General features: G+C 37.8%; 1 protein-coding gene and 4 pseudogenes across 1 annotated transcript; all 5 read left to right on the top strand.

The window, feature by feature from the left end:
* The first annotated feature begins 6,173 nt into the window (after window positions 1–6,173).
* Window positions 6,174–11,216, top strand: LOC139177703 (olfactory receptor 4A15-like; annotated as a pseudogene).
* Window positions 11,217–33,779: 22,563 nt separating this feature from the next.
* LOC139177702 (olfactory receptor 4A15-like) lies at window positions 33,780–38,252 on the top strand (annotated as a pseudogene).
* Window positions 38,253–60,250: 21,998 nt separating this feature from the next.
* On the top strand, window positions 60,251–101,991 carry LOC139177701 (olfactory receptor 4A15-like; annotated as a pseudogene).
* A 7,438-nt stretch (window positions 101,992–109,429) lies between these two features.
* LOC139177700 (olfactory receptor 4C3D-like) lies at window positions 109,430–110,353 on the top strand. The gene has a single exon (XM_070774261.1). The coding sequence runs from the start codon at window positions 109,430–109,432 to the stop codon at window positions 110,351–110,353; it is 924 nt and encodes a 307-aa protein (XP_070630362.1).
* A 12,020-nt stretch (window positions 110,354–122,373) lies between these two features.
* Window positions 122,374–123,280, top strand: LOC139177743 (olfactory receptor 4C13-like; annotated as a pseudogene).
* The last annotated feature ends 7,883 nt before the right edge of the window (window positions 123,281–131,163 follow it).

Raw genomic sequence — 131,163 nt, 5'->3', positions numbered from 1 at the left:
TAAAGGAAACTGTCCTTTAGTTAGATGTGATGCAGCATTAATAATAATATTGAAAGAATAGAAAGCACCAGACTACATGATATAAAAATTCAGTCCTGGTACCAATCAGGTGGCCAAGAACAAGTTTTATTAACTTTTATTCATCTATAATATCAGGCAAATGAATCATTGTGTGGACTTTCTTATATTCAAGAAGAGAGTTTACCTGTTGAATAAATGAATGGTTACTATTATAATATGATCTAACTTTGTACATATAGAGTATCAGCTTGGCCTAGGTCCAGGGAAGCTCTGCCTCTGGAAAAAGGGGGTCATTGCAGGGGTGGATGGGAACTCACTGGTATGGTGATTAGTACCTCAGTCAGTAGAAACAACCTCAAAGGGATGCAGTTGAAATGATGAAAGTCTACACATTTTGAAATTCTGTGTCATTTGAAAATAGCACTTTGATCTCTTTTAGCCCAGTTCTATTACCCAAAGGAGAACATCTCAATGATGATATATCTTCTAAGATGTGGACTGGAAAGTGTTTACAAATTAAACTCAAATATACCTAAGTGACAGGCTTATTTCCATGATTTTGTAAACAGCTTAGCTGGATGTCTTTTTCGCAACCTTTCCTATTTAGATGAAATTTGAATTCCTCTACCATCCACAAGTGGAGAAGGAAATGGCACCCCACTCCAGTACTCTTGCCTGGAAAATCCCATGGACAGAGGAGCCTGGTAGGCTGCAGCCCATGGGGTCCCACAGAGTCGGACATGACTGAGCGACTTCACTTTCACTTTTCACTTTCATGCATTGGAGAAGGAAATGGCAACCCACTCCAGTATTCTTGCCTGGAGAATCCCAGGGACAGGGAAGGCTGGTGGGCTGCCATCTATGGGGTTGCACAGAGTCGGACACGACTGAAATGACTTAGCAGCAGCAGCAACCATCCACAAGAGTGTTTACCTATATAAATCATTGGCCACTTAGATCACCTGTTTTAAATATTTCTCAAAATCATTAGAACTACTGGTCCTATCAAAATGATTCCTTATTAGTTGATCAGATGTCTTGCATCAAATGTAGTCCTGATTTACTTGCCTCCATGCCTGAATTTGCTGTGATGAAACTTTCGGAGAAGGCAATGGCACCCCACTCCAGTACTCTTACCTGGAAAATCCCATGGACAGAGGAGCCTGGTAGGCTGCAGTCTATGCTAAGGGTCGGACACGACTGAGCAACTTCATTTTCACTTTTCACTTTCACGCATTGGAGAAGGAAATGGCAACCCACTCCAGTGTTCTTGCCTGGAGAATCCCAGGGATGGCGGAGCCTGGTGGGCTGCCATCTATGGGGTCGCACAGAGTAGGACGTGACTGAAGTGACTTAGCAGAATGCCTGAATTTGCTGTGATGAAACTAACGTGTTATGATTCCTAGAGAAAAGTTTGCTTTAGCAGCATCCTAGACGGGGACAATGGTTTTGGCTGTCCTGACATGATCCCAGAATGTCTACTTGTACAGTCTGTGCATTCTACTTCCTGGGACCACAGGTGATTGTCTTTTGGAGGTCACTAACATGAGGTAACATGAGATTAAGTTTTTGAGGAGGCAGTTTTAACAACTTATTTAAGTATTAAAGGTGCTTTTATTAACTGGAACTACAAATTTGAAATCATTGAAATAATCGAATCACTTATATAAGGTGACAAGTATATTTTAAAAGTGTCAGTAGTTCACCTGTTTTTTCTGTATAAACACATTAAAGCCTCAGGAGGAAGAGTCTTAAGTAATCAACAATTTTTATCTTGACTTAAAATCCAGATCATGAGATGAGTGAATGAAAGAGTGCATTTCAGAAACATTTCTTAGAAAAAGGAGGAACAGGAGCATCTAGTATGTAGAGGAGAGTTTTAGACAAATTTTATGTTTTCCTTTGTCCATAAAGTTTTCTATGTGTGTGCCTTTATGTGTATTATGTGTATTTCTACTTTCCACTTATAATAATTTTCTTTAACTTTATTTTTCTGCTACTTACTTTTGAGAAAGACTTTTAATAGTGTTTTTTCTTTCTGTTTTGGTGAGTTAATAATTCTAATTGTTTAATGAAATCAATAATTTGGATCACACATACAAATAAAAATACAACATATATATATGTATTAGTGAATAGCTCTGTCCACAGGGATGATGTTTGTGTTGGTGCTGAGGGTGATGCTGATGATTTGCTCAGGGAGGGGGTGGTGAAACCAAGAAAGGTTGTTTAGGAATCAAGTCCACTCCCTCTGGAAGCATTCCAAAAGCAATTTATATATCTACAAAGTCATAGTAACTTTCACCCAGAGAAAGTGTTACTGTAGGTAATTGGGTCTCCACTCATCTTTAAAGCAAAACAAGTAGCTTGGGAAGACTTACCATCAGAAATAACCCTTTTAAAGTCCTTCATTAGAGACATAGTCTGTTGATGATGCCTGTGTTCCAGGCAGAGGACTTCTGAGGAACACAGGGAATTAATGTTTCTTAAAAATGATGACTCAGAGGCTCATCCTAAATACATTTCTACCACCTTGCTGTTATCCAGGATTTTACTGAATAAATCACTTAGCTCCATGAGAAATTCAGACATAAGAAAAATCTATCAGCTGTAAAACTTCTTGGATCAAATCTAGGCTTTATCATTTATAGTATTAAGCAAATTAATAATTTTGCTTTACTATATCAGCCATAAAATTATCTTATTATAGCTAATTGTGAGGATTAAATTCTCATTTAATTTAAAATGATATATAGTATTAGCAAAATTTCTGATACATCAGTTCACTTCAGTTCAGTCGCTCAGTCGTGTCTGACTCTTTGTGACCCCATGAATCGCAGCATGCCAGGCCTCCCAGTCCATCACCAACTCCCGGAGTTCACTCAGACTCACGTCCACCGAGTCAGTGATGCCATCCAGCCATCTCATCCTCTGTCGTCCCTTTCTCCTCCTGCCCCCAATCCCTCCCAGCATCAGAGTCTTTTCCAATGAGTCAACTCTTAGTATCAGGTGGCCAAAGTACTGGACTTTCAGCTTTAGCATCATTCCTTCTAAAGAAATCCCAGGGCTGATCTCCTTCAGAATGGACTGGTTGGATCTCCTTGCAGTTCAAGGGACTCTCAAGAGTCTTCTCCAACATCACAGTTCAAAAGCATCAATTCTTCGGCACTCAGCCTTCTTCACAATCCAACTCTCACATCCATAAATGACCACAGGAAAATTGAGTGGAAAAAAAAAAAAAGAATTATAAACTTACTAGGGCAAGTTTATCAATTTATCCAGAAAGGTTTGCTAAATTAATCTTCCTTGAAACAGAATGATTGGGTTGATATTTTGTATAAAATAGTCTAAAAGTGGGCACAAAACTGTTTTTTCCCTCCCTGTGACATTTTTTGACCCTAATTCTGTGATACGGTTTAGTGGTATCCTTACATACATGTGTACTCTTAAAATGTAGTGGAAAATCCCAGTGAATTTAATTAAGCAAGAATCAGTCTGGGACCCATTTCAATTCTAAGTCAATGATAAATGAGGTTAAAGGAGATAAAGCATCCAGTGATTTTCGACCCTATTAGGAAAAGTGATATGTTTTTAAGAGTTGATATAAAATTTTCAGGAGATTCTTTGTTAGTCTTACTTAACACAATTCATTAAACAAAAGAAAGGAAGGAGGAAAAACAGAACAAGAATGTGGAATCTCAAAAGCTCGATTCAACTTTCAGCTACTCTGACCACACCAACATAACAGTATGAGAAGGACTAAACAATTGATTTTTTTATATATATATTGGAATATGTAGGAAAATAACTTACTTGAGATCAATTTCCCTGGGAAATGACTCACTGCTATCTTCCTATGGAAACATGGGTTTTTCAGACCTTTTTATATTATCCTAACATAGTAAGTTTTTCTTATGTGTGTGAGTGTTTGAGCTCTGTGAAATTACTTTAAATAGTCTACAGGGCAAATAATTAGTTGAGTCCATGGAGGAAACGAACAGAGAGCTGAATTAAAGAAAATATATCCTTAAGCAGTCTTTCACCTCTTGTCAAACTGGATGAAAAGAATTCCAGGTTATCATGAGGGAGTTAAAAAGTTATTCCCTCAGATTTTGAACATGCCTGTACAAGGTGAGACTAAATAGTTATATTCAGTCCTCACAGTTGTGTGACACATTGTGTAAGAACTTAGATCATTTTTAAATAAATCAAACTTAAATTCCAATGCTAGGTTTGTTTGTTGGTTTGTTTTTCATTTAGAAAATGTGTGACCTTGGGGAGATTAATCAAGATTCCCCTAGCCTCAGTTATTTCAAATAAAAAGTGAGAATTACTGTTATTGCTACTGTAATATTAAATGTGATATATTAAATTGTGAGTGCATGATTGGAAACCTGGGAAGTTTTCAGCAGTTGGGTGATATGATCAGGGCACAAGTTAAAAGAGAATCACTTGGGCTTCCTTCAGAGAACAAATTGTTGGGAGTCAGAGTAAAAGAGGACATAGTTGCCAGAAGCTATTGGAAGGAGTCAGGAAGGAAATTGGGTTAGTGAATGATCAATTTGTGATACATTTTGAAACTAGAGATAACAGGGTTTGTTAAAGGTATGAATATGTGATATGAGATCAATAAAGGAGGGAAAAAACATTTTGAGATTTTTGTTTTTCCTGAGTAATGACACTGAAGGTGGTACCATTTAATGAGCCGAGGAGCTTCTTTTTTATTGAGGAGAATTTTTAAATTTCAAATATACCGAATTGATACCCAGCTAGAGATGTCCAAATTTAGAGATGTTACATGCACAAGTTTCAAAATAAAGTTAGAATAGGGGCTGGAGATGAAAAAATTAGATTGTTTCAATTATTTACTGGTTGGGGAAAAGAGGAACATCCAACCATAAGAAAGTTGTCTCAGTGAGTTTTGAGACAATCCCAGTCATTGAACTTTTATTTAAAGTTTGATCTACTCTCAATAAAAATATAAATTAGATTAAGTGTGACTCTAGCACAGCTTTGTGACTTTACAAGTGGTGGAACTTTCCCTGGAATATACTACCCATCTTTTCTTATTGTTTTACTTTTCCTTGAAATTCAGCCATTGCATTGCTTCCTCCAGGAAGCCTTCTCTTTTTCCAGATTGATTGATATAATCCTACACTATGACTCACTCTATTGTATAAATATTCTTTCAATGGCCCTTAATCCATTGTGTGATCCCTTGTTATGTGCCATACCACTAAGGATAAGGGTGTGTTAGTTGCACAGTCATGTGAAACTCTTTACAATCCATGGACTGCATCCTGCCAAGATACTCTGTCCATGGGAATTCTCCAGGGAAGAATACTGGAGTGGGTTGCCATGCCCTTCTCCAGAGAATCTTCCCAACACAGGGATAGAAACTGGGTCTCCAGCATTGCAGGAAGATTCTTTAGTGTCCAAACTAAAGGGAAGCCTATGACACATTGGACATAGATACTCCATACGCCTTGTTTTAATTGAATGAATGAATAAAAAGATTCATTTATAATGCACTTAAAAGATTTCCTCCTTGCTTTTCAGATCAACTGCTTATAATATGTAAAGTCAACTCCTGTCCAGGCTAGAGGGAGCCAAGGAACAGCATAACTTATTTCATCCTCTTCAGCCTCACACATATTCCAAAAGAGCAGAAAGTTCTTTCTGTTATATTCTTACTCTTCTACATCTTGGTGTAGAATGTGTACATGGTAGAGGGCAACTCGCTTATTATCATGACTATAATTGTCAATGAGACCCTGAAATTGCCAATGCACTTTCTTTCTTGCTTGCTTATCAAGTATGGATGTTGCTTATTCATCTTCTATAACCCCCAGATTGATTTCAGCTTTATTCTTTGGGGAAAATACCATCTTTTGAAGATTGCATGAGAAAACTGCTTATAGAACATATCATTCTTGGTGGAATAGGTTTCTTCCTTCTGGTGTGATGGCCTGTGACCACTATGTGGCCATCTATAAGCCCTTGCATTGTTTGGTTATCATGAGGCAGAGAGTGTGTGTTATTCTGCTGTTGGTGTTCTGCGTTAGAAGTTTTTGCACTCAGTAATTCAGCATAGTGCTATCTGTGAGCTCCCATTCTGTGGCCCTAATGTCATTGATCACTTTATATGTGACATGTACCCCTTGTTGAAACTCGTCTGTGCTGACATCTATGTCATTGGCATCTTAGTTGTGGTCGATGGAGGACTAATCTGCACTACTGTGTTTCTGCTCTTACTCATCTCCTATGTAGTCATCTTGCACTCTCTAAGAAAACTTCGTCAAGAAGGCAAGCAGAAAGCTCTGCAGACCTTCATTTCCCACATCACTGTAGTTGTCTGCTTCTTTGCCCCCTGTATTTTCATACATGCAACACCTTCTAAGGCCTTCCCCTTTGATAAACTATTGAGTATGTTTTATACAGTCATAACTTCTATACTTAACCCATTATTCTATAGTCTACAAAATTCTGAGATGTTTAATCCTATGAAGATATTCTGGGAAAAATAAAAGGCAGATCAATTAGTAATTTAGTACATTTATTGTCATGAGGACAGTAAATTATCACTAGGGCCAATTTCTTTGAAATATAAAAGTTGTCATAAACCTGATGTAAACTCTTCTTTGTAGGATTAATGTTAATTATAATTAAAAATAAACTATGTGTTTGTGCTTTTAATCAATTTCCTTTCTAGAATATAAACTGGATAATGTCTGGGTTGTCACTTCACTTATAAAGAAGAAATTCATTTATCATAAAGAGTCAGTAAACAATATGTACTCTTTTAGTCAATGAAACTTTTAAAGAGTTACAGAAATGTTTAGTTAATTTCTTCATTTTTTAAATTACTTTTTTCTTTCTTCATTTTTCTTTTCAATTAGGTTTGCTTCCTTTATCTTCATTCTATTTATTATACTAGTTAAAATATTTAATGTGATATGCTGTTACTGCTAAGTCACTTCAGTCGTGTCCGACTCTGTGCGACCCCATAGACGGCAGCCCACCAGGCTCCCCCGTCCCTGGGATTCTCCAGGCAAGAACACTGGAGTGGGTTGCCATTTCCTTCTCCAATGCATGAAAGTGAAAAGTGAAAGTGAAGTCGCTCTGTTGTATCTGACTCTTAGCGACCCCATGGACTGCAGCCTACCAGGCTCCTCCATCCATGGGATTTTCCAGGCAAGAGTACTGGAGTTGGGTGCCATTGCCTTATAAACTATCCTATTTATTCTGTTTCATTTGCCTTACATATGAAATTTTAGCATAATGCATATTATTGAATAAAAACAAACGTGTTGTCAAATAATATTAAAAATAGAAATCATACAAAATGGAATATTGTAAAACAAACCTTTGCATTCTAAATCAATGTCTCTCAGTCCTTCCAGATGCAGTCACTATATTCTGCTTCTGAAATTCTTTAAATAATAACCTTTGCAAGAACAAACATACTTTCATACATGTGTTTATCTTTCAATCGAATAAATTTTTGTATCTTACCACTCTGCTATTCTTAATGATATAAGACTTAAATCTTTCCATTTCTTTAAAACCCCTTACAACTTTATGAAGATACACAAAAGTTGATGCATCTGTTAATGTATTCCCCAGTCTTTGTAAACTATTCTACAATGAAATGCTTTTGACATTTTATAAGTATGAATTCCTGGAGGTGAAATTGTTGAGTTGATTTTTATATGTATTTATAATGTTGACATTCAAATTTTTTGCCAAAATGCCATCCATGAGCTTGTACCAAACTCATGACTTCCCTCTTACTGGAAAATACCTATTTGAACATGTTTCCAAACAACCAGTACTTGATAAACATTTGTGGTCTGTGACAATCTAATTAAATAAATAGTGTTTCATTTGTATACTTTGATTATAAGAACATAAACAGAACTGAATTCTGATATCTATTCACATGTTTAAGGTGGTTTGTATTCCTTTCTCATAAATTACTTATTAATGAATTTTATGTCTTTTATTTTATTGCTGATACTTATCATACTAATTTTATGACTTAATTATATGCTAACGTAATTATCTTATTTAGCACGTATGTGGAATTATTATTTTTTCAGCTTGTGGTTTATTTTGATGTTTTTATACTTAATAGAATATCTGGGATCATTTAGAAATGTTTTTACATTTAGATAAATCTATCAATATTTCCTTTGCATTTTATATCTTGTTTCTTGTTGTTGTTGCTCAGGTGCTGAGTCATGTCCAACTCTTTTAGATTCCATGGACTGCAGTAGTGCTGGATTCCTCTGTCCTCCACTATCTCCTAGAGTTTTCTCAAATTAATGTCCATTGAGTTGTTGATGCTGTCTAACCATCTCATCCTCTGCCACTACCTTCTCCTTTTAACTTTAATCTTTTTCAGCGTTAAGGTCTTTTCCAATGAGTTCTTCTTCACATTATGTGGCCAAAGTATTGTAGCTTCACCTTCAGCATCAGTACTTCCAAGGAATATTCAGGATTGGTTTCCTTTAGAAGTGAGTAATATGATCTCCTTGGAGTCCAAGGGACCTTCAAGAGTCTTCTCGAGCACCACAATTCAAAAGCATCAATTCTTCACTGACTGCAGCCATGAAATTAAAGGAGGCTTGCTCCTTTTGCAAACCTGTTTTTCAGTCGCTCAGTCTTGTCTGACTCACTCTTTCCAACCCCATGGACTGCAGCACACCAGGCTTCCCTGTCCTTCACCATCTCCTGGAGCTTGCTCAAACTCATGCCCATTGAGTCAGTGATGCCATCCAACCATCTCATCCTCTGTCATACCCTTCTCCTTCTGCCTTCAATCTTTTCCAGCAGCAGGGTCTTTTCTAATGAGTAGGTTCTTCTCATCAAGTGGCCAAAGTATTGGAGCTTTGGGTCCAGCATCAGTCCTTTCAATGAATATTCAGGACTGATTTCCTTTAGGATGAACTGGTAGGATCTCCTTCCAGTCCAAAGGACTCTCAAGGGTCTTCTCAAACATCACAGTTCAAAAACATCAATTCTTCAGCACTCAGTCTTCTTTATGGTCCAACTCTTACATCCATACATGACTACTGGAAAAATCATAGCTTTGCAAACCCTACAACATATTAAAAAGCAGCAATAGCACTTTGCTGACAAAGGTCCATATAGTCAAAGCTATGGATTTTACAGTAGTATGGAGGTGAAAGTTGCTCCATAGCTAACTTAGAATTTTCCTATTTCAATGTACCAAGATATTCTTCCACATTTTACAACATTTAAATTTTTTAGGTGTTTTTGTTGTTTTCATTTAAGGTTTACATTTTTGAACCATCTACACATTACTTTAATGCAAAGATTCCATTAGGGATTGCATTTTATTTTTAAAGATGGCAACATTTATAGATTTTTTTAACTCATAATTTTGATATTGCAACTATGTTTTCTAAAATATAACAGGCGTTTGATTCCACTTCAGCCCTCTACTACCTCCCTCAGATTACTGATCTCTTTATTCATATGCTATTTAACATACAATACAACTGTATTTAAATTAAAATATACTTTGATTCATGATGAGCCTAGTAACCCTTCATTATTAGAACTTTGTCTATTCTTGCATATTTATGTTTTGAAATTAAATTTCAGTAAGATAGTCTAGCAAAAACTAAACTTATTTGGTATTTTCAAAAAGTTTTTATTTAGAAAGTGCTTGTGAATTTCATCCACAAACCAAGTACATCTTTCTACTTAACAAGTCTTTATGCTCATATTATGCTTATATTGATCTAGTATATTTCTTTATTACTTAAGTCATTTTGATGTTTTTTTTTTTTTTTTTTTTTCTGCTATTAGTAAATAGATGCTGGGAAAGATTGAAGACAGAAGGAGAAGGGGACAACAAAGGATGAGATGGCTGGATGGCATCACAAACTCAAAGGACATGAGTTTGAGCAAGCTCCAGGAGTTGGTGATGGACAGGGAATCCTGGCATGCTGCAGTCTATGGGGTCATAAAGAGTCAAACACAACTGAGAGACTGAATTGAACTGAATTTATCCTCCTGGGGATTATACAAAACACTGAGATGCAAAGAGTTCTATCTGTCCCAGACTTTCTCAGGTGGCTCAGTGGTAAAGAATCTGCCGGCCAGTGCAGGAGACAAAAGAGATACAGGTTTCATCCCTTGGTCAGGAAGATCCCCTAGAGAAGGAAGTGGCAACCCACTCCTATATTCTTGCATGGAAAATTCCGTGGACAATGGTGCCTAGGGGAATATAGTTCCCCATGTGGCACTGAGAGTTGGGCATGACTAAGCAATTAAATGTGTGTGTGCGCGCACACACACACACACACACACACACACACACACACACACAGTATCTGCTCCATTCTTGCTCATCTAAATTGTGACAACAGTGGGCAATCTGCTTATCATGGTCACCATCATAGACAGCAGGTCACTAGGTTCCCCCATGTACTTTTCTCTGGCTTCTTTATCATTTATAAAAACTTTTTGTTCTACTGACATTGTTCCCAACACAATCACCGACTTCTTTCATGAGAAAAAGACTGTTTCCTTCCAGTCTTATACGTCTCAAGTCTTTGGAGATCATTTATTTGCTGGTGTAGAAGTCACTCTTCTGCTGATAGTGGTCTATGACCGATATGTAGCTATCTGTAAACCTCTTCGTTATTTGATCATCCTGATTCTTAGGGTGTGTGTTCTCATACTTCTGGTGGCCAGGACTGTTGGTTTTCTGCACTCATTGGTTCAATTTCTCTTTATTTACCAGCTCCCTTTCTGTGGTCCCAATGTCATTGATAACTTCTTGTGTGACATGTTCCCTTTATTGAAGTTGCTTGCACTGATAGCAACCTCATTGAACTATGATAGCCAATGGTGGGGAAATTTACACTGTTGTCTTCTTCATTCTCGCAGTGTCCTATGGAGTCATATTATCTTCCTTGAAGACTCATGGTTTGGAAGGGAATGACAGTCTTCTATACTTTTACATCCCATATGATGGTGGTCATTTTATTTATTTATTTGTTCTCTGTATCTTCCGGTATGCAAGGCCTAATGTCAAATTTGCCATGGATAAATCCATAGCAATGGTTTTCACTTTCATAACCCCCATGTTGAATTCCTTAATCTACACCCTGAGAAATTCAGAAATGAGAAATGTTATGAGGAGACTTTGGGAGTAATAATATGCCCTTAGTTGGAAGGGGACTGTTTCTATCATAGAAGTCATGATATTCATTCATTCTTTCACAGAATCAAGAAATACTTAAACTATTAAGGATTACATTATTATTTTTTTTTCCCTATGGGTTACTTAGCCTATTTATTCTGGGACAGCTGTATAAACTAATCTTTATGCAAGTGGAATATTTTATAGTCCTTAATACCAAGATATGTAATAATGCTGTATTAAGGTTTTAAGAGATAACAATTTAGGGATTTAAGTTCTTGTTTGTGGGATATGGTTACTTCTTCTTGGTACAGAGAAATGTGACCTAATAGAAGATTTTTCCTTTTAGTCCCAGAGAGTGAAATCCTTCTGAAAAGATTGCTTATTTATTTCTTTGACTGCACTGAGCTTAGTTGCTACATGTGGGGTCTTTGATCCTCATTTTGGCATGCAAGACTTTCAGTTGTGCCTGAAAACTCTTGGTTGCCATATGTGGACCAGGGATTGGAGCATAGAGTCTTAGCCAATGGACCACAAGAAAGTCCCAAAAGTAACATGAAAAAAAAAAAAAAAAAAAAAACTTTCTCCTCAGTTTGTTGAAATATGTGAAATGATATCAAAGAATTTCATAAGATGAATTTCATAAGCCATACACATGTTATTTTATGAATAAATGTATTCTGGTAAATTAAAATAAAATAAAATAAAATAAATAACACAGTGGATGTTCATAGCAGAGGATAGATCTGTGAAAAATAAGCTTTGTTAACTTTCAATTCAATTCAGTTCAGTCCCTCAGTCATGTCCAACTCTTTGCAACCCCATGAATTGCAGCACGTCAGGCCTCCCTGTCCATCACCATCTCCTGGAGTTCATGCAAACTCACGTCCATCGAGTTGGTGATGCCATCCAGCCGTCTCGTTCTCTGTCATCACTTTTTCCTCCTGCCCCCAATCCCTCCCAGAATCAGAGACTTTTCCAATGAGTCAACTCTTCACATGAGGTGGCCAAAGTACTGGACTTTCATCTTTAGCATCATTCCTTCCAAAGAACACCCAGGGCTGATCTCCTTTAGAATGTACTGGTTGGATCTCCCTGCAGTCCAAGGGACTCTCAAGAGTCTTCTCCAACACCACAGTTCAAAAGCATCAATTCTTCGGTGCTCAGCTTTCTTCACAGTCCAACTCTTGCATCCATACATGACCACTGGAAAAACCATAGCCTTGATTAGACAGACCTTTGTTGGCAAAGTAATGTCTCTACTTTCCAACATGCTATCTAGGTTGGTCATAACCCTCCTTCCAAGGAGTAAGCATCGTTTAATTTCATGGCTTCATTCACCATCTGCAGTGATTTTGGAGCCCCAAAAAAGAAAGTCTGACACTGTTTCCACTGTTTCCCCGTCTATTTCCCATGAAGTGATGGGACCAGATGCCATGATCTTTGTTTTCTGAATGTTGAGCTTTAAGCCAACTTTTTCACTCTCCTCTTTCACTTTCATCAAGAGGCTTTTTAGTTCCTCTTCACTTTCTGCCATAAGGGTGGTGTCATCTGCATATCTGAGGTTATTGATATTTTTCCTGGCAATCTTGATTCCAGTTTGTGCTTCTTCCAGCCCAGCATCTCTCATGATGTACTCTGCATATAAGTTAAATAAGCAGAGTGACAATATACAACCTTGACATACTCCTTTTCGTATTTGGAACCAGTTTGTTGTTCCATGTCCAATTGTTAACTTTACATTTGTAAATGTTTCTTTACAATACCATTACACTACTGTAATGGTAATATGTGGTTAATTTACATATTCTGATCACATTTTTGCCTGAAAAATTAAATTTTAAACCCCTTCTGTGTATCCAGTTCATTTTGTCTTCTCCAATAGTTGAAAAGTACTGTTAGTCATTCATATCACACATAGAGGCTTCCCTGGTGGCTTAGCAGTAAGGAATTTGCCTGCAGTGAAAGAGACATGGATTCAGTCCCTGGGTCAGGAAGATCTCCTGCAGGTGAACACAGCCATCCACTTAAGTATTCTTGCCTGGAGAATCTCATGGTCAAGAGGAGCCTGGCAGGTTACAGTCTATGGGGTTGCAAAGAGTTGGACATGACTGAAGCAACTAAGCATGCATGCATGCATCACATATAGACCCAGAGTCTGCCTTCACTAGATTAGACTGCATGGATAGATACAGAACTTATTTAATGCAGTAACTGTTTAACATTTTGTATACATATTAATTTATTTTACATTATGAATGCCTTGTTGATTCTCTGTAAGCTATATGTTCTTGACATAAGTGATAAATCAGTTTTTTCTCTGTTTACAATTACTCTATGGAAGTTTTGGGAATCAAATACTTTTTTACAAACATAATTTTTTAAGGCTCTGGCACCATATGTTTCTTGTGAGAATTCAAATTCACCACATAGAAGCTAAGGCTTAAAGTACAACATCTTCCTTGTCTCAATTTTTAATTGGATTCAGTTAGTATACTTAGCAATAATACTACACCAATGTATCTGACACATATTGAAGTAATGCCAGTCATAAAGTTTAATTTCTTTTTCAGTGAAGGATATAAAACATACTCTAAATGTTTTAATTGGAAAGAAAAGTAATATAATGAATTATATCCTTTAAAAATTATTAGATTTTTTAAAATTTAATTTAATTTTATTTTTTAACTTTACAATATTGTATTGGTTTTGCTATATATCAAAATGAATCAGCCACAGGTATACATGTGTTCCCCATCCCGAACCCTCCTCCCTCCTCCTTCCCAATACCATGCCTCTGGGTCGTCCCAGTACCCAGCCCCAAGCATCCAGTATCGTGCATCAAACCTGGACTGGTGACTCGTTTCATATATGATATTATTCATGTTTCAATGCCATTCTCCCAAATCATCCCACCGTCTCCCTCTCACACAGAGACCAAAAGACTGTTCTATATATCAGTGTCTCTTTTGCTCTCTCGCATACAGGGTTATTGTTACCATCTTTCTAAATTTCATATATATGTGTTAGTATACTGTATTGGTGTTTTTCTTTCTGGCTTACTTTACTCTGTATAATAGACTCCAGTTTCATCCACCTCATTACAACTGACTCAAATGCATCCTTTTTAATGGCTGAGTAATACTCCACTGTGTATATGTACCACAGCTTTCTTATCCATTCATCTGCTGATGGGCATCTAGGTTGCTTCCATGTCCTGGCTGTTGTGAACAGTGCTGTGATGAACATTGGGATACAAATATCTCTTTCAATTCTGGTTTCCTCGGTGTGTATGCCCAGCAGTGGGATTGCTGGATCATAAGGCAGTTCTATTCCCAGTTTTTTAAGGAATCTCCACACTGTTCTCCATAGTGGCTGTACTAGTTTGCATTCCCATTAACAGTGTGAGGGTTCCCTTTTCTCCACACCCTCTCCAGCATTTATTATTTGTAGACTTTTGGATCACAGCCATTCTGACTGGTGTGAAATGGTACCTCATAGTGCTTTTGATTTGCATTTCTCTGATAATGAGTGATGTTGAGCATTTTTTTCATGTGTTTGTTAGCCATCTGTATGTCTTCTTTGGAGAAATGTCTATTTAGTTATTTGGCCCATTTTTTGATTGGGTCATTTATTTTTCTGGAGTTGAGCTGCAGGAGTTGCTTGTATATTTTTGAGATTAGTTGTTTGTCAGTTGCTTCATTTGCTATTATTTTCTCCCATTCTGAAAGCTGTCTTTTCACCTTGCTTATAGTTTCCTTTGTTGTGCAGAAGCTTTTAAGTTTAATTTGGTCCCATTTGTTTATTTTTGCTTTTATTTCCAATATTCTGGGAGCTGGGTCACAAGGATCCTGCTGTGATGTATGTTGGAGAGTGTTTTGCCTATGTTCTCCTTTAGGAGTTTTAGAGTTTCTGGTCTTACGTTTAGATCATACACATCACAAGCACGGAAAATGAAACTGTAATCAGAAATCTTCCAGCAAACAAAAGCCCAGGTCTGGACGACTTTAAAGCTGAATTCTACCAAAAATTTAGAGAAGAGCTAACACCTATCCTACTCAAACTCTTTCAGAAAATTGCAGAGGAAGGTAAACTTGCTAACTCATTCTATGAGGGCACCATCACCCTAATACCAAAACCTGACAAAGATGCCACCAAAAAGAAAACTACAGGCCAATATCACTGACGAACATAGATGCAAAAATCCTTAACAAAATTCTAGCAATCAGAATCCAACAACACATTAAAAAGATCATAAACCATGGCCAAGTGGGATTTATTCCAGGGATGCAAGGATTCTTCAATATCTACCGATAAATCGATGTAATACACCACATTAACAAATTGAAAAATAAAAACCATATGGTTATCTCAATAGATGCAGAGAAAGCCTTTGACAAAATTCAACATCCATTTATGATAAAAACTCTCCAGAAAGAAGGAATAGAAGGAACATACCTCAACATAATAAAAGCTATATATGACAAACCCACAGCAAACATTATTCTCAATGGTGAAAAATTGAAAGCATTTCCTCTGAAGTCAGGAATAAGACAAGGGTGCCCAATTTCACCATTACTATTCAACATAGTTTTGGAAGTTTCGGCCACAGCAATCAGAGCAGAAAAGGAAATAAAAGGAATCCAAATTGGAAAAGAAGAAGTAAAACTCTCACTATTTGCAGATGACATGATCCTCTATATAGAAAACCCTAAAGATTCCACCAGAAAATTACTAGAACTAATCAATGAATATAGTAAAGTTGCAGGATATAAAATCAACACACAGAAATCCTTTGCATTCCTATATACTAATAATGAGAAAATAGAAAGAGAAATTAAGGAAACAATTCCATTCACCATTGCAACGAAAAGAATAAAATACTTAGGAATATATCTACCTAAAGAAACTAAAGACCTATATATAGAAAACTATAAAACACTGGTGAAAGAAATCAAAGAGGACACTAATAGATGGAGAAATATACCATGTTCATGGATTGGAAGAATCAATATAGTGAAAATGAGTATAGTACCCAAAGCAATTTATAGATTCAATGCAATCCCTATCAAGCTACCAATGGTATTCTTCACAGAGCTAGAACAAAAAATTTCATAGTTTGTATGGAAATGCAAAATACCTCGAATAGCCAAAGCAATCTTGAGAAAGAAAAATGGAACTGGAGGAATCAACCTGCCTGACTTCAGGCTCTACTATAAAGCCACAGTCATCAAGAGAGTATGGTACTGGCACAAAGATAGAAATATAGACCAATGGAACAAAATAGAAAGCCCAGAGATAAATCCACACACATATGGATGCCTTATCTTTGACAAAGAAGGCAGGAATATACAATGGATTAAAGACAATCTCTTTAACAAGTGGTTCTGGGAAAACTGATCAACCACTTGTAAAAGAATGAAACTAGAACACTTTCTGACACCATACACCAAAATAAACTCAAAATGGTTTAAAGATCTAAACGTAAGACCAGAAACTATAAAAATTATTAGATTTGAAGGAGCTGATACCTGGATACTGGGCTTGCCAGTTGGCTCAGTGGTAAAGAACATACCTGGCAATGGAGAAAACATAAGAGATGCAGGTTCAGTCCCTGGGTTGGGAAGCTTCCTTAAAGAAGGGCATGCAAAGCATTCGAATATTCATGATTGGAGAATCCCATTAACAGAGGAGCCTGGAAGGCTACCATCCATAGTGTTGTAAAGAGTTGGACACAATTGAAGTGACTTTGCATGCACACACACACCTGGATACTAGAATGAGCATGATAAGAATGAAGGATTCACCATATATGCTATTATCCTAGACTCAGGGTAATATCTTTCCATGGGACATGTCAAAATCATTCCCTGATGTGAGTGTAATGATGATATATTTTTAAATATTTGAAAATTTTACTTTACAATTCATTTCTATAAACCATGTATGTATATACTTTTTCAAGTATGGTGGGAGATAGAAGAACACTTCCCCTTCTTACTAAAAGGAGACATATATTTTCTCAGCTCACTCATTGTGTAATAATTAGTTTCCAAATACTATGGAATACCATTGTTTTCATATATAAAATACATCTATATATTATTCTATTTCTTAGCTTTCTATTTTTTCCAGGTAATGTATCTATCCATGAGCCAATACTATAGTTATTACAGTGTTTCAGATACCATTACTATATAAAAAATCATCCCAAAATTTAGTGGTTTAAAACACTAATATTCACTTTATCACTGAAGATGATCATAGTGAGTCAAGTTTGATCAGATAAGTTGGGTGCTTCAGGTTCACCATCACTCATGAGGTTTCAGATAGAAATTAACTGAAGCTGACACACTTTAAACGTGTTTTCATTCATATTCCTGGCATATAGACTGGAAAGCCCTGGATAATGAAGATTGGAATAGCCGGTACTTCTTGATATCTTAAGAATAAGGCCCTATGCCAGTACAGCTGGTATTTTAATGAGAAATGAACAAACACCAAAGCTTGGTAAATAAGAAAACGTATGTTTGCTTAGAGAAAAGGATCTGTGAGGACAGAGTGAGAAGGTGGTCATCTGCAAGCCAGGAAGAGAAGCCTCACCAGAAATGAATCTTGCACTCACATTGATCTGAGATCTCTAGCATCTGAAACAGTGAAAAAAGTAATGTCTGTTGTTTAAGCTACACACTCTATAGTATTGTGTTATGACAAATCAGGCTAACTAATATTCAATACTGGAGGAAAAAATCATGATACCTCATCCAATCACCAGATGTGGATAACTTTCAAATCCAGAGATTTTTGAATCAAGGGGACATCCGGTATTTTTGAATAAGAACTCTGTTCTATAATCACAAAAAAGGTGGTATAGATCATCAACCTAATCTTACTCTGAGGAACCTGAGACCACTGACCACGTTAACTGTGCTCTGGGGGAATAGAAAAATTCAAATCTTTCTGAAATTTTCTTAAAGTAGGTTCTAAGCTAAAGCTCACTCTTGGGTGAAAGAAAGCCACTGTACTCCCTTGATCAGAAAGCTGACTGATGATTGTTGCATGCTAAGTGGCTACAGTCATGTCTGACTCTTTGCAACCCGATGGACCATAGCTGTATGGTCATGAAAAACATCTACTTCTGCTTTATTGACTATACCAAAGCCTTTGACTATGTGGATGACACAACTTGTAGAAAATTCTTAAAGAGATGGGAATACCAGACCACCTGATGTGCACCCTAAGAAATCTATATACAGGTCAAGAAGCAACAGTTAGAACTGGATAGGAAACAACAGACCAATTCCAAATTAGGAAAAGAGTACCTCAAGACTATATACGATCACCCTGCTTATTTAACTTATATGCAGAATGCATCATGAGAAATGCCAGGCTGAAGGAAGTATAAGCTTGAATCAAGATTACCGGGACAAATATCAGTAACCTCAGATATACAGATGACACTACCTTTATGGCAGAAAGTGAAGAGGATCTGAATAGTCTCTTAATGAAAGTGAATGAGGAGAGTGAAAAAGTTGGCTTAAAACTCAACATTCAAAAAAGTGAAATCATGGCATCTAGTCCAATCACTTCATAACAGATGGGGAAACAATGGAAACAGTGACAGACTATTTTCTCGTGCTCCAAAATCACTGCAGATGGTGACTGCAGCCATGAAATTAAGACACTTTCTCCTTAGAAGAAAAACTATGACAAACCTAGACAGCATATTAAAAAGCAGAGACATTACTTCGCTGACAATGGTCCATCTAGTCAAAGCTATGTTTTTTCCAGTAGTCATGTATGAATGTGAGAGCTGGACCATAATGAAAGCTGAGCATCAAAGCACTGATGCTTTTGAACTGTGGTGTTGGTGAATACCCTTTAGAGCCTCTTAGACTGAAAGGAGATCAAACCAGTCAATTATAAAGAAAATTAGCCCTGAATTTTCATTGGAAGGATTGGTGCTGAACCTGAAGCTCCAATACTTTGGTTACCTGATTGTGAACTGACTCATTGGAAAAGACCCTGATGCTGGGGAAAGATTGAAGGCAAGAGGAGAAGGGGAAGGCAGAGGATGAGATGGTGGGATGGCATCACCTACTTGATGGACATGAGTTTGAGCAAGCTCTGGGAGTTGGTGATAGACAGGAAAGCCTGGCATGCTGTAGTCCATGGTGTCACAAAGAGTTTGACATGACCCAGTAACTGAACTAAATGTACTGGATCATAGCCCTCCAGGCTCCTCTGTCCATGGGATTTTCCAGGCAAGAATACTAGAGTGAGTTGCCATGCCCTCCTCCAGGGGATCTTCCCAACCCAGGGATCAATTGCGAGTCTGTTACATCTCCTGCATTGGCAGGTGAGTTCTTTGCCAATGGTGAAGAATCCGCCTGCAATGCAGGAGCTGCAGGAGATGTAGGTTCCATCCAAGGGTCCAAAGATCTCCTGGTGGAGGGCATGGCAACCCACACCATTATTCTTGCTTGGGAAATCCTATGGACAGAGGATCCTGGCGGGCTACAGAGGAACCCAAGTTTTCTGAGCATGTTTCTTTCTTTCTTTTGTTTTTTTTAAAACACATTTTTATAATAAAATAAATACAAAGTAGAATTCAAATGAAACTTTTAAAATCTTGAAGCAAGCATAATTAGTGGCTGACTATTTGAGGCATTAGCTTTTAACTCATTTGTTTAAAATAGATTTAAGCAAAACATAATACATACAGCAAGACTGGACTATGCCAAAATTATAATATTAATTTATAAACATTAATGGGTGCTGAATGGGGTATTTACCATTTTCCTCAATGTTTTGGCTCGGAAAGTCCCAAAAGAACAAGAATATTAGAGAAGCTCAGTCAGTTCAGTCCTCAGTCTTGTCCAACTCTTTGCAAATCCATGGACCGCGGCATGCCAGGCTTCGATGTCCATCAACAATGCCTGGAGCTTGTTCAAACTCATGTCCATGAAGTCAGTGATGTCATCCAACCATCTCATCCTCTGTCGTCCCTTTCTCTTTCTGCCTTCAATCTTTCCTAACATCAGTGTATTTTCCAAGGAGTCAGTTCTTCACATCAGGTGGCCAAAGTATGTGGATAGTTGTTGACCTGAAACCAATTGAATGCCAGATTTTTTCTGGGGGGTGGGGGGGGGTGCAAATGAGTGTATATGGAATCAGGAAGAATTGTAATTTGGAACCTGCAGCCACAATGAACCATGTGCAACTTCTCTCAAGGCAAATGAAGGAGAATATTTTTAAAGAGGGGAGGAGGGAGTTGGGTGGAGGGCCTCTAATAAATAAAGAGCCCATGGCTTTTAATTTCCTGAGCCTTTGCCAGAAAAGAAGAGGCATCTTTCTTCTTCCTGTCAGGCTTTGTTATGTTTCAGGGCATATGTGTTACTTCTTATGACCTCCTAACTCTGTTAAATTGACTTTCTATTTACTGTTTTGTGCATTTTACTGAAGGCGTTATGTCCATATTGGGTCACCAATGCTTGAGTAAAGTTGGGATACTATAAAGGACTGAGTAGAAGTGTTTGATACTAATCTTTTCCAAAATAGCGAACAAAATGCAGCACCATATTTATGTGATATCAAACCGACAGAAAGCCAACTGATTGAGAAAATGGTAGATTAATACTCAAAATAACCATTTTATTGGGGTCTGGATGCCAGGTTTTTTGATAGAACAGAGGGGGCGGGGCGGGGGGGGGGGGAGGCATACGATGGTGAGGAAATAAAGAAAAAAGGCCATTAATCTTGAAAATATCTCCTAGAATTGTAAGCCTTAGACAGGGCAATGTGCAAATATCTTCCTTCCTGCCATCTGTAGATGGACAGGGTTCTGAACAAATGCTCTTTAACAGTAAGACATAGAGCAGAATTCTCTGAGGTAGGCTGTTATGTATGATTATAGCAACAAAAGCACCAAAAAGCAAGTCAAAGAATCAGTTTCAACGGGGAGTCAGAACTGAATTTTCCCTGAAACAACTGTGGGAGCTGAAAAACATTCTGTATCATTAATCTTTACTCTGTTACTGTTTATTATTATTATTATTATTATATGGGGAAATCCTATAGGACAGATTTTTCACTGTGATCATCCATCATCCTCACTTTCCTAGGCGGGTCCTTTAGAGAACAACGAGGCTCAATGAAGTAATTTGTGGTTTTTCAGTTGTTAAGTCTTGTTATACTCTTTGCAAACCCATGGACTATAGCACACCAGTTTTCCCTGTGCTTCAGTATTTTCTGGAGTTTGCTTAAGCATACGTCCATTGAGTCAGTGATGCCATACGACCATCTCATCCTCTGTCACCCCATTTTCCTGCCCTCAATCTTTCCCAGCATTGGGGTCTTTTCCAGTTAGTCAGCTCTTCCCAGAAGGTGGCCAAAGTATTGGAGTTTCAGTTTCAGCATCAGTCCTTCCAATGAATATTCAGGACTGATTTCTTTTAGGCCCTTGCAGTCCAAGGGACTTTCAAGAGTCTTCTCCAACACTACAATTTGAAAGAATCAGTTCTTCAGTTTTCAGCCTTCTTTATGGTCCAAATCTCATATCTGTAAGAACACTGGGAGGGTCATACCATTGACTATAAGGACATTTGTTAGCAAAGAGATGTCTCTGCTTCTTAATATGCTGTGTAGGTTTGTTATAGCTTTGAAGTATCTATGTAATTAAAGCAATTACATAGATCAATTCGACAAACAGTGTCTATTATTTGAAAGACTGTGTAAGAAGTGAGAACATCAGCTATTACATACAGGGAAAAATAATCAGGTTGCATTTTGAGAAAACTCAATTGTTTATTCTGCCAGCATCAGGATGTGCAATTTTAGAAATGTTTCTTTCCTTACCTGAATCTGTTTCTTGATATGCAAAATAAAAAGAATGAGTCTCTCATGGAACATTCAATTCTCAATGCCTAAGACTTTATTAATTTATTTATTTTTTCTTATTTCCTTGTAGATCAAATTCTAGTTTCCATGTACTTGAATTCATAGAAAACTCATTTATAACATAATATGAAATCCAGGATAGTTATTCTGCTTATAATGAAAGATGTCCAATACTTTCTGGAGATTTCTGTGTTTTTTGTTTTTTTTTTTCTCAGTCACATTTTTTATTGCTTTTATTCATTTTTAATATAAATTTATTTTAATTGGAGGCTAATTACAATTTTTTATTGATTTTGCCATACATCAACATGAATCCTCCACAGGTATACACGTGTTCCCTATCCTGAACCCCCCTCCCACCTCCCTCCCCGTACCATCCCTCTGGGTCATCCCAGTGCACCAGCCCCAAGCATCCTGTATAATGCATTGAACCTGGACTGGCGATTCATTTCGTATATGATATTATACATGTTTCAATGCCATTCTCCCAAATCATCCCAGCCTCTCCCTCTCCCACAGAGTCCAAAAGACTGTTCTATACATCAGTGTCTCTTTTGCTCTCTCTCATACAGGGTTGTCGTTTCCATCTTTCTAAATTCCATATATATGCATTAGTTTACTGTATTGGTGTTTTTCTTTCTGGCTTACTTCATTCTGTATAAGAGGGTCATTTCATCCACCTCATTAGAACTGATTCAAATGTATTCTTTTTAATGGCTGAGTAATACTCCATTGTGTATATGTACCACTGTTTTCTTATCCATTCATCTGCTGATTTACATCTAAGTTGCTTCCATGTCCTGGCTATTGTGAACATAGCCTATGTGTGTTATTGTGTCCTGCTGTGATGAACACTGGGGTACACGTGTCTTTTTCAATTCTGGTGTCATTGGTGTGTATGCCCAGCAGTGGGCATTGCTGGGTCATAAGGCAGTTTTATTTCCAGTTTTTTAAGGAATTTCCACACTGTTCTCCATAGTGGCTGCACTAATTTGCATTCCCACTAACAGTGTAAGAGGGTTCCCTTTTATCCACACTCTATCCAGCATTTATTGCTTGTAGACTTTTGGATAGCAGCCATTCTGCCTGGTGTGAAATGGTACCTCATTGTGGTTTTGATTTGCATTTCTCTGGTTTTGATGAACTCTTAAATCAATCAGCTAAGAACTTGGAAGTGAAACAACAGAAACAGAGTTCTAGTTCTGCAACTTACTTTTTTGTATAATTATCTTTTTGCGTAATTTATATCAAATCTTTTTTTAATAATTCTTCTGTGTATTATTTCTACTTCTTAATATCTTCTGCTTCTATCCATATCATTTCTGTCCTTTATTGTGCTCATCTTGCATGAAATGTTTCCTTGGTGTCTCTAATTTTCTTGAAGAGATCTCTAGTTTTCCCATTCTATTGTTTTCCTCTATTTCTTTGCATTAAACACTTTGGGAGGCTTTCTTATCTCTCCTTGCTATGCTTTGGAATTCTGCATTCAGATGGGTATATCTTTGCCTTTTTGCCTTTTACTTCTCTGTTTTTCTTAGCTATTTATAAGGCCTCCTCAGACAACCATTTTGCCTTTTTGCATTTCTTTTTCTCGAGTATAGTTTTGAGCACATCCTCCTGTACAATGTTATGAACCTCTGTCCATAGTTCTTCAGGCACTCTGTCTATCAGATCTAATCCCTTGAATCTATTTGCCACTTCCACTGTATAATCATAAGGTTTTGATTTAGGTCATACCTGAATGGACTAGTGGTTTTCCCTACTTTCTTCAATTTGAGTCTGATTTTTGCAGTAAGGAGTTCATGACATGAACCACAGTCAGCTTCTGGTCTTTTTTTGCTGACTGTATAGAGCTTCTCCACCTTTGACTGCAAATAATATAATCAAACTGATTTCAGTATTGACCATTCATATGTAGTATGGACTCTTGTGTTATTGGCTGAGGGTGTTTGCTATGACCAGTGCATTCTCTTGGAAAATCTCAGTTAGCCTTTGCTCTGCTTCACTTTGTACTCCAAGGCTAACCCTACCTGTTACTCCATGTATCTTTGCATTCCAGTCCCCTATGATGAAAAGGACATCTTTTATGGGGGTTAGTTCTAGAGGATCTTGTAGGTCTTCATAGAGCCATTCAACTTCAGCTTTTTTGGCATTAGTGGTTGGTTCATAGACTCGGATTACTGTGGTATTTAATGATCTGCCTTAGAAGTGAACAGAGATCATTCTGTTATTTTTGAGATTGTAACCAACTGCTACATATCAGACTCTTTTGTTGACTCTGAAGACTACTCCATTTCTTCTTAAGGATTCTTGCCCACAATATTAGCTATAATAGTCACCTGAATTAAATTCAACTACTCTGGTCCATTTTAGATCACTGATTCCTAAAATGTCAGTGTTCACTCTTGCCATCTCGTGTTTGACCACTCCCAGTTTACCTTGATTCATGGACCTAACATTCCAGGTTCCTATGTAATATTGTTCTTTACAGCATTAGAATTTACTTTCACCACAAGACACATCCACAACTGGTCATTGTTTCCACTTTGAATCAGCCTCTTTATTGTTTCTTAAGGTATTTCTCTGGAGCTATTTAGTCTTTCTGGAGCTATTTCTCTTCTCCAGTAGCATATTGGGCATCTACGGACTGGGGAGTTCAACTTCCAGTGTCACATCTTTTTGCATTTTCATACTGTTCATGGGGTTCTCAATGCAAGAATGTTGAAGTGGTTTGCCATTCCCTTCTCCAGTGGACTATGTTTTTTTCAGAACCATTCAGAGCCAGACCTGCCTTTGAGTGTTTCAATGTCTTTTGCAGAGGCACATGTGTGCAGTGGCCTGCCTTGGGGACAGGTATACTTGCCACAGCAATCCTGGAAGACATAGCACATGGCATGACAGACGTAGACTGTGTATTAAAAAGCAGCGACATCATTTTGCTGACAAAGGTCTGTCTCCAGTCAGTTCAGTGCTCAGTCATGTCTGACTCTCTGTGACCCCATGGACTCCAGCATGCTAGGCTTCCCTGTCCAACACCAATTCCTGGAGCTTATTCAAACTCATGTCCATTGAGTACATAATGTCATCCAACCATCTCATCCCCTGTCATCACCTTCTCCTCCTGCCTTCAATCTTTCTCAGCATCAGGGCCTTTTCAGATGAGTCAGTTCTTGGTATCAGGTGGCCAAAATATTGGAACTTTGATTTCCTTTAGGATTGACTGGTTTGATCTCTTTGCAGTCCAAGGGACTCTCAAGAGTCTTATCCACCATCACAGTTCAAAATCATCAATTCTTCGATGCTCAGCATTCTTTAATTATCCAGCTCACAGATCCAAATATGACTCCTTAAAGACCATAGCTTTGACTAGACAGACCTTTGTCAGCAAAGTAATGCCTCTGCTTTTTAATATGCTGTCTATATTGGTCATAGCTTTGCTTCCAAGGAGCAAACACCTTTTAAATTCATGGCTGCAGTCACCATCTGCAGTGATTTTGGAGCCCAATAAAATAAAGCCCGTCCCTGTTTCCATTGTTTCCCCATCTATTTGTCATGGAGTTATGGGACTGGATGCCATGATCTTAGTTTTATGAATGTTGAATTTTAAACCAACTGTTTCACTCTCCTATTTCACTTTCATTAAGAGGCTCTTAAGTTCTTATTTGCTTTCAGCTATCAGGGTGTTGTCATCTGCATATCTGAGGTTATTGATATTTCTCCTGCCAATCTTGATTAAGGCATTTCTCATGATGTACTCTGCATATAATTTAAATAAGCATGGTGACAATAGTTCCAGCTAGTCAAAGCTATAGTTTTTCCAGTAGTCATGTTCTGATGTGAGAGTTGGCTGAGAATTAAAGAGATGATGCTTTTGAACTGTGGTGCTGGAGAAGACTCTAGAGAGTCCCTTGGATGGCAAGAAGAGCAAATCAGTCAATTTTAAAGGAAATCAATCCTGAATATTAATTGAAAGGGCTGATGATGAAGCCAAAGATCCAATATTTTGGCCACCTCATGTGAAGAGCTGACTCTTCAGAAAAGCCCCTGATGCTAGAAAAGATTGAGGACATGAGGAGAAGGGAACAACAGAGGAGAAGATGGTTGGAAGACACCACCAGCTTAATGGACAAAAGTTTGAGCAAGCTCTGGGAGATGGTGAAGAACAGGGAAGTAAGGTGTGTTGTAGTTCATGGGGCCACAAAGAGTTGAACACGACTGAACAACTGAACTACAATAACATTACATATATCTGCCTTACACAAAGGCTTAAGCTTTTTAACTTCACTCCAGTGTCATCTTGGATTTGAGAATTTCAAATATACACTGATTAATAGAAAATAAAGAATAGTTTTTAACAGAAACTTAGGTCTTTGGTCTTAGTGAATCACCTACTCTTTGCTATTTTAGGATGATGTTTTTCCAGTTGGTTCTCCAAAGGCCATTGGCCAGGAGAAGCCTCTGAAAATATACCATGCACTGGAAGGATCTCTCAGTTCTCTGGAGCATGATTCCTAGGTGAATTTTATCTTGAACCAGCAGCATGGGGATTAATTGCTTTAATGGCTCAGTAAAGTGATTTGTTGTTCATTGTTCATTAAATGCTCATCCATGTCTACATTTCCCTGAGTGAAGACTTTTCCATGGGTATTGATGTTACTGCCAAGATGTAAAATATAAGTCATTACCTTAGCAGGTATGAATCATATCAATATAGTCATATAAAGGCTTTGTAAAAATACAAAATAAAACCCATTTATTTAATTATCCAGCTCTTCACATTATTGGCTAAAGTTATTATCAAAAGTTTGCTAAATTAATCTGGCTAGTTGAACATAATAGTGAAGTTTTAAATTTGGTACTGAAATATATTTTCAATAAAATCTTTTCAGTTTGATGACATCAACCACATCAAATATATATTATTTAAGTCAACTCAGGATAATTATACAATCTGAACTAAGGGTTTAAAAGCACTGCAGTTCTAATGAGATGGATGAAACTGGAACCTAATATACAGAGTGAAGTAAGCCAGAAAGAAAAACACCAATACAGTATACTAATGCATATATATGGAATTTAGAAAGATGGTAACAATAACCCTGTGTACATGACAGCAAAAGAGACACTGATGTATAGATCAGTCTTATGGACTCTGTGGGAGAGGGAGAGGGAGAGGGTGGGGAGATTTGGGAGAATAGCATTAAAACATGTATAATATCATGTATGAAACGAGTCGCCAGTCCAGGTTCGGTGCACGGTACTGGATGCTTGGGGCTGGCGCACTGGAACGACCCAGAGGGAGGGTAGGGGAGGGAGGAGGGAGGAGGGTTCAGGATGGGGAATGCGGGTATACCTGTGGTGGATTCATTTCGATATTTGGCAAAACTAATACAATATTGTAAAGTTTAAAAATAAAATAAAATTTTTTTAAAAAAAGGGAAAAAATAAAATAAAAGCACTGCAAACTAGCATGCCTTGTATATGTAGTGAGATGTATCCATGTGACAAAGCACTTCCAGCTGCAAGTACTAAGTGTGTCCTGATCTTTGCTCTGTGGTTATAGCAGGGTTGATAGGGTGGCAATCTTGATTTATCTTAATTGAACTAAATTTCATCTATAAGGACCAAAGACAGAATTGGAGAAGCCTGGATTTGAAAATATAACAGAAGAGGAAATATAAAACCCAGGTAACACATTCACAAAAATTCATCTATGCTATGAGAATAGAGCAGAATAGAGTTATTTGAAATGAATTATGTATCTTTCTTAAGAAGCAGGATTTAACACATAACCTCAAACGTTTTATGCTAGAAGCTCCTGGAATAATATAATACACACTTTTTTTTTTACTCCCTTTTGTAAAATATTATTGAATTAAAAAGAGAAGAGATACATTTATCCAATATTTTGTTTTAGAAGTATTCAAATGTGTGCTGAAATAGAGAAAACATATAGCAAAAGAGAACATGACAGTATAATGCGATATGAAAATGGTCTTTCTGTAACTTTTTTAAGATTGCTTTATATAGAGAATTTAGCAATAATTTTGCATTTCAATGTATTTCAGATAATACAAATATTAATATAGCTCTTTATATACTGTTACCTTGTGAATGATCTCTTTAAATATCCTGGTTCTGTGTATTTTATTTATTGATAACTTTTTTATTGTGGTAAAATATACCTAACACATTATTGTTCATCCATTTTCACTCTCTATCTCCAGAACTTTATCATCATTTGAACTAAAACTCTGCACCCATTTAAATAATAACAATGGAACTCTTCTCTTCCACAAATCCTGGTAAGGACTGATAAACTTTCTGTCTCTGAGAATATGACTATTCTAGGAACCTCAAAAAGGCAGATCATAAATATTTGCCTTTTCTGTCTGGCTTATTGCACTTAGTATATGTTTTCAAGATGAATCCCTGATATAGCATATATTAGAATGTCCTTCTTTTTGAAGGCTGACTAATATCCCATTTTTTATATATAGCACAATTTGTCCATTCATTCATTGTTGCTTCTTAGTCACTAAGTCATGTCCAAATCCTTTGTGACCCCGTGGACTGTAGCCCACAAGGCTCTTCTGTCCATGGAATGTCCCAGGCAAGAATACTGGAGTGTGTTGCCATTTCCTTTTCTAGGGGATCTTCCCAACTCAGAGATCAAACTTGCATTTCCAGCATTGGCAGGTGAATTCTTTACTGCTGAACTACCAGGGAAGCCCATTCATTAGTTGTTGGGAATTTGGGTTGTTTCCACCTCTGGGCAATTGTGAATAATATTCCTATGAATGTCCTGTACCAATATGGACTACAGTATTTTCTTCCGATTCTTTTTTTGAAGAAACCCCCATTAACATTTTTAGAATTAACTAATAACCTCTTCTTACAGAGGCAAACAAACTTATAATGTGAAAATGAGTTCAGAGACAATGATTTATTTGTTAGACTCACTTACCTGTACTTATAACTTATTAGACAGTGAATTTCAGTATCTGGGAAAATAGAATTCATTAATATTTTTATACACACAATTTACAGAATTTTAAGAAAATGTCAATATCTATACCTTTCTTTGCAATAACTATAAGAATATTTTCTCATTTTTAGGATCTTAACTTTAATATGAATGCAATAGATCACATCAATTTATGCACTCAGTTGTCCTCTTAATTATGGAAAGATGATTCCTCAGATTAAATTTAGTTTTAATGATATATTTCAAAGAAGAAAATGAGACTTGGAAAAAGACAGACAGGGGAATGTCCACAACGTCATATGAGTGGTTAAAATAGGGCAGTTTCCAGAATTGCAAAAGTTAATGACCCATTCAATCTACCTATCCAAAGGGAATGATTTTTTGGATAATTAGATAAAAGGGTGGGTTTGAGGGGAAACTGAAGTAAAACTAATTGTAGAGTCATGGTGCTAAAGTTACATGGGGAAACAAATAATAGTAAATCATATTTTTAATTTATTTAATGATTACTAGTCAGACCATTTTCACAGAGATTATTTGTATTATCCTGTTGAATCCCTAAAACCATGCTATGTGGTAAGTGATATTATGTCTCATTATACAGATGGTATTGAATACTTGATCCAGGTCATGCAGTTAGTAAGTACAGATTGCAGGGTTAGAATTCCAAACCATAATTTTTTTTTTTTTTTGAACTGCTTTTATTTTTTTTATTAGATTTTTTATTATTTTGTTTATTTTATTTTTTAACTTTACAATATTGTATTGGTTTTGCCATATATCAACATGAATCCGCCACAGGTATACACGTGTTCCCCATACTGAACCCTTCTCCCTCCCTCCCTCCCCGTACCATCCCTCTGAGTCGAGTCTTCCCAGTGCACCATCCCCAAACATCCAGTAACATTAATTTAAATCCCAAGTTCTCATAAAGCACAATACTGCCATCCAGAGCCACACCTTCAAAATTATAAAACATAAAAGCAAGTAAAACTTAACAAGACTATGTATGAGGTAGGAAATGTATGATACCCGGTCATTGCTTTTCTGTATTTGTCTTCAAAGCATGCTCAACCATATTTAGGGTTTACAGGCAGTATATTTCCCTTTATTATAAAGACATTGATTTGGAAAATTTGATGTTGCTTTATTTATTTATTATTATTATTATATTTTTTACTTTACAATATTGTATTGGTTTTGCCATACATCAACATGAATCTGCCACGGGTGTACATGTGTTCCCCATCCTGAATCCCCCTCACACCTCCCTCCTCGTATCATCCCTCTGGGTCATCCCAGTGCACCAGGCCCAAATATCCTGTGTCCTGCATTGAACCTGGACTGGCGATTTGGTTTTTATATGATGTTATACATGTTTCAATGCCATTCTCCCAAATCATCCCACCCTCTCCCTCTCCCACAGAGTCCAAAAGACTGTTCTATACATCAGTGTCTCTTTTGCTGTCTCGTATACAGGGTTATTTTTACCATCTTTCTAAATTCCATATATATGCATTAGTATACTGTATTGGTGTTTTTCTTTCTGGCTTACTTCACTCTGTATAATAGGTTCCAGTTTCATCCACCTCATTAGAACTGATTCAAATGTATTCTTTTTAATGGCTGAGTAATACTCCATTGTGTATATGTACCACAGCTTTCTTATCCATTCATCTGCTGATGGACATCTAGGTTGCTTCCATGTCCTGGCTATTGTGAACAGTGCTGCAATGAACATTGGGGTACACATGTCTCTTTCAATTCTGGTGTCCTCAGTGTGTATGCCCAGCAGTGGGATTGCTGGGTCATAAGGCAGTTCTATTTCCAGTTTTTTAAGGAATCTTCACACTGTTCTCCATAGTGGCTATACTAGTTTGCATTCCCACCAACAGTGTAAGAGGGTTCCCTTTTCTCCACACTCTCTCCAGCATTTATTGCTTGTAGACTTTTGCATAGCAGCCATTCTGCCTGGCATAAAATGGTATCTCATTGTGGTTTTGATTTGAATTTCTCTGATAATGAGTGATGTTGAGCATCTTTTCATATGTTTATTAGCCATCTGTATGTCTTCTTTGGAGAAATGTCTATTTAGTTATTTGGCCCAATTTTTGATTGGGTTGTTTGTTTTTCTGGAATTGAGCTGCAGGAGTTGCTTGTATGTATTTGATATTATTTGTTTGTCAGTTGCTTCATTTGCTATTATGTTCTCCCATTCTGAAGGCTGTCTTTTCATCTTGCTTATAGTTTCTTTTGTTGTGAAGAAGGTTTTAATTTTAATTAGGTCCCATTTGTTTAGTTTTGCTTTTATTGCCAGCATTCTGGGAGGCGAGTTATAGAGGATCCTGCTGTGATGTATGTCAGAGAGTGTTTTGCCTATGTTCTTCTCTAGGAGTTTTATAGTTTCTGTCCTTACATTTATATCTTTAATCGATTTTGAGTTTATTTTTCTGTATGGTGTTAGAAAGTGTTCTAGTTTCATTCTTTTACAAGTTGCCGACCAGTTTTCCCAGCACCACTTGTTCAAGAGATTGTCTTTTCTCCATTGTATATTCTTGCCTCCTTTGTCAAAGATGTTGCTTTAAAATTTATCTTTTTAAACAAAATCTGATGAACTGGTTAAATGTTTATTAAGACCTTCAATTTTTTTGCTGCATCATTTTTATGGTCACTGGTCAATCACTAAATTAAAACTATTACTTGCATTGGAAACAGGGTTTAGTATATAGACAGTTAAATAGAAACATATTAAAGTATAGATTGTGATCATATGTTGCAAAGGGGTCTGGACTGAAACTCAAATTTTCAGGGCTTGCAATTTCTAAGATCTTCTAATTGAAAGTGTTTCCCAAAATTTTATGCCTTGCATAGCATATGTTTTTTTTTTTTTTTTCCATTGTATGCTGTTGAATTTGGCATAGCATAGCTCAACTTAATTTGTTTTATTTATCCTTTTGGTAGAGGTATCATGAATGTGCATTTTTGAGCATTCACCATATACAAAAATAAACTCAAAATGGATTAAAGATCTCAATGTAAGACCAGAAACTATAAAACTCCTAGAGGAGAACATAGGCAAAACACTCTCTGACATACATCACAGCAGGATCCTCTATGACCCACCTCCCAGAATATTGGAAATAAAAGCAAAAATAAACAAATGGGACCTAATTAACCTTAAAAGCTTCTGCACATCAAAGGAAACTATTAGCAAGGTGAAAAGACAGCCTTCAGAATGGGAGAAAATAATAGCAAATGAAGCAACCGACAAACAACTAATCTCAAAAATATACAAGCAACTCCTCCAGCTCAACTCCAGAAAAATAAATGACCCAATCAAAAAATGGGCCAAAGATCTAAATAGACATTTCTCCAAAGAAGACATACAGATGGCTAACAAACACATGAAAAGATGCTCAACATCACTCATTATCAGAGAAATGCAAATCAAAACCACTATGAGGTACCATTTCACACCAGTCAGAATGGCTGCGATCCAAAAGTCTACAAATAATAAATGCTGGAGAGGGTGTGGAGAAAAGGGAACCCTCTTACACTGTTGGTGGGAATGCAAACTAGTACAGCCACTATGGAGAACAGTGTGGAGATTCCTTAAAAAACTGGAAATAGAACTGCCTTATGATCCAGCAATCCCACTGCTGGGCATACACACTGAGGAAACCAGAAGAGAAAGAGACACGTGTACCCCAATGTTCATCGCAGCACTGTTTATAATAGCCAGGACATGGAAGCAACCTAGATGTCCATCAGCAGATGAATGGATAAGAAAGCTGTGGTACATATACACAATGGAGTATTACTCAGCCATTAAAAAGAATACATTTGAATCAGTTCTAATGAGGTGGATGAAACTGGAGCCTATTATACAGAGTGAAGTAAGCCAGAAGGAAAAACATAAATACAGTATACTAACGCATATATATGGAATTTAGAAAGATGGTAACGATAACCCTGTATACGAGACAGCAAAAGAGACACTGATGTATAGAACAGTCTTATGGACTCTGTGGGAGAGGGAGAGGGTAGGAAGATTTGGGAGAATGGCATTGAAACATGTGAAATGTCATGTATGAAACGAGATGCCAGTCCAGGTTCAGTGCACGATGCTGGATGCTTGGGGCTGGTGCGCTGGGACGGCCCAGGGGGATGGTATGGGGAGGGGGGAGGGAGGAGGGTTCAGGATGGGGAGCACGTGTATACCTGAAATTTAAAAAAAAAATTAAAAAAATTAAAAATAAATTAAAAATAAAATAAAATTAAATTAAAAAAAAAATAAAAAAAAAATAAAGATGTATGTTCTCTGATTATATTTAAGAGATTTAAAGAATCTCACAAATGTTTGAAGCAATTTATTTTTACTCAAGTAAAATATTGATAATTTTATATCATTCTGAGTCAAATTAATACTTTATGAAGTTTAGAATACTAATGCTCATAAGAACATTTTAATAGTCAAATATTCATTGCTCACTTAAAATGGATAAGGTACAGTGAGAATCTGGGGATACAGTTATTAGTAAGACATGTTTACTGACCCAACAAATCCAACAGATGACAATGAAAAATCAGCTATAAACACATAAATGTTGAAAGTGCTCAAAAGTTCAAGTGTAAATCCTCAAAGGGTCTCCTCCTGGAAGTTATCTCTTTAGTGCTCATACAACCGCTATGAACTGTGAGTATTTATTTTCTATTACAAATACTTATGTAGCTTCCTCATTGTGAGTGGAGATATTTAATAATGTGTCTATACAGTGAAAGTCTTCCCAAGTGGCACAATGGTAAAGAATCTGCCTGCCAAGCAGGAGACTTACATTAAATCCCTGGTTTAGGAAGGTTACCTAGAGAAGGAAGTGGCAACTCACTCCAATATATTCATTCTGAGAAATGCCATGGACAGAGGGTTCTGGCAGGCTATAGTCCATGGGGTTGCAAAGAATCAGACACATTTTGGTAACTAATCAGGTACAACAACATACAATGAAATGCCAAAACTCTGAAGCCAGAGCTCCTTTAGGCAGCTGGTTTCTTTTATTTCTGCATCTTAAAGTTCAGAATTTGATTTCCTCATTTTCCTTTGACCAAAAATATAATATAAATCTTGATGCTGAAGTTACCTCTCATTCCACCTCCAGATGGACAGTTAGGAAATCTGAAATTCCTCTACTCCTTACTCATTCAGTGACTTCAAAGTAAGGTGTTTACTGCTTTCAAAGCATATTCTTTTCAGCTCATGGTCTTTGCCATTTTCTATCTGCCTTTTTTCAATCTTCTCTTATTTTCTCTTCTTTATATTTTTATTCTACCTCTAATGTTTGAGTAAAATTTGTCTTGTCAGAGGCACAATTAACATAAAAATCTCCTGTACTTCAAAAATGTCAGTCTATAAAGTAAATACTGAAATGGAGCACGTTTAAAACAATTACACACACAAAAAAAACTGATCCTGGATCATATCTGAAAGACCTAACAGACAATTTATTTTCCTTAAATGAGAATGAATATTTTGTATTTTATATAGACTAACAACAATAATAACATATCATTTGAACATAATAACTAGTCTAAACTATTGGCTACTTTAATAAATAAATAACCTCTAACGTATATTCAGATCAGATTAGTCACTCAGTCGTGTCCGACTCTTTGCGATCCCATGAATCGCAGCACGCCAGGCCTCCCTGTCCATCACCAACTCCCGGAGTTCACTCAGACTCACGTCCATCGGGTCAGTGATGCCATCCAGCCATCTCATCCTCTCTTGTCCCCTCCTCCTCCTGCCCCCAATCCCTCCCAGCATCAGAGTCTTTTCCAATGAGTCAACTCTTCGCATGAGGTGGCCAAAGTACTGGAGTTTCAGCTTTAGCATCATTCCTTCCAAAGAAATCCCAGGGCTGGTCTCCTTCAGAATGGACTGGTTAGATCGCCTTGCAGTCCAAGGGACTCTCAAGAGTCTTCTCCAACACCACAGTTCAAAAGCATCAATTCTTCGGCACTCAGCCTTCTTCACACTAACATATATTAACTCATTATTAATATAAAGAGAATGAACCAGCAAAAATGTTAGTGTGCCATTTATAATAAAGGCTTCAATGACAAGAATTTGGAAACTCACATATCTTGAAATAATGGTGCCTTTTCAATAGCAATCGGAGTTGGGATGTGATTTTCCAAAGGTGCCTCCAGCTTATGCTCTAACAGTGGGTCATGTCCAGCTCATTGCCACGCTATGAATGATAGTCCACCAGGCTTCTCTGTCCATGGGATCCTCCAGGCAAGAATATTAGAGTGGGTTGACATTTTCTCTTGATCTTCTCGATCAAGGGATGGAACTGATGTCTCTTATGTCTCCTACACTTGCAGGCAGATTCTTTACACTAGTCCTGCCAGGGAAGCCCAAGCTAGCAAAATCAAATGATGTTTCTAGATGTTTGGTAGCAAATTCTTTCCATTATAAAATGATTCAGCCTAAAATCTTTATTTTGTCATTCTTCATTGAGCTTGGCTAGCAATAATCAGTTCTAAACAATTTTGAAAAATAGTAAAAATGCTTGCATAGTACCCAATCCCTTATTTTTGTACTGTTCATTTTCCCCCTCCAATAGCTTATAATAAATTGTTATGTCCATTTTTCTCTTCAAAATGCATTATTCATTTTTTCCTTCCAAGTAGCTTGCAATACATCTCTACTTAGTTTGTGTTTATGTATGTGTTTGGGTGTGTATGTATTCAAACAAAATGATGATTTTATTGTACTTTCTTTATTTTATTTTATTTTTTTGTACTTTCTTGAATAGTAAGATTTCATATATTTTATCTCTGTTCAGTTGATCTCTTATGAGTTTTGAAATTTAGTTTAAGTAAAATTTAAAAAGCATCAAGGGCTTCTCTGGTGGATTTTACTTCATAGAATCCACCTGCAATTCAGGAGACCCCGGTCCAAACCTTGGGTCAGGAAGATCCCCTGGAGAAGAGACTGACTACCCATTCCAATATTCTTGCCTGGAGAAAGCTATGGACAGAGAAGTCTGGTGGGCTACAGTCCATGGGGTCGCAAAAGAGATGAACACAACTGAGTGACTAACCATAAGTATGAATAAGCATTGGAAGAGCATTAAAAATGTGCCTGTTCTCCAACTCTTGTGGTTGATTTATGTCTTGATTTTTGGAAATATAATATACAGAAAAGTACTACAAGTCCAACTTGTAATTTTATCCTGGAGAAGGAAATAGCAATCCACTCTAGTATTCTTGCCTGGAGGATTCCATGGACAAAGGAGCCTGGCAGGCTACAGTCTATGGGGTCACAAGGGTTGAACACGATTGAGTGGCTTAGCACATAATTTTATGCTCCATGACTAGGTATTAATTCATGTAAGTATGTAAATAAAGTTATTAGAGATGAGAGTGTTTTCCTGGTAGATTTCAGAAGGTCAAAATGCACTTAGGAAAAAAGAAATGATAACCCTGTATGCAAGATAGCAAAAGAGACACAGATGTATAGAACAGTCTTTTGGACCTTGTGGGAGAGGGAGAGGCTGGGATGATTTGGGGGAATGGCATTGAAACATGTGTAATATCATATAAGAAACGAATCACCAGTCCAAGTATGATACAGAATGCTTGGGGCTGATGAACTGGGATGACCCAGAGGGATGGTATGGGGAGGGGGGTTCAGGATGGGGAACATATGTACACCCGTGACAGATTCATGTTGATGCATGTCAAAATCAATACAATATTGTAAAGTGATTAGTGTCCAATTAAAATAAATAAATTTAATTTTTTTCTTTTCTTTTTCCTTTTATTTATTTTTTAAATATAAATTTATTTATTTTAATTGGAGGTTAATTACTTTACAATATTATATTGGTTTTGCTGAAAAAAAAGAGTAAAAATGATATGTAAAATGAAAAAAAATATTTTCTTTGATAGGAGATATTCTAGAGAAAGCATCTTTTTCCTCATTCGGTACATAAACTCATAGATACACCCACTCATATATACTCCTCGACTAGAACACTGAAGCTTCATCACTGTAGTTGAAGCAAGGAATTTTATAAAATTAATGGAGTACTGTGGAAGGACATTACAAAGTGTCATGTTCTAAAGATTTACTCTGTGTGAGATACTGTGGAGAAAATTGTCCAGTAAGGCATCACATATTTGACACAAAGCTTGTGATCTCAGATTCATTACTGGCCCTTTGGTTTGCAGTCTCTGACACCTGATCAACAGCTTCAGAACACAATGGAAATAGGAAAAATGTGACTGAGTTTGCCCTCCTGGGGCTCACACAAAACCCTGAGATGCAAAAAGTTCTATTTGTTTCATTCTTACTCATCTACATTGTGACGATAATGGGCAATCTGCTTATCATGATGACCATCACAGCCAGCCGATCACTGGATTCCCCCATGTACTTTTTTCTGGCTTCTTTATCATTTATAGATGCTGTCTATTCTACCACCATTGCTCCCAAAATTATCACCGACTTGCCTCATGATAAAAATATTATTTCTTTCCAATCTTGTATGACTCAAGTCTTTATAGATCATTTAACTGCTGGTACTGAAGTCATTCTTCTGGTGGTGATGGCCTATGACCAATATGTAGCCATCTGCAAACCTCTTCATTATTTGATCATCATGAATCAGAAGGTATGTGTCCTCATGCTGCTGGTGGCCTGGACTAAAAGCTTTCTTCACTCACTGGTTCAATTGCTCTTTATTTATCAGCTCCCTTTCTGTGGCCCCAATATCATTGACAACTTCATGTGTGACATGTAGCCTTTACTGAAACTTGCTTGCTCTGATACCCACCTCATTGGACTCTCTATGATAGTTAATGAAGGGGCAATTCACACTGTTGTCTTCTTCATCCTCTTAGTGTCCTATGGGGTCATAGTACACTCCCTGAAGACTCATGGTTTGGAAGGGAATCACAAAGCCTTCTATACCTGTGCATCTCATATAACTGTTGTCGTTCTATTCTTTGTTCCTTGTATCTTTCTGTATGCAAGGACTAATGCCAACTTTCCCGTTGATAAATCCATAATGTTTGTTTCAATATTCATAACTCCCATGATGAACCCATTAATCTACACCCTGAGAAATGAAAAATGCCATGAGGAAGCTCTAGATTAAAAATGTGACTTTAGTTGGAAGAGGGGGTTATCCATCATATAGGATGTGAAGGTTATTCTTTTACATAATAAAGGAATAGTTTCACCTTCAGTGGTTATATTTAGAAGATTATTTCCTTTGTTTTATTTAGCCTGTTTATTCTGAAACAGCTATATAAATAAAACTTTATGTAAATGGAATATTTTACAGTCCTGAGAGACCAAGAGAATCAAATATGTTTAATCTCTTATATACATAATCATACTATATTAAGATTCTTTAATGACAACATTTTTTGTGTCTATTTCACATTCTTATTTGTGGGTTACTGTACCATCCTAGTACAAAGAAATATGACCTAGTAGAATGTATTCACTATTAGAGAGTGTGAAATTTCAAATTAAAAATTCAGCTTGTGCCAGTAGCATACTGTCTTGATAACTGTGGGTTTGTAGTAGAGCCTGAAGTCAGGTAGGTTGATTCCTCCAGTTCGATTCTTCTTTCTCAAGATCGCTTTGGCTATTCGAGGTTTTTTGTATTTCCATACAAATTGTGAAATTATTTGTTCTAGCTCTGTGGAGAATACTGTTGGTAGCTTGATAGGGATTGCATTGAATCTATAAATTGCTTTGGGTAGTATACTCATTTTCACTGTACTGATTCTTCCAATCCATGAACATGGTATATTTCTCCATCTATTAGTGTCCTCTTTGATTTCTTTCACCAGTGTTTTATAGTTTGCTATATATAGGTCTTTAGTTTCTTTAGGTAGATATATTCCTAAGTATTTTATTATTTCCGTTGCAATGGTGAATGAAATTGTTTCCTTAATTTCTCTTCCTGTTTTCTCATTATTAGTGTATAGGAATGCAAGGGATTTCTGTGTGTTGATTTTATATCCTGCAACTTTACTATAGTCATTGATTATTTCTAGTAATTTTCTGGTGGAGTCTTTAGGGTTATCTATGTAGAGGATCATGTCATCTGCAAATAGTGAGAGTTTTACTTCTTCTTTTCCAATTTGGATTCCTTTTATTTCTTTTTCTGCTCTGATTGCTGTGGCCAAAACTTCCAAAACTATGTTGAATAGTAATGGTGAAAGTGGGCACCCTTGTCTTGTTCCTGACTTTAGAGGAACAAGAGGAACAACTTTTTTTTTTTTTTTCAAGACCATGAAATAATTTACTGCGACTCGGCCTGCCCCCGCTGGGCCAGGACAGGGCTGGAGGAGAGCGAGGCTGGGGGCCAGCGGCATCAGTTCACCAGAGTCTGTGCAAAGCATCCTGGGAGGCCCGCGGGCACTGTCCACTGGCCTGGGGGGCTGGGCTCTGGCGGCACCTCCCTCCACCCCTGAAATGCTTTCAATTCTTCACCATTGAGGATAATGTTTGCTGTGGGTTTGTCATATATAGCTTTTATTATGTTGAGGTATGTTCCTTCTATTCCTGCTTTCTGGAGAGTTTTTATCATAAATGGATGTTGAATTTTGTCAAAGGCTTTCTCTGCGTCTATTGAGATAATCATATGGCTTTTATTTTTCAATTTGTTAATGTGGTGTATTACACTGATTGATTTGCGGATATTGAAGAATCCTTGCATCCCTGGGATAAAAGCCCACTTGGTCATGGTGTATGATCTTTTTAATGTGTTTTTGGATTCTGATTGCTAGAATTTTGTTAAGGATTTTTGCATCTATGTTCATCAGTGATATTGGCCTGTAGTTTTCTTTTTTTTGTGGGATCTTTGTCAGGTTTTGGTATTAGGGTGATGGTGGCCTCATAGAATGAGTTTGGAAGTTTACCTTCCTCTGCAATTTTCTGGAAGAGTTTGAGCAGGATAGGTGTTAGCTCTTCTCTAAATTTTGGGTAGAATCCAGCTGTGCAGCCATCTGGAGCTGGGCTTTTGTTTGCTGGAAGATTTTTGATTACAGTTTCAATTTCCCTGCTTGTGATGGGTCTGTTAAGGTTTTCTATTTCTTCCTGGTCCAGTTTAGGAAAGTTGTACTTCTCTAAGAATTTGTCCATTTCTTCCACGTTGTCCATTTTATTGGCATATACTTGTTGATAGTAGTCTCTTATGATCCTTTGTATTTCTGTGTTGTCTGTTGTGATCTCTCCATTTTCGTTTCTAATTTTATTGATTTGATTTTTCTCCCTTTGTTTCTTGATGAGTCTGGCTAATGGTTTGTCAATTTTATTTATCCTTTCAAAGAACCAGCTTTTGGTTTTGTTGACTTTTGCTATGGTCTCTTTTGTTTCTTTTGCATTTATTTCTGCTCTAATTTTTAAGATTTCTTTCTTTCTACTAACCCTGGGGTTCTTCATTTCTTCCTTTTCTAGTTGCTTTAGGTGTAGCGTTAGGTTATTTATTTGACTTTTTTCTTGTTTCTTGAGGTGTGCCTGTATTGCTATGAACTTTCCCCTTAGGACTGCTTTTACCATGTCCCACAGGTTTTGGGTTGTTGTGTTTTCATTTTCATTCGTTTCTATGCAAATTTTGATTTCTTTTTTGATTTCTTCTGTGATTTGTTGATTATTCAGCAGCGTGTTGTTCAGCCTCCATATGTTGGAATTTTTAATAGTTTTTCTCCTGTAATTGAGATCTAATCTTACTGCATTGTGGTCAGAAAAGATGCTTGGAATGATTTCTATTTTTTTGAATCTACCAAGGCTAGCTTTATGGCCCAGGATGTGATCTATCCTGGAGAAGGTTCCATGTGCGCTTGAGAAAAAAAGTGACAGAAATATAGATCAATGGAACAAAATAGAAAGCCCAGAGATAAATCCATGCACATATGGACACCTTATCTTTGACAAAGGAGGCAAGAATATACAATGGATTAAAGACAATCTCTTTAACAAGTGGTGCTAGGAAATCTGGTCAACCACTTGTAAAAGAATGAAACTAGAACACTTTCTAACACCATACACAAAAATAAACTAAAAATGGATTACAGATCTAAACGTAAGACCAGAAACTATAAAACTCCTAGAGTAGAACATAGGCAAAACACTCTCTGACATACATCACAGCAGGATCCTCTATGACCCACTTCCCAGAATATTGGAAATAAAAGCAAAAATAAACAAATGGGACCTAATTAAACTTAAAAGCTTCTGCACAACAAAGGAAACTATTAGCAAGGTGAAAAGACAGCCTTCAGAATGGGAGAAAATAATAGCAAATGAAGCAACGGACAAACAACTAATCTCAAAAATATACAAGCAACTCCTACAGCTCAACTCCAGAAAAATAAACGACCCAATCAAAAAATGGGCCAAAGAGCTAAATAGACATTTCTCCAAAGAAGACATACAGATGGCTAACAAACACATGAAAAGATGCTTAACATCACTCATTATCAGAGAAATGCAAATCAAAACCACTATGAGGTACCATTTCACACCAGTCAGAATGGCTGAGATCCAAAAGTCTACAAATAATAAATGCTGGAGAGGGTGTGGAGAAAAGGGAACCCTCTTACACTGTTGGTGGGAATGCAAACTAGTACAGCCACTATGGAGAATAGTGTGGAGATTCCTTAAAAAACTGGAAATAAAACTACTTTATGATCCAGCAATCCTACTGCTGGACATACACACTGAGGAAACCAGAAGGGAAGGAGACACGTGTACCCCAATGTTCATCGCAGCACTGTTTATAATAGCCAGGACATGGAAGCAACCTAGATGTCCATCAGCAGATGAATGGATAAGGAAGCTATGGTACCTATACACAATGGAGTATTACTCAGCCATTAAAAAGAATTCATTTGAATCAGTTCTAATGAGGTGGATGAAACTGGAGCCTATTATACAGAGTGAAGTAAGCCAGAAGGAAAAACACCAATACAGTATACTAATGCATATATATGGAATTTAGAAAGATGGTAACAATAACCCTGTGTACGAGACAGCAAAAGAGACACTGATGTATAGAACAGTCTTATGGACTCTGTGGGAGAGGGAGAGGGTGGGATGATTTGGGAGAATGACACTGAAACATGTAAAATATCATGTAAGAAATGAGTTGCCAGTCCAGGTTTGATGCATGATACTGGATACTTGGGGCTAGTGCACTGGGACTACCCAGAGGGATGGTATGGGGAGGGAGGAGGGAGGAGGGTTCAGGTTGGGGAACACATGTATACCTATGGCGGATTCATTTTGATATTTGGCAAAACTAATACAATTATGTAAAGTTTAAAAATAAAATAAAATTTAAAAAGAATAAAAAATAAAAATTCAGCTTGTTAAATAGGTTAATCTAACAATAAAATTACTGAAAATTTCACAGACCATATTCATTGAAGGGATAAAGCCATGAGAAATGAACTTTGTCAACTGTATATTATAACAGTAGTATATGGTGAATTTTTGTTCATTCAATACAAGTTTTGGGCTGAAAATATCAAAGTTTCATCTGTATTCTGTGCATCTAGATCAACTGCCATCTGATAATTAAAACATAATTTTACATCATTCATATCACATTTGATTCCGGTCTTTCTATATCTGGGTACAGATTTTTAAATCTCATAATGGATGTCTTCCCAATTCTCTGTAGCTCTTTGATTCTTTGATAGTTTGGGGGATAAGATTCTGTATAACAAACATCATTATTTTTATTTTTCTTTTGGCTGAGCTGGGCCTTCATTTGTGGTGTGTGGCCTCTTCATTGCAGTGTGTGGGCTTCCCTTGTTGCAGCCCCATGAGTTTCTTTAATTGGGGCACCTAGGCTCATGCCTGCCAATGCAGAAGACATAAAACTTGGGTTGATCCCTAGATCAGAAAGATCCTCTGGAGAAGGAAATGGCAACATATTCCAGTATTCTTGCCTAGAGAATACATGGACAGGGGAGCCTGGTGGGCTACAGTCCATAGAGTCACAAAAAGATGGACACGGCTGAAGAGACATAGCACACAGGCTCCATTGTGCAGGCTCAGTACTTTCAGGCTTAGTTGCCCTGTATCATGTGGGATCAAACCCACATTCCTTGCATTAGAAGGTGAATTCTTAATCACTGGACCACTAGGGAGGTCTCACAACGATCATTCTTTAAAGTTCCTTAAGGTTCATTATACTGTTCTTAGAATTCACCCACAACTTAATACTAAGGTATTCAATCTGCCTTTATCCTTTTATCAATTTGTAACTGCATTTACTTAGTGTACTTAGCGATGTTAATACCTCCAATTATTGACACATATTGAACTAATGCCAGTTATATAATTTCATTTATTCCTCAGTGAAAGAAATAAGAAGTGCACTAGACCTTTTAATTCGAAAGGAATCTAAGAGAGTGAATTAACCACTTCAAAAATGACCATATTTGAGGGAACTGACACATGGATTTGACCATGCTCAAACAGAGTGAGGAAGATACAGATAAGAAAGCTGGACTCAAGATAAAAATCTTTGCATGTACTTCTCAAGTCCTTACTTGCTCTTAATACAAAAAAAAGAATTTTTTTCCAAAAATATGTTTAAGTTTTTTTTTTTCATATTTATGTCTTTAAAGTCACATAGTATATACATTTCAGATATGGTGTGCGATGGATATATACTTTTCTTTCTTAGCATAAGGATAAATAAATCTTGCCAGTACATTTATTGAATACGAATTATTTTCCTGACTACCTTGCAACACCACTAACTTCATACATATATACATGCACATTATTCTATCTCTTAGCTGTCCGTGTTGTTCAATTAATATCCATGAGCCAGTACTATAGTGCTTAAAATACTGCAGCATTTCAGATATCATTATCATATAAAACATCACTCCTAAATTGAGTGGTTTAAAGCAGTAACACTTTATTGTTTCAGATGTTTTCAGTGGGTCTGGAATTTGACCAGATCAATCTGCTACTTCAGTCTCAGCATCTTTCATGAGGTTTTAGTTAGAAATTGGCAGAGGCTGAAGTCATCTAAACAAGTTTCTTTACTCATATACTTGATACACAGGCTGGAGAGCATTGAACAATGGGGATTAGAACAGTTGGTACATCTTGAGATCACAAAAGTAAGGATCTAATCATATACAATTGATGTCCTAATAAAAAGTGGAAAGTACACCAGTGCCCACTCTCTCATGTTTGCTTAGAAGAAGGGCTCTATGAAACTGTGCACTGAAGAATTGATGCTTTTGAACTGTAGTGCTGGAGAAAAGACTCTTGAAATTGCCTTGGACTACAAAGAGGTCAAGCCTGTCAATCCTAAAAGAAATCAACACTGAATATTCATTGAAAGGTCTGATGCTGAAACTGAAGCTCCCTGGAAAACACCTTGCTGCTGGGAAAGCCTGAGGGCAGGAGGAGAAGAGGATGGCAGAGGATGAGATGGTTGGATGGCATCACTAACTCAATGAACAAGAGTTTGAGCAAACTGTGGGAGATAGTGAAGGACAGGGAAGCATGTCATACTGCAGTCCATGGAGTCACCAAGTTGGACACAATTTAGCCACTGAACAGCAACCCACGTGCTTCCCTTTCAAGTGTGTCAGGAACTATTACACTACAATGTGTCTCCTTTATAAAATTTCAGCTACAAATATCCAACCAATGTCTTTAAAGATCAGTCTTAGTTTCTTGCAAAAGAGACAGGATTTTCTGTGGTATGTTTAGGTCTATAGATGAGAAATTTTCTGCATTCTTAATGATTCACTTTGTCGTTCAAGAAGGTGGTGTCAATGTGTTGTAGTTTTCTCTGACTTGTTGCCATGTATTTCTGCACTACAAGTTTTTTCTTCATTTTGAATGACAAATTTATGCCTCTGCAGTTTTACAAAAGTCCAACATTAGTATTGTAACAGATATTTTTAAAAACAAAAATCCCTTCTTATTTCTTTCCTTATAGTGAAAATAAGTTCTAATGTAGGTCTTCATAAAAGGGATTGACTAATGTGAACTTTAGTAAAGTGGGAGATACCTGCATTCTTCCTTTCTGCAAGCAGAGAATGTTAGGTCATCTTTCATTGTTACATAACTGTTTATAAATCAGAGCTTCTCTGACTACAATACTCCAACTCATGTTACTTCTCACAAATGTCACATTCCCTAACTCTTCTCACAAATGTCACATTCCCTAACTCAGTGGTCTAGTGGAAGTATTTCCTCCATAATTTTGCATGGCTGTCTCTAAAGAGGCATTCTCCAATACAATGGAGAAAAGAGAGTCTCTTCAACAACATTCTCTTACACCATACAGAAAATAGCCCCCAAATGGATTAAAGATCTAGATGTAAGACTGCTGCTGCTACTGCTAAGTCACTTCAGTTGTGTCCGACTCTGTGTGATCCCATAGATGGCAGCCCACCAGGCTCTCCCGTCCCTGGGATTCTCCAGGCAAGAACACTGGAGTAGATTGCCATTTCCTTCTCCAGTGCATGAAAGCGAAAAGTGAAAGGAAGTCACTCAGTCGTGTCTGACTTTTCGCGACCTCATGGACTGCAACCTACCAGGCTCCCCCATCCATGGGATTTTCCAGGCAAGAGTACTGGAGTGGGGTGCCATCGCCTTCTCCAATGTAAGACTAAACACTGCAAAATTCCTAGAGGAAATCACAGGCAGGACACACTTTGACATAAATCACAGTAGGAGCTTTTGGATCTGTCTCCTGGATCTATTTTTGTTCTATGGCAACAGAACAAAAGACTTAAAAAAAAAAAAAAAAAAAGGATGTTTTCAAAGTCCTATTCTTACTGACACACCTTGAATTCCATTTACTGTCCCAAGAAAAAGGCATTTGTATGAACTTCAACTCACCCTTGTCAGGCTTTCTTGTGTGGTTTTTAAAATAAGCCCATATCTTTAGTGGGCTAAAGAGGACCTTAAATTCAGGGTTTAACTCTGGCTTCTTTTCAAAGTAATGGCCCCACAATAAATGGACCCCTTGCTAGTTCTCTAATGCTTTTAAACACATGTATTTTATATCTTTCTAACTCTTCTGGTGGTTTGTATTGAAATGCTTATTACAAAACAAACATTCTTGCTTCTTCAGGTGACACATACTATCACTCTATTTATATTTAATTTTCTAGTTTGAGTATAAATGTAGCTTATAGGGAATTATCACAGATTATCACAGATTTTGAGTCACTATGGCATTTACATTTCCAGTGTCTTACTTTTATTGGAACATATAAATTCTGCTTCATTGACATGATCAAGCAAATTCTTTTACGTCATTCACATAAGAAAAAAAGCATGAGTAGCTCTTTGCATTCCACAGGAAAAATCATAGAGAATTATACCTATGCATATACTATGTCTCCAGCTCTGAGTCATAATTAGTTCACTGTATTCTGGATCATATAAAATAGCTTTTCTAAATGATGGATAAGGTCTTTATATTTTGTTACTTACTGGTAAGAAAATAACCAGATGCTTAAATATATTTTATGTACCTAGGCTCAGGTGTTCTTTAAACTTAGATGTATTGTAGGTAATATTTAGAGTTGCTGGATTTCATCCATTTATTAGGTAAGTTGAAAAACACCAATTTGGGGTGAGACTCAGCACATAATAAGATCCCAAGCTGGTCCAGAGAAACATTTAATGATTCTTTATCTAATGTCCTTATGACCCACAAAGAGTGATATTTAGCTATATGTGTGTGGAGATGCAAATACTCAAGGCAGCACATGCAAAATAGTTAACAATGGAAGCCCTCCAATCTCTGACATAGAGTCAAGCTTGTTGGAAAAGTGATGTATCTTTAGTTTTTGTCATTATTTATTTCCGTAAGGTCTGCCCTGGGTTGGGCAGATCCCTGGAGAAGGGGATGGCGACCCATTCCAGTATTCTTGCCTGGAGAATTCTCATGGATAGAGGTATCTGGCGGGCTACAGTCCAAATGGGTCACAAAGAGTCGGACATGACTGAATGATTAAGCACACTTCCTTTTATTACGTTAGCACCAAGTCTCCAAAGAGCACCTTCTATGTCTATTTATCCTTATCACCCCTAGAAATGATGCCTTTTGAAAATATCATCTTATATGCTACATATTTTCAAGTTCTTTCTCTGTACACTGATTTGCCACATCACAGATCTTTTTCTTTAGTGATTTAAAATTAGTGTGAGTGACTCTTTCACATTTAATTATCTCTGCACTCTATTTTCCCTGTGATTTTCACCTTCCTCTTCTCTATATCCATTTCAGGATTCCTCCACTGTCCTCAGTTTGAACCATAAGCTCCAGAGGTAATCATCTTGAAAGTTGATGTTTATATCTTTTATTTAGAGTTAATTTGACATTTGTATATTCCCAGTACCTCAGTTGTGCTGCATATATTAATTATATTTAAGCTTATAAGAACCTGCCACAGCTATATTAATCACATCTAGATTGAGTTTCTATGTTTTCTTTTTTATGTTACTTTATAATAGTCACTTTCAAATTAAAAGTCCTAAGTACCTGTTTCTCTATTTCTTTTTAAGAAAGATTCCTTTAGACAAAAGTTCTGAGTTTGAATTTTGTATACAGATGTTATCTAAGTTAAATGGAAACTAATTTATAGATTTGTTCTAAATCTGAATATTGTATGCAAATGTTATCTAAATTAAATGAAATTAGCAATAATCTCATTACATATGTCTGCTATACACAAGACAATCTTTTTAACTTCACTCTAGTGCCATCCTGCATTTGAGAATTGCAAATATATACTGATTAGTCGAAAATAAATGGTTGTTTGCATAAATGTATATATTTGCTATTAATAAGTTACTATTTGTTACTAGAATGATTCTCCTAAGGTGATTAGCCAGGGGAAGCCTCTGAAAATATACCACACACTGGAAGGATCTCTCAATTCTCTGGAGCATGATTCCTAGGTGAATTTTATCTTGAACCAGCAGCTTGGGAACTAAGTATTTTAACAGCTCAGTGAAGTGTTAAATGCCCACTCATATCTTCCTTTATCTGGGTGAAGACTTCTCCTTGGGTATTAATGTTACTGCCAAGATGTAAAATATAATCCATTACGTTAGTAGATATGAATCATATTGAAATAGTCATGCAAATGATTTAGAAAAATCCAAAATCAAGCCCATTTCTTTAATTATCCAGCTCTTCACATTATTTTTTTTTTTTAATTTAAAAAACTGGAAATAGAAATGCCCTATGACCCAGAAATCCCATTGCTGGGCATACACACTGAGGAAACCAGAATTGAGACACATATACCCCAATGGTCATCACAGGACTCTTTATAATAGCCAGGACATGGAAGCAACCTAGATGTCCATCAGCAGATGAATGGATAAGAAAGCTGTGGTACATATACACAATGGAGTATTACTCAGTCATTAAAAAGAATGCATTTGAATAAATTCTAATGAGGTGGTTGAACCTGGAGCCGATTATACAGAGTGAAGTAAACCAGAAAGAAAAACACCAATACAGTATACTAACACATATATATAGAATTTAGAAAGATGGTAACGATAACCTGTATGTGAGACAGCAAAAGAGACACAGATGTATAGAACAGTCTTTTGGACTCTGTGGGAGAGGGAGGGGGGATGATTTGTGAGAATGGCATTGAAGCATGTATAATATCATATATGAAATGAGTTGCCAGTCCAGGTTTGATGCATGATACAGGATGCTTGGGGCTGGTGAACTGGGATGACCCAGAGGGATGGTATGAGGAGGGAGCTGGGAGGGGGGTTCAGGATTGGGAGCACGTGTACACCCATGGTGGATTCATGTTGACGTATGGCAAAACCGATACAATATTGTAAAGTACTTAGTCTCTAATTAAAATAAATAAATTTAAAAAATCAATAGAAAAATTATTTATTTTGATTGGAGGTTAATTACTTTACAATATTGTATTAGTTTTGCCATACATCAACATGAATACACCACGGACGTACACGTTTTCCCCATCCTGAACCCCCCTCCCACCTCCCTCCCTTTACCATCCCTCTGGGTCATCACATTATTGACTAAAAGTATTATTAAATGTTTGTTCAATTAAGCGGGTTAGTTGAACATAATAGTGAAGTTTTGAATTTGATACTGAAATACATTTTCAATAAAATCTTTCAAATTTGATTACTTATCACCCACATTAACTGTGGATTCTTGAAGCCAACTCTGGATAATTTTCCAATCTGAACTGTGAAGTGTTTAAAAGCATTGAAGATGCTCCTGCTTTGTACAGGCAGAGAGATATATCTGTGTGCCCAAGCACTTCCAGCTGCAGGGACTAAGTGTGCCCTGATCTTTGTTCTGTGGTCACAGCAGGGTGGATGTGGTGGCAATTCTGACTTATCTTAATTGAACTAAATTTCATCTTCAAGGACCAAAGACAGAATTGGAGAAGTCTGGAATTGGAACAAATGACAGAAGAGGAAATAAGAAACCCAGGTAACACATTCACAAAAATTCTTCTCTGCTATAAGAATAGGGAAATTAAAGTTATTTGGAATGAATTAAGTATGTTTCTTCAGAAGCAGATTTTAAAGGATGATCTCAAGCTTTTTATGCCAGGAGCTCCTGGAATAATAAGCTACTTACATTTTTTCCATTTTGCAAAATATTATTGAATTAAGAATAGTGACAATATATTTATCCAATATTTTGTTTTACAAATATTTGATTTCTCTATTTTGGCATAGAGAAATAGAGAAAACACATAACAAAACATGGCAATATAATATAACCTGGAAATGGTCTTGATTATAACTTTTTAAAAAGTGCTTTATGTAATTTAGAGAATTTAATATAATTTTGAATTTTAAAGTGTCAACATTTAAGATAATAGATTAATATAGCTCTTTATAAATCATTATCTCATCCATGATTTCTTTAAATATGCTGGCTCTATTTTATTCATTAATAAATTTTTATTGTGGTAAAGTAAACCTTGAGCGCGGGCGGCTGCGACCGGTGCACTTGAGCGCAGCTGAGAGGAGTTACCCCATGTCCGAGGTAAGGAGCAGAAGCTGGGAGGACCCCATGCACGAAAGGTGGTGCCCAAGAGGAGTTACCCCACGTCTGATATCAGGGGCAGCGGCCGAGAGTGCCAGGCTGCGATGGCGCAGGAATGGCGGAGAAGAGCTACCCAAGTCCGAGGTGAGGGGGGTCGGTCGGGAGGAGCTACCCACGCCCCCACGCTTGAGGCCAGAGGCAGCAGCCAGGAGGACCAACCCCACGCCCAAGGCCAGGAGCAGCAACCGGGAAGACCAAACCCACATCCAAGGAGCAGTGGCTGCGCGGGCACAGGAGGGCCTAGAGCTATTCCACATTGAAGAGCAAAAAGGGAAGCAGTGAGGAGATACCCCTCATCCAAGGTAAGGAGAAGCTGCTGCCCTTTGCTGGAGCAACCGTGAAGAGATACTCCACGCCCAGGGTAAGAGAAACCCAAGTAAGATGGTAGGTGTTGCAAGAGGGCATCAGAGGGCAGACACACTGAAACCATACTCAGAGAAAACTAGTCAATCTAATCACACTAGCACCACAGCCTTGTCTAACTCAATGAAACTAAGCCATGCCTGTGGGGCCACCCAAGAAGGAGGGGTGGTGGTCATGGTGGAGAGGTCTGACAGAATGTGATCCACTGGAAAAGGAATTGGCAAACCACTTCAGTATTCTTGTTTTGAGAATCCCATGAAGAGTAGAAAAGGCAAAATGATAGGCTACTGAAAGAGGAACTCCCCAGGTCAGTAGGTGCCCAATACGCTACTGGAGATCAGTGGAGAAATAACTCCAGAAAGAATGAAGGGATGGAGCCAAAGCAAAAACAATACCTAGTTGTGGATGTGACTGGTGATAGAAGCAAGGTCCAATGCTGTAAAGAGCAATATTGCATAGGAATCTGGAATGTCAGGTCCGTGAATCAAGGCAAATTGGAAGTGGTCAAACAAGAGATGGCAAGAGTGAATGTTGACATTCTAGGAATCAGCGAACTGAAATGGACGGGAATGGGTGAATTTAACTCAGATGACTATTATATCTACTACTGCGGACAGGAATCCCTCAGAAGAAATGGAGTAGCCATCATGGTCAACAAAAGAGTCTGAAATGCAGTACTTGGGTACAATCTCAAAAATGACAAAGTGATCTCTGTTCGTTTCCAAGGCAAACCATTCAAAATCACAGTAATCGAAGTCTATGCCCCAACCAGTAATTCTGAAGAAACTGAAGTTGAACGGTTCTATGAAGACCAACAAGAATTTTTAGAACTAACACCGCTAAAATATGTCCTTTTCATTACAGGGGACTGGAATGCACAAGTAGGAAGTCAAGAAACACCTGGAGTACAGGCAAATTTGGCCTTGGAATATGGAATGAAGCAGGACAAAGACTAATAGAGTTTTGCCAAGAAAATGCACTGGTCATAGCAAACACCCTCTTCCAACAACACAAGAGAATACTCTACACATGGACATCACCAGATTGTCAACACCTAAATCAGATTGATTATGTTCTTTGCGGCCAAAGATGGAGAAGCTCTATGCAGTCAACAAAAACAAGACCAGGAGCTGACTGTGGCTCAGATCATGAACTCCTTATTACCAAATTCAGACTGAAATTGAAGAAAGTAGGGAAAAGCACTAGACCATTCAGGTATGACCTAAATCAAATCCCTTATGATTATACAGTGGAAGTGAGAAATAGATTTAAGGGCCTAGATCTGATAGATAGGGTGCCTGATGAACTATGGAATGAGGTTCGTGACATTGAACAAGAGACAGGGATCAAGACCATCCCCATGGAAAAGAAATGCAAAAAAGCAAAATGGCTGTCTGAGGAGGCCTTACAAATAGCTGTGAAAAGAAGAGAAGCAAAAAGCAAAGGAGAAAAGGAAAGATATAAGCATCTGAGTAAAGAGTTCCAAAGAAAACCAAGAAGAGATAAGAAAGCCTTCCTCAGCGATCCATGCAAAGAAATAGAGGGAAACTACAGAATGGGAAAGACTAGAGATCTCTTCAAAAAAAATTAGAGATACCAAGGGAACATTTCATGCAAAGACAGGCTTGATAAAGGACAGAAATGGTGTGGATCTAACAGAAGCAGAAGATATTAAGAAGAGGTGGAAAGAATACACAGAAGAACTGTACAAAAAAGATCTTCACGACCCAGATAATCACGATGATGTGATCACTTACCTAGAGCCAGACATCCTGGAATGTGAAGTCAAGTGGGCCTTAGAAAGCATCACTACGAACAAAGCTAGTGGAGGTGATGGAATTCCAGTTGAGCTATTTCAAATCCTAAAAGATGATGCTGTGAAAGTGCTGCACTCAATATGACAGCACATTTGGAAAACTCAGCAGTGGTCACAGGACTGAAAAGGTCAGTTTTCTTTCCAATCCCAAAGAAAGGCAATGTCAAAGAATACTCAAACTACCGCACAATTTCACTCATCTCACATGCTAGTAAAGTAATGCTCAAAATTCTCCAAGCCAGGCTTCAGCAATACATGAACCGTGAACTTCCAGATGTTCAAGCTGGTTTTACAAAAGGCAGAGGAACCAGAGATAAAATTGCCAACATCCACTGGATCATGGAAAAAGCAAGAGAGTTCCAGAAAAACATCTATTTCTGCTTTATTGACTATGCCAAAGCCTTTGACTGTGTGGATCACATTAAACTGTGGAAAATTCTGAAAGAGATGGGAATACCAGACCACTTGACCTGCCTCTTAAGAAATCTGTATGCAGGTCAGGAAGCAACAGTTAGAACTGGACATGGAACAACAGACTGGTTCCAAATAGGAAAAGGAGTTCGTCAAGGCTGTATATTGTCACCCTGCTTATTAACTTTTATGCAGAGTCCATCATGAGAAACGCTGGACTGGAAGAAGCACAAGCTGGAGTCAAGATTGCTGGGAGAAATATCAAAAACCTCAGATATGCAGATGACACCACCCTTATGGCAGACAGTGAAGAGGAACTAAAAAAATTTCTTGATGAAGGTGAAAGAGGAGAGTGAAAAAGTTGGCTTAAAACTCAACATTCAGAAAACGAAGATCATGGCATCCAGTCCCTTCACTTCATGGCAAATAGATGGGAAAACAGTGGAAACAGTGTCAGACTTTCTTTTTGGGGCTTCAAAATCACTTCAAATGGTGACTGCAGTCATGAAATTAAAAGACGGTTACTCCTTGGAAGGAAAGTTATGACCAACCTAGATAGCATATTCCAAAGTCGAGACATTACTTTGCCAACAAAAGTCCGTCTAGTCAAGGCTATGATTTTTCCAGTGGTCATGTATGGATGTAAGAGTTGAACTATGAAGATGGCTGAGCACCAAAGAACTAATATTTTTGAACTTTGTTGTTGGAGAAGAGTCTTGAGAGTCCCTTGGACTGCAAGGAAATCCAACCAGTCCATTCTGAAGGATATCAGCCCTGGGATTTCTTTGGAAGGAATGATGATAAAGCTGAAACTCCAGTACTTTGGCCACCTCATGCAAAGTGTTGACTCATTGGAAAAGACTTTCATGCTGGGAGGGATTGGGGGCAAGAGGAGAAGGGGACGACAGAGGATGAGATGGCTGGAATGCATCACTGACTCGATTGGACGTGAGTCTGAGTGAACTCCGGGAGTTGGTGATGGACAGGGAGGCCTGGCGTGCTGCAATTCATGGGATCGCAAAGAGTCTGACACGACTGAGCGACTGAATGGAAGTGAACTGAAACCTTACACATTATTTTGCCTCCATCACCATTCTCCAAATACAGAAACTTACCATCATCTAAAACTAAAACTGTACACCCATTACACAGTAACTCTCTAACTCCTCAATTCCATAAGCCATGGTTACCCATAATGTGCTTGCTGCATCTGTCAGTATGACTATTCTGGGTATCTCATAAAAGGGAGATCAGAAAATATTTCCTTTTTTTTTTTTTTTTTGGTCTGGTTGACTATACTTAGCTTATGTCTTCAAAATTCATCCATGTTATAACATGGATTAGAACATCCTTCCTTTTGAAAGCTGGTTTATATTCTATTGTCTGTACATAGCACAATTTGTCTATAACTTCATTACTTTTTGAGCATGTGGGTGGTTTCCACCTTTGGGTTATTGTGAATAATGCTCCTATGAACATGTACAAATATGCTATGTATTACATGGTATTATATCTCATTATCCAGATAGTGTTGAATCCTTGATCCAGGTTACACAGGTAGCAAGTATGGATTTTGAGGCTGAAATTCCAAACTGTAATTTAGAATCCAAGTTCTCATACAATACAGTGTTGTCATCCAGGGCCACCCCTGAACAATTGTAAAACAAAATCAGACAAAAGTGGAATGGACTGATTGGATCTCCTTGCAGTCCAAGGGACTCTCAAGAGTCTTCTCCAACACCACAGTTCAAAAGCATCAATTCTTTGGTGCTCAGCTTTCCTCACAGTACAACCCAGGGCCACCCCCAAACAATTGTAAAACAAAACCAAACAAAAGTGACAAGAACTGTATATGAGGTATGCAGTGTACCGTCTCTGATAATTGTTTTCCGGTATTTGTGCTCAAAGTCTGCTCAATCATATTTAGGGTTTAGAGGTAGAATTTGTTTTCATTTATAATGAAAGTTATTTGTAAAATATAATATTGCTTTAAAGTGTATCTCTTAAAAAATCTGATGAGGTATTTAAGTATTTATTCAAACCTTCAAAGTTTTGCTACATTATTTTTATGATAAATTCTCAATAGTTAAGTAAAAACTCTTGCTTGTATTATAAATAGGTTTTATGATATAAACAGTTAAATAGAAACATTTAGACATGAGTTGCGATCATATATTGAAAAAGGATCTGGACTGAAACTCAAATTATCAAGGTCTATAAGTTCCAATATCCTGTCAATTAAAAGTTTTCATCAAAATTGTACACATTACATACCATATATAAATTATTTGTTTTTTGTCTTATATTGTTGAATTTGGCATAGTGTAGATCTACTTAATTTTATTTTACTTATCATTGTGAGATAGTTATCATTGATTTATATTTTTGAGCATTTAAAAAATATATATGTTTTTATTGACTATGTTAAGAAAATGTGAAGAATCTCACAAGTGTTTGAAGGAAATATATTTATTTCTACTAATGTAAAATATTTATAAATTTTATAATTTTATATCATCCTGTGTCAAAATAAAAATTTGAAGAGTTTAGAATACTAGCTATGCTTTTTTTTTTTTTCTTTTATACAGAATCTTTATTCTGAATGTCATTTGTGTATTGACAGGAAAGACCGTGTTAGTTCCCTTGACTTCCACATGGACATCATGGCATGGATAAAATCTTCTAAGATTCTGTGAAATGGACTTCTCTTTGTTTTCTTATAAATTAACTCAGGACCACAAAGGCTCACAGTCACTAAGTGGGCAGTCATTGCCTTGATAATAGAAGAGTCTATAAACTTTCAGAGAAGCTTCTCTTGGGAGCAGAGTTCTTCTTGCCTATATTTAAGTGGCGAGAATTAGAGGAAAAGTTTCTTAACTTTGGTGCGTGTGTGCTCCGTTGCCTTTGTGACGTTATGAACTGTAGCCCACCAGGCCCCTCTGTCCATGGGATTTTCCAGGCAAGAATACTGGAGTGCGTTGCCCTTTCCTCCTCCAGGCAATCTTCTTCTTTTATTTATTTATTTATTTATTTTAATTAATTTTATTTTATTTTTAAACTTTACATAATTGTATTAGTTTTGCCGAATATCAAAATGAATCCACCACAGGTATACATGTGTTCCCCATCCTGAACCCTCCTCCCTCCTGCTTTTAAGAACCTTTTAAGAGCCAAATATTTATTGATAACTTAAAACACATAAGATACACTCAGATTCGGAAGATACAATCAATAACAAGACATGTTTACTGCATTGAAAAATGCAGCGGAAAACCAGCTGTAAGCACATAACTGCTTTAAATGGTCAACAGGTCAAAGGGTTATACTCTCCTACAAGAAGCTGTCTTTTGAATGCTCAGAAGAACTTCTATACACTGTGAATATTTATTTTCCATTACAACTGCATATTTACCTTCTGTGTTTTGAGTGGAGATATTTAATGAAATACATATATAATGAAATGTTGGAGTCTGAACACAGGGCTCCTTTCAGTTCAGTTCAGTTCAGTTCAGTCTCTCAGTCGTGTCTGACTCTTTGCGACCCCATGAATCGCAGCATGCCAGGCCTCCCAGTCCATCACCATCTGCCAGAGTTCACTCAGACTCATGTCCACTGAGTCGGTGATGCCATCCAGCCATCTCATCCTCTGTTGTCCACTTTTCCTCCTGCCCCCAATCTCTCCCAGCATCAGAGTCATTTCCAATGAGTCAACTCTTCACATGAGGTGGCCAAAATACTGGAATTTTAGCTTTAGCATCATTCCTTCCAAAGAAATCCCAGGGCTGATCTTCAGAATGGACTGGTTAGATCTCCTTGCAGTCCAAGGGACTCTCAAGAGTCTTCTCCAACACCACAGTCCAAAAGCATCAATTCTTCGGCACTCAGCTTTCTTCACAGTCCAACTCTCACATCCATACACGACCACTGGAAAAACCATAGCCTTGACTAAACAGACCTTTGTTGGCAAAGTAACGTCTCTGCTTTTCAATACGTTATCTAGGTTGGTCATATCCCTCCTTCCAAGGAGTAAGCATCTTTTAATTTCATGGCTTAAGTCACCATCTGCAGTAATTTTGGAGCCTGAAAAGATAAAGTCTGACACTGTTTCCCCATCTATTTCCCATGAAGTGGTGGGACCAGATGCCATGATCTTTGTTTTCTGAATGTTGAGCTTTAAGCCCACTTTTTTCACTCTCTTCTTTCACTTTCATCAAGAAGCTTTTTAGTTCCTCTTCACTTTCTGCCATAAGGGTGGTGTCATCTGCATGTCTATGGTTAATGGTATTTTTCCCCACAATCTTGATTCCAGCTTGTGCTTCATCCAGCCCAGAGTTTCTCATGATGTACTCTGCATATAAGTTAAATAAGCAGGGTGACAATATACAGCCTTGACATACTCCTTTTCCTATTTGGAACCAGTCTGTTGTTCCATGTCTAGTTCTAACTGTTGCTTCCTGACCTGCATACAGGTTTCTTAAGAGGCAGGTCAGTGGTCTGGTATTCCCATCTCTTTCAGAATTTTCCACAGTTTATTGTGATCCACACAGGTAAATGGCAACCCACTGCAGTATTCTTGCCTAGAGAACCCCCTGGCCAGGGGAATCTGACAGGCTGCAGTCCATGGGGTCACAAAGAGTTGGACATGAGTTAACAACTGCACATTTTTTTATTCATGCATGTTAAAGTTCAGGCTTTGATTTTCTCATTTTCCTATGATCTGGAAGTATAAGGCTTCTGAGAAGGAAGTTTTGATGCTGATCTTGAGTTATCTGTCATTCCATCTGCAGTCTGATTACTCAGAAAATCTGAAATTCCTCTATCTCCTTCTCATTCAGTGTCTGCAAATGATACTTTTTGTCAATTTCAAAGCATATACTATGCAGCTCATGATCTTTGCCATTTGCTATTTGCCTTTTTTTCAATCATTTCTTATTTTCACTTCTCTATACTTTTATTCTCCCTCTGATGTTTGAGTTCAAATTGGCTTGCCAGAGGCACTATGAAAATCTCAAGATCTTTACAAATGACAGTCTGGAAAATAAACACTGAGATGAAGCACATTTGAAGCAATTACATGAAAAATTGGTCCTACATCATATGTGAAAGACTCAACAATTTACTTTCCTTTAGTGAGAATTAATGTATTTCACACAGACTCATAACCCTAAGAACTTATAATTTGAATAAAATAACCAGTCTAAACTATTGGTTATTTTAATAAACAGGTGTCCTCTAACACATATAAACTCACCTGGTTAAAATAAAAAGGTTGTACCAGCAAAAATGTTAGGATTCCATTTAGGATAAAGCTTTCAATGACAAGAATTTGGAAACACACATATTTGGAAATAAAACTGCCTTCCCTGATAGTTCAGCAGGTAAAGAATCCACCTGCAATTCAGGAGACCCCAGTTCGATTTCTGGAAAAAGGAAGATCTGCTGGAGAAGGGATTGGTTACCCATTCCAGTATTCTTGAGCTTCCATGGTGTCTCAGATGGTAAAAAGTATGTCTGCAAAGCAGAAGACCTAGGTTTGACCCCTGGGTTGGGAAGATCCCCTGGAGAATGAAATGGCCACCCACTCTTGGAGAATTCCATGGAGAGAGGAGACTGGCAGGCTACATTCCATGGGGTCACAAAGAGTAGGACACAACTGAGCAACTTTCACTTCACTTTCAATAGGAATAGGAGTTGGGATGTGACTTTCCAAAATTGTCTTGTGCTCATACTCAGACATTCAGTCACATCCAGCAATTTGTGACCCTATGTACAATAGCCCACTAGGCTCCTCTGTCCATGTTATCCACCAGGCAAAAATTCTGGAGTGCGTTGCTATTTTCTTATCCAGGAAATCTTCTCACTCAAAGGATTGAGCCCATGTTTCTTACACCTCCTGAATTTGCAGGCATATTCTTCAACATTAGCCCCACCTGGAAAGTTCAAGCCTAAGGAAAATCAAATAATATTTCTAGGCTTTTGGAAAGAATTATTTCCATTATAAAATGATTTAATTTAAAATCTTAATTTTGATATCTTAATTCAGCTATGACTAGCAATAATCAGTTCTAAACAATTTTGGAAAGCAGAAAAAAAAATGTTTCTGTAGTACCCAATCCCTTACATTTTCTTTGTCCATTTTTTACCTCCAATACCTAGTTTGTAATAAATGTTTATTTTTTTTTTAAACCAAATTTCTTTTTTTTTCTTTTTTTTTAATATTTATTTTTTTTTAATTTTTAAAATTAAAAAAATTTCAGGTATACACGTGCTCCCCATCCTGAACCCTCCTCCCTCCCCCCTCCCCATACCATCCCCCTGGGCCGTCCCAGCGCACCAGCCCCAAGCATCCAGCATCGTGCACTGAACCTGGACTGGCATCTCGTTTCATACATGACATTTCACATGTTTCAATGCCATTCTCCCAAATCTTCCCACCCTCTCCCTCTCCCACAGAGTATGTATTATTTGGGTGTATATATATTCAAACAAAATAATTATGTCATTCTGCTTTCTTTAATAGAAAGATTTCATACATTTTTATCTGTGCTCAGTTACTCTCTGATGAGTTTTGAAATTTAGTTTAATTAGAGTTTAATAAGCACTGAGGGTTTCACTGGTGGCTCAGATGGTAAAGAATTGGCTTGCAATTGAGTGGACCCAGGTTCAATCCCTGGGACAGGAAATCCCTGAGAGAAGGGTATGGCTACCCACTCCAGTATTCTTGCCTGGAGAAACCTATGGACAGAGGAGCCTAGTGGACTAAAGTTCATGCAGTTGCAAAAGAGAAAGACGCAGCTGAGTGACTAAGCATGAGCAAAAATAGGCATTGAAAAATAGGCAAAGAACCACTGCCTGGTTCTTTCACTGTTGTGGGTGACTTATTTATCAATTTTTGGAACTCAAAATTTTCAGAAAATTATTTATCTAAAGGTCAGCTTATAATTTTATTCCCTATGACTAGGTGTCACTTCACATAAAGATATAAAGAAAGTAATTAGACTTTGGCTATTTATATGGTAGATCTCAGAAGGCCAAAATGCACTTAGAAAAAAAAAAAAAAAGAAATGATATGTAAAGCAAAAAAATAGTTCTTTGTGAAAGATATTCTGGAGAAATCATCTTTTTTCTCACTTGGTCCATAAACTTACAGATATACTCACTCATATAACAACCCAGTTGGAATACTGAAGTCTCATTAGTGGATTTGAAGCCCGGATTTGATAAAATGAATGGAGTGCTGTGTAAGGATATTGCAAAGTGTCATGTTCCAAAAGCTTGCTCTGTGTGAGATCCGATTGAACAAACACTCTCAAGAACAGCATTCCATATTTTGTACAAAGCATGTGATCTTCTCAGATTCATTACTGACCCCTTGGTTTGCAGCCTCTGATACCTGATCAACAGCTTCAGAACACATGGAAAATAGGAACAATGTAAGAGAGTTTGTCCTCCTGGGGCTCACACAAAACCCTGAGATGCAAAAAAGTTCTATTTATTTTATTCTTACTCATGTATATTATGACAATAATGGGCAATCTGCTTATCATGGTGACTCACAGCCAGCCGATCATTGGATTCCCCCACGTACTTTTTTCTGGCTTCTTTATCATTTATAGATGCTGTCTATTCTACCACCATTGCTCCCAAAATGATCATCGACTTGCTTAAGGACAAAAAGACTATTTCCTTCCAGGCTTGTATGACTCAGATCTTTATAGATCATTTAACTGATGGTACTGAAGTCACTCTTCTGGTGGTGATGGCCTATGACCAATATGTAGCCATCTGCAAACCTCTTCATTATTTGATCATCATGAATCAGAGGGTATGTGTCCTCATGCTGCTGGTGGCCTGGACTGGAGGCTTTCTGTACTCACTGGTTCAGTTGCTCTTTATTTATCAGCTCCCTTTCTGTGGCCCCAATGTCACTGACAACTTCCTGGGTGACATGTAGCCTTTACTGAAACTTGCTTGTGCTGATACCCACCTCATTGGACTCTCTATGATAGCTAATAGAGGGAAATTTGCAGTGTTGTCTTCTTCAACCTCTTAGTGTCTTATGGGGTCATATTAAACTCCCTGAAGACTCATGGTTTGGAAGGGAATCACAAAGCCTTCTACACGTGTACATCTCATATAGCTGTGGTCATTTTATTATTTGTTCCTTGTATCATTCTGTATGCAAGGCCTAATGCGAACTTTTCCATTGATAAATCCATGATGGTGGTCGTAACTTTCATAACTCCTATGTTGAATTCTTTAAGCTACACTTTGAGAAATGCATAGATGAAAAATGCCATGAGGAAACTCTGGAGTAAAAATGTGATCTTAGTTGGAAGAGGGAGTTTTCCATCATGTAGGATGTGAAAGTAGTTTTTTTTTTTTTCCCCAGAATCAAAGAATTGTCACTCTCAGTGACTATATTTCGAAAATCATTTCCTTTGGTTTATCTATCCTGTTTATTCTGAAACCACTATATAAATTAAACTTTAAGTGGAATATTTTATAGTCCTGAGAGGCCAAGAGAATCACATATCTTTAACCTCTAGATATATAACATACTGTATTAAGATTCTTTAGTAACAGCAACTTTTTTTCTATTGGAAGATTTTATTTGTGGGTGTTGATACTTGTCTGGTACTGAGAAATATGACCTAGTAGAAAGATCTCTTTTAGTCCAAGAAAGAGAAATTGGAAATTTAAATTTCTGATTGCTAAAAAAATTATTAATCTATCAATAAAAATAAATCAAGTAATTTAAAATTTCACAGACTTTGTCCATAGAGGAAGATAAAATAATTAGAAATTAACATTCTTTATTCTGTAATGGTGGTGTATGGTGGATTTTGTCTATTCAAATCAAGTTTTGCACTGAAAATTTCAAATTTTCAACTCCATTCTGTGCAGCTTTTTCAGTTGACCTCCTCTGATTCCAGTTAAGCTATTTCAAATCCTGAAAGATGATGCTGTGAAATTTCTGCACTTAATATGCTAGCAAATTTGGAAAACTCAGCAGTGGCCACAGGACTGGAAAAGTTCAGTTTTTATTCCAATCCCAAAGAAAGGCAATGTCAAAGAATGCTCAAACTAATGCACAATTGCTCTCTTCTCACACGCTAGTAAAATAATGCTCAAAATTCTGCAAGCTAGGCTTCAGCAATATTTGAACCGTGAACTTCCAGATGTTCAAGCTGGTTTTAGAAAAGGCAGGGGAACCAGAGACCAAATTGCCAACATCTGCTGGATCATCGAAAAAGCAAGAGAGTTCCAGAAAAACATCTATTTCTGCTTTATTGACTATGCCAAATCCTTTGACTGTGTGGATCACAATAAACTGTGGAAAATTCTTCAAGAGATGGGAATACCAGACCACCTTATCTGCCTCTTGAGAAATTTGTATGCAGGTCAGGAAGCAACATTTAGAACTGGACATGGAACAACAGACTGGTTCCAAATAGGAAAAGGAGTACATCAAGGCTGTATATTGTCACCCTCTTTATTTAACTTATATGAACTTATATGCAGAGTACATCATGAGAAACGCTGGATTGGAAGAAGCACAAGCTGGAGTCAAGATTGCCAGGAGATATATCAATAACCTCAGACATGCAGATGACACCACCCTTATGGCAGAAAGTGAAGAGGAACTAAAAAGCCTCTTGATGAAGGTGAAAGAGGAGAGTGAAAAAGTTGGCTTAAAGTTCAACATTCAGAAAACAAAGATCATGGCATCTGGTCCCACCACTTCATGGGAAACAGATGGGGAAACAGTGGAAACAGTGTCAGACTTTATTTTTGGGGGTCCAAAATCACCGCAGATGGTGACTGCAGCCATGTAACTAAAAGACACTTACTCCTTAGAAGAAAAGTTATGACCAACCTAAATAGCATATTGAAAAGCAGAGACATTACTTTTCCAACAATGGTCCGTCTGGTCAAGGCTATGGTTTTTCCAGTGGTCATGTATGGATGTGAGAGTTGGACTGTGAAGAAAGCTGAGTGCCGAAGAATTGATGCTTTTGAACTGTGGTGTTGGAGAAGACTCTTGAGAGTCCCTTGGACTGCAAGGAGATCCAACCTGCCCATTCTGAAGGAGATCAGCCCTGGGGTTTCTTTGGAAGGAATGATGCTAAAGCTGAAACCAGTACTTTGGCCACGTCATGTGAAGAGTTGACTCATTGGAAAAGACTCTCATGCTGGTAGGGATTGGGGGCAGGAGCAGAATGGGACGACAGAGGATGAGATGGCTGGAATGCATCACTGACTCGATGGACCTGAGTCTGAGTGAACTCCGGGAGTTGGTGATGGACAGGGAGGCCTGGCATGCTGTAATTCATGGGGTCGCAAAGAGTTGGACACAACTGAGTGACTGTACTGAAACTGAATTGATACTTGAAATACCTTTAACTCATTCATATCACTCCAGAGTCTGTCTACTTTAAACTATCTTGGTACAGGTTTTTAATGTAATAAATGTTTAACATTTTGGATATATGTTTTTTTGTTTTATGTAATGAATGGCTTTCTGACTCTCTGTAAATGATGTTAGTTCCTTAAGTGATGAAATCAAATTGTCCTCTCTTTTTGCAGTAGCCTTTGGCAGTTTGGGGAATCAAATACTGTATTACAAAGATCATTACCCCCCCCCCCCCACCCGGCTTCACTGGGTCTTCACTGCAGTGCACAGGCTTTTCTAGTTGCAGCCCACAGGCTTCTCTAATTGTGGCACTCTGTCCCCAGAATGCTTTGCTCAGTAGTTGTGTTGCATGGGCTCAGGCTGTAGGCTTAGATGCTCCACAGCTTTTGATATCTTAGTTCTCCATCCAGGGATCAAACCCATGTCCCCTGAGTTAGAAGAAAGATATGTAACCACTGGTCCACCAGGGAAGTCCCACGACTTAGAGACTGAATAGTAACAACATGTGATGATGGATCTGCAAGCTGGGAAAAAGGTGTTCACCAGCTTCCAACCCTGCAATAGCGTTGATCTGGGACTTTCAACTTCCAGAACTGTGAAAAAACATTTGCCAGTCTTCTAAGCTACACAGTCTATAGTATTTTGTTAAGGCAAACCAAACTGGCTAAAACGATGGTGATAATAAGGCTGCTGCTCATGTATAATACAGGTTTGGTGAACAGAGGTCTGAATTGAATCTGATTCAATTCAGGGAAAAAACAAAAACAACAAAAAGCAAAACAAACAGACAAACAACTAGCCAATCCAATCACCAGGGATGTGGAAAATTTCCAAATCCAGATCCTTGAATAAAGGAGACATAAGATATTTTTAAATAATAACCTTGTAATATCACCATTATACGTCGGGTAGATCTTCAATCTAATCTTTCTCTGAGGGATCTGAGGTCACTGACCAGAGTGTAATTGTGATCAGGACAAATCAATTCCATTCAGTCGCTCAATTGTGTCTGACTTCTTGCGACACCATAGACTTCAGCACACAAGGCTTTCTGTCCATCTCTAACTCGCAGAGCTCTCTCAAACTCATGTCTGTTGAGTCAGTGATGCCATCCAACCATCTCATCCTCTGTTGTCGGCTTCTCCTCCTGCCTTCAATCTTGCCCAACATGAGGATCTTTTCCAATGAGTCAGTTCTTTGCATAAGGTGGCCAAAGTATTGGAGTTTCAGCTTCAACATCAGCCCTTCCAATAAACATTCTGGACTGATTTCCTTTAGGATTCACTTATTGGATTGCCTTGCAGTTCAAGGGACTCCCAAGAGTCTTCTCCAACACCACAGTTCAAAAATATCAATTCTTTGCTGCTCAGCTTTCTTTATAGTCCAATTCTCATATCCATACATGACTACTGGAAAAACCATAGCTTTGACTAGATGGACCTTTGTAGGCAAAGTAATGTCTGTTTTTTAATATATTGTCTGGGTTTGTCATAGCTTTTCTTCCAAGGAGCAAGTGTCGTAATTTCATAGCTGCAGTCACCATCTGCAGTGGTTTTGGAGACCAAAAAGGTAAAGTCTGTCACTGTTTCCATTGTTTCCCCATTTATTTGCATTGAAATGATGGGGCAAGATGCCATGATCTTAGTTTTCTGAGTGTTGAGTTTTAAGCCAACTTTTGCACCTTCCACTTTCACTTTCAACAAAAGGCTCTTTAGTTCTTCTTACTGGAAATTATTTGAAGTAGATTCTAAGCTAAAGCTCATGGCTGTTTGCCAGAATGCCACTCTTCTCCACTGATCAGAAAACAAATTGATATGTTTTGTAACAAATACGCTGTCATATTTTATTCCAGAAAATATAGGTTTATTTCAGAACAGCAAGAATTGCAATTGGCGACCTAGATAGTCAGGGACAGGGAAACTTGGTGTGCAGTTCATGGGGTTTGCAAAGAGTCAGACACGACTTAGTGACAGAACAACAACAACCATGGCAAACCATGTGCAATTTTTCCCAAGGCAAGGGAATGCTTTTAGAGAAGGGAAAAGAGAGTTAAGGGGTGGGGATCTAGTAAATAAAGAGCCTGCGGCTTTTCATCGGTTAAGCCCTTGCCAGCAAAGAGGAACATTTCTTCTCCCTTTTGTTTTGCTATGTTATAGGCTATAAGAGTTCCCCATTCTGGTTTCCCAGCTCCATAATTAAGTATTTGTTTATTCATTTATTTTAATGTGAGAGAATCTTGGCCCAAAGCTCTCCTAGTGGGTCAGTTCTGAATATCTGATAGACTACATGTATTCTAAAGAAGGTGTACATTTCCATATTGAGTTCTTGGTGTTTGAGCAGTTTTCATAGTGACTGAGTAGAAGTATTTGGAACTAATTTATCGTTTCACATTTGTAAGCAAAAAGCAGATCCACATTGTTGTGCAACCAAAGAGATTTGATGAATTCAGGGACTAAGTCTTATCCTGTTCCCATCTAAGTTACTTGTTTGGTTTAGGAAGCAAATGAAGAGACTGGATAAGTCAGTGTGGAAACTGGAAGCTTTAACAAAAAATTCTATATTACTAATCTTTACCTTGTATTACTTTTCTTTATATGAGTAAATACTATAAGAGTGTCAAGAGATTTATTTTTGTATCTCTTGTATTTGTATTTTGTATCTCTCAATCTCTTTAATTCACTCCTCAGATCTTACTTGGGGGAAAAAAAAAAAAAACACATGAAGCTCATAGAAGTAATGGCATAGATCATGTGCGCATGTCTTTTGTTTTAATTAGTCTGTAACAAATGGGAATATCAGCTATTCCATGTAGGGAGAAGATAAAACAGGTTAGAATTTAATGAAAACTTAATTCTTGCTTTAAACTGCTTAAACAAAATATGCAATTTTAGAAATGTTTCTTTCTTTCATAGGTCTCAGTTTTTCCATATCCAAAACAAAATGAATGAATAACTTTCGAATACAGTAATTACTCTCTCATGTTCCTGCTCAGTCACTCAGTAGTGGTCCACTCTTTGTGATCCCATGGACTGCAGCCTGCCAGGTTCCTCTTTCCATGGGATTTCTCAGACCAGAAAACTGGAAGGGGTTACCATTTCCTTCTCCAGAGGATCTTCCCACTCAAGAATTGAACTTGAGCCTCATGCATTGGCAAGCAAACTCTTTACCACTGAGACCCCATGGAGCTCACAACCTTACCTGCTTACTGTGGTGACTATGATATACAGCCAGACTTTGCACACTCTGTGAAGTATTCCTTCCTGGTCTTCTTGTCATTGGTAGACACCTGCTATTCCTCTTCACAATCCGTAAAATGCTAGCTGATTTACTCTCTGATTCAAAAGTTGTGTAATTCAGAGACTTCCCTGGTGATCTAGTGATTAAGAGCCCACACTTTCACTCCAGACTCATGGGGTTCGATCCTTGGTTGGAGAACTAAGATCTCCAAAAAAGAAAAGAAAACCTATATAATTCAGTGGCTGAAGGTAACAGGATTGTGGAAGAGGAATACCAGGTTGTCTGTGACAGTGCCAATGTAGGTGATAAGTACCATCAAAAACAGAATTCTTTGCATCTAAGGATTCTGTGCAGCTCCCATTAGAATGAATTGAGTCACTTGAATTGTATCTTCTTTCATTTCAGTGATATGATGAATTTGGAAGTGGGGACTTAATGAAATAAGACAATGTTTTCAACACCAAGGTGATAAGAAGTTAATGCTTTGGGTTTTCAGATATGTCCAAAACATTTCAGCAATAAGAAAATATTTGTTCCCATGGTATACAAAAGGAAAAAAAAAAACATGTTACTTTCTCCATTTCACTGACAGTATTTTTTATTTATTTATTTTAACTTAAATTTTATTTATTTGCTTGTTTTAATTGGAGGCTAATTAGTTTACAATATTGCCCTGGGTTTTGGCATACATTGACGTGAATCAGCCACAGGTGTACGTGTGTCCCCCATCCCAAAGCACCTTCCCACCTCTGTCGCCATCCCATCCCTCTGGGTTGTCCCAGTGCACCGGTTTTGGGTGCCCTCTTTCACTCATCAAATTTGGACTGGTGATCTATTTCACATATGGTAATGTACATGTTTCAATGATATTCTCTCAAATCATTCCACCCTTGCCTTCTCCCACTGATATTATTTTATTTTATTTTTAAATTTTTAATCATAAAATAATTGCTTTACTGTGTCGTGTTGGTTTCTGCCATACAACAACATGTATCAACCATAAGTATACATATAGCTCCTCTCTTTTGAGCCTCTCTCTTAATTCCCCCACCGTCTCACCCCTCTGGGTCATCATAGAGCACCAGGCTGAGCTCCCTGTGTTATACAACAACTTCCCACTAGTTATATATATTTTAAGCATGGTAATGTATATATTTCAATGCTACTCTCTCCATTTGTCCCACCATCTCCTTCCCCTATTGTGTCTACAAGTCCATTCTTTATGTCTGTGTCTCTATTTCTGCCCTGCAATCAAGTTTATCAGTACCGTTTTCCTAGATTCCATATCCAGGACATGGAACCAATTTAGATGTCCATCAATAGATGAATGGATAAAGAAGTTGTGGTACATATATACAATAGGATGTTTCTCAGCCATAAAAAGAACTGAATTTGAGTCAATTGAACTGAGATGGACGAACCTAGAGCCTGTTATACAAAGTGAAGTAAGTCAGAAAGAGAAAAACAAATATCGTATCAGAGCGAACTTTAAGGCTGTTTTATTCAGCTTATTATGAGGCTTAAAATGCTAAAGTTCTTCTTCTACATCTTATGACAAGTGGTCCCTGGGTCTTTGCTGGATGCCATCTAGGCACAGAGAGCTCACGATGTAATAACCTGGTTGCTTCTCAGCCAGTAAGAAATGTGAAAAACACTTCTTTAGATATTAAAGAAGGTACTTGTGCAGCTGTTTGTTCTGGTTCGGCACACTGTTGATACAAAGATGAAGTCTAACTCGCTCTCCTCTTCCACATAGAAACCACTTAAATGAGCCTAGGAGACAAGGTCTGTGTCTTGTTCACCACTTTATCACCAGCACTTGGTTCAGGGTCTGGCTCATACTGATGTTCAATAAAACTAAGTGAATAGATGAGTTTGTAGACCTTCATTTCCTCTGTGTTTTCTTTTTCTCTAGCTAAGACCAAGAAAATCATTTAGTTTCTTACTTCAGGGAAAAATAAACCTGAATAAATGGTTGGAATGTATAAAAATACATAGTTCTCTCACCCATTGAGATCTCTCACTCTCTCCACCCTAAACATCGGTCTTCCTTGGTCTGTTTCAATTGACTCGCTTACCTTCTGGCCAAGAGGTAGCCCTAGCTGAACATTAGAGGGTAGGTGAGAAGGGAAAACAAACAAACAAACAAGAATGTCACGGTTACTGTCCTGGTTCCCTGTTGTGGTTTGTCAAAGGCTGGATGCCTTTAACTGAGGCTATACCATTTTGAATGAACCAAGTTCCTAAGATCTTCCTCTTCCCTTGGGAAAAATTGTCAGTGATTACGAAAATTCATTGTACACTATTTAAGCTGATGTGAAAAGGTCGAGTTGTTCTCAAATGGAAAAAAAAAAAAACATTGTATAATTAAAGTTTAGTGTTATTTACCAATAAGCTGGAGGATCAGAAAGATTAAATAATGAAGTCATAGAACATGTAAGTCAGCATTAGGCCCAGATACTCTTATTCCATGTCCTGTGATCTTTACATTATACAGAATTTTATATGTCTTTTTTTTTTTTTTCCCAAAAGCACCCAATGAAATATTTGAGAAAACAATATCACTATTAGAAGCACTGTTTATAATAGCCAGGACATGGAAGCAACCTAGATGTCCATCAGCAGATGAATGGATAAGAAAGCTGTGGTACATATACACAATGGAGTATTACTCAGCCATTAAAAAGAATACATTTGAATCAGTTCTAATGAGGTGGATGAAACTGGAACCTATTATACAGAGTGAAGTAAGCCAGAAAGAAAAACACCAATACAGTATACTAATGCGTATATATGGAATTTAGAAAGATGGTAATGACAACCTTGTATGCGAGGCAGCAAAAGAGACACAGATGTATAGAACAGTCTTTTGGACTCTGTGGGAGAGGGAGGGGGATTGATTTGGGAGAATGGCATTAAAACACATATAATATATAAGAAACAAATCGCCAGTCCAGGTTTGATACAGGATGCAGGAAGCTTGGGGCTGGTGCACTGGGATGACCCAGAGGGATGGTATGGGGAGGGAGGTGGGAGGGGGGTTCAGAATGGGGAACACATGTACACCCGTGGTAGATGCCTGTTGATGTATGGCAAAACCAATACAATATTGTAAAGTAAAAAAAATAATAATAATAATAATAATAAAAATTTAAAAAAGCAAGTTGGTGTTGCACTTAATTCCTTGAAACGTGTGTGTGTGTGTATATATATATATATATATATATATATATATATATATATATATATTAAAAGAAGAGTGGGCATCATTACTCTACATTTAACCAAGGAAAATCCATCTTGGCTAAATAAATTATCTGGCCTTCCCAGGCGGCTCAGTGGTAAAGAATTTGCCACAATGTAGGAGATCTGGGTTTAATCCCTGGGTTGGGAAGATCCTTTGGAGAAAGGAATGGCAGCTCACTCTGGTATTCTTGCCTGGAGAATTCCATGGACAGATGAGGCTGGCAGGCTACCATCCATGAAAGAGGCGGACAAAACAGAGCAATTAACTTATAAGACTGTGTTGAAAATTAATTTTGGATCTTTTCAAAAATGAAGTCAATAAGCTATCAAATTACAAAAATATATATGTCATGGAGGGGTTATAGTTTCCCCTTTTGTTGGAAATGTCCAACATCCTACTACATATGTACCATATACTTTATTGAGGAAATCAATGGACATCATGTTGTAACAATATTCAGCAAATATATTTTGGCTATGGAAACATGATGGAGAGTAAGAACACTAGCTTTAGTATCAGGAGTGATGAGTTTTATTTCACACTATGCCATTATGCTCTTCTTTAGCCTTAAATAGTTCGCCCCATTTTCACAAGTAGTTTACATAGGTAAATTGCAGTGTGTTTTCAATTTCTGTGATTCTGGCCAAGCCAGTGCTTTTATTGCCATACATATTGTTATATTTGCTTCTACTTAAGTTAGAAATAAAACAGGAAGGCTTATGAGAGCACAGTCCACCTTCCAAAATCTTTCCATTACTGGTAAACAACTTAGAAGATGTCTTTCTGAGATGAAAATGCCTTTTTGAATTGGACTAAAAGGATATGGACTCTGCACTTTTTTTTTTTTTTTAAAGCATGACTTACTATCAGGCTAGTCTTTGGATTTAATATGATGAGTAATGGCAAGGTGACCCAACATGCCATTTCTTGGTCATCTGTTTTCTTTTTTGTTTGTTTGCTTTTAATATTTATTTATTTATTTTATATTGGTTTCATGGGATCTTTTTTGCTGTGTAGGGGACCTTTAGTTGTGCATGTGAACACCTAGTTATTACATGCATGTTAGATCTAGTTCCCTGACCAAATATTGAACCTGGGACCCCTGCATTCATTATTCAGAATCTTAGCCACTGGACCAACAAGGAACCCCCTAGCTCTGCTCTTGAGTGCTTTGAGAACACAAACAGAACCTCTGCAAGTTAGGTATTATGATTATCCTCATTTCACAAAGAAGAATAAATTTCAAAAAAGGTAAGTAATCTATCCAATTTCAGAGACGGAATTAGTATTCAGATCTGCATCCTTCTAAATCCAAATTTTATTCTTTTCAACCATTTAAAAGGGTATCAGACAAATGACAGAATTCTAGCAGGACCTCTCTTGTTTTGTAGTAACTAAAATATTTTCCATAGTAATTACATACTTTCATAATGTGCCTGTGTATAGAAGCAATTGGTTCTCAGAAAGTTATATGGCCTACTATCTAAGATGGTATCTAAGATGGTGTGGAATATAAAGAAGACACTTACATATATCCTCTTAATGTATTCTTAGCACAACTGATATGAAATTTATATTGAATTTCTTATTTTCTTGGGAAACATTATAGATTATAAAAATTATCAAACATGGGGAAAAAAGTTGAGATGTTTTCAAATGATCAAAACAACATTACAAAATTAAAGTTTAGGGTTCTTATATACAGAAAAGATGGCAGTTAAGAAATATTATATAATTAAATCATAGAATATGGAAGTCAGCATAGGATCCAAAACTTTAATTCCACATCTTCTGATCTTTCATTATACAGAATTCCTGGGACTTGGTATATAATTATGATTTAGTATATAAAAATCCTTTTGATTACATGCCATAAGAAGTGACCCTTCATTAAGTTAACAATTATTTGTACAATTAAATGCAAGCTTTCTCTGAAGCACACAGTAAAATATATTTTTAAGACAGTTTTGTTATAGAAAGATGGCTTTATACTTAGTTCCTTGAATCTGAAATCCTCCTTGAAATCTGCTTTTGGAGATTATTTATAAGGAATACACATATTTAAAAAAATCATGCTATATTTAATCAAGGAAAGTACTTCTTGACTGAACAATTTACCTATGTTATATGACTTTATTACAATTAATTTAAACTTTTTTCAAAAATAAATTCTGCTATCAAAATATAAATGCATAAATATTTCACAGATATGTTTATAATCTCCTTCTTTGTTAGAAAAATCCAGCCTCCTACTATGTGGGTACCACATACTTAATTGAATAAATCAATATACATCATGATGTGAAAAAATTTAGCAAGAGTATCATGGTAAGGAAAACATGATGGTGAATAACAGAACTAGTGTCAGGATCAGGAGCCATGAGCTTTATTTCTCACTCTGCCATCATGTTCTTCCTTAACCTTAAACAGTTTTCCCTATTTCTATGAGTAGTTTACCGAGGTAAATTGCAATGATGTACCAAAATTTTGTTGTCCTGGCAAAACCAATGTGCTTATTAACATAAATATTGTTATATTTTCTCCTACTTCAATTAGAGTTAAAATTGGAAGGCTTATGAGACCACAGTCCACCTCCCAAAATCTTTCCATTTCTGGTAAACAACTTAAGAGATGTCCTTCTGGGACGAAAAATTCCTTGGATTGGATTAATACAACATGAGGTCTGCCCTTGAGTGTTTTGTCATTTTGAGAACATATTTCTCTATATATTGGAATAAATGGAGCTGTCATAAGAACACTTTTACAGGTATGTGGTTCTTGTTAAATTTATCCCTGAATCTATGAAATGTCTAACTATATCTCATCTAGTTTCTTATTAACAGTGGCAAGATCCAGTATAATTTTTCCTGCTTCCATTCTAGTTAACCAGTCAAGCTTGAGAATCTGTGTGGCTGTCTCCTCAGGGTTCTAAAAAACTTTCTTTTGGGATTTATATTTTGGAAACAAATTTTTCTGGTACAGAGCCAGGAATTTCTCTTTTGAGAAATTATTTTCATATACATCCTTTACCTAAAGCTGTTCTACTTCCATTCCGTGCTTCTCTAAGTCCTTAGGAGTCTGGCTAGACAGGTGTAGAAATTCTAAAGCAATCTCTCTGCCCAGAATGTAGCTATTTATGTATAGGCTGCCTCACACTCAATGGGCCATTGTGAATGGATCTTTATGAGGTTGTGAATGTTGACTGTGTCAGTACATGCTAAATCTCTGATCTGATTCTGTCTTTCATTCAAGAGTTGGAAAAAAATGTTCAAGACATTTTCACAGTGACACTTCAGAGAAATCCATATCACTTATAGTTCTGTAGAAAGTTTCAGACTCTCATTCAAACTGTCTTTGGCATCTGCCATCACAAATAGCATTAAAGAACTCTAATATTGGAGTGTCCAAGTAAGCTAGGGTTGTCCATGTGATTTCAATTCTTTTTTAATCTATTTTTCATGACACAGGCTGCTCACAGTCACACATTCTCTGGAGTTAATCAAGAGTTATGTACAATTTATTTTCCTTCTTATTAACACAAAAATATTTGAACATGGTATGAATATGGCTCCATATAGGAATACTTCTGAGTTAGACTTAATTACATTTATTTACCAAATAATTTCAAATACTGGTATTTATTTCCTTCAGTAGATAGTTGAATTGGGCCTTACAGCAGTGGTAACATAATGTGTCAAACCACTTAAAATAATAACTTTAAGATAAGGTTCCTCACCCAGAATTTAATGGCCTGGCTTCTTATTTCTCCTTGGCAGATGATATTTTTATTCCCTGTCTTGTATTTTCTTGTTATAAATTGTGAATATTATTGCTTAATTTTTCTATTTCATATGAATATTAGAGTTAATTTTAAATAAGAGAAATAAATGTATTTTCCCATCTCTAAGTATAATTAAATAATATAATCATTTTCATCTTTATCATGTTAATCTAATTCCAGAATTCACACAAGAAACAACTATTTTGAAGAGGTACTGAAAACTTCACCTGAAGTGCCAATATTATAATAGTGTTCATATTTAACAGTTAAGATATAATTAAAAACATTTTATAATGATTTGAATAATTGGTAGATTAAAAAAACAAATTATTATAATAGAATTTAAAGATCAGATTTACCCACCTGAATGTTTAATTTATACACTACTAAATATTCAGTCTTATTATTAAGCTCATATATTTCAAATACCTAAATTCATAAATGGTCAACAGTTTTGTTTTCTTTGTTTTTGTTTCTTTTTTAGTCTCATCACATTATTTTGTCTTCATGTAAACTCAAAGAGGAGTTCAAAATTAAATATAAGTGACATAAAAAAGTTCTTCTCTGTTCAGTTTACCTCATGACAAAATTAAGTTGTTGGAAAAGTCTGCTACTGATGATGAAATACGCTTGAGGCCCTATTAGCCACAGATAAGAAACTTTACAGAAAATGCCCACAATAGGATATGTGGTAATTCTTTTAAGGTTCATCAAAAGGTACTATTTATAAACCAACAAAGACACTCATTGTAGCTGGGATAGTTGGCATTTTCAAATCTTGAAAGTTATTTCTTGGTGAGCTAACAGAAGTTAGGCATAGACTTATATCAGACACATGCATAGGTGAGACTTTTTTCCAAGGAAATCATATAATCAAAGACTTTCAGATTTAAATTGATCTTACAAATCATATTATCACCCATATCCTCACCTATCTGACATTAAATTGTGTCTTTCTCAGCATAGAATACATCAAGAATTATATATTCAAGTACAACGCTACTAATTTATGTGGTGGTGGTTTAGTCACTAAGTCATATACGACTTTTGCAACCCCATGCATTATAGCCTGCCAGGCTCCTCTGTCCATGGGATTCTCCAGGCAAGAATACTGGAGTGGGTTGCCATTTGTAGAAATATTTTGAAGTCTTTTCTTCTTTACTGATATTTATTTAATGCGATGCAAACAGCCGCCTCCTTGGGAAAGACCCTGATAATGGGAAAGATTGAAGGCAAAAAAAGAAAAGGGCAGTAAGAGAATGAGATAGTTGGATGCCATCACTGACTCAGTGGACATGAACTTGGGCAAACTCCAAGAGTTAGTGAGGCAAAGGAAGGCCTGACTTGCTGTGGTCCATGGGATTGCACAGTCAGACTCAACTCAATGACTGAACAACAAAAACATGTATTTAAATTAGTAAAAAGAATATAGGGAGGAGCTAAGATGGCGGAGGAGTAGGATGGGGAGAACACTTTCTCCCCCACAAATTCATCAAAAGAACATTTAAACGCCGAGTAAATTCCACAAAACAACTTCTGAAAGCCGGCAGAGGACATCAGGCACCCAGAAAAGCAACCCAAGTCTTCGAAAGGAGGTAGGGAAAAATATAAAAGACAAAAAAAAGGGACAAAAGAGGGAGGGATGGAGTTCTGTCCCGGGAAGGGAGTCTTAAAAAGAGAGAAGTTTCCAAACGCCAGGAAACCTTCTCACTGCCGAATCTGTGCCGAGCGTTGGAAGCACAGAGGGCAACATAATAGGGAGGAAAAATAAATAATTAAAACCCGCACATTGCGAGCCCTACGGTAACTCTCCCAGCGGAGAAGCAGCGCAGACGCCTGCATCCGCCATTAGCAAGCGGGGGCTGGGCAGGGAGGTGCAGCGCAGGCTGCATTGCAAGAATCTGGCCCGAATACCCGGAGCACTATCTGAGCAAAATAATTTGGGCTAGCAAACCAGACTGTGGGATATCTACCACGCGAAAAGCCAGCCCTAACCTATGACACCGCCAGGCCCACACACGGAATAAAGGACTGAACAGAGATAGCTGGTGGCAGACCATCCCCTTCCAGTGATAGGCAGCCAGAGCCGGAAGGGGACAATCGCAGCCCCAGAGAGACATTATCTATAAAACTGTAAGCAGGCTTCTTTGCTAACTAAAGCTTCTTGGGGGTCTGGACGGTCAACATCTGCCTGAGAAGGTGTGCCGGTGCACAACTAGATAACAACCGAGCGGAAGGGAGGCGATAAGTCGCAGCAATCGCGCGCGCAAAACACCTCATCACCTGAGCTGCTCGGATCTGGGAAGGGCACAAAACCCAGGCCCAACTGAGAGTCTGCGCTTCTGAGGACTACCTGAGTGCCTGAACCTGAGCGGCTTGGACGAGGGAAGTACAGGAAGCCCAGGGCGGGCCACGGATGGTTCGCGGTGGAGCAACCTAGAGCCTGAGCAGCGTGGGCAGAGAGGCTACACGCGCCGTGAACTGGGGGCAGACCAGTGTGGCTGAGGCACTGCGAGCACACGCCAGTGTTATTTGTTTGCAGCATCCCTCCCTACCTCCCCTCAGTGCGACTGAACAAGTGAGCCTATTAAAAAAAAAAAAAATTTAAGTCCTCTATTATTCCTTTAATTTCCGCTTTTATAACCGATTACTTTGCAAAAAAAAAGAAGACCCTATTTTTTTAAAGCAAACTTCATATATATATATTTTTTTTAATAATTTTTTTGACTTTTTTTCTTTTCCCTTCTTTTCTTTAACATTGTATTTTCGAAATTCCAAACTCTACTCTAGATTTTTAATTTTAGCTTTTTAGTATTTGTTATCAATTTTGTACCTATAGTTTTTTTTTGTTTGTTTGTTTTTATATAATGTCTGTGACCCTTTTTTATTTTTTCTTTTTCTTTTTCTCTGTTTCTTTCTCTTCTTCTTTTAAATAACATTGTATATCTGAAATTCCAAACTCTATTCTGGATTTTTAATTTATGCTTTTTGGTATTTGTTATCAATTTTGTACCTGTATTTTTTTTATATATATAATTTATGCGACCATGTTTGTTCTTGTTTTTTTTTTTTCTCTCTCTCTCTTTCTTTTTCTTCTTCTTTTTTTAACATTGTATTTTTGAAATTCCAAACTCTACTCTTGATTTTTAACTTTTGCTTTTTGGTATTAGTTATCAATTTTGTACCTATATTTTCTGTATAATTTTTGCGACCTTGTTTGTTTTTGTTTGTTTGTTTTTTCTTTCTTTCTTTTCCTTCTTCTTTTCCTTAACATCGTATTTTTGAAATTCCAAACTCTACTCTAGATTTAAAATTTTTGCTTCTATGTATTTGTTACCAATTTTGTACCTTTAAGAACCCAATCTTCAGTACTCATTTTTCACTAGGGAGAGAGATTCCTGGCTTAACTGCTCTCTCTCCCTTTGGACTCTCCTTTTTCTCCACTAGATCGCCTGTGTCTCCTCCCTAACCCCTCTCTACTCTACCCAACTCTTTGAATTTCTGTGTGTTCCAGACAGTGGAGAACACTTAGGGAACTGATTACTGGCTGGATCTGTCTCCCTCCTTTTCATTCCCCCCATTTATCCTCCTGGCCACCTCTGCCACCTTCTTCCTTCTTCTCTTCTCTATATAACTCTGTGAACAACTCTGAGTGGCCCAGTTGTGGAGTGCACATAAGGAAGAGATTACTGAATAGCCCACTCTCTCCTCTATTGACTCCACCTCATCTCATTCGGGTCACCTCTAACTCCCTCCTCACTCTTCTCTTCTCCATATAACGCTGTAAACCTCTCTGGGCGAAACAAGTTTCAGGGCAAGACATACCAAGCAAATTCTCCAGCAGCAAGGAACACAGCCCTGAGCTCCAAGATACACGCAGCCCAAAGTCACCTCAAAACCATAGACATCCCATAACTCATTACTGGACATTTCATTGCACTCCAGAGAGAAGAAATACAGCTCCACTCACCAGAACACCGACACAAGCTTCCCTAACCAAGAAACCTTGACAAGCCACCTGTACAAACCCACACAGAGCGAGGAAACGCCACAATAAAGAGAACTCCACAAACTGCCAGAATACAGAAAGGACACCCCAAACAGCAATTTAAACAAGATGAAGAGACAGAGGAATACCCAGCAGACAAAGGAACAGGATAAAAGCCCACCAAACCAAACAAAAGAAGAAGAGATAGGGAATCTACTTGATAAAGAATTCCGAATAATGATAGTGAAATTGATCCAAAATCTTGAAATCAAAATGGAATCACAGATAAATAGCTTGGAGACAAAGATTGAGAAGATGCAAGAAAGGTTTAACAAGGACCTAGAAGAAATAAAAGAGAGTCAATATATAATGAATAATGCAATAAATGAAATTAAAAACACTCTGGAGGCAACAAATAGTAGAATAACAGAGGCAGAAGATAGGATTAGTGAATTAGAAGATAGAATGGTAGAAATAAATGAATCAGAGAGGATAAAAGAAAAACGAATTAAAAGAAATGAGGACAATCTCAGAGACCTCCAGGACAATATTAAATGCTACAACATTCGAATCATAGGGGTCCCAGAAGAAGACAAAAAGAAAGACCGTGGGAAAATACTTGAGGAGATAATAGTTGAAAACTTCCCTAAAATGGGGAAGGAAATAATCACCCAAGTCCAAGAAACCCAGAGAGTCCCAAACAGGATAAACCCAAGGTGAAACACCCCAAGACACATATTAATCAAGTTAACAAAGATCAAACACAAAGAACAAATATTAAAAGCAGCAAGGGAAAAAAAAAAAACAAATAACACACAAGGGAATTCCCATTAGGATAACAGCTGATCTTTCAATAGAAACTCTTCAAGCCAGGAGGGAATGGCAAGACATACTTAAAGCAATGAAAGAAAATAAGCTACAGCCCAGATGATTGTAGCCAGCAAGGATCTCATTCAAATATGAAGGAGAAATCAAAACTTCTCAGACAAGCAAAAGCTGAGAGAATTCAGCACCACCAAACCAGCTCTCCAACAAGTACTAAAGGATATTCTCTAGACAGGAAACACAAAAACAGTGTATAAACTCGAACCCAAAACAATAAAGTAAATGGCAATGGGATCATACTTATCAGTAATTACCTTAAATGTAAATGGGTTGAATGCCCCAACCAAAAGACAAAGACTGGCTGAATGGATACAAAAACAAGACCCCTACATATGTTGTCTACAAGAGACCCACCTGAAAACAGGGGACACATACAGACTGAAAGTAAAGGGCTGGAAAAAGATTTTCCATGCAAATAGAGACCAAAAGAAAGCAGGAGTAGCAATACTCATATCAGATAAAATAGACTTTAAAACAAAGGCTGTGAAAAGGGACAAAGATGGTCACTACCTAATGATCAAAGGATCAATCCAAGAAGAAGATATAACAATTTTAAATATATATGCACCCAACACGGGAGCGCCGCAATATGTAAGACAAATGCTAACAAGTATGGAAGGAGAAATTAACAATAACACAATAATAGTGGGATACTTTAATACCCCACTCACAACTATGGATAGATCAAATAAACAGAAAATTAACAAGGAAACACAAACATTAAACAATACAATAGACCAGTTAGACCTAATTGATATCTATGGGACATTTCATCCCAAAACAATGAATTTCACCTTTTTCTCAAGCACACATGGAACCTTCTCCAGGATAGATCACATCCTGGGCCATAAATCTAGCCTTGGTAGATTCAAAAAAATAGAAATCATTCCAAGCATCTTTTCTGACCACAATGCAGTAAGATTAGATCTCAATTACAGGAGAAAAACTATTAAAAATTCCAACATATGGAGGCTGAACAACACGCTGCTGAATAATCAACAAATCACAGAAGAAATCAAAAAAGAAATCAAAATTTGCATAGAAACTAATGAAAATGAAAACACAACTCAAAACCTGTGGGACACTTTAAAAGCAGTCCTAAGGGGAAAGTTCATAGCAATACAGGCATACCTAAAGAAACAAGAAAAAAATCAAATAAATAACCTAACCCTACACCTAAAGCAACTAGAAAAGGAAGAAATGAAGAACCCCAGGGTTAGTAGAAGGAAAGAAATCTTAAAAATTAGGGCAGAAATAAATGCAAAATAAACAAAAGAGGCCATAGCAAAAATCAACAAAACCAAAAGCTGGTTCTTTGAAAGGATAAATAAAATTGACAAACCATTAGCCAGACTCATCAAGAAACAAAGGGAGAAAAATCAAATCAATAAAATTAGAAATGAAAATGGAAATATCACAACAGACAACACAGAAATACAAAGGATCATAAGAGACTACTATCAGCAATTATATGCCAATAAAATGGACAACATGGAAGAAATGGACAAATTCTTAGAGAAGTACAACTTTCCTAAACTCGACCAGGAAGAAATAGAAAATCTTAACAGACCCATCACAAGCACGGAAATTGAAACTGTAATCAAAAATCTTCCAGCAAACAAAAGCCCAGGTCCAGACGGCTTCACAGCTGAATTCTACCAAAAATTTAGAGAAGAGCTAACACCTATCCTGCTCAAACTCTTCCAGAAAATTGCAGAGGAAGGTAAACTTCCAAACTCATTCTATGAGGCCACCATCACCCTAATACCAAAACCTGACAAAGATCCCACAAAAAAAGAAAACTACAGGCCAATATCACTAATGAACATAGATGCAAAAATCCTTAACAAAATTCTAGCAATCAGAATCCAACAATACATTAAAAAGATCATAAACCATGACCAAGTGGGCTTTATCCCAGGGATGCAAGGATTCTTCATTATCCACAAATCAATCAATGTTATACACCACATTAACAAACTGAAAAACAAAAACCATATGATTATCTCAATAGATGCAGAGAAAGCCTTTGACAAAATTCAACATCCATTTATGATAAGAACTCTCTAGAAAGCAGGAATAGAAGGAACATACCTCAGCATAATAAAAGCTATATATGACAAACCCACAGCAAACATTATCCTCAATGGTGAAAAATTGAAAGCATTTCCTCTAAAGTCAGGAACAAGACAAGGGTGCCCACTTTCACTGTTACTATTCAACATAGTTTTGGAAGTTTTGGCCACAGCAATCAGAACAGAAAAAGAAATAAAAGGAATCCAAATTGGAAAAGAAGAAGTAAAACTCTCACTGTTTGCAGATGACATGATCCTTTACACAGAAAACCCTAAAGATTCCACCAGAAAATTACTAGAACTAATCAATGATTATAGTAAAGTTGCAGGATATAAAATCAACGCACAGAAATCCCTTGCATTCCTATACACTAATAATGAGAAAACAGAAAGAGAAATTAAGGAAACAATTCCATTCACCATTGCAACGGAAAGAATAAAATACTTAGGAATATATCTACCTAAAGAAACTAAAGACCTATATATAGAAAACTATAAAACACTGGTGAAAGAAATCAAAGAGGACACTAATAGATGGAGAAATATATCATGTTCATGGATTGGAAGAATCAATATAGTGAAAATGAGTATACTACCCAAAGCAATTTATAGATTCAATGCAATCCCTATCAAGCTACCAATGGTATTCTTCACAGAGCTAGAACAAATAATTTCACAATTTGTATGGAAATACAAAAAACCTCGAATAGCCAAAGCTATCTTGAGAAAGAAGAATGGAATTGGAGGAATCAATCTACCTGACTTCAGACACTATTACAAAGCCACAGTTATCAAGACAGTATGGTACTGGCACAAAGACAGAAATATTGATCAATGGAACATTGATCAATGGATCCATTGATCAATGGATCAATAGAAAGCCCAGAGATAAATCCACGCACATATAGAAACCTTATCTTTGACAAAGGAGGCAAGAATATACAATGGATTAAAGACAATCTCTTTAACAAGTGGTGCTGGGAAAACTGGTCAACCACTTGTAAAAGAATGAAACTAGAACACTTTCTAACACCTTACACAAAAATAAACTCAAAATGGATTAAAGATCTAAATGTAAGACCAGAAACTATAAAACTCCTAGAGTAGAACATAGGCAAAACCCTCTCTGACATACATCACAGCAGGATCCTCTATGACCCACTTCCCAGAATATTGGAAATAAAAGCACAAATAAACAAATGGGACCTAATTAAACTCAAAAGCTTCTGCACAACAAAGGAAACTATTAGCAAGGTGAAAAGGCAGCCTTCAGAATGGGAGAAAATAATAGCAAATGAAGCAACGGACAAACAACTAATCTCAAAAATATACAAACAACTCTTCCAGCTCAACTCCAGAAAAATAAATGACCCAATCAAAAAATGGGCCAAAGAACTAAATAGACATTTCTCCAAAGAAGACATACAGATGGCTAACAAACACATGAAAAGATGCTCAACATCACTCATTATCAGAGAAGTGCAAATCAAAAGCACTATGAGATACCATTTCACGCCAGTCAGAATGGCTGCGATCCAAAAGTCTACAAGCAATAAATGCTGGAGAGGGTGTGGAGAAAAGGGAACTCTCTTACACTGTTGGTGGAAATGCAAACTAGTACAGCCACTATGGATAACAGTGTGGAGATTCCTTAAAAAACTGGAAATAGAACTGCCTTATGATCCAGCAATCCCACTGCTGGGCATACACACTGAGGAAACCAGAAGGGAAAGAGACACGTGTATCCCAATGTTCATCTCAGCACTGTTTATAATAGCCAGGACATGGAAGCAACCTAGATGTCCATCAGCAGATGAATGGATAAGAAAGCTGTGGTACATATACACAATGGAGTATTACTCAGCCATTAAAAAGAATACATTTGAATCAGTTCTAATGAGATGGATAAAACTGGAAGCTATTATACAGAGTGAAGTAAGCCAGAAAGAAAAACACTAATACAGTATACTAATGCATATATATGGAATTTAGAAAGATGGTAACAATAACCCTGTGTACGAGACAGCAAAAGAGACACCGATATATAGATCAGTCCTATGGACTCTGTGGGAGAGGGAGAGGGTGGGGAAATTTGGGAGAATAGCAGTGAAACATGTATAATATCATGTATGAAACGAGTCGCCAGTCCAGGTTCGATGCACGGTACTGGATGCTTGGGGCTGGCACACTGGGACGACCCAGAGGGAGGGGAGGGGAGGGAGGAGGGAGGAGGGTTCAGGATGGGGAACGTGGGTATACCTGTGGCGGATTCATTTCGATATTTGGCAAAACTAATACAATATTGTAAAGTTTAAAAATAAAATAAAATTTAAAAAAATAATAAATTAGTAAAAAGAATATAAATATTAATGCTGGAGAGGGTGTGGAGAAAAGGGAACCCTCTTACACTGTTGGTGGGAATGCAAACTAGTACAGCCACTATGGAGAACAGTGTGGAGATTCCTTAAAAAACTGGAAATAGAACTGCCTTATGATCCAGCAACCCCACTGCTGGGCATACACACTGAGGAAACCAGAAGGGAAAGAGACACGTGTACCCCAATGTTCATCGCAGCACTGTTTATAATAGCCAAGACATGGAAGCAACCTAGATGTCCATCAGCAGATGAATGGATAAGAAAGCTGTGGTACATATACACAATGGAGTATTACTCAGCCATTAAAAAGAATACATTTGAATCAGTTCTAATGAGGTGGATGAAACTGGAGCCTATTATACAGAGTGAAGTAAGCCAGAAGGAAAAACATAAATACAGTATTCTAACGCATATATATGGAATTTAGAAAGATGGTAACAATAACCCTGTGTACGAGACAGCAAAAGAGACACTGATGTATAGAACAGTCTTATGGACTCTGTGGGAGAGGGAGAGGGTGGGAAGATTTGGGAGAATGACACTGAAACATGTAAAATATCATGTAAGAAACGAGTTGCCAGTCCAGCTTCGATGCACGATACTGGATGCTTGGGGCTAGTGCATTGGGACGACCCAGAGGGATGGTATGGGGAGGGAGGAGGGAGGAGGGTTCAGGATGGGGAACACATGTATACCTGTGGTGGATTCACTTTGATGTTTGGCAAAACTAATACAATTATGTAAAGTTTAAAAATAAAATAAAATTAAAAAAAAATAATTAGAAGTAAATTAGAATAAACAATTCACATTTGCATCGAAAATTTTCTCTACTGTATTTTACAATTTAAAAATGTTTCTATGATACTGCACATTGTAAAAAATCTCTTGAAAAGTTAAAAGTGAATTCACTCAGTTGTGTCCGACTCTTTGCGACCCCATGGACTGCAGCCTACCAGGCTCCTCAGTCCATGGAATTTTCCAGGCAAGAGTACTGGAGTGGGTTGCCATTTCCTTCTCCAGTGCATTTTCCCGACCCAGGGATTGAACCCAGGTTTCCTGCGTTGCAGGCAGACGCTTATCCATCTGAGCCACCAGGGACGCTATTCTTGGTATTTAGTATTCTTGGGCTTCCCTTGTGGCTCACCTGGTAAACAATCCGCCTGCAATGCAGAAGACCTGAATTTGATCCCTTCGTTGGGAAGGTCCCCTGGAGAAAGGAAAGGCTACCCACTCCAGTGTTCTGTCCTGGAGAATTCCATGGACTGGATAGTCCATGGGGGTCGCAAAGAGTCAGACACAACTGAGCGACTTTCACAACATATAATCTTGAAAACTACACATTATTAAAGCAGATGCACTGCATTCCAAGCATACTTTTTTTTTTTTTTTTTTTTAACACTATTGAGCACTCCATGGTGGTGGTGGTGGTTTAGTCGCTAACTCATGTCTGACTCTTGCGATGTCATGGACTGTAGCCTGTCAAGCTCCTCTGTCCATGGGATTCTCCAGGCAAGAATACTGGAGTGTGTTGCTGTTTCCTTCTCCAGGGGAGAAAATTCCCAACCCAAGAATTGACCCTGGGTCTCCTGCATTGCAGGAAGATGTTTTACCAATTGAACTATGAACATTACATGCTGTTTCTGCATTTCCCGCAACTCTTAATATTTGTACTGAGCATATGGGTGAATAAAGATTTTTCTTCTTTAAAAATATTTTCCATTAGAAGTTATTTATGAAGGAGTATTGCAGAATTAAAGAAAATTGAAAAAGTAATTTATATTTCTTCAGAGTACTTTAAAAAACACTTCTACTATATTAATTACATCTAACTCTTAGTTCATGTCCACTATATCCTTTTCTGATTTGTTGGGGGTATCCCACCTCAGAATAAGGGAATGCAATGAAGATACTGCACTTCGGTTCCTCATGAGTATAATATCCAGTTTCTAAACAACTTTTATTGGAGTATATTTGATTTACAATATTGTATTCCTTTTGGATAATTATAAAGCTCTTTAGGGAAAGACATACTGTTAGCAGAATATATATTATTGTATTTATTTTTGTCTTGCCTTTTATTTGAAAAATATGTTTTCCCCAATTTCACATTCTGTTAGTAATGCAATATCCTGTAATCAAGAATGATGGGATAATCCAACGTAAAGATAGGATGGGAATCCAGGAGAACGAAACTAAGAAAAATATAAAAATTGAGACAATCACAACTATCATGAATGGATGACTGTTGCTGTTTGGTAATGAAATTAAAAGTATTAAGGGCATTTAACAGCTGGTTGTAGAAAAGGCAGAGGAACCAGAGATCAAATTGCCAACATCCTCTGGATAATGAAAAAAAAAAAAAACAAGAGATTTCCAGAAAAAAACATCTATTTCTGTTTTATTGACTATACCAAAGCCTTTGACTGTGTGGATCACAAGAAATTGTGGAAAATTCTGAAAGAGATGGGAATACCAGACCACCTGACCAGCCTCTTGAGAAACTTGTATACAGGTCGGGAAGCAACAGTTAGAACTAGACATGGAACAAAGACTGGTTCCAAATAAGAAAACGAGTATGTCAAGGCTCTATATTATCACCCCGCTTATTTAACTTATATGCAGAGTACATCATGAGAAACGCTGGGCTGGAAGAAGCACAAGCTGGAGTCAAGATTGCTGGGAGAAATGTCAAAAACCTCAGATATTCAGATGGCACCACCCTTATGGCAGAAAGTGAAGAGGAACCAAAAAGCCTCTTGATGAAAGCAAAAGAGGAGAGTGAAAAGTGGGCTTAAAGCTCAACATTCAGAAAACAAAGATCATGGCATCTGGTCCCATCATTTCATGGGAAATAGATGGGGAAACAGTGGAAACAGTGTCAGACTATAGTTTTTTGGGGCTCCAAAATCACTGCAGATGTTGATTGCAGCCATGAAATTAAAAGACGCTTACTCCTTGGAAGGAAAGTTATGACCAACCTAGATAGCATATTCAAAAGCAGAGACATCACTTTGCCAAAAAAATGTCCGTCTAGTCAAGGCTATGGTTTTTCCAGTAGTCGTGTATAGATGTGAAAGTTGGACTGTGAAGAAAGCTGAGTGCAGAAGAATTGATGCTTTTTTTTTTTCTTTTAACTGTAACCAGAAATCTTACAATAAGAATTGATGCTTTTGAACTGTGATGTTGGAGAAGACTCTTGAGAGTCCCTTGGACTGCAAGGAGATCCAACCAGTCCACTCTAAGGGAGATTAGTCCTGGGTGTTCTTTGGAAGGAATGATGCTAAAGCTGAAATTTGAGTACTTTGTCCACCTCATGCAAAGAGTTGACTCATTGGAAAAGACTCTGATGTTGGGAGGGATTGGGGGCAGGAGGAGAAGGGGATGACAGAAGATGAGATGCCTCGATGGCTTCACCGACTCAGTGGACATGAGTTTTGGTGAACTCCGGGAGATGGTGATTGACAGGGAGGCCGTTCGTGCTGCTACTCATGGGGTCGCAAAGAGTTGGACACGACTGAGTGACTGAACTGAACTGAACTGAACTGTACAGGGAAACTGCTTAAATTTGTGAAGAGATGTGCATTTATACACTTAGTGAGTGTTTAATAAATTTTTTGAGTGAGTGTGCTGTATTAGATACTTATCTTTTACATTTTTTAAAATGCATTTATTTTTTATTTTATTATAAATTTATTTATTTTAAATATAAATTTATTTATTTTAATTGGAGGCTAATTACTTTACAATATTGTACTGGTTTTGACATGCATCAACATGAATCTGCCATGGGTGTACATATGTTCCCCATCCTGAACCCCCCTCCCACCTCCCTCTCCATACCATCCCTCTGGGTCATCCCAGTGCACCAGCCCCAAGCATCCTGTATCATGCATCAAACCTGGACTGGTGATTCATTTCATATATGATGTTTTACATGTTTCAATGCCATTCTCCCAAATCATCCCACCCTCGCCCTCTCCTACAGAGTCCAAAAGACTGTTCTATACATCTGTGTCTATTTTGCTGTCTCGCATACAGGGTTATCGTTACCATCTTTCTAAATTCCATATATATGTATTAGTATACTGTATTGGTGTTTTTCTTTCTGGCTTACTTCACTCTGTATAATAGGTTCCAGTTTCATACACCTCATTAGAACTGATTCAAATGTAATTTTTAACTTAAATTTATTTATTTTAATTAGAGGCTAATTACTTTACAATATTCTATAGGTTTTGCCATACATCAACATGAATCTGCCACAGGTATACACGTGCTCCCAATCCTGAACCGCCCTCCCACCTCCCTCCCCATACCATCCCTCTGGGTCATCTCAGTGCACCAGCCCCAAGCATCCAGTATCATGCATCAAACCTGGACTGACGATTTATTTCATGTATGATATTATACATGTTTCAATGCCATTCTCCCAAATCATCCCACCCTCTCCCTCTCCCACAGATACCAAAAGACTGTTCTATACATCTGTGTCTCTTTTGCTGTCTCACATACAGGGTTGTCATTACCATCTTTCTATATATCATGTATATGCATAAGATAACTGTGTTGGTGTTTTTCTGTCTGGCTTACTTCATCTGTATAATAGGTTCCAGTTTCATCCACCTCATTAGAACTGATTCAAATGTATTCTTTTTAATGGCTGAGTAATACTCCATTGTGTATATGTACCACAGCTTTCTTATCCATTCATCTGCTGATGGAAATCTAGGTTGCTTCCATGTCCTGGCTCTTATAAACAGTGCTTTGATGAACATTGGGATACACGTGTCTCTTTCAATTCTGGTTTCCTCGGTGTGTATGCCCAGCAGTGGGATTGCTGGGTCATAAGGCAGTTCTATATGGTATTTTTCACAGAGCTAGAACAAATAATTTCACAATTTGTATGGAAATACAAAAAACCTCGAAGAGCCAAAGCAATCTTGAGAAAGAAGAATGAAACTGGAGGAATCAACCTGCCTGACTTCAGGCTATACTACAAAGCAATAGTCATCAAAACAGTATGGTACTGGCACAGAGACAGAAACATAGATCAATGGAACAAAATAGAAAGCCCAAAGATAAATCTACACACCTATGCACACATTATCTCTAACAAAGGAGACAAGAATATACAATGGAGCAAAGACAATCTCTTTAACAAGTGGTGCTGGGAAAACTTGACAACCATTTGTAAAAGAATGAAACTGGAACACTTTCTAACACCATACACAAAAATAAACTCAAAATAGATTAAAGATCTAAATGTAAGACCAGAAACTATAAAGCTCCTAGAGGAAAACATAGGTAAAACACTCTCTGATTTAAGTCATAGCAAGACCCTCTGTGACCCACCTCCCAGAGTAATGGAAATAAAAATAAACAAATAGGACCTAATTAAAATTAAAAGCTTTTATATAACGAAGGAAACTATAAGTAAGGTGAAAAGACAGCCTTCAGAATGGGAGAAAATAACAAATTAAGCAAATGACAAATAATTAATCTCAAAAATATACAATCAATACCTGAAGCTCAATTCCAGAAAAATAAGTGATCCAATCAAAAATTGATCCAAAGAACTAAACAGACATTTCTCCAAAAAAGATATACATATGGCTATCAAACACATGAAAAGATGTTCAATATCACTCATTATCAGAGAAATGTAAATCAAAACCACAATGATGTACCATATTATGCCAGTCAGAATGGCTGCTATTAAAAAATCTACAAACAATAAATGCTGAAAAGAGTACGGAGAAAAGGGAACTCTCTTACACTCTTGGTGGAAATGCAAACTAGTACAACCATTATGAAGAACAGTGTGGAGATTCCTTAAAAAACAGGAAATAGAACTGCCATATGATCTAGCAATCCCACTGCTTGGCATACAAACTGAGGAAACCAGAATTGAAAGAGACATGTGTACCTCAATGTTCATCAAACACTGTTTACAATACCCAGGACATAGAAGCAACCTAGATATCCATTGGCAGATGAATGGATAAGAAAGTTGTGGTACATATACACAATGGAATATTACTCAGCTTTTAAAAAGAGTGCATTTGAATCAGTTCTGATGAGGAAGATGAAAGCGGAGCCTACTATACAGAGTGAAGTAAGTCAGAAAGAAAAACACCAATATAATATATTAACATATATATTATATATGTTATATATATATAACATATATATATATTATATATATATATATATATATAGTCACCCTGTTTATTTAATTTATACGCAGAATACATCATGAGAAATGTTGGGCTGGAAGAAGCACAAGATGGAATCAAGATTGCTGGGAGAAATATCAAGAACATCAGATATGCAGATGACACCACCCTTATGGCAGAAAGTGAAGAGGAACTAAAAAGCCTCTTGATGAAAGTGAAAGAGGAGGGTGAAAAAGTTGGCTTAAAGCTCAACATTCAGAAAAAGAAGATCATGGCATCTGGTCCCATCACCTCATGGGAAATAGATAGGGAAACAGTGGAAACAGTGTCAGATTTTATTTTTTTTCGGCTCCAAAATCACTGCAGATGGTGATTGCAGCCATGAAATTAAAAGACGCTTACTCCTTGGAAGAAAAGTTATGACCAACCTAGATATTATATTGAAAAACAGAGACATTACTTTGCCAATAAAGGTCCATCTAGTCAAGGCTATGGTTTTTTCAGTGGTCACGTATGGATTTGAGAGTTGGACTGTGAAGAAAGCTGATTACCGAAGAATTGATGCTTTTGAACTGTGGTGTTGGAGAAGACTCTTGAGAGTCCCTTGGACTGCAAGGAGATCCAACCAGTCCATTCTAAAGATCAGCCCTGGGATTTCTTTGTAGGGAATGATGCTGAAGCTGAAACCCCAGTACTTTGGCCACTTCATGCAAAGAGTTGATTCATTGGAAAAGATTCTAATGCTGGGAGGGATTGGGGGCAGGAGGAGAAAGGGACGACAGATGAGATGGCTGGATGGCATCACTGACTCAATGGACATGAGTCTGAGTGAACTCTGGGTGTTGGTGATGGACAGGGAGGCCTGGCGTGCTGTGATTCATGGGGTCGCAAAGAGTCGGACATGACTGAACATGAGCGACTGAACTGAACTGATGGAATTCAGAAAAATGATAACAATAACCCTATATGCAAGACAGCAAAAAGAGACACATATGTAAAGAACTGTCTTCTGGACTGTGTGGAAGATGGTGAGTGTGGGATGATTTTAGAGAATAACATTGAGACATGTATATTACCATATGTGAAATAGATTGCAGGTCCAAGTTGGATGAATGAGACAGGGTGCTCAGGGCTGGTGCACTGGGATGTCCCTGAGGGATGGGATGTGGTGGGAGGTTGGAGGTGTGTTCAGGATGGGGAACACATGTACACCCATGGCTGATTCATGTCAATGTATGGCAAAAAACACCACAATATTGTAAATTAATTAGCCTCCAATTAAAATAAATTAAAATAATAATAATAAATAAATAGGAGTTACCAAGAGTTGTTAAACATATAATTGTTTACTTGTCAAACATGGAGACAGTTAGGGAAACTAATAACAGATGATACAGAACCCAGAGGCTAGTACCTGCAGTCAGTCATTACCACAATAGGACCTAGGAGATCAGGGGATATGGTGGGCTCAGAAACACAGAAGGTCCATCTAAAAGCTAGTGCTACCTCTCAGCCAGAAGGCAAGGTAGCTGACTGAAGCAGACCAGGGAAGACAGCAGCTCAGGATGGAGAGATCTCAATGGGTAAAAGGAGTATATATTTATACGTCCAACCATTTATTCATTTTTTTGCCCCTGAATTAAGAGAATAAGCACTACTTTTGGATTTAGCTTGAAGAAAGGAATACACTGAGGAAATGAGAGTCTTCCAATGTATTTATTCACTTAATTTTATTGAACACCTGTATAGTCAGACCACTAGTATCACCTCAGAAGCCAATGCAAGAGACACAAGTGATGCGGGTTTGATCCCTGGGTTGGAAAGATCCCCTGGAGGAGGGCACAGAAACCCACTTCAGGACTCTTGCCTGGAGAATCTCATGGGCACCTGGACAGAGGAGTATGGTGGGCTACAGTCCATAGGGTTGCACACAGTTGGACGCAACTGAAGCGACTTAACATGTACATATGCATATAGTCAGACCCTGAAACACGTGTTGGTGATAAAGAGGTGAATAGGATAAGAGTCTTTGTCTCTTAGATTTTTAAAGTGGCTTTACCTTTACATGGTAAAGGAAGGTGAATTAGAGTATATTTATGTATCAACAGAATTAATAGTTGCATAAATATTTTCTTTAATGTGCCAGGAAGTGTTTTTAACATTTATTATTGACTGAGAAGCTATCATGCTTATTACATGGTGATCTCCCCGACCCTTGGTGTCCTCCAGCAAAGACCCAGGAACCAGTTGTCAGAGGTGTGGAAGAAAGATTTGAGCACCCTTGTAATAAATTGAATAGAACATCTTCAAAAGTTCACATTTTTCATAAAATAGAAAATGTAGCATGTTTCTTATCTTGCACACAATGGGAAAAAATAGTTTGTGTTAATAAAATGTCTTGAGCATGTCTGAAAGCCCAAAATATGAACTTCTCATCACCTGATAGTAAAAATATTGCCTTATTTAATTATGCTAGTTTCCTGACTTTGAGTTCATTATCAGCACTGAAATGTAAGAAGATGTCATAAATGTGACTGGATTCATTCTCATGGGATTTACACAGAATCCTCAGATGCAGAAAATTCTATCTTTGGTTTTATTTATTACCTATAGTAGGCTTCCCTGGTGGCTCAGGTGGTAAAGAACCTGCCTCAAGTATGGGAGACCTGAGTTTGATCTCTGGATTAAGAAGATCCCCTGGAGGAGGGCATGGCAACCCACTCCAGTATTCTTGCCAGGAGAATCCCCATGGATAGAGGAGTCCTGCAGGCTACAGTCTATGGGGTTGCAAAAAGTTGGACATGACTGAGCAACTATGCACAGCACAGCACATCACCTATAGTGGGCTTCCCAGGTGGCACTAGTGTTAAAGAACCCACCTGCCAATGTGAGACACGTAAGAAACATGAGTTCAATCCTTGCGTCAGGAAGATGCCTGGAGGAGGGCATGGCTACACACTCCAGTATTTTTGCCTAGAGAATCCCCATGGGCAGAGGAGCCTGTGGAGGGTGTTACAGTCCATAGGGTTGCAAAGAGCCAGATGTGATTGAAGCAACTTAGAATTCATGCATGCATCATCTATAGTGTTACTGCCAAAGAAAGGAGCCTGTGGAGGGTGTTACAGTCCATAGGGTTGCAAAGAGCCAGATGTGATTGAAGCAACTTAGAATTCATGCATGCATCATCTATAGTGTCACTGCCAAGGAAAACCTGTTCATTCTTACTATAATTGTTAGCCAGACTTTTAAATAACTGATGTATTTCTTCCTGGCCTTCATGTTCTTGATAGATACATGTTAGTCTTCTTCCATAATCCCCAAAATGCTATCTGATTGGCCCTATGATTCAAAAGCTGTCTAAGTCAGTGGCTAAAGGAAGCAGCTTTTTATTGAACCTTTCTTGGTAGCTTCAGAGGTTGTCTCCCTTGTGGTCATGCCTTTGACTGCTCTGTGGCCATCTCTAGGCTGCAGCACTATGTACCCATCATGGACACCAACATATGCTGCTTCCTGGCAGGGGTGTGTTGGGCAATGGGTGTTCTCCACTCTATTGAAAAGAGTCTAGTCACTTTCTTTTTCCCATTTTGTGACTCCAACATCAAGGATCACTTCATGTATGACATTTCCCCCTGATACAACTTGTCTGCACTGACACTGTCCTTGATGGTCTGTTGGTTGCTGCCAATTGTGGGATAACCTCTGTGATCACTTTTGTAATGGAATTGGTATTCTGTGTGGTCATATTATGCTCTTGAAAACTCATTGCTCTGAGGAAGGAAATAACAACAACAACAAAAAAGCCCAGTCTACCTGTAACTGCCCAATCACAGTTGATGTCTTGTTTTTGTTTTTTAAACCTGTATCAAGCTCATGTTCAGCCATGTCTAATTCTTTGAGACCCTTTGGATTATAGTCTATCAGGATCCTCCACCTATGGGATTTTTCAGGCTAGAATATTGGAGTGGGTCACCATGTCCTCATCCAGGGGATGTCCCCAATCAAGGGGGAAAACCCATGTTTCCTGCATTGCAGGCAGATTATTTTTACCTGCTGAGCCATCAGGGAAAACTGTTCAGTTCAGTTCAGCCACTCAATCATGTCTGACTCTGCAACCCCATGAACTGCTGCATGCCAGGCTTCCCTGCCCACCACCAACTCCTGGAGTTTACCCAAACTTATGTACATCAAGTCAGTGATACCGTTCAACCATCACATCCTCTGTCATCATACCCTTTGCCTCTTGCCTTCGGTCTTTCCCAGCCTCAGGGTCTTTTGCAATGAGTCAGTTCTCTTTATATACATAATATTTAAAATTATGTTGAATTTCTTCTTCTGTTGGGTAAAAGTTGTCAGTGATTATTAAAAAATAATAATAATTGCACACTGTTTAAACTGATGTGAAAAATTTGAAAAGTTCTCAGATGGTCAGGGGCTTCCCTTGTGGCTTAGCTGATAAAGAATCTGCCTGCAATGTGGGAGACCTGGGTTTGATTCCTGGGTTATGAAGATCCTCTGGAGAATGGAAAAGCTACCAACTCCAGTATTCTGGCCTGGAGAATTCCATGGACTGTATCGTCCATGGGGGTCACTAAAAATCAGACATGACTGAGCGACTTTCACTTTTAGACGGTCAGAATAATATTATAAAATTAAAGTTTTTTGTCTTTATTTTACATAAAAAATAAAGAATCAAAAAGATTTAATAATTCAGTCCTTGAACATGTAAGTCAGCTTTGTCCCAAATACTCTTATTTCACATCCTGTGATCTTTACAATACACAAAATCACTTGGGCATGGTATTTGATTTGATTATGGTTTGATTCACAAAAATATTTTTTTTTATTTTATGCCATAAGATATGACACTTCATTAGGTTAACAATTATTAGTAGCAATTAGCTGCAGGTTTTTTTTTTTTTTCAAAAGTACACTATAAAATGTACTTGTAAGGCAATTTCACTAGTAGACATAGGCTTTACACTTAGTTCCTTGAATCTAGATCCACTTTGAAAATTGCTCTAGGAGATTATTTATAAGGATTATATAGATTTTTAAAAATCTAAAACAAGAAATAATTTCTCTGCATTGGACTAAGGATTTGCCTAACTTTAAAGATTTTCTTGGAACTAATTTTTCCTCTTTATCTAAAACAAAGTCTGCTACCGAAATATGAACATATGTATATTTAATGGATGGGTTTATAGTCTCCTCCTTGTCAGAAAAATCCAGTCTCCCATTCCATCAGTACAGTATATTTCAATGAATAAATCAATGGACATATTGACATAGCAATATTGGCAAGCATATTGTGCTTATAAAATTGTGATGGGGAAAAAGAGCACTAGCTTCAGCAACACGGGACATTAGTCTTCTTTCACATCATGCCAGTATCTTCTGTAACTGTAAACAGTTTTCCTTATTTCTACAAGTGGCTTACCTAGGTAAATTGCAAAGTGTTTCAAAGTTCTCTGATTCTGCCCAAGTCAATGTGTTTGTTGCCATAAATATTGTTGCATTTGCTTCTACTTCAATTAATAGTAACATTAAAGACTTATGAGACCATAGTCCACCTCACAAAACTTTTGCTTTTCTGATAAACAGCATAAGAGATGTCCTTTTGGGGTGAAAGTCCTTGGATTGGGCTAAAACAATATGGACTACACTTTGGAGTCTTTGTTACATGGAGGATATGTTTCTCTACTTAATGAAATACATGAAACTTCTATAAGAAAACTTTGACAGGTACTTGGTTTTTGTGAAATTAGTCCCTGAATCTATCAAAGGTTAAACCACATGTCAGCTAGTTTCTGATCAGTTGCAATATGCTTCATATATAATTACTCCTGCTTTAATTCTAGTTTACCCTTGATAGCTTAGGGTAAATGGCATTGTATTCATGATCTCTGAAGAAGAAGATTTAGCTTCGGGACAAGGGACAAGCCTTGATCACTGAAGAGCTTTTATGTAGCAGAGTTTATTAAAGTGAAAAAGGACAAAGAAACCTTCTGACAGACATCAGAAGGGATATGGAGAGTGACCCTTTGCTAGCCTAAGCAAGGGAGTTATACACTTTTTAAAATAGTTATTCAGTTCAGTTCAGTTGCTCAGTCGTGACTGATTCTTTGCAACCGCATGAATCGCAGCACAACAGGCCTCCCTGTCCATCACCAACTCCCAGAGTTCACTCAGACTCATGTCCATCGAGTCAGTGATGCCATCCAGCCATCTCATGATCCTCTGTCGTCCCATTCTCCTCCTGTCCCCAACCCCTCCCAGCATCAGAGTCTTTTCCAATGATTCAACTCTTCACATGAGGTGGCCAAAGTACTGGAGTTTCAGCTTTAGCATCATTCCTTCCAAAGAAATCCCAGGGCTGATCTCCTTCAGAATGGACTGGTTGGATCTCCTTGCAGTCCATGGAACTCTCAAGAGTCTTCTCCAACACCATAGTTCAAAAGCATCAATTCTTTGGTGTGCAGCTTTCTTTAGAGTCCAACTCTCACATCCATACATGATCACTGGAAAAACCATAGCCTTGACTAGATGGATATTTGTTGGCAAAATAAGGTCTCTACTTTTCAATATGCTATCTAGGTTGGTCATAACTTTTATTCCAAGGAGTAAGAGTCTTTTAATTTGATGGCTGCAATCACCATCTGCAGTGATTTTGGAGCCAAAAAAATAAAGTCTGACACTGTTTCCACTGTTTTCCCATCTATTTCACAAGAAGTGATGGGACCAGATGCCATGATCTTCGTTTTCTGAATGTTGAGCTTTAAGCCAACCTTTTTGCTCTCCTCTTTCACTTTCATCAAGAGATGTTTTACTTCCTCTTCACTTTCTTCCGTAAGGGTGGTGTCATCTGCACATCTGATATTCTTGATATTTCTTTCTGCAATCTTGATTCCAGCTTGTGCTTCTTCCAGCCCAAAGTTTCTCATGATGTACTCTGCATATAAGTTACATAAGCAGGGTGACAATATACAGGCTTGACATACTCCTTTTCCTATTTGGAACCAGTCTGTTGTTTCATGTCCAGTTGTGCCTATTGCTTCCTGACCTGCATACAGGTTTCTCAAGAGGCAGGTCAGGTGGTCTGGTATTGCCATTTCTTTCAGAATTTTCCACAGTTTATTGTGATCCACACTGTCAAAGGCTTTGGCTGAGTCAATAAAGCAGAAATAAATGTTTTTCTGGAACTCTCTTGCTTTTTCCATGATCCAGCGGATGTTGGCAATTTGATCTCTGGTTTCTCTGCCTTTTCTAAAATCAGCTAGAACATCTGGAAGTTCATGGTTCATGTATTGCTGAAGCCTGGCCTGGAGAATTTTGAGCATTACTTTATTAGTGTGTGAGATGAGTGCAATTGCAAGGTAGTGTGAGCATTCTTGGTATTGCCTTTCTTTGGGATTGGAGTGAAAACTGACCTTTCCCAGTCCTGTGGCCACTGCTGAGTTTTCCAAATGTGCTGTCATATTGAGTGCAGCACTTTCACAGCATCATCTTTCAGGATTTGAAATAGCTCATCTGGAGTTCCATCACCTCCACTCGCTTTGTTCAGAGTGATGCTTTCTAAGGCCCACTTGACTTCACATTCCAGGATGTCTGGGTCTAGGTCAGTGATCACACCATCGTGATTATCTTTGTCATGCAGATATTTTTTTTGTACAGTTCTTTTGTGTATTCTTGCCACCTCTTCTTACTGTCTTCTGCTTCTGTTAGATCCATACCATTTCCGTCCTTTATAGAGCCCTTCTTTGCATGAAATGTTTCCTTGGTATCTATAATTTTCTTGAAGAGATCTCTAGTCTTTCTCATTCTGTTGTTTTCCTCTATTTCTTTGCATTGATCGCTGAGGAAGTCTTTCTTATATCCTCTTGCTATTCTTTGGAACTCTGCATTCAGTTGTTTATACCTTTCCTTTTCTCCTTTGATTTTCGCTTCTCTTCTTTTCAACAGCTATTTGTAAGGCCTCCTCAGACAGCCATTCTGCTTTTTTGCATTACTTTTCTATGGGAATGGTCTTGATCCTTGTCTTCTGTACAATGTCACGAACCTCAGTCCATAGTTCATCAGGCACTTTATCTATCAGATATAGTCCGTTAAGTCTATTTCTCACTTCCACTGTATAATCATAAGGGATTTGATTTAGGTCATTCCTGAATGTCTAGTGGTTTCCCCTAGTTTTTTCAATTTAAGTCTGAATTTGGCAATAAGGAGTTCTTGATCTGAGTTACAGTCAGCTCCTGGTCTTGTTTTTGTTGACTGCATAGAGCTTCTCCTTTTTTGCTGCAAAGAATATAATCAATCTGATTCTGGTGTTGACCATCTGGTGATGTCCATGTGTAGAGTCTTCTCTTGTGTTGTTGGAAGAGGGTGTTTGCTATGACCAGTGCATTTTCTTGACAAAACTCTATTAGTCTTTGCCCTGCTTCATTCCGTATTCCAAGGCCAAATTTGCCTGTTACTCCAGGTGTTTTTTGACTTCCTACTTTTGCATTCCAGTCCCCTATAATGAAAATGACATCTTTTTTGGGTGTTAGTTCTAAAAGGTCTTGTAGGTCTTCATAGAACCATTCAACTTCAGCTTCTTCAGTGTTACTGCTTGGGGCATAGGCTTGGATTACTGTGATATTGAATGGTTTGACTTGGAAACGAACAGAGATCATTCTGTCATTTTTGAGATTGCATCCAAGTACTGCATTTCAAGCTCTTTTGTTGACCATCATGGCTGCTCCATTTCTTCTGAGGGATTCCTGCCTGCAGTAGTAGATATAATGGTCGTCTGAGTTAAATTCACCCATTCCCATCCATTTTAGTTCGCTGATTCCAAGAATGTCAATGTTCACTCTTGCTATCTCCTGTTTGACCACTTCCAATTTGCCTTGATTCATGGACCTGACATTCCAGGTTCCTATGAAATATTGCTCTTTACAGCATCAGACCTTGCTTTTGTCACCAGTCACATCCACAACTAGGTATTGTTTTTGCTTTGGCTCCATCCCTTCATTCTTTCTGGAGTTATTTCTCCATTGATCTCCAGTAGCATATTGGGCATCTACTGACCTGGGGAGTTCCTCTTTCAATATCCTATCATTTTGCCTTTTCATACTTTTCGTGGGGTTCTCAAGGCAAGAATACTGAAGTGGTTTGCCATTCTCTTCTCCAGTGTACCACATTCAGTCAGACCTCTCCACCATGATCCTCCTGTCTTGGGTGGCCCCATAGGCATGGCTTAATTTCATTGAGTTAGACAAGGCTGTGGTCCTAGTGTGATTAGATGGACTCGTTTTCTGTGATTATGGTTTCAGTGTGTCTGCCCTCTGATGCCCTCTTGCAGCACCTACCATCTTACTTGGGTTTCTCTTACCTTGGACATGGGGTATCTCTTCACAGCTGCTCCAGCAAAGTGCAGCCACTGCTCCCTACCTTGGATGAGAGGTATATCCTCACCCCCACCCCTTCTGACCCTGAACATGGAATAGATCCTCTAGGCCCTCCTGCACCTGCCCAGCTACTGATCCTTGGACGTGGGATTGCTCCTCCCGGCTGCTGCCCCTGGCCTCGGATGTGGGGTAGATCCTCTTGGCTGCTCCTGTGCTGTCACGGCCTGGCACTCTTGGCAGCTGCCCCTGACCTTGGAAGTGGGGTAACTCCTCTTGGCCGCTGCCCCTCGGGCATGGGGTCCTCCTGGCTTGTGTCCCTGATCTCGGACGTGGGGTAGCTCCTCTCTGCAGTGCTATGTGCCATCGCAGCTGCCCGTGGTATCTCAAGGTTGCAAAGATCTTATTAGACCCACTCCCATAATTTACATTTTAAGATAATAGGATTAGCCAGAAATTTTTCAGGAAGGAGAAACTGTTATCAAGCAGGATACATTGTTGTTATATAAACCTTACTAAGGAATGTAGGGGTGAAAAAATTTGTCCTTTCCTCCTCCTTGAAAATTCCAGACCTCTGTCTCCCCTCAGAGCCCCAGATCCCTTTCTCCTCCTCAGGGACCCTGGACTTCTTATCAACCAGCCTAGGTATTTACTCTCTCATTCCCCCCTTTCTTTTAGGAGAATTATATTGCCAAGGGAAAGGGGCATCATTTTCATTCTACAACTACTTCCTCCTGTTGTGGGGTGTCATCCCTAAATTGTTTAGGCAACTTATTCTCTGAACCCTCATATTGAGGGTCCCTGATCCAGGGACCCCAACTAATAGTTGGAGGAGGCTGTGGTACTCATAGGTGCCTGGACAACCATTTGTAACCTAAAAGCTTTCAAACGGTTGGAAACAAACCCATTTTACACAGTTACAGATGTCAGGCAAAATATTCACTAAACAAAGTTTATAGCACATAATCAAAATTAAAAGTTACTTTATGTCCATAGTTACACCAGTCCATGTTAGAATTGTTAAGCGTCATCAGATCAAGAAGTGTCACGTATGATTGTTGCTGGTGAAGGTATTCACAGAGCTGAAGAAAGTCCTTTCCTTGAAGTGGAGAAACCCACCATGGGAAGCCTTCAATTGATAAGGAGGTTGAAAAGCTGAAAGCTGAGTTAAATAGTTAATTATAAGGTTTCAGGATCTATGATAATATCTGCGTGCAAAAATGGTCTGCAGTAGAGACAGTCCCTTCTTCCTAGGGACAGTTCAAGCCCTCATTAAAGCTATGGGTAAAACTTTAAACCATCTGTCTTGTATCTCCTGAGTTAATTTACACAGATGTTTCTTAATAATGTCATTAGCCTTTTCAACTTTTGCTGCAGATTGGGGTCTCCAGGAACAGTGTAAGTGATATTCTATTCCTAGAGCTTTAAACACCACTTGATTTACAGTAGTTTTAAAGATGGAGCCATTGTGACTCTGAACTTTAGTTTAAGATCCCATTTACGTCATGAGAAGTCAGTACAGTAAGATTTTGCCCATTAGTAAACTTATGAACTTTAGGCATTAGCAAAACAATGGAGCAATTCAGTTCAGTTCAGTTCAGTCACTCAGTCATGTCTGACTCTTTGTGTCCCAATGGATGGCAGCACACCAGGTCTCCCTGTCCATTGCCGAATAACAGACTTTACACAAACTCATGCCCATTGAGTTGTTGATGCCATCCAACCATCTCATCCTCTGTCGTCCCCTTCTCCTCCTGCTGTCAATCTTTCCCAGCATCATGGTCTTTTCAAAAGAGTCAGCTCTTCGCATCAGGTGACCAAAGTATTGGAGTTTCAGCTTCAGCATCAGTCTTTCTAATGGATATTCAGGATTGATCTCCTTTAGGATGGACTGGTTGGATCTCCTTGCAGTCCAAGGGACTCTCAAGAGTCTTCTCCAATATGCCATGATCTTAGTTTTCTGAATGTTGAGCTTTAAGCCAACTTTTTACTCTCCTCCCTTAGACCTTTTTTCAGTAACAACTGAACTCTAAACCTTTCTGCAAACTCTAAGTTGGAGCCTGCAAGAGAGCAGTTTTAAAAGACTTAAAATTATTTTGAGTCCCTGGGGACCAAACCAGATTGCCAGTTTGGGCCTACTGAGTTTCAGTTATAAGTTTTTATAAAGGACAGACAAGTTCTTAATAACCCAGAATCCAAATGTAGCAGTAGCCTGTAATGCCCAAGAATCTTCGCAATTGTCTTAAAGTCATATTTGGCTCATTTAGGAATTTCAGACAATAAAGTATAAGGATTGGATATACATTATTTATATATCTAGAACAAGTCTCCATTTATCACTTGACATTTTTTACACCCAAAATAGGAGTGTTGCATGGACCAGTACAGGAAATTAATGTCCCCTGCTCCTTTAAATTCTCAATGATGGGTTTTCAGTTCAGTTCAGTTCAGCCACTCAGTCATGTCTGACTCTTTGCAACCCCACAAATTGCAGCATGCCAGGCCTCCCTGTCCATCACCAAGTCCCGGAGTTCACTCAGACTCACATCCATCGAGTTGGTGATGCCATCCAGCCATTTCATCCTCTGTCATCCCCTTCTCCTCCTGCACCCAATCCCTCCCAGCATCAGAATCTTTTCCAATAAGTCAACTCTTCACATGAGGTGGCCAAAGTATTGGAGTTTCAGCTTTAGCATCAGTCCTTCCAATGAACACCCAGGACTGATATCCTTTAGAATGGACTGGTTGGATCTCCTTGCAGTCCAAGGGACTCTCAGGAGTCTTCTCCAACACCACAGTTCAAAAGCATCAATTCTTCGGTGCTCAGCTTTCTTTACAGTCCAACTCTCACATCCATACATGACCACTGGAAAAACTATAGCCTTGACTAGACGGACCTTTGTTGGCAAAGTAATGTCTCTGTTTTTGAATATGCTATCTAGGTTGGTCATAATGGGTTTTAACCCTTCCTTAACCTTGGGATTTAGTGGGTGTTGCTTTTGATGTGAAAATAGGTGAAGGTCATTGAGCTTGATAACGACAGAAACAGTGTTTTGTGCTCGACCCAATTTTTCCATCAGCTCACACTTTAGGGTTTACATTTTATTCAATTAAAAGAGCAGGTTCCATATTCATGAGAACAGAGGCCTGGACCTTGCTCAGTATATCCCCAGAAGGGGTAATGGAGACTCTGGCATGATTAGAAACTTTCGAAAGTAGCACAGAGCCCTAGTTGCAGCTTAAAGGATGACTGAAATAATATCATTTGGCTCGTGAAGACAGCCCCATTACAGTAGTGGATTGGGAGGAAAGCAGACCACAGGTTTCAGTGAGCACAGAGAAATTTGCCCCAGTGTCCAAAAGAAATCAAATGATTGACCCTTTACAGTTATTAATAACCAGGTTTCCTCAGGTGTAATTAGGACGAGAGCTTTTGTGGGGACCCCTGGGCACGTTTGGTCCTGATTGTCTCGAAAGCCTGACCTCTGGGGCCTACACCACAGAGGCCAGTCTCTCCTCCAGTGTGGTCCTTTGCAGACCGGACATGGAGCCAGTGGCAGCTTACATGCCTGAGGGTGATCCTGCTTGAGATGCCCCTCCTTTCCACAGTAATAACAAACTCATCCCTTTTAACCTGCATCCCTCTGGGCATTTTTCTCAGGCTGTTTCAGACCAGGTCTAACAGCAATGCTGGGGCTTCAGTCTTTTGTCCATTTCTTTTTTGCTCTTATTTTTCTCCTCATATTCTCTACAATAATATAGGGTCTGAACCAACTGCAACAATTTTTCTAAAGACTGATTTGTTCCAAACACCTGTTTTAGTAACTAATAGCAAATATCTGGAGCTAATTGAGTGAGAAATCTATCTTTTAAGATTATTTCTCCCTCTGAACTTTCAGGATCAACATCAGTAATCTTGCAGAGAGCTTGCCATAGTCTAGGAGTTTACCAGGAGTTTCTTTCTCTCCCTGTTCTATGTCAGCCAACTTAGCATAGTTTAAAGTGTTTGTGTGCACTTGCTTGAGTCTTTCAAGAATACATCTGACAAAGTGGCTGTTATGTGAACCACTTGGCTCCCAGAAGGTAGGGGGGCTATTTCATGTTCCCTATTTCCCTTATCTCACATTAAAGCCATTTATCTCCAAAATTAGTAGCTTACCCAAAATCTCAAGTTTTTGAGTCAGGGGGTCAGCGTCTGTCCCAAGACATGTCCTCTAAATAGTCTAATGAGACTGAGGCAACCTGTCCTAAAAGGGTGCCCTCTGATTCTCAGCCTGTTCAGTTTGGAACCCCAGATACAAGGACAAAGTAAGAGGACTGGAGGGAGCTGAAGGTTTCAGACACAAATTTTCACCCTTAGGACATAAGTCTGGCATGTCTCACAGAGAGATAAAGAGCAACATATATGTCACTTCTACCCATTTTTCTTGTTTTCTACATAACTGGTCTAGTTGTAAAACAGTATCATAATTAAAAAGCCCTTCAACAGGCCAGTGTCCCCCATCTTCCAAAGGATACTGTGGCCATTCAGTATCACAGAATAAGATCAAGCATGTCTTTTTAAAAAAATTCTGTGGATCAAACTTGTCCCAGTTTTGTAAATACATTGTAACGAAGTGTTTCTGGAAGTGATAGCTCCCATCTGTAAGAGAGAAAAAAGTGGCATCCACAGCCATGGCTTTTTTACACCGGAAGCATCCTCCCCTACCCTAGACAGGGGTGTAGACAGACTTTCCACTGAATCCTTCCTTCCCTGTCAGACTTAGCCCGTCCCCTACCAATGCAGGCATCTTACTCATCCCTCCCAGTTCTACCACTGAGGCAGGGTAGAATGCACCAGGGGTAGACCTGATGGCATCCCAGATTTATTTTCAGTTCCTTATCACCAAGACCTTTGTTTGATTTGCTCTTTTTTCTGCTGCCACCCAGAGTGTTAACAGTGTAGCTTTCCAGAATCTTTCCCAAGCTAGGACTACTAGGGGGAGCATCCATCTTTCATATCCTTATGCACATTTCTGAATACAGTCCTGACCACAGTAGAAGCAGTGAGTCATGAAGGGCTGAAAGACAATGAAGATTCCCTTGTGAGTGTCACCACACCAGTATAGCAAAAAAGGTGGTGGAGGGTTGGCCAGTGAGGAAAAAGCAATTTTTGTCCTCAAGCTACTGGGGCCAATCCTTCTGGTTCATTCCCACAGATTCCACAAAAGGAATATCTAAGGAGTTGAGACAAAAGCCACCAGAGAGCCTCCTCTGGTCCACTAAGAACTAGTGATGCCAAAGGAAGAAGCCCCTTGCACTTCCAATCTGACCAGATCCTGAAATTCCTGGTCTGTGTCCTCAAAAACCTCACGGTCACCAGCAGTGCCTCTATCCACAAAGATCGGTGGCACAGCCATGACAAAGACTCACTTTCAGGTGGCTGGCCCCTGAGGTGGGCAGACAAAAGAGACTGCCCTCTACCCTGAGAGACGTTCCTGGAGCTAGAGCTCTGCCTTACTCCCAAACATGTTCCTGTAAATTTCGGCTCCTAGCAAGGCTAGGCTTCCATACTTGTGGTCTAAGTAACAATACGTAGTAACAGTATGGATCACAATTCCCTTGAGAAGTCGATAATCTGATAGATTAGGTTAGTAGTTGTAATTTCCCATGCAATTATGAAATGGTAAAAGAGACCAGGAAAAGGTGACTGAGAAAGGGAAGTTCGGTCCACATGCTTTGCCCATCTCTGGCCGCTCCCCTGGGAGGGACATTGGGTGTCTCTTGGCATTGGCAGATCAGTATAAACCCTTGACAAGGCTCTCCTTTGGAGGGCTGCCTTCAGTCATTACAAGGCACTGTGAAGCCACAAAGCAGGGTTCATCACTTCTTCAGGGTGTGTCATTCATTCACATAGGCACACCATAGAGTTAGTAAGTAAAGCAGGAAACATGTATACTGAGAAAGCAGACAGGCTAGAGCTCTGATTGTTCTTACCTTGTCCTGAAGATCCTGGATGAGCCCCCAAGATGATAGCTTATGGTGAAATTTGTTAGATTTGTGATCTCCAAAGAAGATTTATCTTCGGGACCAGGGACCAGGCTTCATCACTCAAGAGCATTTATGTAGCAGAATTTATTAAAGTGAAAAAGGACAGAGAAACCTTCTGACATAGACATCAGAAGGGAGATGGAGTGTGCCCCCCTCAGTAGTCTAAGCAAGAGAGTTATACAGTTTTTAAATTAATTATTACAATAAATAAAAATAATGTCTCAAGGTTGTAAAGATCTTACCATAACCACTCCCACAATTTATATTTTAAGATAACAGGATTAGCCAGAAGGAAGGAGAAATCATCCTCAAGAAGGATACTTTGCTGTTATATATAATCCTTACTAAGGAATGTAGGGAAAAAAGAAAAAGATAAAAAAGTTTGTCCTTTCCTCTTCCTTGAGAATTCCAGACCCCTATCTCCTCTTTGAGAGTCCCAGGCCCTTTTCTCCTCCTCAGGGACCCCAGACTTCTTATCAACCTGCCAAGGAATTGATTCTCTCACCCCTGAGTTTGAGAATCTGTATTGCTGTATCTGTATGATCCAAACCACTTTGTCCTTGGATTTGTATTCTGGAAACAGACTTTCATGGTATAGTTCCAGGAACTCCTCTTTTGAAAACTTATTTTCATGCACAGCCTTCATTGATTTAGGCCTAGCTCCACTCTTTCCCTTTAATGCTAGTCTAGCATTTGGGAATTGGGTGAGGCAGGCGTATAGGTTCTAAAGCAATCTATCTACCCAACACTGTAGATTTTTAAGTAGAAGCTGGATGACTACTCAATAGGCCATCGTGAATGGACTTCAATCTTTTATGAGGTTGAGAATAATAACCATGTCAGTATATACTAATTATCTGATTTGATTCTGGTTTTCATTTCAGAGTTGATAGAAGAGTGCTAGACATTTTTTTGTGAAAACACTTTTGCAAAATCCATATATCCTATAGTTCTTTATATAGTTTAAAATCCTCTTTCAGACTGTCTTTGGCATTTCCCACCACAAATAGCATTATAGCATTCTAAAATTGAAGATCATGGCATCTGGCCCCAGCACTTGATGGCAAATAGATCATAAAAAAACATAAATAGTGACAGACTATTTCCTTGGGCTCTAAAATCACTGCAGATGGTGAATACAGCCATGAAATTAAGATTCTTGCTCCTTGTGGGGGGGAAAAAATCTGTGACAAACCTAGACAGTGTATTAAAAAGAAGAGACAATACTTTGCCAACAAAGACCAATCTAGTCAAAGCTATGATGTGAGAATTGGATCATAAAGAAGGCTGGGAGCCAAAGAACTGATGCTTTCAGGCTGTGGTGCTGGAGAAGACTCTTAGAGTCCCTTGGACAGCAAGGAGATCAAACCAATCAATCCTAAAGGAAATCAACCCTGAATATTCATTGGAAGGACTGATACTGAAGCTGAAGCTCCAGTAGTTAGGCCAATTGATGTGATGAGTCAAAGCAATGCAAAAGACCCTGATAGTGGGAAAGGTTGTGGGCGAGCAATTGAAGATGAGATGGTTGGATGGCATCATTGACTCACCGGAAATGAGTTTGAGCAAACTCAGGGAGATAGTGAAGGACAGGGAAGGCTGATGTGCTGCAGCCACCACAAAGAGTTGGACACAACTGAGCAACTGAACAACAACAATATTGGAGTTTCTAGTTAAGCTAGGTTTGACCACATGATTTCGTTTTTCTTAATAGCTTTTCTTTCATGACGCATGCCGCTCACAATGATCATATTCTCTGGAGTCAATCTAGAGGTAAGTACAAGTTATTTTTATTCTTATCATTGAGAGTATATCTGAACATTATGTGGTGAGTATGATTTATACAGGAGCATTTCTGGGACTAATCGAATCATTTTTACAAAATAATTTCAAATATTGGGATTTATTTCTCTCAGTAAATAATTTTTATAGATCTTACAGTTTGTAGCAGCATAAATGTTTCATGTCACTTTAGCTGTAATTCTGTAATTTAACATATGGATCCTGGTCCAGTATTTATTGTCCTAGCTTCTTATTTACATCTGGCAAATGACATTCTCATTCCCTGTCTTACATTTACTTGCTATAAGTTGTGAATGTTTTATTTCTATTCTATACGGATATTATACAATGAAATACAAATGACTGTAATATGTTTTCACATCTCTAAGTATAGCTAAATAATCTATTTATTTCCATCATTATCATGTTAACCTCATTCCAGAATTGGCACAAAAGCTACTTTGAAGAAGTACTGTAAATTTCACATGGTGTGAAGTGCCAATATTATAATTTCATCAATAATTATCACTTAACATATATTTAAAAGGGCTTGTGAAGTGGTGCTAGTGGTAAAGAACTAACCTGCCAAAGCAAGACATGTAAGAGATGGGTTTGATTCTTGGGGTAGGGAGATCTCCTGGAGGCGAATATGGCAACCCATTCCACTATTCTTCCCTGGAGAATTCCATGGATAGAGGAGCCTAGTGGGCTACGGTCCATAGAGACGTAAAGAGTGGGACATGACCAAAGCGAATTAGGACATATATTTGAAAACAATATGTTAAAATTCTGATTTGAGTAAAGAGTAGATTAGAATGCAAATAATTTTAATAAAATTTAAATATCTATTAGTTACCCACATAGGTTTAATTTACACAGTACTAAATATTCAGACTCCATAATTAGCCCATAATAAACCCGCTTAAATTCATAAGTGGTCAACTATTTTTTGTTGTTGTTTATTTTCCTCCTGTCATTGGATTTTGCTTTGATGCAAACTTAGGGAGGAATTTGAAATTAAAAGTGAATGCTCTAAAAGTTCTTCTCTGCTGTTCAGTTAATTTCAGGAAACAATTGCATTATTGGCAAGACCCGCTAATGATGATGAAATACCCTTGAGATCCCATTAACTACAGCCAAGAAGGAAACTTTACAAATTTGTCCACAAATAGAATACATGTTTCTACTTTTAAAGTTCATGCAAAGGAACCATTTTATAAGCCAACAAAGACACTTATCATAGCTGAGCCAATTGGCATTTTAAAATCTTGCATTTGCTTCTTTCTTGATGAACAGCTTCTTTAGGACCTAATACAGACCTACATCAGACCCGTTCATAGGTGAGATTTTTTTTTTCCCCCAAAGAAATCATACACTGTTTATCATAGACTCTCAGGTAGAAATGGATGTTGTAACATATTATCACCTCTCACATTCAACTATTTAACACTAAAATGAGTTTTCAGCATACAGACCATCAAGGAAGATAGATTTCAAGTACAATACTACTAATTTAGAAGTAGAGATTTTTTTAATTGCTATATATTTAAATTAGTAAGAAAATAATAAAATTAATTAGATGAACTTAGAATAAACAATTCAAATTTTCATCCAAAATTTTCTCCACTTTGTGTTACAAATGACGGCTATTCTGGTGATGCTGAACAATTTTTTAAAATATCTCTGCTAAAAAGTACATTGTTCAGACATGCACTATATTTCAATTAACCATTTCTCCAGTGTTGAGCATTCTATATGGTTTTAAATTTTCCACAGTTATTAATAATTGTGTTGAGCATATTGGTAAAGAATAAGTTTTCTACTTTGAAAGTATTTCCATTAGGTCTTATTCCTCAAAAGAGTGTTTGAGGAAGAAACACTGAAGAAGAAGTGTCACTAAAGAAAACTGAAAACTCAAATTATTTATTCAGAGATACTTCTAAAAGTTTTATTATATTAATTATATCTAACTCTTAGTCTTTGTACACTATACCCTTTTCTGTTCTGTTGAGGGATCCTATATTAGAATAAGAAATTACAATGAAGCTCTTATCATTTGTTTCCTTATAATTTTAAGTTTTGGAATTAGTGGTTAATGGTTGATTTACAACGTTGTGTTTATTCTTTAAAGATTTTTTGAAGTGGGGACTTTTTAAAGCTTTTATTGAATTTGTTACAATATCACTTCTGTTATTCTTCATTTTGGACTTTTGGCCATGAAGTATGGGGATATGACCTCCCCAATGAGGGACTGAATCAGCACCCCTGCACTGGAAGCCTCAGTCTTAACCACTAGAACACCAGGAAAGTTCCTGTTGTGTTCATCGTGGACAATTAAAAATAATGATTTTTATCCATTTATCTTTGAAGGGAAAGTGTATTTGCTAATTATACTTTACTGAATTTATGTTTCTGCTTTTCTTTGGGAAATTTATAACTCCAAATTTCTCACTCTATTATTTATGCAATAGTCTGTATTCAATTTCTTATGGGAAGATGGGAGAGAGCACGAGAAGGCATGTAGCTTATGTATTCCAGCTTGGTACCAGGTAGAGCTGGTCATTAGTGGCATATGCATATTCCCTAAACTGTCTACTTATGATAAATATTTGTTGACCACGTCTTTCTTTCCTCAGTAAGAGCTAGGGTTCAGATGAAAATTTTCATGGTGAAGGGAATAACTTACCAGTGAGTAGCACTTCTTACCTTACAAGATGCATCTGAGAATGACAATTTGCAACCTCACAGACACAGAGGAGCCAACAGAAGGAAATGGCAACCCACTCCAGTAGTCCTGCCTGGGAAATCCCATGGAGCCTGGTGTGCTACAGTCCATGGGGGTAGCAAAGAACCATATGTGAGTTAGTGAACAACAATAAGACAAAGACGAGGGCATGGAAACATGGGACACAGAGATAACTCAGCTGAGTCATATGGAGTTGGACAATGGAGGAGAATCCAGATCTTATGTAAATATCCTAGTGTTTTCTGTAAATTACACATCAAATGTTGTCCTACAGGGGGCAGGCACTAGATGTCTGAAGAAATGACATGCATCACCAAGGAAGTAAGAGGCCAAAGACATGCTCTGGAGTCATGGGGACTGCTTGGTCTTCGCTCTAAGAAATGCAGACTATAATTCTCTCATGATTAAAATCTATCATTTATTATTATTTTGTAGATAATTCAGGCCCCAGGAATGCATCAGCTCCTAAATGGATCCTATGCCTCCTCACAACGTGACCAAATTTGTTCTCCTGGGACTCACACAGAATCCACACTTGCAGAAAGTACTCTTCATTGTCTTTTTGCCCATTTTCTTATTCACGGTGCTGGCCAACCTGCTCATTGTCATCACCATCTCCTTCAGCCCAACACTTTCTGCCCCCATGTACTTCTTCCTCACTCACTTGTCCTTCCTAGATGCCTTCTTGACCTCTGTCACCACGCCTAAATTGATCATTGATCTGCTGTACCAGAGGACAACCATCTCCTGGAGTGCCTGCCTGACTCAGCTCTTTATGGAACATTTCCTGGCAGGATCAGAGGTCACTATCCTCATTGTCATGGCCTATGACCGCTACGTGGCCATCTGCAAGCCTCTGCACTACACGGCCATCATGCGACAGGGGCTCTGCCAGTTCCTGGTGGTGGTGGTCTGGACTGGGGGGATCCTGCATGCTACTGTGCAAATTCTTTTCACCATGGACTTGATCTTCTGTGGTCCCAATGTCATTGATCACTTCATGTGTGATTTCTTCTCACTGTTGGAACTTGCCTGCAGTGACACCTATAGACTTGGAGTGGTGGTGGCAGTTAACACGGGGGGGATGTGTTTGCTTATTTTTTCCATGCTCCTCATCTCCTACATAGTCATCTTGAGCTCCCTGAAATCCCATGGCTCTGAAGGACGACGCAAAGCCCTCTCTACATGTGGTGCCCACTTCACAGTAGTGGTAATGTCTTTTGTCCCTTGTATATTCACTTACACACGTCCTGTGGCTGTTTACCCTTCAGACAAGTGGGTGACTGTGTTCTTTGCAATCCTCACTCCTATGTTTAATCCTATCATTTATACAGTGAGAAACATAGAGGTGAAAAATTCCATAAGGAGTTTGTTGAAGAGGGGAGTAATTTAGGCTTGTCACGATGCCAAGAAAGTGATTATTTATATACATAGGTAGAATTGTACCTGTTGTAAATTGTGAGAGTAAAGGTTCTGAGGATCATTGACAGAAAAAAAAAAAAAAAAGCCCAGAAACTATTTGTTGATTATTTAACATTGGCACATTTTAGGTATTTTGATAAGTTTTAATATACTTTCTAGAGTCTTCAATGTTCATGTTCATAGCTTCAGATTAGGCAAAGGAAAGAACTATAATCTCCTAGTTTCATGATTTTAGAGTATGTTTTACTCCAGTGTCTTCCATTTACTTTACTAAATTCTGCATACATGTTACTTGGGAGAAATCAGTTTTTTCTTCACAGAACATTGACTCAGATCTTCTATTTTTCCATAGCCTGTAGTAAAGCAAATAAGGGATAGACATTTTTTCAATAGATCCATTGAGAAGGAGCAGTTGAGTGAAGGAATTGCAGCTGATTTTTTTTCCCCTATGAATTTAACAAAAGTCAAAAGTGAGGCACCAAGAAAATGAGGAAGGAAAAATTCAAAATCTAATTGTTTCCTTGCCACTAAAAATAGGCCAGAAAATTTAGAATTACTCATTTGCTCTATTTTTTTAGAATTTTATTTTTAATTAAAGAGTAATTAGTCTATAATATTGTGATATTTTTTGCCATACAACAACATGAATCCCTCCTTCCTGAACCCCCCTCCCACTTCAGTCCCAATCCCACCCCTCTAGATTGGCACAGAGCATTGGCTTTGGGTTCCCTGGGTCATACAGCAAACTCCCACTGTCTATCCATTTTACATATGGTAATGTGTACTTTTTTGTGCTACTCTTTTAAATCTTCCTGCCCTCCCCTTCTGCCACTGTAACCACAAGTCTGTTGTTTATGTCTGTGTCTCTTTTGCTGCTTTGCAAATAGGATCATCAGTACTATCTCTCTAGATTCCATATATATCTTTTAATATACTATATATGAGTTTCTTTTTCTGACTTACTTAACTCAGTTTAATAGGCTCTATGTTTATCCATCTCAATGAAACTGACTCAAATGCATTTATTTTAAAGCTAGGCAATGTTCCATTGTGTGTATGTATGACAATTTCCTTATCCAGTCATCTATCAATGGACATCTAGATTGTTTCTATGTGCTAACTATTATACATAGTGCCTCAGTGAACCCTGGAGTGCATGTGTCTTTTTCAGTTATGGTTTTCTTAGGGTATATGCCCAATAGTGGGATTGTTGTGTCATATGGTAGTTTAGTTCCTAGTTTTTATTTATTATTATTATTTTTAATATAAATTTATTTATTTTAACTGGAGGTTAATTACTTTACAATATTGTATTGGTTTTGCCATACATCAATATGAATCCACCACGGGTATACACATGTTCCCTATCCTGAACCCCACTCCATTCTCTTTCCCATACCATCCCTCTGGGTCATCCCAGTGCACAAGCCCCAAGCATCCAGTATCATGCATTGAACCTGGACTGGCGATTCGTTTCATATATGATAATGTACATATTTCAATGCCATTCTCCCAAATCATCCCACTCTCTCCCTCTCCCACAGCGTCCAAAAGACTATTCTATACATCTGTGTCTCTTTTCCTGTCTTGCATACAGGGTTATCATTGCCATCTTTCTAAATTCCATATATATGCATTATGTTTTTCTTTCTGGCTTACTTCACTCTGTATAATCGGCTCCAGTTTCATCCACCTCATTAGAACTGATTCAAATGTATTCTTTTTAATGGCTGTGTAATACTCCATTGTGTATATGTACTACAGCTTTCTTATCCATTCATCTGCTGATGGGCATCTAGATTGCTTCCATGTCCTGGCTATTATAAACTTTGCTGTGATGAACATTTGGGTACACATGTCTCTTTCCATTCTGGTTTCCTCGGTGTGTATGCCCAGCAGTGGAATTCCTGGATCATAAGGCAGTTCTATTTCCAGTTTTTTAAGGAATCTCCACACTGTTCTCCATAGTGGCTGTAACAAATGGGAACTAATTAAAATTAAAAGCTTCTGCACAAGAGAGGAAACTATAAGCAAGGTGAAAACACAGCCTTCAGAATGGGTGAAAATAATAGCAAATGAAGCAACGGACAAACAACTAATCTCAAAAATATACATGCAACACCTGAAGCTCAATTCCAGAAAAATAAACGACCCAATCAAAAAATAGGCCAAATAACTAAATAGACATTTCTCCAAAGAAGGCATACAGATGGATAACAAACACATGAAAAGATGCTCAACATCACTTATTATCAAAGAAATGCAAATCAAAACCACAATGAGGTACCATTTTGCACCAGTCAGAATGGATGCGATCCAAAAGTCTACAAGCAATAAATGCTGGAGAGGGTGTGGAGAAAAGGGAACCCTCTTACACTGTTGGTGGGAATGTTCCTGGTTTTTAATGGAATCTCCATATTCTTCTCCATAGTGGCTGTGTCAATTTGCATTCCCACCAACAGTGTGTAAGAGGGTTCCCTTTTCTTCACACATTATCCAGCATTTATTGCTTGTAGATTTTTTTATAATGGCCATCTATGTTCTTAAATAGCCTTAGTTGTCTGTGGCATGTGTAGGTCTGTAAATAAGAAAATTATCTGCAGTCTTAATGATTCAATTTGTCTCTTGAGAAGATGGTGTCAAACTTGTGGTAGTCTTGTCTCATCTGTAACAGTATATTTCAGCACTACAAGCTTTTTCTTTTTGAAATTTGCAGTTACATCACTTCACTTGTATGAAAGCACAACAATAGAATAGTAACAGAGGTGTTTTTTTTTTTTTTTTTTAAAGAAAAAATCCCCTTCCTTTTTCTTATTCATAAAAGTGAAGTGGTTAATGTGAACTTTCTGGATAGTGGGGATCCTTGCAATGCTCCTCGCTGCACCTAGAGGACATCAGGTCATCTTACATTATTACATCACTCTTTATTAATCAGGGATTCTCTGACTGTCTAAGCAGACGGAAGTGCCATGTACTCAGTTGGGTGTCTGATTCTGTGACCCTGTGGATGGTAGCATTCCAGACTCCTCTGTCCATGGACTTTTCCAGGCAAAAATACTGGAATGGGTTGCCATTTCCTCCTCTAGGGAATCTCCTTGACCCAGGGATCAAATATGACTGTCTCATGTCTCCTGAATTGCAGGAGGATTCTTTACATGTTGAGTCAACTTCTCTGGCTACAACATGCCATGTTTCTTTTCACAAATGCTGCTTGGTCACACTCAGTGGTCAACTGGAGTTATTTATTTCATGATTTGACCACACAGTAATGCCAGAGCATGGTACTGGGTGAGTATATTCACTAAGCTGTTCAAGTTTGTCCCCAGGAGACAGGAATATACAGTGGAAAAAAGATTCCCTCTTCAACTGCATTCCCTTACATCATATATAAAATACACCTAAAATAGATTAAAGACATAAATTAAGACTGGCCACTATAATACTCCTAGAGAAAAATCTAGAAGAAACACTCTTCGACATAAGTTGCAGCCATATTGTTTTTGGAATTGTCTCCTAGATGTGTCTTTGTTTTGTTTTACAGGAATAAAAGAGTAAAGAGCTCTCTGTGGTCTCAAAAGAAAGCTTCTTTATTTTCAAAGTCCTCATCTTCTTGGGCTTAATTTCTTTAGTACTTTATCATCTCAGAACTTATAATAGTTTTGAAAATGTGAAAATGGGCACAGATGAGAAAGACTTAGTAGACCATTTTATTTCACTTCTAAACAGTGTTTTAAAGGAGATTCCTATAAACAGGCCATATACAGATAAACCCCAGACAAAATAAAACAGAAAAAAAAATTAGTTAAATAATACACAGGGAGACTTCCCTGGACATTTAATACTTAAGAGTTTGACTAACAATGTAGGGGACACAGGTTCAATCCCAGGTCGGGGAGGATTCCACATGTCCTGAAGCAACTAAGCCCGCAGGCCACAAATACTGAGCCCAGTTGCTCAACTACTGAATCCACAAGCCTATGTCCCTGCTCCACAACAAGAGAAGCCAAAGCAAGGCAACCCCATCACATAGCAAAGAAGAGTATCCCCTGCTTGCCATGGCTAGAGAAAGCCTGAGTGCAGCAAGTAAGACCCGGGGCAGTTGAAAACACATAAATAAATAAGCCACACAGGTTAAGGATATCTATACTTGTATGAGTCTTAGCTTTTCTCTCTAAAAACAGCAGGATTGCATTATCCGGGGGGGGGGGGGGATTAATTTAAATCAGGATGTTTGCAAAATATAAATTAAATACAAGAAAAATATTTTGTTTAGTTCACTGATTAATGGGAGAACTAGTAAGATATTATAAATCAGTCAAAAGGAAACGCTGATGTACCATTTTTAACATTGTCTAATTAGGAAAGTGTAATTAATTTATTTATTGTTATTGTTCAGTCACTCAGTTGTGTCCTATTTTCTGTGACCCTATGGACTGCAGCATGACAGGCTTCCCTGTCCATCACCAGCTCCTGGAGCCTACTCAAACTCATGTCCATCAAATCAGTGATGCCATCCAACCATCTCGTCCTCTGTTGTCCCCTTCTTCTGCCTTCAGTCTTTCCCAGCATGAGTCTTTTCCAGTGAGTCCTCTTCACATGTGATTCTTCACATCACATCTTTACTTTTTCATATTTTATTACTATAAAACCCTTCTTATATTTCTTACTCACACTAACAGCAATTCTCCAAGGTAGGTATAATTATGATTATTCCATTTTACTGATGAGGAGGAATAAAGTTCAAAAGAGCTAAATAATCTACATATTATCAGAGACAGAGCTTGTATTCAGATCATCATTCTTCTAAATTCAAATTTTACTCTTCCTAAATCATTTCAAAGAATCTAAGAGAAAAGAGAGCATGTTATCGGAATCTCTCTTGTTTTCTAGAAATTGGAAGGCATTCTATAGTATTTACATACCTCTATAGTGTGCCTACCTATAGAAGCAGTTGGTTCTCAGAAAGCTGTATGCCTTGCTAGTGGAATATAAATTAGGAAGAAGATAACTAATAGTTAAATTTATATTTTGCTTTTTGTTCTCTTGGGAAAAATTATCAGTGATTATGAAAATTAATTGTACAGTATTTAAGCTGTTGGCAATGACACCTCACTCCAGTACTCTTGCCTGGAAAATCCCATGGACAGAGAAGCCTGGTAGGCTGCAGTCCATGAGGTTGCTAAGAGTCAGACACGACTGAGAGACTTCACTTTCAGTTTTAACTTACATGCATTGGAGAAGGAAATGGCAACCCACTCCAGTGTTCTTGCCTGGAGAATCCCAGGGACAGGGGAGCCTGGTGGGCTGCCATCTATGGGGTCGCACAGAGTCAGACACGACTGAAGCAACTAAGCAGCAGCAGCAGCAGAAAAATTTGAAGTGATATCAAATGGTCACAACAACATCATTAAATTAAAATTTCACTTTCTTAACATACTAAAAAGATGGAGGACCATAAAGATCATATAATCAGCTTTGATTTATCCTTTAAGTCTGGAATCTTTGTTACTGTCTCTCCAATGTTTTAAACCACTCTGTCCTTGGAGTTGTATTCTGGAAACACAGTTTACCAATATAGTTCCAGGAACTTCTTGAGTGAAAAACTATTTTATGATCAGCTTTCATTGAGTTAGGCCTAACTCCATTCTCCTTCCATTGTATGCTTCTTTAGTGCTTGGGGAGTTGGACTAGATATGTGTAGGGGAAAGGTGTAGGGGATATGGGATAGGTGTAGGGGAAAAATGTAAGGGGTAGGGGATAGGTGTAGGGGAAAGGTGCTGGGAAAGATTGAAGATAGGAGGAGGAGATGACAGAGGATGAGATGGTTAGATGGCATCACCGATTCAATGGACATGAGTTTGAGTAATCTCTGGGAGTTGGTGATGGACAGGGAGGCCTGGCATGCTGTGGTACATGGGGTAGCAGAGTCAGACATGACTGAGTGACTGAACTGAACTGAGGGGTTCTTAAGCAACCTCTCTACTCAGCACTGTAGTTAATTAGATAGATATTTGATGACCACTCAATGAGTCATTGTAAATGGATTTCCATCTTTTATGAAGTTGAGAATGATAACTTTGTCAGTCCACACTAATTCTTTGATCTGACACTAGTTTTCATTCCAGAGTTGAAAGAAGAGTTCAAGACATTTTTACAATGATACTTCAACAAAATTTGTATCTCTTATATTTCTTTGTGTGTGTGCTCAGTTACTCAGTCCTGTCTTCAGTGTTCAGATTCCATAGACTATAGCCTGCCAGGCTTCTCTGTCCATGGGAGTATCCCAGCAGGAATACTGGAATGGATAGGCATTTCCTCCTCCAGGGCATCTTCCTTATCCAGGGATAGAAAAGCTCTGCTGTCTCCTGCAGCTCCTGCATTGCAGGCAGATTCTTTATGACTGAGCCACCTGGGAAGCCTTAGACAGTTTTAATGTTTCATTCAGACTATCTGAACATGGTGTGCGAGTGTGGTTCTATATAGGAATATTTCGGAGTTGAATTGAATAACATTTATTTATAAAATAATTTCAATATTGATATTTATTTATTTTAGTAGATAATTGTAATGGGCTTTACAGTTGGTGGCAATGTATGTGTCATTCTTCTTTAGTTGCAAAACAATAACTTAAAGATCAGTTCTTGGCCTAGGACTTAGTGACCTGGCTTCTTCTCCTTAGCAAATGACATTTTTATTCCATTTTTTTTTAATTTTCTTGTTATAAATTGTGAATAATATTGTCTGTTATTTTAAAATTCCATATGAATATTATTCAATGAAAGTGGCTGAAATAAGCACATTTTACCATCTCTGCAGCAGCTGCTGCTGCTAAGTCGCTTCAGTTGTGTCCAACTCTGTGAGACCCCATAGATGGCAGCTCACCAGGCTCCCCCATCCCTGGGATTCTCCAGGCAAGAACACTGGAGTGTGTTGTCATTTCCTTCTCCAATGCATGAAAGTGAAAAGTGAAAATGAAGTCGTTCAGTCGTGTCCGACTCTTCGTGACCCCATGGACTGCAGCCTACCAGGTTCCTCCATCCATGGAATTTTCTAGGCAAGAGTACTGGAGTGGGGTGCCAGTACCATCTCTATGTACAGGTGAATAATGTAATTGCTTTCATAATTATCATGCTTATCTAATTCTAGAACTGGCATAATAAACAACTACTTTAAGAAGTACTGTGAATTTCATCTTGTTTGAAGCGCCATTAATATAATGACTCATAGTTACTACTTAATGTATATGAAAGCAATATGTTAAAATCATGATTTTCATATGTAAGTTAAACCACAAATAACTATAATAAAGTTGAAATATCAATTATTTATCCACCTAAATGTTTAGTTTACACAATACTAAATACTCAGACATCATGATAAATTCATATGTTTTCACATACCTGAATTCATAAGAAATTAATGTTTCTTTTTTTTCCCCTCTTTTCATAGTGTTCTGTCTTCATGTAAACTCAAGAAGGAGGTCAAAATTAAAGATGCATAATAAAGAAAGTTCTCCTCTGCTGTTTAGGTAATTTTAGGAAACAACTGATTTGCTGGCCAAGTCTGCTAATATGGTGAAATACCCCTGAGGTTCTATTAGCCACAACTGAGAAGCTTTAGAGGATGTACCCACAAACAGGACATGTGGCTATTTTAAGGTTCCTCCAAAGGTACCACTTAAAAGTCAACAAAGACATTCACTGTACCTGAGCTAGATGGCAGATTTAAATCTTACATCGTTGCCTCTTTATTGGTGAACTGACACCTGCCTGGGGCCTGGCCATGGACCTATGTCAGACATGTTTGTAGATTAAATTGAAAGCATATAATCATAGACTCTCAGATTTCAATGTATCTTACAAATCATATTATCATCCTTCATCCTTATCTTTCCTACATTAGTGTGCATCTTTTTCAGCATATATAACATTTAAGAAAGATGGATTCAAGTACAATATTATCAATTTAGAAGTAGAAATATTTTGGGAACTTTTTTCCTTTTTGATATATACTTAAATTACTGAGAAGAAAAATAATATTAGTTAGAATTATATCATAATAAATGAATAATTCAAAGTTTCATCCAAATTTGCTAAAATTTGTATTACAGCCTAAGGAGTTTCTTTGATATAGCACAATTTAAAAAATACCTCTGTTAAAAATTATGCATTATTTAAGGAGATGCCTGTATTCCAATGATAAATTTTTCTAGTGTTCAACATTCCATATTGTTTCTAAATTTTCCACAGCTCTTAATAATTATGTTGGACACATTTGTAAATAATGATTTTTCTCCTTTAAAAATATTTTCCATTAGAGCTTATTTCTAGAAATAGTAGTATGAAAAGAAAAATGAAAACAGTAATTTTTTTTTTCTTTTTTTTTAATTTATTTTTTATTTTTATTTTTTTTAAATTTTTTATTCCTTTATTTCTCATGTGTTCCCCATCCTGAACCCTCCTCCCTCCTCCCTCCCCATACCATCCCTCTGGGTCGTCCCAGTGCACCAGCCCCAAGCATCCAGCATCGTGCATTGAACCTGGACTGGTATCTCATTTCATACATGACATTTCACATGTTTCAATACCATTCTCCCAAATCTTCCCACCCTCTCCCTCTCCCACAGAGTCCATAAGCCTGTTCTATACATCAGTGTCTCTTTTGCTGTCTCGTATACAGGGTTATCGTTACCATCTTTCTAAATTCCATATATATGTGTTAGTATACTGTATTGGTGTTTTTCCTTCTGGCTTACTTCACTCTGTATAATAGGCTCCAGTTTCATCCACCTCATTAGAACTGATTCAAATGTATTCTTTTTAATGGCTGAGTAATACTCCATTGTGTATATGTACCACAGCTTTCTTATCCATTCATCTGCAGATGGACATCTAGGTTGCTTCCATGTCCTGGCTATTATAAACAGTGCTGCGATGAACATTGGGGTACACGTGTCTCTTTCCCTTCTGGTTTCCTCAGTGTGTATGCCCAGCAGTGGGATTGCTGGATCATAAGGCAGTTCTATTTCCAGTTTTTTAAGGAATCTCCACACTGTTCTCCATAGTGGCTGTACTAGTTTGCATTCCCACCAACAGTGTAAGAGGGTTCCCTTTTCTCCACATCCTCTCCAGCATTTATTATTTGAAAACAGTAATTTCTATTTCTTCACAGTTATTTCTAAAATAATGTTATTATATTACTTTTGTCTAACTCTTACCTTATGTACACCATACCCTTTTCTGATCTATTGGTATATCATATCTTAGAATAAGAAAATGCAATAAAGCTCATTTTTTTCCTCATAATTATAATTTCCAGTTTGACATCAATTTTTATTGGAGTATAGTTGACTTACAATGCTGTGGTTATTTTGGTAACTAAAAACTAAACTCTTTATACATTTATCTTTAATTTTTTTTAATTTATTATTATTATTTACTTTACAATATTGTATTGGTTTTGCCATACATTGACATGAATCCTCCATGAGTGTACATGTGTTCCCATCCTGAACCCCCCTCCCACCTCCCTCCCCATCCTATCCTTCTGGGTCATCCCAGTGCTCCAGCCCCGAGCACCCTTTATCATGAATCAAACCTGGACTGGCGATTTATTTCACATAGGATAATTTACATGTTTCAATGCCATTCTCCCAAATCATCTCACCCTCACCCTCTCCCACAGAGTCCAAAAGACTGTTCTATACATCTGTGTCTCTCTTGCTGTCTCACACACAGGGTTATTTTTACTATCTTTCTAAATTTCATATATATGTGTTAGTATACTGTATTGGTGTTTTTCTTTCTGGCTTACTTCACTCTGTATAATAGGCCCCAGTTTCATACACTTTATTAGAACTGATTCAAAGGTATTCTTTTTAATGGCTAAGTAATACTCCATTGTATATATGTACCACATCTTTCTTATCCATTTGTCTGCTGATGGACATCTAGGTTGCTTCCATGTCCTGGCTATTAGAAACAGTGCTGCGATGAACATTGGGGTACATGTATCTCTTTCAATTCTGGTTTCCTTGGTGTGTATGCCCAGCAGTGGAATTGCTGGGTCATATGGCAGTTCTATTTTCAGTTTTTTAAAGGAAAGACATATTTTGGCCGAGCACATTTTATTATATTTATGCTTAGTTTTCCATTTTGTTTGGGAAATGTATGTCCCCAAATTTCTCATTCTCTTAGTAATCCAGTCACCTGTAACAAGGAATTATGGAAGATGGATACCATGGGAAAATTGGAGAAGGCTTGAGTATGCATGCAGCAGACACATAAAAGAGTGGAAAGATTCCTTCATGGATGGGTGCCTTGATGTTGTTTGGGAATGAACTTTCAGTTCTTAAGGGTATTTAACAGGGGTACTTTTCCTGAATTGTATACACAGATACCGGAGAAGGCAATGGCACCCCACTCCAGTACTCTTGTCTGGAGAATCCCATGGACAGAGGAGCCTGGTAGGCTGAAGTCCATGAGGTCACTAGGAGTCGGACACGACTGAGTGACTTCACTTTCACTTTTCACTTTCATGCATTGGAGAAGGAAATGACAACCCACTCCAGTGTTCTTGCCTGGAGAATCCCAGGGACGGGGGAGCCTGGTGGGCTGCCATCTATGGGGTCGCACAGAGTCAGACACGACTGAAGCGACTTAGCAGCAGCAGCGTCATACACAGATACACATTCATATATAGGGTAAGTGTCCAATAAATATTTTTGAATGAGTAAAGTTGTAATAGGTAACTAACATAACAGTAGATTTTATTTGTGCTTGTGTTAATCTGTGTACATCTGTATAAACGTATAGTTACCTATCTTTGTACATTACCTTAAAAACTTTCAGTTCTCCATATTAACTTTGCATTTTTAGAACTTTTTAAATAAGGATTTCCTCTAGTTTAAAGATCTTTTTTTACTGAAAAACTGTGCAATAGTTATTTTTTATCCAATTTTTTGGAAGCTATATATTAATTGAATACAACTATGTTGAATTCAATGTGAAACATAATTTTGAAGAATAGTAAATATCAATTAACAAACACTATAGTTATCTTGAAAGGAAAAACACTCAGTAACATACTTTTTCCTAAAGGCAATTAAATATTTTCATATTTACCCCATAAGATCCATCAGAAACTGTTAAACTTCCCAACTTCCCTTTCAAATATTTATTTTGTCTCTTATAAAGTAGAGAGCAATAATAAACAGAGAAGAATAAAAGAACACACGAACTCCTCCTAGGTTTATGGTCTGGGGAATAAGGCATATCCTTACCCATATTGAATGACAATTCACCAAGCATTCACTTATCATCTAACAGATTTCAGACACAGCAGACATCATGTCAGGCACCATGGTTAGTGAGAAAACACAGTTGAATAGTTTATGTATTTTGATTGCTACCAGGTGGATTCACCAGTGAATTCTGCATATTTCCCGAAACCCTCTGCTTACGATAAATTTTATTGACCATGTCTTTCTTTCCAGTTAGAGCTGAGGGTTCAAATGTAAATTCTCATGAAAAAAGAAGTAACTCTTACCTGTGTGTGGCACCTGTCACCTTACAAGATACAAGACGCACACCTAAGAGTTAAATGCAAGCTGTAACCTGGCAGAGGAGGGCTTAGAAACACAGGGCACTGAGATACTAAGCAGAGGCACATGGAGCTGGAACCAGAATGAGAATCCAGATCTCATGGAGATAGCCCAGTGTTTTCACAGTGAACTACAGATCATGTGTTTCCCTATAGGTAATTTACAGGTTACAAGTACAAGGTGTCTGAAGAGATGGAAAGCATCACAGAGAAAATAAGAAAGTCATGAAACAAGGACTGGGGCAAAGTGCCAAGGACATGCTCCACAGTTCCAGTGACTGCTTTGTTTTTGTTCTAAGAAATTCAGACTATCATGCTATCATGATTAATAAGTAAAATTTTCAATTCCTTTGTAGGTAATTCAGGACCCAAGAACATATTGCTTCTTAAATGGAGCTCCTCACATCTCCCAACAACATGACTAAATTTCTTCTCTTGGGACTTACTCAGAATCCACAACTGCAGAAAATACTCTTTGTTGTCCTTTTGCCCATGTCCCTATTCATTGTGCTTGCCACCCTCCTCATAGTCATCACCATCTCCCTCAGCCCCACATTTTGAGTTCCCATGTACTTCTTTCTCACTCACTTGTCCTTCTTAGATGACTTCTTCACCTGTGTGAGCACACCCAAATTGATCACTGACCTGCTGCACCAGAGGAGAACCATGTCCTGGGGTGGCTGCCTGAGTCAGCTCTTTCTGGAGTACTTCCTGGGAGGAGTAGAGGTTATTGTCCTCATTGTCATGGCCTATGACCACTACGTGGCCATCTGCAAGCCTCTGCACTACACGACCATCAGGCAACAGGGGCTCTGCCAGCTCCTGGTGGTGGTGGCCTGGATCGGGGATATCCTGCATGCCACTGTGCAGATTCTTTTCATGGTAGACTGTGGCTCAAATGCCATTGGTCACTTTATGTGTGATTTCTTCTCATTATTAAAACTTGCCTGTAGCCACACCTACACGTTTGGACTCGTGGTGGCAGCTAACACAGGGGGCATGACCTTGCTCATTTTCCTACTCCTTACCTCCTACACAATCATCCTGAGCTCCCTGAAGTCCCATGGCTCTGAAAGATTACACAAGGCCCTCTCTACATGTGGCTCCCACTTTACAGTAGTGGTGCTCTTTTTTGTCCCTTGTATATTCACCCATATACGTCCTGTGGCCACTTACCCTGCAGACAAGTGGGAGACCATGTTCTATGCAATCCTGCATCCCATGTTAAATCCTATCAGTGAGAAATGCAGAGGTGAAAGTTGCCATGAGGAATTTGCTAAAGAGGAAAGTCACTTAGAATGTTCATGATGCCAATAAATTGATGATTTACATTGATAAATAGTATTGTTCTTATAGTAAATTTTGTTAGAGTGTAAGAAATTTTTCAGATCATTGACATAAACAGAAAAACTCAGAACAATTATTATTTATTTAATTATTTAGTATTCACATATTTTAGGCATTTTGATAACTTTTAATATACTTTCTAGAGAATTCAATGTTCATGTTCATAGCTCCAGATTAGGCAGTGGAAAGAATAACTATAAACCTCTTGTTTGATAACTGTAAAGTATTTTTTCTCCAAAGTCTTACATTTTATTTACTAAATTTTTCATATATGTTACTTGCATGAATTTTTTCCCCCCATAGGACACTGATCTCAAAATTCTTCTTTTGTTTTTCCCAGACCATGATAAAGCAAAAAGAGACTGAAATTCTTAGGCAGTTGCACAGGGAAGGGAGATTTGAATAAACAAATCAAAGCTGAAACAGTGTTTTTATACTATGAATTGACCAAAAGCCAAAAGAGAGGCACCCACAGAAGGAGGAAATAATAATTCACAATCTAATCATTTTCTTGACATGAAAAATAAACCAGAAATGTTGAAGTTAGTCTTCATTTGCTCTTTTTTTTTTTTTTAACTTTACAATATTGTATTGATTTTTACCATATATCAAAATGAATCCGCCACAGGTATACATGTGTTCCCCATCCTGAACCCTCCTCCCTCCTCCCTCCCCATACCTTCCCTCTGGGTTGTCCCAGTGCACCAGCCCCAAGCATCCATTATCGTGCATCGAACCTGGACTGGCGACTCATTTCATATATGATATTATACATGTTTCAATGCCATTCTCCCAAATCATCCCATCCTCTCCTTCTCCCACAGAGTCCAAAAGACTGTTCTGTACATCAGTGACTCTTCTGCTGTCTCATATACAGGGTTATTGTTACCATCTTTCTAAATTCCATATATATGCATTAGTATACTGTATTGGTGTTTTTCTTTCTGGCTTACTTCACTCTGTAAATAGTCATTTGCTCTTTTTAGAAAAAATATTCTTAATTGCTTGTGATATGTTTAGGTGTATAGATAAGAAAATTATCTGCAGTCTTAACAATTCAGTTTATCTTCCAAGAGATGGTGTCAGTATGCTGTAGCCTTACCTGACATATAGGAATATATTTTAGCATGACAAGCTTTTTCTTTTTGTAAGTTCAAGTATACTAGTCCACTTGCATTAAAGCCTGACGTTAGTATGTCAACATAATTTTTTAAAGCAAAACTCCTCTTCAGAGTTCTTTCCCATTAGTGAAAACAAGTACCAGTGTTGGTCTTTCTAAAAGTGAAGTGGCTAACGTAAACTTTCAGGAAAGTTGTGGATACTTACAGGACATAGGTTATCTTACATTATCACATCACTAGTAATTAGAGTTTCTGAATTACAGCACTCTAACTCATGGTTTCTTCTCACAAATGTCAGTTTATCAAGCTCAGTGGTTAATCGGAGCTATTTCTTCCATAATTTGACCACATAGCAGTATGGTACTGGGGTGACTGTCTTTACTAAGCTGTGCAAGGCTATTTCAGGAGGCAAGAATACACAATGGAAAAAAAAAAAAAAAAGTGTCTCTTCAACCACATTCTCTTACACCATATACAAATATACACCCTAAATGGATATAAAGATCTAAATGTAAGACCAAATCTTATAAATCCCTAGTGAAAAACACGGGTAGAACACTCCTTAACATAAATAACAGAATATGTTTTTGAACTTTTATATCTGTCCAATACAATATTGTAAAGTATTTAGCCTCCAATTAAATAAATTTATAGTAAAATTATATATATATATATATATATATATATATATATATATATATATATAAGAAAATAAAAGTAAAAATCTCTTTGTGGTCTCAAATGAAAGCCTGGCCATTTTCAAAGTCCTCTTGTTCTCTGTAGGACTTGAATCCCATTTATTGTCCCATTTGTGGGAACTTTCACACAGTACTTTCAGTCTTTCTTGTATGATTATTAGAATTAATCCATATCTTTAGTGAAAAGAGCATTTAACATGTTGTGTTTAGCTCCTGGCTTCCTCTCTTTTCGAATATTGACCCCACACAACATTTACTCCTTGTTAGTTCTCTAATGCTTTCAAACACATGAACTGTACATCTTTCTTGCTCTTCTGGTTGTTTTTAATGAAACAGTTATCCCAAAACCACCATTCTTGTTTTTCCATGTAACAAAAACTTTCACTCCATTTAATTTTCTAGTTTGAATTTAGTGGTATCTCATAGAGAACAACCATGAATTATTACAGATTTTGAGGCATTATATCAGTTTTGTTATACTTATCGTTGTCTAGGGGGAACAGTGGCAGATAGGAATAGATTGGGAGTTTTGGATTGACATGTACACTTTGCTATTTTTAAAGTTAAATGTCTTTAGATAAGAAATTAAAATAAATTAAATTGAAAAGTAAAAGACAGAAACAAACAAAGTTAGTCTACAGGGATCTTTATCATCTCAGACAGTTGTTTTATGAATTAAGGATAAATTCTCCATCTTTTGCTACTTACTGGTAAGAGAGGAATGAGTGCTTAGATGTATTCCTTAAAAATTGAAAATCTTAGATGTAACATCAGAGTTGATGGATTTCATTCACTTCCTAGGTAAGCTGTAAACCACAAATATTTGGTGAGATTTAGCAGATACTATGGAGAAGGAAATGGCAGCCCACTCCAGTGTTCTTGCCTGGAGAATCCCAGGGATGGCAGAGCCTGGTGAGCTGCCGTCTGTGGGGTTGCACAGAGTCAGACACAACTGAAGAGACTTAGCAGCAGCAGCAGCAGATACTAAGATCTTCAGGTGGTTCAATGAAGTATTGAATGACTCCTTATCTAATCCCTTATGATCCACAAAAAGCAATATTGAACTAAATATATGTGGGGATCCAGATGCTCTAAGAAACCCATATTAAGGCTTGCAAAGAAGACAACAATGAAAGCCATCCAGATAAAAACTCTTCAGACACAGGCATAGAGGGAACCAATTTCAACATAATGAAAACCGTGTATTACAAACCTAAAGCAAGAATCATTCACAATGGTGAAAAGCTGAGAGCATTTTCTCTATGATTAGGAATGAAGACAAGGATACCCATTTTCACCACTATAATGTTGGGAGTCTTAACCATGACAGTCAGAGAATAAAAATACAAGGAATCCAAACTGAAAAAGAAGCAAATTCTCACTATTTGCAGATGATATGACACCATACGTAAAAAATCCTTAAAGATGTTACTGGAGCTCGCCAATGAATTTGGTAACATTGCAGGATACAAAGTTAATACCTATGAATTACATGCATTCCTTTATACTAACAACAAAAGGTCAGAAAGAGATAGTAAGGAAAAATCCCATTTATCATTGCAACAAAATGAAAAAAGTGCCTAGGAAAAACCTACCTAAGGAAGTAAAAGACATGTGCTCAGAAGCCGATAAGACACTGATGAAAGAAATAAAAATGACACAAACAGGTGGAGATATATATCATGCTCTTAGATTAGAGGAGTCAGTACTTTGAAAATGACTATACTACTCAAAACAATCTACAGATGCAATGCAATCCCTATCAAATTACCATTGAATTCTTGCTCACAGAATTAGAACAAAAGATTCTACAGTATGTATGGAAACATGAAAGACAGGGACAGCCTAAGAAATTCTGAGAAAGAAACAAAGAGACAGAAGAATCAGGCTCCTTGACTTCAGACTACACTATAAAGCTACAGTAATCGCAATATTATGATACTGGCACAAAACAGAAATAAAGATCAATAGAACAGGAGAGAAAGCCCAGAGACAAAACTTTGTCACCTAATCTGTGACAAAGGAGGCAAGAATATAGAATGGAGGGAAGACAGTCTCTTCAATAAAAGGTGTTGGGAAAGCTGGTCACCTTCGTGTGTTTCAACTTCTTGAAATTAGAACACTCCTTAACATAAGACACAAAACTAACCTCAAAAAGGGATTAAAGGTCTATATTTAAGGCTGGACAGTATAAAACTTAGAGAAAAATATAGGCAGAACACTCTTTGACATAAATTGCAAGATATTTTTTGACCCACCTCCTAGACTAATGAAAATAATAACAAAAATACACAAATGAAATCTAATGAAACTTGAAAGCTTTTGCACAGCAAAATAAAAGACAACGCTCAGAATGGGACAAAATATTTTCAGACAAAGCAACCAACAAGAGATTATCTCCAAAATATACAAATAGTTCATGTAGCTCAATATTTTTTAAAAAATCAAGAAATCTAAAACGGTAGAATGTATGAATAAATATTTCTCCAAGAGTACATCCAGATGGCCAAAAATCACATGAAAAGGCACTAAGTATCTCTAAATATTAGAGAAATGTAAATCAAAAGTACAATCCGGTGTCACCTCAGATGGGTCAGAATGGCTCCCATCAAAGAAATCTACAAACAGTAAATGTTTGAGAGGATGTGGATAAAAGAGAAACCTCTTATACTGTTGATGAGAATGTAAATGGCTGCACTCATTATGGAAAACAGTATGAAGCTTCCTAAAAAAAAAAAAAAAAACTGAAAATAGAATTACCATTAGAACCAACAATCCTACTCCTGGGTATATAACCTGAGATAATCATAAAACAAAAAGATCCATGTACCCCAATGCTCATTGCAGCACTACTGAAAATAGTCAGGATGTGTTAGCAACCTAAATGTCCATCAACAGTGGAATGAATAAAGAAGATGTGGTACATATATGCAGTGAAATACTACTGACCCATAAAAAAAATGAAATAATGTTATTTACAAAAACAGGGATGGTCTTAGAAATTGTCATACTGAGAAGTAAGTCAGACAGAGAAAGACAAATATCATATCGGTATCACTTATATGTGGAACCTTAAAAGGAGTATAAATGAACTTATTCACAGAGTATAAATAGTGTCACAGAGGTAGAAAACAAACTTATGGTTCAGTTCAATTCAGTTCAGTTTAGTCGCTCATTCATGTCCAATTCTTTGTGACCACATGAATCGCAGCACGCCAGGCCTCCCTGTCCATCACCATATCCAGGAGTTCACTCAAACTGACATCCATAAAGTTAGTGATGCCATCCAGCCATCTCATCCTCTGTCATCTCCTTCTCCTCCTGCCCTCAATCCCTCCCAGCATCAGAGTCTTTTCCAATGATTCAACTTTTCACATGAGGTGGCCAAAGTACTGGAGTTTCAGCTTTAGCATCATTCCTTCCAAAGAACACCCAGGGCGGATCTCCTTTAGAATGGACTGATTGGATGTCCTTGCAGTCCAAGGGACTCTCAAGAGTCTTCTCCAATACCACAGTTCAAAAGCATCAATTATTCTGTGCTCAGCTTTCTTCACAGTCCAACTCTCACATCCATACATGACCACTGGAAAAACCATAGCCTTGACTAGATGAACCTTTGTTGGCAAAGTAATGTCTCTGCTTTTGAATATGCTATTTGGTTGGTCATAACTTTTCTTCCAAGGAGTAAGCATCTTTTAATTTCATGGCTACAGTCACCATCTGCAGTGATTTTGGAGCCCCCAAAAATAAAGTCTGACACTGTTTCCACTGTTTCCCCATCTATTTCCCATGAAGTGATGGGACTAGATGCCATTATCTTCGTTTTCTGAATGTTAAGTTTTAAGCCAACTTTTTCACTCTCCTCTTTCACTTTCATCAAGAAGCTTTTTAGTTCCTCTTTATTTTCTGCCATAAGGGTGGTGTCTTCTGCGTATGTGAGGTTATTGATATTTCTCCTGACAATCTTGATTCCAGCTTGTGCTTCTTCCAGCCCAGCGTTTCTCATGATGTACTCTGCATATAAGTTAAATAATCAGGGTGACAATATACAGCCTTGATGTACTCCCTTTCCTATTTGGAACCAGTCTGTTGTTCAATGTCCAGTTTTAACTGTTGCTTCCTTACCTGCGTATAGGTTTCTCAAGAGGCAGATCAGGAGGTATGGTATTCCCACCTCTTGAAGAATTTTCCACAGTTGATTGTGATCTACACAGTCAAAGGCTTTGGCATAGTCAATAAAGCAGAAATAGATGTTTTTCTGGAACTCTCTTGCTTTTTCGATGATCCAGCAGATGTTGGCAATTTGATCTCTGGTTCCTCTGCCTTTTCTAAAACCAGCTAGAACTTCTGGAAGTTCACAGTTCTCATATTGCTGAAGCCTGTCTTGGAGAATTTTAAGTATTACTTTGCTAGTGTGTGTGATGACTGCAATTGTGTGGTAGTTTGAGTATTCTTTGGCATTACCTTTCTTTGCATTTGGAATGAAAATGGACCTTTTCCAGTCTGGTGGCCACTGATGAGTTTTCCAAATTTGCTGATATATCGAGTGCAAGACTTTCACAGCATCATATTTAGGATTTGAAATACCTCAACTGGAAGTCCATCAGCTCCACTAGCTTTGTTCATAGTGATGCTTCCTAAGGCCCACTTGACTTCACATTCCAGGATGTCTGGCTCTAGGTGAGTGTGAGTGATCACACCATCATGAATATTTGCATCATGAAGATCCTTTTTGTACAGTTTTCGGTGTATTCTTGCCACCTTTTCTTAATATTGTCTGCTTCTGTTAGGTCCATACCATTTCTGTCCTTTATTGAGCCCATCTTTGCATGAAATGTTTCCTTGGTATCTCTAATTTTCTTGAAGAGATCTCTAGTCTTTCCCATTCTATTGTTTTCCTCTATTTCTTTGCATTGATCGCTGAGAAAGGCTTTCTTATATCTACTTGCATTTTTTTGGAGCTCTGCATTCATATGGATATATCTTTCCTTTTCTCCTTTGCTTTTCACTTCTCTTACAGCTGTTTTGCCACTAAGTACAGTGGAAACAGGCAACTTACTGAAAAAATAAATCATAGTAATGGTAGTGAAAGTATTCCAAGATCTCAGAAAAAAAAAAATGGAGGCAAGAATTGAGAAGCTGCAAGAAATATTTAATAAAGACATACAAGATACAAACAATACAATACAAGATACAAACAACACAATAACTGAAATAAGAAATATCTTAGAAGGAATCAATAGCAAAATAATTGAGGCAGAATAATAGATAAATAACCTGGAAGACACAATAGTGGACATCAGTGCCATGAAATAAAGAAAAAAGACTGAAAAGAAACAAAGATCGTCTAAGAAACATCTGGGACAACATTAAATGCACCAGCTTTTGTATTATAAGAGTCTCAGAAGAAGAGGAAGAGACAAAGGACCTGAGAAAATGTTTGGAGATATAATAACAACAGTCTTTCCAAACTTGTGAAAGAAATTTGGGTTGTTTTCACCTGTTGGCCATTGTGAGTATTGCTGCTATTTACACTGGTATATAAATATCTATTAGAGATCTCTGATTCTATTCTTTTGTGTATAAAATACCAATAGCATAGTTATATTTAACTAACATATCCTGTTTACAAAGGGAATTTCAAAAGTTACAATAATTATTATTAAATATGTCTACTGTTCTGACAGACCCAAAAGATAGCAATGAAAATAGTGTAAAGCCAGCTATAAACACTTAAGTGTTAAAGGTGGTCAATAGATCAAAAAGTTAAACTCTTTCTAATGGAAGTTATGAATGGAAGTCTTGAATGTTCAGGCAACAACTATGAACTGTGATTATTAATTTTCCATTACAAAGCACATGTGTCTTTCTTATTGTGAGTGCAGATATTTAATTATATTTATATGCAATTTTAAGCAGCTCTTTACAGGAATCTCTTCTCAGCAGGAAGCCTTTTCCTTGTCACTTTATCAAAGTTACATCATAAGTAACCTTTAACAGAGAAGGCAATGGCA

This window comes from Bos indicus, chromosome 19 (genome assembly GCF_029378745.1).
Source record: "Bos indicus isolate NIAB-ARS_2022 breed Sahiwal x Tharparkar chromosome 19, NIAB-ARS_B.indTharparkar_mat_pri_1.0, whole genome shotgun sequence".
NCBI lineage: Eukaryota > Metazoa > Chordata > Mammalia > Artiodactyla > Bovidae > Bos > Bos indicus.
Note: the sequence above shows the minus strand (reverse complement) of the source record. Positions and strands in the feature narration are given on the sequence as shown.

Bases quoted from the DNA above. Each gene is read 5' to 3' on its own strand.
- LOC139177700 (XM_070774261.1), top strand. From the start codon at position 109,430: ATGGATCCTATGCCTCCTCACAACGTGACCAAATTTGTTCTCCTGGGA.